The 144,179-nt window shown below is 40.6% G+C and overlaps 1 protein-coding gene across 12 annotated transcripts; it reads right to left on the reverse strand.

Moving 5' to 3' along the window:
• Window positions 1-8,435: 8,435 nt before the first annotated feature.
• Window positions 8,436-114,883, reverse strand: MBNL2 (muscleblind like splicing regulator 2). 12 transcript variants are annotated; one of them, XM_054654932.2, is made up of 10 exons: window positions 114,642-114,778; window positions 76,786-77,625; window positions 42,540-42,704; window positions 39,343-39,543; window positions 37,942-38,205; window positions 32,292-32,345; window positions 31,447-31,600; window positions 28,216-28,251; window positions 26,711-26,805; window positions 8,436-11,387 (listed from the first exon to the last, which is right to left on the reverse strand). In XM_054654932.2, the coding sequence occupies exons 2-10, from the start codon at window positions 76,957-76,959 to the stop codon at window positions 11,373-11,375; spliced, it is 1,158 nt and encodes a 385-aa protein (XP_054510907.1). In that variant the 5' UTR covers window positions 76,960-77,625; window positions 114,642-114,778; the 3' UTR covers window positions 8,436-11,372. The 12 variants fall into 12 exon arrangements, with proteins under 12 accessions (XP_054510907.1, XP_054510911.1, XP_054510909.1 ...); XM_054654936.2 differs by lacking the exon at window positions 32,292-32,345; XM_054654934.2 differs by lacking the exon at window positions 28,216-28,251.
• Window positions 114,884-144,179: the final 29,296 nt, after the last annotated feature.

The raw sequence follows: 144,179 nt of genomic DNA on the forward strand, positions 1-144,179 counted from the left end.
GTTTTGTTTAAAATTGTTTTCCTTTTCCCCTGAGATATAAAAGGCAGTGATTAAAAATGTTGGCATTTTTTGCCAATCCAAGCTTTATCCAGAGGAAAAATGCAGCAGTCTGGGAGGTGCCAGAGATGCTCCTGGCAGGAGTAGCAGAGCACAGTGCCATTCTTCCCTGCAGCAGGTTTGCTGCACTAGCAGGCATAGCTGCAGGCTGCTAGCATCATAAACCTCCAGCTATTTTCATTTCATCAAAACAAATGCAAAGTTTGCCTTTAAACAGATATAAAATGCTCTAAAAGAGTCTTGGGCTTTTTCTGACTTGGCAAAGACGCAGTGAGCCAAGCCCTGTGTCCTGTGCCCATAAAGGTGTGTGGAGACACCAGGAAAGGCTGAGGAGCAGTTGCTGGGAGGCTGGGTTGAGGCTGAGAGAAGAGCTGCATGTGAGCCTGTGTCACCAGCATTAAATTAATGGGATGGGGTCGAGGGCCTTAGGAGCATAAATCCAGCCAGGTCTCCCTTCTGAAGGAGAGGGAGCTTTGGCAGCCCCTTGGCTGCTGAGCAGGGACCATCAGTGGCCAAGGGATGCTCAAGGGCAGAAACAGGCAGGTGTGTTGCAGGCAGGCTTTGTCTCACCTCAGCTGCCTCTGAGATCTGTAGGTGCCCTGTGGAGCTAATCAGCCTCCCAAACCCCCAGGCTTCTTAATTTTACTGATTTAAAAATAGCCTCAGGCTCCCTAAGGGGCTGCAGCTGAGGAGACTCCCTTGTAACCCAGTTGGCTGAATGGGCCCTGTAAAACTCACCTGCTCCCTCAGGTCCTCCACAGGGATGTTTTTTCTAAGTGTGGTAGAAAAAGACATTTTTACATTTCTGTCTGTGCATGTGGTCCAATTCCTCCATGTTTTGACAGAAGGAAACATGGCACAAGGGGCTGGCTACAGGGGATGTCAGTGCTGGCCTACAGCAGAGGTTTGGCAGAAGAAATCCCAACAAGGAGAAGCCAACAGGACTTACTGTAGAGGCCACAGACTTTCCTTCTTCAATCTTACCAACTTCTCAGAGAGGTCCTACTACTTCTGATGCCATAGGTTAGGGGCCTTTGGGTTTTATTTATCTACAGTGGTACCATTTTTCATGTGCAGGAGCAGGATAGCTGGTGAGGCTGTTTGGATTCTGACACAGGATGTGTTGAAGGAATTAAGACACATTCCCCAGGCTGTGCCTCTGAATCCTCTCCTTTGGGCCTTTCCATTGCCTTCAGCTCTACCAGAAGGCTGTAGGATGGTCCTGTGGTAAATCTAGTAATCTGCTGGACAAAGCACCAGGCATCTGAGAAGACCTTCTGTGGCTTGTTGACAGCCAATCTTATTATCCCTGTAGTGATTGCTACAGAGAGACACCCATTTTGGGATCCCAAAAGAAAAATATTGTTTAAAAAGATGACATACTTCAATTTCTGTGAGACAGGGTACTTTTCACTGGTGAGCAGCTACCCACAGCTCCTGCAGAGCATGGGCAGTGTCCATAAATCCACACACTTGCTTCTCCTAACACCCTGCTCAAGTAACCCAGCCTGAGTCTATTCCTTTCAGCTGTGCATCCAGCTCCAGTAATTAGTGTTCAATCCCAGTGAAGCCCAACTGCTGCAGGTCTTGCTTCTGAGGGACCCCACCACAAACTCTGGATGTTTCAATTGGTATCAGCCCCTGTGAATGGGAGCTTCTGACACCATGATGCTGCAGCATGCATTTCTAGGTAAAACTCACCTTGGGAAATGTTTACATTGCTGAGCAAACTAAATCCAAGTTCTACAAATGCCACATCTTATCAGGGCCATTTTCTTTATTAGTTTTATTGCAAGTTGGCTTGAGTCTATTGACTCCTAGAGCATGAAGCCACATCCAGCTTAGTCTTAGAAGCTGAAAATTAAAGGAGATGCAGCTGTTTCTCTCTGGAGCATTCATGAGGTAATAAAAGTAACAATAAGGGGAAGGAAAATAGAGCTGTTTCATTGTGATATTTTTTAGAAAGTAAGGATTCCATTGAATATAAAATGGTCATTGATTTTAGGCACTTTGATGGACTAATGTTTGGTTTTAATAGAGTCATTTTCTGAGAAGTGCAGAAAAAGCTGTGTCAAGAGGGAACAACCCTCACTTTGTATAGAGGTGTTGCTGAGTAGAAGTGCTGAAGTCCTTTATTTAAATAGGAATAATTATATTGCACAGGAAACTTGGATTTGAAAGCAGTTCCTCTGATACATTCATCTTCAGGAGTAATTTTCTGCTGCATTCACCAAAGTCCAAAGGCTGATCTCATATCGCATTGGATCATCTGCATTTTGGCTAAAATTAAAACAAAGGGAGAGGAAACAAATAAGAAAGGATGTAAAACTCCCAAATGCCAGGTCTAAAAGGAAGTCCTTTTCATCAAGATGAAAGATGGAATGCCTTTTAGAGTGAACATCTGATGTAGATGGAGGTAAAAAGCAAATAAGAGAATCATTATGCTGCACTTGGTTTCCACTAACTGGCTTCTCACCATGTGATCTCCCCTCACTGCTTTGCACCTTCTGCTTTTCCTGGGGTTTCCATCATACCCAAGGAGCTCTCATCAAAACCTTTCCTGTGGACAGCATTCACTGGGAAAGACTGGAAGACTTCTCTGGCCAAAACAGGGAGTTGCTTCTGCTGCTGAGGTGGAGACTCGTTTGCAGTCAGCCTGCTTCATTTGTCTTCTTCCTGACCACAAAATGTTGGACAGAGCAGAGGAGACATTGCCTTCATGGAAGTCAGATCCTCTCTAGGAAGGCTTACACCACTTTACCTTCCTTGCAAAACAAATCTGTAATTAAATGATGCTTTAAATGCTCAGACTGTTGTGGTTTCCTTCTTTAGTTATGAAAATGAATTTCATTTGGTCGATTCCAAGGGACTTGACTCACAAAGGCTTCCATAACCTTGCAAGGAACTTTTCTGTATGGCCCTTAATTTGGATCCATGGATCTCCTAAGGAAGACCAGCAGAATCAGGTCGGTGAAGATAAAAGCCTCTGTACACGAATTAAGACAGATTGGCTAATGCTTCCCCTTAAGTAGCAAAAGGACATTTCCCCCTGAAGTTTCTCTAAACATTAAAGGATTCACATTAATGTCCATGTGTAGTGATAGGGAAAGGTGTTTGATTACTGTAGAACAGATCCTTAAATCATCTCCTCATCCTTCAGGCAGCGTGCTAATCTGTGGGGGCAAGATGAATCAGTTCCTTGTACCCATTGCAGTCCTGGAGTAGTGCAAGGACCACAGTGTGCTCCCCAGCCACATGGTGCTGTAAAAGCCCACATCATCTCTAGAGTCAAAGGAAGAAAAGGGGAACAAGATGGTTTGAAAAAACAACCAACCCTCAGGCAAAAATGAAGGCACGGAAGCCAGCAGGAGGCATGGGGTTCCCATGGTGCATATATGCTTAGAAGACAAGCTCGGGTGAAAGCCAGAGCAAGAAGGAGCTGCAGGCAGGATTGGGAATGCAGAGCACCCTGCTGTGGGCCCCAGCGTGATGGAGGAGGGGTCACACTAGGCACCTCTGTAGGCAGCAGGGCTGGGAAGTCTTCAGAAGAAGCAGTTCTGCCTACAAGTTCAATGTTGTTACCCTCTGGCAAAGCCTCAGTCAGTCTGCTTTTGCATGTACAAGAACCCTGGGTCTGAATGCAAAAGGCCTGCACTTAGTGTGGTAAAAGCATGTTTCTGTTCTACCTGCACACAGAAAATGATGCTCAGGAAGAAACTGCTGCCACTGTTCAGGCAATCCACACTCTGCTACATCTGGCAAATAGAGTGGCTGCAAGTAAGAAAGTGCTGAGCTGGCTGATAATTAGATTTAATTTGGTTTCATTTGCTTTTTAGGTTCTCTGTATAGAGTCATAGAATGGTTTGGGCTGGGAGGGATCTTTCAATGTAATCTTACCATGGGCAGCTTGTTATCAACTCAGCCAAGTTGCTCAGTGTCATCCAACCTGGCCTTGAATGTTTCCAGGGATAGGGCATCCACAACTTCTCTGGGCAACCTGTTTGAGTTTTTCATCACCCTCATTGTAAAAACCAGAATTCTGTCTTATATCTAATCTAAATCTACCCTCTTTTAGTTTAAAACCATTATCCCTTGTCCTATCACAACAGGCCCTACTAAAAAGTCTGTCCCCATCTTTCTTATGGGCCTCCCTTAGGTACTAGAAGGTGCTCTAAGGTCTCCCTGGAGCTTTCTCTTCTCCAATTAATCACCCCAACTCTTTCAGCCTACCTTCAGGAGAGGTGCCCCAGCCCTCTGATCATCTTTGTGACCCTTCCCTGGACTGACTCCAACAGGTCCACATCCTCCTTATGTTGGGCACCCCAGAGCAATCAATCTTACAAGTTGGTGAGAAAAACACCAAACAAAAGCTCCCATACATACCTGCAACTCCAGACAAAACTGGACTTGAAGAGGTGTAGCCTCTCCCATGATCTAATTAAAAGGAAATAAAATGAGAACTCCCTTGCCACAGCAGGAATTGCCAGCATGCTTCTACTCCTGCCCAGAAGCACTTACCATGAATTCTGAGATAACAGCAGAAGAATGGGCAGCACCATCAGCCCGGGGACTTCCTCCAGTGATTGCTCCTGCAAAGTTCACACTCGTTGAGGACTGCATTGATTTTCTATTAGAAGAGTTCAACCTCATTTATTTCCTTTGGAATGGGTATAAAGTAGCCACTTTTAAGGTTAATAGAAAAGGAAAACTTTCTATCCAATTCTGTAGTTAGAAAGTCCACTGAAATCTGCTTAAGGCTGACCACTTTTTTCCATGTGAGTTTTCTTTCACTTGTAGTTGCTTATGTAGCTTTTCTTTTGAGCCCATCTGGCTTGAGGAAGGACACAAAATGGGACTCTTGCCTTTCATAATCATTTATCTTAAACCTAGAAATGAATGTGTAGGCTTTACCAATGCCTGTCCAAGGACAGCTTGTTATCAGGACTTAGAGAAATTAAAGCAATATAACTAATAACTAATTTGGTTAGAGTAGGGTACAGTCATTTCACATGTTAAACAGAGCAATTTATTTGCATACAGGGACAGTCCATCCCATTCCAACGGCACTCAGCCTATGTTGTACTGATAACATCACACCTTCTTTGGCACAATAACTGAATAAAGTCCATGTGGAAGTTAAGTCTGAAGAAATCATATCATCCTTAAGGGTTACCGTATTTTGTCACGCCTCCCTACAACGTGGTAAGACATAAGACCTGCTTGAATTCCTGTTGTAAATTTTCAGGAGTTTCTCAAGAATTTTGTGAACTGCTCTAGCTTTACATCTGTGAGCGGAGGAACACGTTAGGTGACATGAAAAAAATTTCTAGGTACCATAGTAGGAGAGAAAAAGCTTAAATATGCATGCTGAACATCCTCCAAATACCTACAGAGAAGATCAGGATTTTAAACTATCAGACAGTTTCAGTCAATCTCATGATTTTGTGATTTCTTGTGCACGAAGGGTATTTTAAAAGCCATCAAAACCATTGTCCTTTGTGAAAACAGGCGGGATTCATTGACTAAAGTCATCTAAGGTGTTGTAGAGTATCTGAGACATCTGCATGGGGCTGGCAGACTTAACACACTCACCCAGACCTGTGCTCCTCCATAGCAGCAGCTTTAGGCCAAGTGGGTAGTCTGCAGTGTCCCATCTGAGACTCCACAGCTACAGACAGAAATCTGGATCTCACTCTAGCAGTTTTCCAAGTGTGAAAAACTTGCCTACTCGCAGTCCTGAGCTGTGCTGTGAGCTACCATCTTTAGCATCTCTGGATGTGCTCCGCTGGCATTCAGTGCAGTGGCTACAACCATAACCCAAGGAAGTAAAAGCACTTCCCCCTTCTAGCCCTGTGTGAAAAGGAGAGGCAGCCATGGCAAATGCAAACACAGCTCAGGTTTAGCACAGGCAGCACCTGCATGGCCATCCCTGGGGGCTGTTCCTACAAGGTGAACCTCACACCACTGTGGTCCCCCTCGCCACCTCCACATCCTGGCATCTCTTTGGTCTGGTAGCCCTCTGAGGAACCACACAGGCCACACCTTGACTCTTTTGTGACAATTAAGGCTAAGGAAGACAGTCACCAGAATTTGTTTTCCTTAAAAGTAGTATCCAAATCCAGTCCTTTGAAGATGAGAGGAGCAGGGCGTCTTTCATGTAGTGATTTTCCTAAATCATAAAGCCAAGTGTCTTCCTCACATTGCAAGAAGCCTTGATGGAAATAATGCAACTGCAACCCAGCATTGAGTAAGCACCTCACACCAATACCTTCCTTTCACATTTCTTAGTATTGCATTTTCCCCCCTGTTACAGCAGAAGGTATTTTCATGTAATTAAACATGTAATTTATTTTTGACAATTTCTATGGTTTTTATAATTACAGAATTAGAAGACTAACACTTTAGAATGCATTTCCATAATTTATCCATTCACAGATAATCAAACTATCTATTGCATACCTATTTATGCTCAAATACATTACATACCAGCAATAAAGCAACAGCTGAGGTGATTTTGCTCTCACAAACACCCACTCCAGCAATAAACATCATCTTGACCCATGTAAAAAAGCCCCCAGAACTGTCAATTATATGACATTAAAAAGGCAGGCTACAGGAAAAAAGGCTTGGCTAGAGAACTGATTGCAGGCATAAAGAGCACGGTATGCTCAGATGACCGTAGGATCAGATGCCAAGGAAGGTGTTCAGCAGTTCCAGGCGAGGTATTTCTTTTGGTCCCATGAATTCATGCAATAAATGTCAGTAGCAGGAGATTCAATGCCTGCACTGTTGAGCAGCCTTGCTCACCAGTCCTTTTATCTATTGTCACCCACAGTACAGAAATGTTGGGTTGTTCCTGAGCTCTCTTCTGGAGTGAAACGACTCTTTTGGAAAGAAAATCCAGTTACTGTTTTAGTAACTTGCTCAAGAGTCATTCCCAAAGAGCAGCATGAACAAGGTTCAACCAGTTTTGGCTTCCTTTGCTGGATACAAACATGCAAAACTATCCTAACAGTCTCTGATCCCTCAAATGTCACATTCCCTTTTGTTCCATGCTTTTAATTCCAGTGGATTGCGAGAACACCACAGTGCTCAGATTACTTCAGATTTTTGAACTGACAACCAAGCAAAACATAGAGAATAAGTCTTATGGCCATGGCTACCCCATGTAGGGCCAGGGGAGGTGCATGGCCAAGTGCAGGGGGGAAAACCAAAGGTTTCTAAAGGCTCTTCTCTAGAAGTAGCATGCTCCATTTTGGAAACTCTGATGTTATCTGAAGGGGGGCCACTCTGCACGTGGACACATACAGACATTGTGGGTTTGCTGTGGCCCCTGAAGGCTCACAGTATCCATGAGCACTTCTCCAATGCCAAGAAAGTGTCAAAGTTGACAAGAAACAAAGCAGCTTTTAGACAAGAAAAGTGACCCTTCTTGGCAGCTGACAACTGTCCAGGGTGGGGTTTAACATAATAAAGTGTCAACAGACAGGCTTCCCGCTCCTGAGTCATTAGGAGTTGAATTTTAATCATTTGCTGCTCCTGCTCTACAAAGCCCTTGCAGCTCTCTAATGCTCCAGTCCTTCCCTGTCCCTGCAAGTCATCCTATTTCTCCTCTCCATCCCACATACTCATTCTCAGCAGGCTTCTGGCTCAGTATGTCTGTGATACATCCGAATGGACTGGTTGACCTGATGGTTTTCCTCATCACTTGTGACTCTGGGCTCCTTTCAAACCAGCCCTGTGCTGATGAAACATAGACAACTTCATGAGACAAATTCTTCTTGATTCTGCAGGATTGTATTTCCTTTCTTTAAAAGCATTTAAAAAAATAAATCAGTGAAGGCAGTGTGAAGTAACCACAGAGCTGCCAGCCAGAGTGTTTAATTTAATCCCTCCTCTGTCACTAGTTTGCCATGCAATCCCTGCCCGTTGGCACACAACTCCTCTGTGATACTGCTCTCTCCAGAGGAACTAGCAGATAACAGGGATTATCTGTTGGTGTAACACTCTTCAAGATGTAGGAAAGAAAAGAAGATGCAAAGGATGTGCCACCAAAAATTCTCCACAATGGTCAGGCAATTGTGAGCCAAGCCCTGGGATAACCAGTGCCTGCCTGCACCCCGGCATGCACGGGTGGGTGGGAAGGGCTCAGGATGGCTGTTGGAGGCGTGTGGTGCAGGAGAAGGGCATGGGCTTCCTCACACAGCATCTGCATGTCCTGCACTTGGGGATTGCACTTATGGATTTGTTACCTGAACAAGCAATTAAGGAAAAAATCCAATTTAAAAAATACATACTTTTAAAGATTCCTATTTTTTGTTACCCCAGGCCCCTCTTCCCAGAGCGCGCCACAAGAAAGGATCGCCCCGACTCCGCTCTCATTTTAAAATGCTTCTTTTTATTTCAGTGGTTGTACATTGGGTGAATGAATTTAACGTCACAACAGAAATAGAATGGCTATTTAACAGACCACTAGTAATTATATATGCTGGAAAAGAGTGAATGGAGGGGTTTCTTTTAACTGTTACTGAAATATTCATTGTACGTGTCGTCAATTATGCTGGATGAGAGAGGCAAACAAAAAGGTATTTTGGTGAGGTGCTGTATCCTTTGAAGAAAATAAGCACTGAGACATCTCAAGTCACTTGAAACCATGTCCCAGCTACAGTATTTACTGTCTCCGTGTTGGCCCATCTCATGGTTCTTTTAGGGGGTTATATTTCTTGTTGTATTTTTTTAATTAAACAAAGCATTTAAAATTTAATCATTTTCATTAGACTTTTTTTTTAAAATATAAACAAAGTTTTGGCAAATAATATTTATACAGAAAAATAGTTTTAGATCTTCCCAAATTTTGAAATAGTCTATAAAATTACTTTATAAATAAATAAAATGCAGAATCTGTTGTACACGTATTTGCACATCTCTGTAATTGCCTCCTTACTGTTAGCATAGGTTTGTACTTGTACAGTTTTCAGGAATATTACAAAGTCATAAAGTCGGAAAGTGGATCTCTTATTAAAAATACATTTTCTCTTTTTGTCTGTCAGTTTATCTGGATGAAAGACCTGATGTATCTGAAGCTTCGTCATCCATGGGCAAAAAATAGTAATATTGGATTAATTGTAAAAAACATAGAATAACAGTAATTTTGAAACATAAAAAGTTCACACAAAATGATGTCTTGAAGAGTTATCTACATAAAATATTTAAACATGGATAATTTACCATTTAGTATTATACAATAAGCTACCCAAATGCCTAAATTAACTATTATAAAAAAATAAAAACAACTTTGACAGATATAGGCAAGTTGCAGTGTCAACTACCTAGTTATAATGACTGAGAAAGTCTACAAATATTAGTGTTTTAATAGTATATAATGGTGATACCTTAACTGCTAAATAACAAGTTAAGATACGTTATTTTTCCACAAATTAAACTAACGCAACGTTACAAGCACTATGTTAATTTTACAACCAAATTGTGATTATTTTTTTTTCTTTCGGATGATCAAATCTCCAGCTTTATATATAAATAGATAGTAATTAGACATCGGACAAACAAGATTTAGCCTGGAAAATAATTTCCTAGACAAATAATAATATGGTTAGTGCCTTCAGTCGTTCAGAACAGGCAGTGCTGCCAAGGTTTAAAATAGTTTACAATCAATCTGAAGAGGTTAAGTTAAAATACTGCAATCACTAGTAATGTCCACATAGAAAACTTATGCTGCAAACAATTATACATAATATCCACTTATAACAGCTGTCTTGCTTTTTTTAAACAATAATTTAAAAACTATGTCATTTATGTGATACATGTGCAACATATAAAATGTGAAATATGAAATATTTGGTACAATAGTGCTTGAAACAAATCTCAAATCAAACAAATGAAATTTTAATTATACATATATAATTACCTTGTAAATCAACAAAGTATTTAAAAAAGTAAACAACATTAAAATCTGCTTCATCCATATATATGTATGTATGTATATATAACATGTATATAATTGTATTAAAGATATCTTCATACTTTTGTGACATAAAATATGTTTTTAAAGGAAAACAATTAAAAGAACTATTTTTTCTCCACTCTAATCTGGTTACAATCTTATAATCCAATTTAAAAAATGCAAATACAGTAATTTAAACTGAATCTTATTCTACATTCTTAGTGTTGAGTTAATAGCCTAGATTAAAGTCACCTATGAAGTCTCAGTGACTCAACTGAATTTTAATTAAATTAGAGTATCATACAATCTCTTCATCTACAGCCTTTTTTTTTGCCTTTCCTTTTGTTAGTTTGGTCTTGGTTTTTTTTTTTTTTTTTTGTTTTGTTTGATTTTACACTTCTAGAAATTACTTCTTAACAGCTTGGATCTTTTTGGTAACCTGACTATGAGTTTCAAAGATTATTCACGTCTGATGAGATTTGACTGTTGGCATCAGGCTCACTTTCATCAAGTCTGATGTGACAAAATTTAGGCACTTCTGCAAAGTCTATTTTAAAAACATTATAAATATACTCGTAAAATAATATTTTCAAGACTTTGTTCTTTTGGGGATTGAAAGGGGTATGAAGTTCATACTGTGCAAAATTTTAAAAATTTTCTTCTGCTATTCTGCTATGATTCAAATGCAACTTCTCCATACAAGTCAAACACCAACCATGTGCATCTAAAGACTTTGTGCTTTACTTTGGACTTCTGGCTAAAAATATCAGATTGGCAGGATGATGTGCAGGACACCGGGCTGCGTTTCACCTCCCCTGTCTTGGAATCAACTCACCAAGGGAGCAAAACCAAGATATTTTTTAACTGAGAAGAAAACCCCGAATCATAGTTTGGGTGAAAATTAAACCTGCAACTGGGGAGAGTTTTTAGTGAATGCAATTCAATTATTGCTGAGCTCGAAAGATTCATAAATGTGGAATCTCACGAGACTAACTGATCTGGACCATTTTCGTTAGGTGTAGTTATGGAGAAACGACAATATTTGCAATAATTAAACTATGCTTAGAAAACCTTTAAAACTAAATGTTATCCTTTATGTCTTGAAACATCACAGCTGGTATCAGGTAGTTAACTATTTTAGGTTGGAGTATAGTAAGCATACCATATTTAATATTCATATATGACATAGCAGCACTAGCTTTTTTGAGTTTTTGATTTGTCCATAAGAACAAATTCTTGACTTAGCATGCAGTTTGTGGCAACTCTAGAGAGGAGGAGACGGGGTAGTATGTACAGTAGCCGTGCTTGGCCGTCCGCAGGGAGGCTTCGTGACACTCCGTCCCGCTCCTGCCGGCTATTTCAGGATTATCTGTGGAGAGAAAGGGAAAGCGTGATCGCGCTTTTAGGTGACGTGGGGACAGCAGTGCGCCCCCCGGCCTGCGCTGGCCTAACTGGGCTCAGGCACAGCTCACACAGGACAGTGTCCCTTGTGGGACAGTGCCCCGTGTGGGAAAACGTCCCCTGTGGGACAGCATCCCATGGGGGACAGTGCCCCGTGTGGGACAGTGCCCCGTGTGGGACAGTGCCCTGTGTGGGACAGTGTCCTGTGTGGGACAGTGTCTTGTGTGGGAAAATGTCCCCTGTGAGACAGCATCCCATGTGGGACAGTGCCCCGTGTGGGACAGTGCCTCGTGTGGGACAACGTCCCCTGTGGGACAGTGCCCAGTGTGGGACAGCGTCCTGTGTGGGAGAGTGCCTTGTGTGGGAAAATGTCCCCTGTGGGACAGTGCCCTGTGTGGGAAAACTTCCCCCTGGGACAGCGTCCTGCATGGGACAGCATCCCATGTCGGAAAATGTCCCCTGTGGGACAGCATCCTGTGTGGGACAATGTCCCCTGTGGGACAGCATCCCATGTGGGACAATGTCCCCCGTGGGACAGCATCCCATGTGGGAAAACATCCCCTGTGGGACAGCGTCCTGTGTCCTCAGGCTGCCTGGGAGGCGTTTGTGTCTCACACACCTGGTGTCTTCTCCTGCACATGTGTGAGAACACGCAGAGAGGGAAATTTATGTGTCAGAATACTGGAGGGCAGTGCTGAACCCAGGGCCTGGCTGTAGGTGGGTGTGTACCCTCAGCGCCCTGCCTATCAGAGGAGGTGGAAGCCCTGCACCTCCCGGAGGAGCTCAACGTGCATCTGTGCCTGGGGCGATTCTCAGCTCCACTGTGCTCCCAGAAAGTCAGGAATGACCAGGGGAAACAGTGGAGACAGGGCTCCTTGCCATAACAAGCAAAAAGATGTACTGGCCTGGGTGTTTTCACAAAGCAAAAGTGTCTTTTCATTACACTTCTAGCATTGCTAGCATGCTTATTCTCTAAAAAAATTAACTGCAGATCAGTGAACTTGAGAGGCTTTATCACGCTTCCTTATGGCAAGGATTCCAGGGGGAATACTATAGTGGTACCTCTGTGCATCTAACTAGTCACTAACCTTGCTGCTTTACCTTCATGGTGTCTCAAATGGAGGGTGAAACAACCATTTTACAGGTGTATTTTACTTGTGCTTCCAATATTGCAAAGGTTAAATGCACAGTGTGCTCAGCAACCAACTCCACCTGCTCACAGTATTGGAAAATGGTTCAGATTTCCATCACCTGCCTGAAATGGCTGTCAGTGAAAGTGATATCAAAAGGCAGAGGTGTGATATTTTATCACACCCTTGCTATCGTGTGCTCCAGACTTAGGCACAAGTCAAGGAATTAAGAGTGTATTGCCTGCTCTTCCTGCTTCATTTGGCACGTGGCATATTTTTAAGCTGTATCTGCAGGTGGTATGCAAGGTAGTCATGACAGCACTTGGACCTACTTGTGTATTATGACGCCAGACCACTGCTTAATGCAATATTTATATTAAAAGGGGGGGAAAATGTGTTTGGAAAGTAACTTAAGCAACATACTACCTCTGACATACACACCACCAAAAAGAAACACACTCGGCTCTGCGTGGCAGGCGCTGGTCCCAGTCCCCTGCCCAGCACCCCACTGCTCCTCATAGCTGCACTGCCTCTCTCCCTGTACACAAGCACCATCTCCCTGACCCTGATGACCTTGCCAGCAAGCCAAAAAGCCATCTTTGATTGCCATCAGCTCTGGAAATCTGGTGACACGTGAGGCCCCATTGTAATGACACTGTACAAACACCTGCTGCTCCAAAGGACTTAACATCTAAATACATCATGCACACAACAAGGACATATATTTTTAATGAACTTCCACCCATTGTGAGTTTGTTAGCTTATCACCTATCTTCTGTTTCCTTTTAAAATAACAAAGAAATACCTTTGCTCAAATAATAAAGCCCTGTCTGTGATAACCCTGGTCCAGCTCCAGCACAGTGATTTGACAATACATATAAAGAACACAGCCATGCTGAAAATAAGAAATTACCAAGATTTTCAGCACTAGTATTTTTAGCATGTTACAACCCAACATTAATGTAATTAATAAAGCAGCTTTAGCTACACTGGGTTTAGCCATAGTCACACAAGTGTATTTAAAGGATCCTGAAGTCTCACTTAATGGGACATAACCTGAAGCTTACGCAGTAAGTTTTTTACTCAATAAAAAAATCCCAGAATTTTAGACACTACAGCTGACTACATCATCTGCCAACTTTTGAGGGGATAAACTTGCATTTCCTATAGCTTTTTTTCCTCAAGTACAGGGAGACAGCTAACTGCTCCTAGTGCCAAGATTACTTTGGTCAAACAGTCCCACAAGACCAGTATTCACAGTTCCCCCAAAATGTGTGACAGAGAAGACAGAGGGCCTAATCTCAGGCTGTTTCTCAGGAAAATGGTAGGACTATTCCTGGAACTGTGATTAACCCAAGTGCCACTCATCCTGCTGTGGACCATCCAGGCAGGACAGAGAGGTCCTGGGCAATGTGAAAGAGCAGAGACCCCTTCTCTTCCCTGCCCTAGTGAGTGGCAAAGCCCAAGGTAAGGACTTCATTGCTGTGTCCCCATTCCTGCCTTTTCTCTCCTCCTGTCACAACTCAGGAAAACAGCGGAGACAATGTGAACACTTTCTTTTCTGTGCAAGCATGTCCTGTTTATGGGCTGCAGGTGCCAGAGGAGCAGCTGGAGCTCCCCCTGCCATGCCTTCCCTGCTGCCAGTGGCTGTGGAGCTGGCTTGCTCCCACCGCATCATCCTCGATGTGCCGCCCCTTGTACAAGGGCCGTAACTAGGGCATGTTGCACCCAGCTATTTCTAGTAGACGTAGGAGTCCTCCTAGGAAAAAACCCTCAAGTCTCTCCTTCAGAACAAGCTTCTCCAGTGCAGCATCACAGAACTGAGGAGCTACATTTCTTTTTTAACCTTAGCCACAAAGTGTAAAATGTCTCCCGTAGTCTTTAATTACATGTTCACACCCTATTTCTCAAAAGATATCACAACTCTGCCACAGCTACATACACAGGCATCAGCTTCTGCCACTGGTTTTTTTTTTCGCTGTGTCTGACAGAGAAACATGAAATGCTAAATTACTTTACATGGAAAACACACTGTAAACCTCTCCTGTTTAATCTACAAATGAAGTAATAATCTGTGATGGAAGGCAGAAGTTATCTAAGTCTGCTAATTGCTCCATCACTTACATGTTGAAAAAGGAGAAGCTGTACTGGAGAAGGAACATCCCTGCAAACACTTTCTACAGAGTCTGCACTCCCTTGTTACTTGTAAATAGGTCCAGCCACCTTCATGTTCACTACTCTTTGAAGACTTACATCTCAAATGCACATATATATGACTTGTCACATTTGCTCTGGTACAATTATAACATTGTACTTCACAGCAACGGGATGCAATGTCACTTTTACTATAGTATGTATAAGAAAAAACCCTGAAAAACAAGACTATACAAAGACAGGTCAAGCATGGGAAGGCATTTTCTCCTGCTCTGAATGGTTAAGAACGACAGGTGTGGATACAGACATGCCAGAAAACACATCTGCTGCTGCTGCAGTAAAAGATCTAATAAGAAGACTAATCCCAGCATAAGCAAAATGGCCTGGCACTTGAGAGTCTTGCAAAGTAGCTCACAGAAGATTTAATGACAGAAAAGGGCATTTTCTGGGTACCCTCTCCATCATCTTTTTTCTTGGCACATGTTTGAAGTGGCAGAAAGCTGTCTACCCTTTAGATTAAAATCATTCACACTGTGCCAATGACAGTTAACAGACCTCACTGAAACTAGTAACACGAGTGAAACTAAATTTCTGCAAACTACTTTCTAAACTCGCTACTCAAGATTTTCCAGCTCTTTAGAGGTGACATTTTCAGCTCCTAAATGTCAAGACTTTCTTTCCTACCAGAGCATGCCTCTTTTAGACCTTTACCTTCAGGACTTCTGAGTGATCATAGTGGTCATTAAGCCCCTTGTGCAACACATAACATGCCGAAATTCAGGGTTGCTCATAAGGGTGATACAGTTCTGCAGTGTCATCCAGGGGAATGACAACCAAAAGAGATATTACTGCCAATGGTATCAGCTTCTCACCAACTACCAGTGCAGATAAATCAATTTGGGAGTTCCTCAGACCCGGCAAAGGTGGCTGTGATCAGTCACTGTCTCAAGACTCAAAAAGTAATATTGAAAGTCTTTTTAAATTAAAGTAGAAATTCCATTTTTGTGAACTCTTTTCTGACACCCAGGTTACTGCTTTACTTGATACAGTTCATGGAATTGACCAAATTACAGAGAATCGTGACTAGGTTCTAGCAATTACGAGAACACTGTTTGGCTTGAGATTTTCTATTTTGAAGCTACAATTCACAAAGCTTCTTTATAGTCTCTGACTTAAATGCATTTTCCAGTTCCAGATTTATTATACAATGATGAATACAGAAAATTTACCATTCTGCATGAATTCAGTGTACATGAACTCTTGTTCAACTAAAGATCTGTCACAGTGGATCAGCTGGAAAACATGACTTTGCATCTACCACTGACATGTTTCTTTTTCAGAAGTTTTGAAATTATTACTCCAAAATATACTGTGCTTTATAAATCCTAATACATTTTAAGAAGATGTTAAAACTGTATTTGATCTTTACATTACAAAGCACTTACCCCTCCAAAAATTAACTCAGACATAGCAAAAATTCTGGTCTGCCCAGCCTTCCATTTTGAAAGCAATGTAGTAACAGGAGTTTCTTGTAAACAGGATTTATCTCAGAGCATTTCAGACATGAATGCCTCAGCCAGTCACCCATTTTACATCTTCCTAGGCTACCTCAGGCAACTTATTTTAGCATGAGACAGATTATCAACTCATTATGCTTTTTTGCCCTCCACCAAATGAAAGAGTCCGTGGTGAACAGTTTGCACCAAAGTATTTAACTTTTGAACACCTGGGTCAGGATAGATGAACCCTTCCACAGTGACATTTTCTGTTTGCATGTTTTTCACACAAGTAGCAGACTGGTCAGATATATCTGGGGTATACATTAAAAATGACAGATATTTTCAGACAGCCGGCTCATATCAGCCTGTCTCATAACTTCTCCCTCTTTCTAAAAATAAAAGTAACACCAAGTATTTCTTCCTTATGACAAGGAACCCAAGACTATTTATATTTCCCTATGCCTTTGGGAAATGCCTCCATGTCTTTATTTTTCATTTTCTGTTAGAATGTTCTCTTGTGGTATGTGTCTTGTTCCTTTTCTTCAAAATAAACAACTTTTCTTTTTTTCTTTTTTTTTTTTAATTAGTAGTGGAGAAAGATGAATAAATGTTCAGACACTTACCTAAAGTAATCCCTATTGTATCAGTTATGCCTGGTCTTATTTCATTGTTACATAGGCTTACAGATGGACTTTCCCTCCTCCTTTCCCCCACAAATTCTGCAGCAGCACCTCCATGGAGCACCATGCCAAACATTCTATTTGCCCACACCAGGGCTCCCACCAACACTGTCCCATGGGATAAGTTTTGTCCCTGCCTCAACCACTGACAGCTGAGCCAGCTCCAACTCTTGCTTGCATTAAATGCAGCCTGGACTTCTCCTTTGCTACTCTTTCTCCTCTGAAACCTTGTTCTCATTTCCAGCATATTATCATTTAATGGATATGCGCTTTGTTTTATTCACTAACCATGGTCCTCTCTTCAATCCAGGGCTAAAGGAGGATTTTCTCTTATTGCTTTTCCATTAATCCAGTTCAGCCCCAATATACTTGTCTACTTTGCTCATCAATAAGATGACCTCTGATTTGAACACAGCCAGTAAGATGTCTGGGCCACAGATGGCTGCCTGCCCATACAGGGTCTAATATGGGGACATCAGGTATTTCCTGAGGGCTGGAGGTCCTATTTCCTTGGCTTTCTCATAGCCCATTCCCTCACATGGTAATTCCGGTGCCCTGTGCCATCCTCTCCTCTCTTCCCTAAATTTGAGAGTGCCCAGTTTTGCCTGTCCCATATGTTGATGATATGCCTCTGGAAATGGCTGAGGGTCAGATGTCCATGCTGAAGTGGACACATCTGCTTGCACATTTTCATTCCATCAGGCACAAGCTGTTGGCCATTAGAGTGTCATAAAGCTGACAAAGATCTTGTCTGAATCCAGCTCTTCATGATGAGCTAAAAAAAAAGTTCAAGGCAATTATGGGATCCCAAAGGGTTCAAGGGCTCAGCATCACCATTTTTCTTATTTAATTGTCACAAGGTCCTGAGAGAAGAGACCAAAGCTACTTGTGCTGCTAACTCCTTAGCTTGCTTGTGAGCTTCAATAGGTGTTTACTCAAGTAATAATGTACAATATTTAAGTTCAACTTAATAAGTATTTACTCACTCTGGAGAAACAGAGGATTACTTGGTTTAGAAATGAAAGCAATCTGGCTTTATTTATTCTTCTTTAAAGTAATAAATAATGCAGTGCTAAAAATTGATCATAACATACGCTAATATATTCTACCAAAATCTATTTTTAACTCATTGCAGAGGCAGCAGACAGACTACATAGAAGTGAGAAAACCACTGCTGTAGTATTTTAGGAGCACCCATGCAGTGACTGTTTTGGATAGCCACTCAATTTTACCTCCCAGCAGGTCCAAGCTACTGCAATAATCTGTATTTTTCATTTCCTACTTTTAGGTAATTTTCCTCCTTTTCTTGAATTTAAACTACCAGAATAGGCTTGTCCAGAGAAACTGAGAGCACAAATGTGTGAAAGCCAAGCACAAGTTGTGCATCATCTGTGGAACTGCCCATATTTCTCTTGCAGGGGTGTTACTTCTCCACCCCAACATCCTCACTTAGCCTTTTTTTTAACAAAACCTGCTTTGCATTTTCCTTTTAGACACCAAGCATGCCCACATCATGCAACATGAGGCTGCCAATACACATACAAAATCCTTTTCAGGCAAAGGCACCAGTGCAAACAGAGCACAGCTGGCATGTCTGCAGTTATCACCACTCTGAAACCCCTCCTCTCCCAAAACCTGGCACTCCAGACTCCCTTCAGAGCAAGAGACAACATCCAGAACTAAACTTGAACACAGAAAAGGACCAAATTTATGTTCATCAAGGCTACTCATAAGACCTTGAGTCAGTTTTATAAAACCCATTATACTGATAACTTCTCTGAGGAAACCTTAACCTTCCTGACTTTTGACTACTTACCACTTCCTTAATTTTCTGCTTATCTGATTACTCTCACATAAACAGCTGTGCATACCAGTGTGTGCCATGGCAGGTAAGACTGCACCAAAAATGAAGTCAGGCAAGTTAGCAAATTTTTGCATCCAGCTGAAAGTCCCAACAGATAGACTCAACAAAACCAAATATACAGATGTTTCCAGTGTAGCCTCCTGCACACTCAAAGCCAAAGACTGGCATTTCTAGTAGGCAATAAATCATAACACCAAGATAAAAATATGATCTCTGCTTAATTCAAGGGAAAGTAATTGGAGCACCTAGAGATGTCCAGATGCAATTATTCTAAAGGACAGGATCCCAGACAAGTACATCTGGAGCTCCACACTGCTCTGTGTTGTTAAAATTTTATGATGGAAAAACCCAGACTCAGATGGAGCTGTGTGTATAAACCACGAAATAAACTCATTTTCCCCGAAATGCCTACAAAATTAGTGGACCTCAGAAATAATTTTCTCTGTTTAAATTATAAATACATGCCCCAAAAGACTTTTACTCCACTTGTCAAAGTATCAGTTGTTGAATAATTGAATGCAAGAACATAAAAAGAAATTATCATATCAAACATCAACATTTTTTCTTTAAATTTCTGTAACAGGGAAGGGAAATCTGTTTTGGTTTTTGTTATAGAAAAGAATGAAGCCTTTGCTTACTGCTGATATTGTGTGACACTGCCATCTAGCAGGACACCAGAGGAAGTCAGGTTTTGGTCCTATACAGGGGAGAGGGGTATGATGGGAGAATTTCTAAAAAAAGCCCAAAACAGAACAGAGATTTTTCCATTTCTTCCCCACTGGCTTCTTGTATATGAACATGCAATCTAAAGTTCCATATACAAGCCTGCTGGAACTTTTTATCATCTACAAAGAAACAACATGCTATGTTAAGAGGCCAAAAAAATTTATTAAAACAAAGACTCAGTAAAGTTTGCATGAAACTAAAATAGAGTTCCATTACATTTTCCAGGGTAATATTTTAGTTTTGCTTCTCTCGTGCCTTAGAAAATAGTTTTGCCACTTATTTTGTACCATCAGTTGTTTCAAGGCAGTTCAAAGGATGTTTTCTTGACACTGTTCAAGATTTGCTGTGGGCTTTAATATTGGAAACTCTCACTTCTTGAGTCTGTGAGACCCAGCTACTTACCTGTGTCAGACAAAATAACTTGAGTGAGATGAGGTTTGTGATTCTTGTGTGTCTAGCATGAAAGAAGCAGCAAGCAGTTTAAGTTTGCCCTTCCTACTGTGACAAATTATTGCTATTTAAATATCTTCTCTAGAGAAATGATTCAAGGGTCACTTAGGTTTGTTTTTCCAGCCTGGTGCAGGTGCAAAGCAAGATGGGCAGACATTAGGTGGGCTTGCTGGATGCCCAGCACTGTTCTCCTCTGAGCTGGCTCCCTGAAAGTATTCCCTCTGATAATGTCTGAGGGATGAAACCTGTTCCTCTGTCTCCTTTTCTGGACTTTTCCAAGTCAGATTCAAATCACTCTTTCTATTGTTGGAACGGAATTTTCTATAGGAGCATTTAACTTGGAACTTTATGGAACTTTTAGACCAAAACTTTCAGTCAGAAAAAAACCTAAAACAAAACTAAAACTATTTAGATACTCATTATTCCCAGAAGAAGTGCTTTCCTACCTGTTTCCTCATTCCCTCAGAAACTGCAACTAAAGGTTTTCTATGAATTTTGCATAGGCTCTTATTTGTAATGTACGTGTATGCTGGCACTAAGGATGTAAATAACATTTGTTTCCACTTCCCACCTTCTTTCTCAAAAGCTTGCTTTTAAGCAACAACAAAAACAGTCCATTTCCTACTATTTACCAGATTTTTCAATTCATTTTCTCAGCATATTGCTACTTTTCAGGTTTCCATGAGGAAGAAAGGGAACGTGAGACAGTAAAAGCCTTGTCAGCAGTGCTATGGGCAGCTCTCTGCCCTGCCAGACAGCCCCCTGAGTTACAGAGGAATGGAGAAGAAGCCCTGATGGGGGACATTGAGGAATATTTGCACAAGGGAGCAACTGGCATGTCTGCTTTGTGCAGAAGGGGAGATCACCTCGAGTCAGTGCCCCCTCAGACATTCTGGTCTGAGAAGAATCTGCCTCCCTTGGGAGTGCTGCTGCCTTTGCAGGCACCTTGGCAAGGAGAGGTGCTCTGTTGCTGCATATCCCAGCTCTGCTACCTCCTGACAAAGCCACCACACATGGTATCCCAAATCCCAAAAGCTTGGCATGTTTGCATTTTACACTATGTTAACTAGTTTTTGAATTCTGGGGCAAATATTTTAATTGTCCTTTTGTTTGCGACACTCAAAACATAACTATTTTTATTTTTGCTTCATTGTATTCTAACAGATTTTGACAGAACTGAAGGCTACTGAATGATTTCATAATTAATATCTGCATAATTGCCACCTAATTCAGTGCAAATGCTGATGCATAATTTAAAGCAGCTGTGCCAGATAATCACAAGCTTAGCATGAGACAGCCTGTTGATCTTTTATTTCTTTTTAGACACAGGCTCTAAGTATTTCATTTTTCTTTTGGATATGTTCTTTACTATTTCCTTCTTGATAAAAGGTCATATAACCAGTAGAATAATGTCACGAAGTAACATCTTTGAGCAGCACTCTCTATTATGCTATTTTTATACTATCAGTCTCTGCCCATTTTCATTGGTACAAAAAATAAAGCCATGAACTGTTCTGAACTGATGTGATGTGAGCAAGACTCACATTGCTTGGAATTTGGTATATGTCCTCTAAATTACCAGGAGCTATGGAAACACTCACTGAACCTGAGGACATAGATTAGGACACAGAAATGCTGGTGTCTTAACCCCCTGCCACACTCACTGAGGTGACACAACCCAGTCAGTAAGCCTACACAGCCTGGAGATCCCTTCATGTCCTCACCAGCTGCAGGCTTGGGCCATGTGCTCAGCAGGGGTTGATACCACTTGGGCTAAGGGCTAATGTCTGCTGCCTGTTATCCCACTGCCAGTTCAGAAGTAGGTGTGCACATTTGTCTGTAGGTCCTGTACTGCATCTGCCAAGCTTGTGAAAATGTCTTGGGTAACGCAGACTTCCAAGGTTATCTTGGGACAATCTCAAACATCACCAGACACATGTTTAGGCAACTGAACCAAGCCCTGTGAGACTTTTGAAGGACAAGCCAGGCTACTCTCCAGATTTCATCTGACTGGGTTGATAAACTTCACAGTCTACAATGGGTACTTAAACTTGTATCTTGCATGTAGACACCCATACTTAGACACCAACACTTAAGTGTCTTAAATTTTGGGCTGAGTTCTAACCTTCTAATCCTTGTAGGACTCACCAAGATATACATATATAAATGGAACAGTAGTGAGGCTTGCTTTCTCATTTAGAAATTTAAAGCCCTCGCAAGGAGGTGCTTGCCATTATTTAAAACTGAACTTCAGCCCCAAAAGTCAGAGTAAGATCTCTCTCAAATAATGTCAGGATAAACGATCCTCTGTTAAATTACCTTTGGTGTGAAGGGTGGAGGAAGTCACATTTTTCTGCATTTCCATTAACAGGAACATCCTCATCTCCAAACAGGCTCTATCTGATCTTTCTCCAAATTTCTAATCCTGTATTTTCTCATAAACAGCAAAACAAGAAGAGGAAAAAAAACCCTTCCAAAATAATTTTCCTTAGGATCTATGACTTATATCGTCCTGAAACTGCAGCACTGTACATCTTAGCCTAAAAAACCAGTCAGTAAATATTGCTCTTCCCCTCTACAACCCCCTGAAAGGAGGTGGTACCAAGGTGGGGATTGGTCTCTTCTCCCAGGTAACAAGGGATAGGATGAGAGAAAATTGCCTCAAGCTGTACCAGGGGAGGTTTAGATTGGATATTAGGCAACATTTCTTCATGGAAAGGGTTGTCAAGCACTGAAACCATGCCCAAAGCAGTCACCATCCCTGGAGGTATTTAAAAGAGGTTTTCTTGCTGCACTTAGGGGCATGGTTTAGTGGTGAACTTGGCGTTCCTGGGTTAACAGTTGGACTCAGTAATCTTAGAGGTTTCTTCCAACCTAAATGATTCTGTGAATCTACCTGTGAGTGAAGCTCAGCAGGTAACAGTTTCCTGGCTTGCTTGAGTATTGCTAGTGCACTAGCTGAAAGAGTAACAAAAGCTTTGTTAAAGATCTCTGAAGTACATATTCACACACAAAGACTGTATTAATATTTTAGGCAGGACGTCCTCCATACCTCTGTCCACATGCATGCACTAGAGGGAGCTAGGACCACATCCTCTGTATTCACATCCTAACACTGCTTCTCACCATCACTTCACACGGTTTCTAACTTTGCTCCAAGAAAATGCTGTCAGCATCCCCAAACAACTGAACTGAAAGTTCACCAAGCATCTGCTGCTGAAGTGGGGTTAAGCAGCTGAGGCTTCAAGCCCCATCCTAGCAGGAATGGCTGGAGCAATTGTGAAAAACAGAAGAAGGAAAAGGGGAAGGGCCTTTTACCTTTGACCAGTCATGCTCCTGGACCTTTCCAGCTACCTTTCACTGGAAAGCTGAAGTCTCCTCCCCTCCATTCCCTCTCACCACAGCCTGGCAGCTACAGTAAGGGGGGCATTTTGCTGCATCCTGATTACATTGCAATGCACCAAAGTAATTCTCTTCCCTTCTGTAGTACACTGCAAGAAAATTACTTTTTAAACCTAGCCTTTGTAAGTCAGAAAAAGTAAGGGATACCAAATTTTCCATATGTTCTTAACTGGTGTCACCCTGCACAGATGTACACAGTACATTCAGCCTTTAAGTCTACACAATCTTCTCATGTGCCTCAGGCCGTACATTGAACACACAATGCCCAGAGCTGCTGGCCAAGCATGACTGACAGTGTGTGCCAGTGCAGGTGTGTTTTGAGCTCTTACTGATGTTATTTTGTGAAAGAAAGGATATACAGAAGACATGGGACTTAGTGACTTTTTTTTTTCAAAATAGACACTGACAGCATGTACTAAATAATTTACTGGACCCAACAGAGTTATTATGTTTCATTAGCCATCAGCTGAGACTCCATAACTTTTGGGATGTTGACTTTTCACTTCCACTTGTGCTTCAAAGACACTGGGATCATCACACTCAATCCCAGGAAGATCTGCAATCTTTCCCCAGGTCAGAATACTAAACTAAATGATATTAAGATAAATTATTAAGGCCTGCTGAAACTTTCTTTTCATGCCCAGAATTGTGAGGAGAAGCTGTGGGAGCTGAAATGGGACAAGCTGAAGGCTGCAGGTTGTAAAAAAACCTATGGTAAAGACATTGGAAAGAGGAAACTGTACCTCACAGATATTAAAGCAGTGTAACACAGACCAGAAAAGGAAATTTTATCTGGTTGGGAACAAAAAAGTCCTTTTCTGAAATACTCAGGAGAGTTGAAACCCATACAAGAGGACACAAAGAATGCTATGACCATGAACAAAGTCATGCTAATTACCAAGTTAATAACCTGCTCCTGCTATGTTTCTTGGGCTAAAGAAATACTGAGAATTAGAGCCACAGAGTTACCGTGGGGCTTTCCGGGCATTATAGCTTTGTCTCCAACCTTAGGATGTTGTAAATAAGCAGAAAACTTGGAGTTTTGTCTCTTATAAAGGAGAATGAAATACTACCGCTTTCCCTACTTTGAAATACATGTTTTTTTTTTTAACAGGAGCTTTTAAAGACTTAAAATGACTAAAACAAAGACAGGAGAGAGAAAAAAGAAGACTGTGATGGCCATGCTACAGAAGCCAACAAGCTCCTGAGGTGGGACTCATCTCCTCCACATGCAGTGGTGCAGAGCTTTGGTAGCACACCTACATTAATTCTACAGGCAAGGGACAGAGGCAAGACCCTCCGGGGCAATTTTCCCAGTCCTAACAGAGACTTCCAGAAAAGCAGATGATCTAGATGCCAAACTTACAAATGGCTGAAGTTAAACAAGTGAAAACCTATCCTCCTGTTAAACCATCCATTAATTTCAGCATGGAATTGTATGTATACACACACACACATATATGCAACTAGATAAATACAGACACTTTCTACAATTCCTGTTAAATTTAAAATGTTATAATCCTCCAATGCAAACAAAATCTGCACTGGGAAAGAAGGGGCTCTGCCTGCCATCCTGATGGATGAGGAAGAGCATTAAGGCACACCTTTGTCTTCTCAGTGGCACTAGTTGCTTGCATGACAGTGTTCTCATTAACTTAAAAAACCCCACCTGCTTACTGGTCCTTTTGCAGGCACCCATGTATTTATTCTACCTTCAGCGCCAGTCAGCCCCTCTGGCACTCAGGAGTGCAGGTGGTGGAGCTGCCCCAGCTGCATTCCTGTGCTGGAGAGGGTCCCTGGCTCAACCTCTCCCCAAATCATCCCATTTTCTCATAGTCCCTTAGCATCTTCAAGTCCCTCTGTCACCACCTTGAGATCACAAAACTACACTGGATACCACCAAACAACTTTCTGCTGTAGACACTGTTCTGGGAAGGACTGTGTAATGCACCATATGCCTGCTGCACTTTCATCCTTAACCCCAGCATTTTTCACAAGCTAGCTCTCAGAAAAGTAAGCACAAAACAACAATCCTCTTTTGATGGAAATGCTAGAAGCAAAAACATCACAATGTTGGAAAACGAACCTTAAAAAAACCCAAAGAAAATGGACTGGTTTGTATTTCTTTAAGAAAGTAGGATGTATTTCAGAGGTAGTATATTTTTCCTAAATTATTAAAAATAAACTCTTGCAGCAAGTTCTATTTTTCCATGAGATACCTCAATAGTTTTGGGAATGCCAGTAAAAAAATAAACCTGTTAGTATATCATTATTAAGCAAAACATTTTCACATATTTCTTTGTAAGTTCTTGGCAAGTGGAGGGGAAGGAACCAACAGGACAGCATTTCTACTGGGTCTGCGACAGCTTGTCAGTCCGTCCAGGAGCAACACAAGGAAGGATGATGGGGACACAGCCCTTTGCTTTCTTCTGGTGAGCAAATCTGCTTGTTTGCTTTTCCATCTGACCTCTCAGAACCTGAGGGGAACACATCTCAGGTGGAAGTGCCTGAGCATGGTCCCAGAGCATGAGAAAAGCCAGAGTGACCCAACTGCTGTGCAAACTCCTCTCTTGGCACATCAGGGTGGGAACCACCCCAACAGAGGAGTCAAAGCTACACACCCAGGGCTGCAATAGATATATCTTCCCTGGGAGTTAGGTCCTACAGAAGGAGGGGAAACCCAGCCAAAATGAAAATTGCCATTAACGTAAACTGCAGAAGAAGAGGAGAAAATATCATCTTTCCTAGCCTACCTCAGACAATAATCCTTGGGGTTCTTTCTATCAACGTTCTTCCTTAGGGAAATATAATTCCCAGGTTAAAGAGACACTTTCAAATATAAAGCAGGCATAGTCATAAATATCTTCATGGCTGTTTTGATCACTAGTATTTACACAAAACATTCACATTTTTTTTCCAGCTGCCTCGTCCTGCTCATGATTTTTTGACAGCTTCCATGCTTACAAATTAGTCGCTTCCACACCTCATGGAGAAGGCTACATTAACACACCTGAATGTTTGAAACCTGTGACGATCCTCCTTCTGAACTTAGGAGTTAATAATAGACTTTTGTAAGTAGTCCAGTGCTACGGTGATTCTAACTCCAGCTGGGTTAATTACACAATAATTAGGTACAAACATCGCAACACAAAACACAGCTACATCATTATTTGCAACAAATGTTAACTCTAAATAAGTGCAACCTGTCCCACAAACACTTGCTATAAACGACTTAAAAATAAAAGTAAAATTTGATGGGGTAAACACAGAAATAAAAAAAAAAAATTCTCTGTGAGAATTTTTTTTGTTAAAAAAAATAAAATAAAAATCTCAGCACTCATTTAGAGTTCAGGATCTTGTGAAAGAAAGCTTTAAAAGGAGCAAACCTGATTTGCTGTGGCTGTTGCGGCGAAGGGAACACTTGTTGCAGGAGTTGTTGCTGCAGAGACAGTGGCGGCCGTAGCGTTGTGCATCATGGGTACTTTCAGGAGGGGAACCATGGAAGCAATGAACAGGAGGGTGCAGCATTATGGTAAGAGAAGTGGTATTTTTGGCATGGTGAATATCAAGAGCGGCAAGCCATCGTCATGGGTTAAACCGGCAGATGGCATGCAATCACAGTGCAAAGCGAGAAAGCGTGGCGGAGAAATAAAAAAAAGGGAAAATAGCTTATTACAAGTACAATTAAAGGAAGGTTGTCAACACAATCGGCGATTCCCAGAAAAAAAGAGTAAGGACCACTGAAAATGCAAGTGCTGTCTCTAAGAAGAAGATTACTTGTGCAAATGAGGCCTTTACCAAAATAGCCCATTACCTGTGGATTGTTACATGTGTAATTTGTTTTCCCCCAGTACAGCTATAACGCATTTCAAAATAAAATCCTACTAAAAAAACCCCAGTGGTTTATACTGGGAAGAAAACTGTTAAATGTTCACCCTAATTTTTAAACAGAATTAAAAATGAATTATTTTCATGTATCTTCATTTTGAAGTATGCTAGATACTCACTGTCTTTCTTTATAATCCAATTTATGCGTTTTTTCCTACTAGCACCGCATAACTGCTCGATTTTATCAGAGTTAAATTACCATCTGCTTGAGGCAAAAATCAGGAGAGGGATGATAATAATTATCCTGATATATATACTACTTTGTTTGATCTAAAAAAGCAAGATCAATTTTGTGAAAGACACTGCTTTTGCTCATTTTAAGAATGAATTTTAATCAGCATCTTCATAGGGGAATTATAATTTGATGTTTTAAAGGCTTGATATTTTAACTGTTTATGTGAGTGGGCCCAAAACCCAGAAATAAAATCACTGGATAGGACAACAGAAGAAAGATTACTTTTCTGTCTCAGAGGCTGTGGCATTTGACTTCCACTTTGCATGCCCAAAATATTAATTTCAGGTTGCAAATATATTTAAAGAAGGAGTGAGATTCAGATCACGAGTTTCAACAGAACCTCTGTGCATCAAAGTAGGCATTTCTGGGAAACGCTGATAAAACTTTCTAACACACAGCAAAGGAGAAATAGGCACACCACTATGAAACTTTAAAACACTGATGAAATTTGCTGGCTTTTTCCAGTATTTTATGATTTTATAGTACTAGACAATATAAAATATAAAGGGAAATAAAACTTTGAAAACTGAAAAGCAGACTGGAATTCATGGTATTATGCTTTTGCAGTGTAGTTGTTATAGCAGGTGATATCATGTCTAAACTGCAGCTTTCATCTACAAATCTAAACACTCTGCAAAGTCAACCAGAAGGTTAAGCAAACCTTTAATTCTAGTCAGTGGCTAAATCTTGCCTAGAATTTTTGAAACAAGTGAATATACATCATATACGGTATAAAAAAAGAGATCAATAAAGAAATTTGGAACCTACCAATACTGGTAGCGGGTGTCATGCACAAAACTGACCCTGCGTGTCATGCAATGATAGGTGAAAAAAGTGGATAAAGGGAAGAAACAGGTTAGCTGTTTAGAGTTAACATTCAAAGTGAGATTCAAGCATAACCACAGAGAAGTAAGTTAGTTAAATGAAACTGTAAGGTCATTCACAGTTTTGCTTAAACACAAAGAGGTGATTGTGTTCTTACTAAACTCCTGCATATACTGTGTGGGTTTTGGCAAGTTTCTGTACATATTCAAGATACTTCATAAACTTTTTTACTTATTGATGTTATCCTTTCACTTAGTGCTTTTGCACCAACAGGTTTTTGTTTATAAAAACATCTGTGGTTAAAGACCACAGTATTTGGGACTTTTAGAACTCATTGCATAATTCAGACAGCTCAATATTGTGCAATCAACATTCACCAATTTTTTGACATGTGGCAGGAAAAGAAAGTGGAATTAAGACAATATTCTACTGCAGGGGTTTTGCCAAATTTGTGTTTGATGTTAGCCTACCCATTCTTAACACAAAGAAAACAGCACTTTGATAAGTCCCAGGCTAAACACCTCAAAGCGTGGAACATTCCAGCAGAAGGCTCCCAGTGCACCTCAGAGATGCTGTGGGATGACTGCTCACTGCCATGCAGTTTACCTTTGGTGCCTAGTCCACCTTTAACCTTTCTGGAAAGGCCAAATGAAAGAAAGAGATCAGCCTGTTTCCAGCACAGTGCATACAGCAAGCTGGTGAAGGCAAGCAGGTAAGGAGACTAGTGTGAGGTAGTGCATATTTGACACAGAGTCAAATATGCTTCCTGTATTCCTGCTGAATTACTACTGCAGCCCCATATGGACTTGTGTGACTATGAATGACCTTACCCAAGAACAGTCCCCAGAGAATACACAAAGTTCCTCCTCTAGAGGCTATAGAAACACTAACAAACAGCAATGGGAAGAGAGAAAAGATCTGCTGTTTTTAAGGTCGTTCACTGAACAATAAGGAGAAGGTGACAAAGCAATCAAACTGATGTAAAACAAACAAAGTGCAGAACTTTAGAGGTAAGCCATGCTAAGTCAAGCCCCACACTTTTTATTAGGGGAGCCAGTGGTTAATAAAGCAGAGAAGTTATATAAAACAATTAAGTTTTATATATATTCCAGCAGCAAAACTTGTCTTAAAATTTAACACACACGCACACACACACAAGGAACACATTTGAAAATTATACCAGTTTAGAAAATATCACATAATCATTTAAAATCCAACAGATAATGTCATGCATTGCTCCTCAGACGTGGGTTGCATGACAGTCCTTACACCCACCAAATCCAACCTTCCCAGGAAATGTGGGAATATCAGATGTATCATCTTTAATGGAAAGCTCATGACACCCATTCTTGCAGAGGGTCTTCCCTTTCCTGAACTCCTCCCATACCCCACTCCTTTCTTTAATATCCTTCCTTGGAGCTGATGGTGTTTGAAAAGAGCAGGAGGGTCATCACTTTAAGAAAGGTTTTCTACTCTGGGGCTTGGGCTCCATCTGGTATTTTATACCTTTGTTTCTTCATTCTTTTCATGCACTTTGTTGAGACTTGACAACAACCTGGACCTTAAGGTTTGATTCCAAGATCTACCCTTCCTACTACCAGAAATTGGTCAGCTAAAACTAGAATTACAACAATTAGCTGGAAAGAGGGATGGACAATAAAAAAGTACAAAAAATGAGCTACTTAAGGAAGCATGAACATTCCAAAAGTCTGGAAAATATCCAAATGCTTTCTCACTGAAAAAGGTTTAAACTACTGTATTTTCCATAGTTAATTTGAAGTCCTTGTCAATTGCAAATAAGAGCAATAAGCCCTGAAGGGGAGTGCTTAGGTAGGAAAAATACCTATCATGCTACAAATTCTCATAGTTTCAATGTAAAATAAATTTGTGGACATTTCTTCAAGCACAGGGCAGTCTTCCATTCATGTCCAAATAGGCGGTCTCACCATTTATTTATTTTTTTTCAAACACTCCCATAAATGTCAGTGTGTTTTCTGCCACACATATTCTGGTGCACCAATGTGCTAAAAATAAGGCAATGCTTTTACTTACTATTACAAATACGGGGGCAGGCTCCAAGGTTGTTACTGAGGCCTTATAGAAAAATTCCATGAAGTCAAAGCCATCTGTGTTTGTTTTTTATCTTTAAAAACATATGGGAATGCTGATAGATTGGGAAATCATCATGTGTTGCCTTTCATTCCTTGTTTAACCGACATTATTTCTATAAACTAAAATAACATTGCTGAAACGTCAAGCACATTTGCAAACACGTAGTTTTAAACTATTCTGAAGTTCACACTCAAGAACACCCTGACACTAAACTATGTAATTTGTTAATTACGAATGAAATCACAGAATTCCTTCGGAGGGAAATTCTCCTTTGGAAGTTGGAGTGGGGGTGACTGACACAATTTAGAGGGTTGTGTTGTAACTGCTTACACGAGCACCCAGCACATCCCTTCTCTCGCCCTGCTACCAGACAGGATGCAGGTCCAGCCATCTCTGAACGCTCTGATTTTCACAGAGCTCTGAGCACTGAAATGTAAATTACATTCACTCATCTTCAGATCATCTCCATCAAGAATTATAACCCCAGCTATGAGCCACAAATGCTAGGAAAAGTTCTGGTGGTGCTCCAAAACCACGAAAATGCATCTGATGCCTGAAAACCCTTAAGTGCAGCTGTGGGGAGTGATGTTTTTTACCAGTGCTTCCACGCAGGTGTTGACTGGAAATTTATGGCTGGTGTTCCCCTTCTCAGGGTGCTCGTGTGGGGCTGGGGAAATCCCCACAGCTGCAAGACAGCAGCTGAGGGAGCAGAAGGATGCTGTGGCACCTCTGAAGCACGATGCTTTCCCCGGCATTTTTGTTAGTGGAAACAGATACGAGTCAAAATCCAGCCAATTTACAGTAGGCAAAAAGGGGCAAAGGCACACTCTGGAGAATGATGAACAAGGCTATGAACGAGCAAAAAAGCAGCTTAACGGCATGTTGAAATTTCTGCTTGAATTCTTGTCCTTTGCAAGAGGAATTAAAATAATGTGCAATCATCTGTGCAGGTTTCACCTCAAGTGGGGAAGGGAGCATGACAAAACCTTCTGTTAAGTGCAAGTGCCTGACACAGAGGCTACCTCAGGGACACTAAACGGGTTCAATGTGGATACAACATACCTGTCGGGATAAACGCTGCATGTTGCTGCAACTGAGCATTGGCAAGAGCCTGTTGATAGTGCAAGACACTGGGATTGAAAACGGCACTGGCACCATTGCTTTTTTCAAGTGCTTGTCTCTTTGGTAAAGGATGAAGAACACCAGGAGGAAAGGCCTGTAAATAAGAAAGTTAGTTAAAATGGCTCCATTTTTAAGACCTTGTCCGTAACATATACATAAATACAAAAACTTAGTAATTTTAAAAGCGGCTAAGGATGCCTCGCCATGCATATTAACTCAAAGCACAGCAATGTAAAATGAGTGAAATTTTGTTATTGGTAGCAAAAGCATGGTACTATTCACCTAGAACTGCAGCAGCACAACTACTGAAAAGAAACGTTTGCTTTAAAGCAACGAAAATGGCATTGCCTTTAAGTAGGTTTTCAAATATTACAGGGAGAAAAAACCACTTGTGTTTCATTGCCAAGTATTTTCTTTTATTTTTAAATTTAAATATAGTTTCCTATTATTATACAGATTAATGGATTACGTTATGCATTTTCAATTACAAAAGCAGTTTTATCTCAATTCGACTTTTCATGAGAGATTTAAAAAAGATGAAACTGTGTTAGGAACCAAACTAAATCGTCTGCGGTCTATTACGTATGAGAATGAGATGGATAAATAGAGCTTCCGGTAAATTAATGAGTATGTGAAATCATTTCCGGTTGATGTTTGAAAAGTAAAGCGATACAAATTTCATTAGTTGCTTCTCTGAAGGAAAAAAAAACCAAAAAAAATTATAATAAACCAAAATAAAATTAAAAAAAGCTACATGCAAAGCAAAAGGTGAAAGGTCAAAGTACCAGGTCTACAGTTGCTTCGAGAGGTCGCTTCATTGCTTTGGCAGTCGACTGAGTCTTTTAATAACAGGCAGCGAGCACATGATGGCAGTGGGCCAATGGGAGTCAAGCGAATTAACATACAGGTAAACAGCAAGCAGAGGTGCGTCATGGGAACGGCATTGCATTTGTGGATAGGTGAGAAGGAAAAAAATATTCTGAATGCAATATACAACATACAAAACACTAGGCATGCACAACAACAAAAATGTCTTCTAAAGAAATGAATATTACATTTTGAATTAGTACCGAAGCAAAAATGCATCTACTATACCTTAGTTAAAAGCATATAAGAGAGTAAAATATAGATGTTTGAAATTCAGGAAAGTTGAGTAAAACAGCAGCTTGCAGACACTATTAAGCATCATATAAACACTTCACAGAGATGCAGAAAGTTTTAAGGATACACCTATTGGAATTCCTGATAAGTCAGTTCGGTCACATTTTGAAGTGAGAAAATTGATTTTGGAGGTTACATTTTCAAACACAAAAAACTACTGAAAGTTGTAATGCATTACAAATGCTATTAATATCAGTGCTTACAAGGTGATTTTCTTTTAATTTAGAGAAGTGAATCATTCAATGGTCAAAATGAGAGAGGTTCTCATTCACCAATACAAAACACAGTACATAGGATGTCCAGTTACACTAACTTATCATTAATTCCTTTTCTTTCCTCCTACAGCTGGGTCATTTTTGTAGATTTTTTTAATCTTGTAACTTACCACATTACATTGAGAGGGAAAAAGGTCTTTCAGAATTGAAAACATACTTTCTAAATTTTGCTACAACCTTCAGTTACTAGCTTCAGAAGCAGGGAGTAAAATTGGGCTCCCAGTTCATATGCCAACATTAACATATGAGTTATGATACTAGTCCAGCATTATTAATTTTTCAAAAGAAAGTATTTAGGCATAATACATAGGCATATACATTTATGTATTCTTTCATAGTAAATTCAAAATTATGGCTGATATGACAGCATTCTGTAAAAAAATTCCTCATATAAAATATTACTTTCAAGTTTTATAGTGTAAATAATTCTTACAAACCTTTAGAAAGGAAAGAGAAATTTACTTAGAAATTGAAATTTTTACTTTTGTTTCTTAAGCACGGGCTGATATTTAGCTCTTTTTAGAATATGCAGATTATGTCTACCTTGAAATCAGTATGTGGAAATAGGGAACAAAAGCTGAGGTGGAGGAAGAGGGCAAGGCACAAAATGCCTGAGAACATCTTGTGGTCATAAGTTTATCAGGTGCCAACAGGGTATTCTGCAGAACAGTCCTCAAAATTTTACTTATTTCTTGTACTTGTCTCTGTAGCATGAGTCTTGTCAACACCCTCCTCATCTCTTCTTTAGCACTTTTCTGGATTACACATCTGATCTACAGGATCTGCTCATCTCTCTGGGCCCAAGACCCAGACACAACAAGAAACACCTAGTCTGAAGTGGGGATCAGCACAGACTTCTGTCTGAGCAGGACACTGAGCAGGTACCACTGCAGAGGACATCACTGCACTGCCTGGGGCACAGCCTCAGAGCTACTCTGCCTCCACCACAGAGGGAAATCCACACAGAGGTGACACAGTGCAACTGAATTCAGCACTATGCAATGATGAAGTGCACAAGTTCAAATCAACTTCACCAAGACTAAAGCGTTTCAGTTAATTACCTTTCTTATCCAAATACAGATCTTGTCTCATCTCACTTGTTAACTTATTATCTCTCTGTTTATTATTGCCTTTCTCCAATTTTTCTCCATGCTCTTCTTAACATCACCTCCCTACTTTGAAGCTTTCTTCTGGCTTTCCCCTCATATTCCCCAGCAAGTTCAGTCTTAGTCTTCCCAACCCAAAGGCTTGATCTGTTCTAAACATACTCATCAACCTTGCTTCCATGTAGTCTCCCATTCTTTTCCAGCTTTCAAACTGCTCATTTTGCTCTCCTACATTAATATTTTCTTTTATTTCATCCTGATAGTAACACCTCCTTTGCCTCCTTTTGTTCCATCAGATTATCTCCTTCTCAACATTTGATCTACATAACTAACAACCAACTAATCCATAGCTACAGGATAGAGAGGAAGAGGATACAAAAAGGAAATAAAGATAATATTAAAAATGATCAAACATCCAAGGCATAGTATTTGCCTGCCATACAGCACATTGGTATGCTATAATGTCTCCTGGAATACAAACAAGATCCACACAGCAGTGGCCTCCATGAATGTGCAAGGAGCTCCTGACTAAACTCAAATGAAAGAAGGAAAGCCCACAAGAGGTGGGAGCAGGGACAGATGCGTCAGGAGGAACAGGGACACAGCCTGAACATGCAGGGATATGTTAGGAAAGTCAAAGATCACCTGGAGTTGAATCTGGCAAGGGATGTGAAAGACAACCAGAAGGGTTTCTGAGCAACAAAAGGAAGACTAGAGAAAATGTGTTTCCACTGCTCAGTGGGGCAGGCAACCTGGTGACAGGACATGGAGAAGGCTGAGGTTCAGAAAATCCTTTCCATCTCAGTCTCTACTGGCATGACTGGCTTTCAGGCCAGTGGGAGACCAGTGGGAAAGTCTGAAGTGAAAAAGATTTCCCCTTGGGGGAGGATGATCAGGTTAGGGAACATTTAAACAAGCTGTATGTACACAGAGCCATAGGAACTAACAGAATGCACCCTGGGTGGTGGCCAATGTCACTGCAAGGTTACTCTTACTTATCTTTGAAAGGTCCCTGTGACTGAGGGAAATTCCCAAAGTCTGCAAGAAAGTAAATGACACTCCTATCTTCAAAAAGGGCAGGAAGGGAGGTCTGAGGACTAGCAGGTTGGCCAGCCTCACCTCAGTCCCTGGGAAAGCAATTGAGCAAATCCTCCTGAAAACCATCTGCAAACACATGAAAGCCAAGACAATGATGGGAAGTAGTCACCATAGATTTATGACAGGGAAATTGTGCTTAACCAGCCTGACATCCTTCTATGATAAGACTGGCAGGGGGGTGAAGAGAGAGCAAAGGATGTGGTTTCTCTTGATTTCAGAAAGGATTTCAACACCATTTCATCCTCATGGACAGATTTATTTATCATGGGCTAAACGGGAAAAAGGGAGGTGGACTGACAATTGTCTCACATGCCAGGCTCAAAGGGATATGACCAGCAACACAGAGCCCAGCTGGAGGCCAGTCACCAGTGGTGTGAAACTTGGAGGAGTGGTTGATACACAAGATAGACATGCTACTGCTCAGAAGGCCTAGGAAGTCTGGAGAAATGGGCACAGAGGAACTTCACAAAGTCCAACAAATATCAAGACCTGTACCTGGGGGGGAACATCACAAAGCACCAGCATATGCTGGGGGCCACAAAGGCTTGGCAGAAAAGACCCTCAAGATCCTGGTGGACACCAAGCCAGCAATGTGTCCTCAAAAGCAAAGGCAGCTAATGGAATACTGGGCTACATCAGGAAGAGTATCACCAACAGGTGGAGGGAGGTGATTCTTCCCCTCCACTAAGCCCTGGTGAGGCCACATATGGAGCCTTCTGTCCCTATCTGGGCACCCCAGTACAAGAAAGATACAGGTGTACTAGAAAACACTCCCATAAAGGACTTGAAAGATGATCAAGGGACTGGATACAGCCTACAGAAGATACAGGGGAATCTCATCAGCGTATACAAATACCTGATTCCAGGGTAAAGATGGAGCCAGTGGTGCCCGGGGACAGGAGAAGAGGCAATAGAAACAAATTTAAAGAAAAGAAATTCCATTTAAATGTAAGATTAAAAAAAAAAAAAGGCATTTCTTTTTACTGGAAGTATGGAACAGGCTTTCAAGTTACGGAGTTTCCATCCTTAGAGACATTAGTAAACCAAACAGGCACATCCTGGGCAATCTCCTCTAGCTCCTCTGCTTAAGCAGGGGAAACAGGCTAGAATATTTTGTACATATTTCTCTGCAAAATGTTACCCTGAATTACAGGTCCCTGTTGCCTTCTCCTGTGATATTAGACTGATAACATTTCAATTCTGTGTTTCCAAAGATGCTTCATCTTGCTTTGAGGCTAATGCAACTCTAATTAAGCCTTATTTAAAACCCCAGGATATATATCTGCAACCATTACCAAAGCGCAAAAAAAATTAATCCCCTCATCTCTCTCCTTTCTTATTTAGTATAGTGCCTAGAAATATTACATTCTCTAAATGAACAATAAATATTGCACAACAGAAGCTAATCAGAATAAAACCCCAATCTTCTCTGCTTTAATTTCCAGATGGTATTCAATTTCTGCAAGCACAGGAAACTTTAACTAAAAATCATCCAATTTGAAACACAGGCTGTGATGCTATTAGAGAAAGAATATTGAAACTTAAGAAATATTCTTCTGTATGATGGTTTGCTTTCTTGCATAACTTACCCTTTGTCCCTCAGAAAAGTCTGGTCTTTTCTAATTTGTTAAATACAATAGCTTGGGGTAGTTATGTACTGTACTGTATTGTGTTTCTTGTAGGCCTTTAGACCAGAGAATAACTGTATTGTCTATAACTATTGTATGCACTGCCCACAAGTCCACAAACCACATCTGCTTAATTATTCGTCCACTGCCAGCAATGAGGACAATGATTCTTTGATTTGCTGCCACAGTTTTGTCTCTCAAGTCAGATCCTGGATGTTCAATTTATTTAACTTTATCGATACCACTGCAAACTCATCAACTTTCCTGGTAGCAACTGTAAGAGGAATCCAATCCTGGTGAAGAGGTGGGCTGTCTTGTCTGAAGAGTTTTAAGTAAGAGGTTAAAATATCTGAAAATAAATCAGATTTATGATCACTCACTCTCTTTTCTTCTGACTGTAGCCACAATGTTTCTTTCCTAATGATTCCCATTACAGTTTACTACTTTAAAACCTCATGATTCAAGTAACTGGCCCATAATAGAAGGAGAGGCAAGAAGTCTCTAGGCATGAAATGTGTCTAACCAAAGTTCAAAAATACACAGGCAACACTTTTTAGTCATTGGGGATAGCTGTAGATCTACAGAGGGCAGTTCTTTCTCATCCTCAGGCAGGTACTAATGGTACATCAGATGAGTGTCCTGGCTTTTCTACATTGCCAGTACAGTGAGACCAAGGTGGCTGGCTCGTTTCTAAGGCAGACTGTGCTGATCTCAGTACAGGTTTCTGTTCTACTACTGATCTCTGAAGCAAACACTCTCTCTTTGCTTTTCTTCCAAATTTCCACATGTATATATCTGCCATCAAAGAGCTAAAACAGCATATGTGTCCCTGTTTTCCTGGGAACACTGAAGCTTATCAGTTTTGTTTCTGTTTGGAAATACGAGGGGCAAATTTACATATAATTAAGGCAGAGAACAGAAGTGGTATAGAGTGTCATTTGCTTCACTGTCTTGAATAGAAATACACATTAAAACAAGGGCATAAAGAAAAGAAAGTGCTTCCTCCCATCAAGCAATAGTAATAATTTTATAAATTCTTATCTTTCACCAAAAAAAAAAAATTAAAAAACAAAAGAGGCAAAAGAGAAAAGAAAGTATAAGCAAACAGCATTAAATTGAAGCAAAATAGGCATCAAAAAAAAGGCAGCCATACATGCCAGCACTTACCATCACAGTCGCAGCTGCCGCAGCTGCCTGGGCTGCCACTGCAGCCTGGTTGGCTTGGTGTTGCGCCGCTTTGATTTTGGCCTGCAAATGTGCAGGAGGGTGAAAATACTTGCATTTCTCCCTCATGCAACGACCTTTTATGTAATCCATACACACGGTTACGGTGTTGTCATTTGTGTCAATCATTGTGCTGTCTGCCGGATGCGCAAAGCGGCAATCAGTCTCTCCACGCGCACAGTTCCCCCGCTGGAACTCCCTGCACACCTACGCGCAAAACAACACACATTGCAGGGCACAGCTCGCTGCAGCCTGGAAGGGCAGGGAGGGTCCCACGCCCCCAAAAGACAGGCCTGCCCCCTTCCCCTGCTAGTTCAAGTTTTACAGCAACTTCAGTTTAATAAACCCTGCATCTTTTGGTGGGTGAGGGGAATGCACCTATTTTATCTTCATGTTGTTGGCTCCTTAGGTAGCTCTCTGGTACTGTGGTTAAATAACAGAAGCATTCCCAAATGCCTTTTATTTTTTCCTGTTTAAAAAGCAGCTGGGAAGGATACTTACATAACTGCTCCTGCAAAACTAGCTGGGAATCACAAAATATTTTGTCTCTTTCTGACTACACTTTGTATTCTTGCAGGTGGGCTGGTAGGGAAGGAGTTCCTCTTGCTGAAACCCAGGGAAAATACACATCAGATGCACTGCATTTTTTATGGAGTCTACAAACAAAACTGAGAGCCTACTTAAAAATAATTTTCAAAAATAGGCAGAATGAATACACTTATTTTCCTAAGAAGAAATGTGCTCAAGACACTGGTGCTTAGGCTTTTGGGAAAGGACATTCATTTCTGCAAGAGCCATTTGGCCTCCTTGTGTACTCGGATCACAGATTCCACTGAGTCCAGCCACGCAGTGATCCAGCAACTGCTGGGAGGCTCTGCACATAGCTGGGGGATTGTCCCTTCAGACTGCTGCAGGGTTGGTAATATTCCACATCCCCATTGGCAGCTCAGGGCTGAAGGGCTACACCATTCCCCTAATACCAATCCATAAAGCTATAAAATCACCTTATTATCAGTGCAGAAAAACCTAGACAATTATTACTGAAATAAAAAATGTGCTTGTTAGATATTTCATCAAGGGATGCCTTTACAGGCATGTATACATGAGGTTTTTGAGATGATGAACTTAAAAAAAATGAAAACTCATCTGTGTATTAAATATAAGCAAAAACAACCTTAAAAAAACAGTGTTTAATTACCACTGGCTGCAAGTGCAGAAATCCTGCCTGGTTACAAGTTTTTTATCTGTAGCTACTAAATTTAAGCTTCGCTTCTAAAACAACAGTCATACCCTCTAAGATCTCTCACACAACCTAACAGAGAATGTGTTTCTAGTCTACAGTACCTCCAGTTTATCAGTCCTGAGGAGTTTCTGGGTAGCAGTTGAACTGGGGACTGAAACCGGTGGACTTCCAGGAACAATGACAGGCGGCGTGGGTAGGATCTCAGTCGGGACTAAGCCAACTCCTGGTGTTACTGGCGTTAGGTAAGGAGCAAAGCTAATAGCCGTGTTCGTTCCTATTGTGGGACCCACCGGAAATGTGGGCTGAAAAAGGAAAACACACACCAAGGTGAAATAAAAACTCCTTAATCAATAGCTTACTAGTTGTTCTTTGCTTGCTGTTCTTTCTGGCACTGGTTCATTTTCTTGCTGAAAAAACTTCAAACAGCTGGCAAAATACACAGCATCCTCTCTTCTTTTAATCATGTAACATATTCCAGCAGTACATGAAGAACCACCTTTGTAACTCTATTATTGGAAAAGAGTCTGCAGATGCAAAGGAAGTCCTACATTGAACCTGAATCTGTGTGGAGGTCCAGCTTACATTGCAGGCTTATTTACGCACCTAAATGTAGAAATAACATAGACTTTATTGCTTTTTCTCAATACCTGTTTTCCTTGGAAAAACAGGCTGTTTTTCAAAGTATTCAGATTTCATAGCTGAAGCATTATTAACTATATTAAAGCCATATTTCTAATAAGAGTACATATAATGAGCTCTTTGGCATGTAACTTCCAGTATGTTTGCATACTGTATTTTGCCACCTCCTGCAATTATATGTTACTGTGTCTCATACACTGAAAAAACTCAACTTCACAAAATTTGTGTGCTCAGCTGTCACCACTGGCAAGCAGAATAAATATTATAATCTCAGCTGGACACAATATTTAGAAAGGGATTATTCAAGCTTATATTAGTTCATCAGATGAAAAACTTTGATTGGAGGGAATGATACGGGTCTAAAAATCTTGTTTTGTTTCTTCCTACAGTGAGTCAGTGAAGTCATGACCAGAAGAAAGGGCATTTGTGTGATGCTACAGCAGCCGTGATGAGGCAGAATAGTGGGTTTGTTAACACCAGCTCCACAGGGGGTGGAGGCAGGACATCACCATGGTCAGCTCATGCTCAGACCTGCAGAGTGCTTTAGTTCTGCAGAGCTGAGTACCCCAGAGAGTGAAGCTATAACTATAAATGAGGAAAAACTTTGTGCAAAAACAGGACACTGATCTCTGATCAGCTTTGTCAGAAATTAGGTTCCCAAATAAGCCAGCAGCTAGAAACACAACAGCACAACACTAAGACTTCAAAACACTTTAACAAAGGAGAAGTGTCTTTCTTGTTAAAGTGGCCTGCATGACATAAAGTATGTAGAAAATACGCAAGAGAAAACACAGCAGCTAGAAGGCAGTTGTTTTTCTTTTTTGTTTGTATTTCGTTTTCTTGGGATTTTTTTTTGTCTTTGGAACCAATTACTAAATTATAAATGGATGTGACTTAGCACCAATAAGATGCTCTGAGTATACAGATTAACCAGGATAAGCAACTATACAGAAATGGCATCTAACTGCCCTTAAGAGTTAAAAATGCTGTGTTCTAATAGTGATCAAATCTGCTTGATATCAAGCAACCCAGTTTATATGTCAAACATGAGCTAAATTCTGAAGAGCATAATATTGAATATTTATATGAAACAATGGTTTGACTATGTTGAAAACAATATGTGTTATGTGAAATACAAATAACAGCTTTGTGTCAGACATAATTTTATGAAAAAAATCCACTCATCAAATGACTTCTATGAAATTTTCTTTCACTTTTTATCCATTTGGTCAAGGCTGAGTCATCTTAGTCTGGCAATTTGTGTGAGACAGACCTGGCATTTTTATCACAGCAATCAGTACAGAAGGCATTATGTCAAAGAAATTGTAAAGTTCAAATGATGAAATGGATGAGAAGAAAAAAGTATAATTTTGCCACTTCAATTTTTCACATAATATTAAGTGGTGGAATCTATTACTTCAGCAAAACGTTTTCTGGTGAAAACTCAAGCAGTAAATCCCTAGGAAATATCAACTTACATTAGGAGGCCAACATCACCAGATACAATTTGATGAACATGTACCAGAAATTCAGGGAGTCCTGACACTCAATGCCCAATCCCACCTGACAGTGGATGTTCTGAGTATAAAAAGGCATTACTGAAAAAGGCATCTGGGGTGAGCTTCCTGTGACCAAATGCAGATGTCTTCTTCTGAGATACCTACACTTGACTTCTGTGGTAGCCCATGGAAAGACAAAAGCACTTTGAAAACTAAATCACCTAATCCAAATGCTGATGTCTGGAACAAGCCAAGCAAATAGTAATTAGGAGTGCCTATGTCTTTTGATAAACTATAAATGGACCTTGGAAACTCACTGCAGAAGTTGATGCCAACACTCCAGATGCCTCAAGTTAGAGAAAAAAAATCCCACTCTAGTGGGATGCCTTACACTAGGAATTTAGATTGAAAAAACATCATTAGCAGCCATGTGTGAAAAGTTTAATTCAGATTACTTGCCAAACCATGCTTTAGAAGTCTGCTACACTGAGAAGCCCAACTGCAAGGACTGCCCAGAGCAACTGATCACTTTAGTGCATATCTGAAGATGCTGGTCATGCATGCTAGACTCTAGTTCTATATCACCTTCTGGATATGAAGTGTCTCAGGCACCGTATGAATCACCTTGAGACAAAACACTGAGTTTGTGAAGTGCATGCACCACCAATTCTCTGTCTTATCCTCAGACACTTCAGACTTCAACAGAGTAAGAAAATGCTAATCGTTAACCTTTGTTCTTGGTATGGGATTAAATAATATTTAAAGCCATTCAGACCCATAGACTCCTGAAAAACTTTGTGTTCCTACTCAAATTACTTACTAGCAAATTATTGTTATTATACAAATTTTCACCTCCAGAAGAATTATAGGTAAAAATCTTGCAAAATCTTAAAAATTCATGACATGAAATGCATCAAGGGGGCAAAAAAAGAGGGAAAAATGCAAATTATTATGGCATTAAAGAAAAATAAATCAAGACTACAGCGACACTCCATTACATCTTGAAATGCAAATCTAAATGAGCATATCTCTAGCATCTTGACCATTCATTAAGTAAACAGACAGGGGCTATTTTTATTGATACTATTTAGAGAACTTTTGCAGGTCAACAGAGTCTTAAACTTTACTTACCATTAAGACCACCAGAGAAATATACTTACCACTGGCTGTAGTGGTGTCCCTGGAAACATGAACTGCATTTGCTGGGCGAGCATTGCTGCTGCAGTTTTTTGCTGGATTAAGTTGTTCCTGCCATTGATTTCCAGTTGAGTTTTTAAATGTGTTGGTGGATGAAGGTACTTGCAGTTCTCCCTTGTACAACGACCCTGGAAAAAGAAGTCACAGTAATCAGTCGGCTGCTTTTGATGATAGTTCAATGCCTTAGAGCAAAATATTACATCATAAACTAAGCAACAACTAATGAAACACAGGGTGTTTCCTGGGAAATATGTAGAGGGCTGAGAGGAGCTGATGGCCTTGAGCTCTGCCTCAGCCCACCACCTCTGATTGATCATTAAGGCTATTAGCCACGGAAAAACAAAAGAGAAAGGCTGTGAATCAGCATTTTTATTGTTAAGTACAGATCACTGCCATACAATTAATAATCTCAGAACTGTCCAGACTGCCTGAACTGCCTCTCATGACATCCTGGCTGAAGTATCTGGTGTTACTGTAACATAAAAGTTTTTTATTAAATGACATCACATGATGAATAACAAATTGAAACCTTCTTTAAGAGAAATGCAGCCATATTAAAAATAATTGTGTGATCATGGCAGGGAGGATCTAAAATTGCCACTCACTGCTTGTGTTCTCTCATACATTCACCCTTATTCCAGTTCACTGCCTTCCAGCCTCCTGTTTTTATTACATCAGCACAACTTCGAACTATTTCCATTCAAGTATAAAAGAAGTAAAGGTGGTACTTTTACAGCCTAAATTTAGAAGCAGTGCATGGTCCTAAATCTGAAGATACACAGCAAAAGGACAGCTCCAATCAACATGAAAGGAGGAGTTTTTAGACAGTTACAAGACAATAAGAGACTAAAAATACAGGTGGGCTGTCATTTAGAGGTGGCTTGGGTTAGAGGAGATGGATGTACAAGCTGACCCCAAACACAGCTAGAGCAGCGTAGGATGCACTGATATATTTTCCCCCAGAAAGGGAAATCGTAGGGTGCACCAGGAGGTTGTGCAGCTGCAGGGCAGGACCTGCTGAGATCAGAGGCTCCTTGATGACAGGGCTCACAAACAATCACAGAGTTTTAAGAGCTGTGACTAGAGGGCCTAAAGCATTAGTCAAAGCGCATTGGATACACTCAACCTGTATAAGTTGTTTCCAAATTGAGATGTTTTTAAGTGTTTTTTAAATTTCCCATTCACTGGTATTAGGGCTTTACTATTTGCAGACAAGCAGGAATATCCTTCTATAGTCAATAAAGCATCCAGATCCCTATGCAGGAATATCACACAGTACAGACATACAATGACTCTGTGTATGCACACAGACACACTGCTACAAAACTTTCAACATGCTTCAAATGTCCCAAAACCAGTGTTACTGTTATACTTTTGACTTAGACACCAAAAAAGAGTGGATTCTGCCCCTAATTTGCTACAAGGACGTCATAACTAACTGTTAAGGGGTGAGTTAAACATGGTCAGGAAGCTTCTCCTGTGTCAAGGCTGATGGGAATGCAAATAGCTATTTCCACACTATTAAACTATTGAGAACAGCCCTTTCCTGAACTGCCCCTGGCTGCTGCTGGGAGTATGCTAAATAGCAGAAGCCAGACAATACAAGAAAGCTAAAAATTTAAGAACAAGCAATGGCCTCAACACTCAGGAACAATAGTCTCAGTGCTGTTTCAACCTCCTAGTACAGTTGCAACCACTTTCAGGACATTAGGCCTTCCTTCTGTTGAGAGAATCACTAATGCTGCCTGATTTAATGAATTACACAAAAGGAACATTACTCTGTCAGCTGGCATGAGCAGAACCAGTAATAGCTGTGATTTGATGGACAAGAAAGAAAGCTGGCTCCTTCATTTGGGGGGAATGTGGCCTTTACCATCATAATGCTAAACTGGAGCAGATCCAGCACAGACAATGAGCATATGCTTTTTTATTGGCTGATGAGGCCAACTGATTTAGACATTTTTAACTGATATTTATTTTACCTTAGCCCATATTGTATATGAATGGCTCCTACAGCAAATCTAAAAATTAAAAAACCAAAATCATATCAAACTACTGAATCTGATGGAAATATCAACCTATGGAATGAAAACTTTTCCTTAAACAAGGACTAAGAGCAACTCTCATGCACAGTGGCTTCTGAAGTACCTTAAACCTGAAGAGTGCCTTCAGCCAGGCCTCCAGTCTTACCTCTGAAAGCACACATCTACTCTATACCATCACTTCAAGCTCTGCAAAGCAAGCCACAGTGCACAAAAGATTGGTTATTTCTGAAAACTTTCAAAATAATCCAACCATACAGAAATGTACTGTCCTCTCTGAAGTTATTCATGTCTGTGCATCGTTTACCAGTTCTTTGAGCTCCCGGTTAGCAATGAACGTATGTACTATAAAAGAGCTGTGTGGTCTCACCACGCTGCTATAGAAAGCCCTCTAAACAGATCAAGCCTTGTTGAAATTAAATGACCCAAAATAAACTGCAGTGGAATGAGCACTGAAAATAGTGAGTAAATTAATCCGCCCTCACTACCAAAATTAAATAAATTCTGAGACTGGCTTTTTTACTTTTTGAACCCTTAATGGTAGCAGGAAAACATCTAGAGGAATTTTTCATTCCTTTTTTCCCATATGCTCCATTTCCCAGCTACTAATCACTGCACAAACAAAAATTCAGACCTGTAGTATCATTTCAGTCAAATGAAATTATATTGACCCTGAAATTTTTTGTTTATTAAAAAGTCAAATACGAAGTCCACCTCACATGACAGCACATATCAACCAAAAACCAGAACAGACAACTGTATAAAACATGCAGGAGTATTCAATGTATTGGCTGGGTCACCACCAATGAGTCCACTTTGTAAAAAACTACTATGCTAGAAAGCCACATCATCACAAATGCAGAGCCAAAAAGAGGTACTTTAACTTTCAGGTGCATCAATATCAAGCTTCTGGAGCAAGGCTTTCTTCATCTTAAAACCACAACAGTTTAGGAGCTGTTCCACAGACATTCAGTCCCTCTGGCACAGGACGGCACAAACTCAGGCAGGGAAAAATAATTGGTTCTTACAACTTTTAACCTGTTCCCAGATATGAGTCAGAGTCCTGAAACCGAGGGCACGGACAGGTTGGTTTGAAACTGGGACACTAGAAACTCCTGTCACCCATGAAATGAAGGTTATCAACAAGCACATCATAAGTGGTTGTGCATTTCCCATGGGAGTTCATAAAAAAAAATCACTGTCAATGAGCTGTCTCCTTATCTACAATGGATAAGAACAATGAACAGACATCAGATTACATTCCCAGCAGTCTGTTACTCCCCTCATCCTGGAAGGATGGTACCTAACTGACTTTTATTTCTTTGCCTTTGTCCTCTACAGCTGTCCAGCCTACTGCCCAGCACCCCATTTCAGGCAGGTAATGGAAAGTTTTAACAGAAAAACTACTTTTCTACTGCTAATTATCTGGACTAGAACATGCTGTGGCTCGCGTCAGGCTGTCCCACAGGTTTCCTTCTAGTAAAGCAGTGAGAGAGGGAAAGGGTGCATCGAGGAGCTCATCGGGAACTCAAAGGACTTCAGTGCCCAACACCAGGGCAGAGCAAAAGAGGCTGCACTTTTACAGGGGCAATGGGCTGGGGAGCTGCTAGCTGATTGGCCTAATTTCATAAACTGATAAACATCCCTTAACAAGCCATGTCACACCATTGGCTTTTTGCTTTTTTTTTTAAATCAATAGATTTTCCCATTAAGAACAATAAGTAGTTTGTCTAAGATCAATGCCACAAGACAGCCCACAGACTAAAGTACATTAAAAAGCTAGATATGTGCTTAGAATTTTACATTTAAAATAAGCAAAATGAGGTGAATGTAGAAGTAACACCCCATAACTTTGCATGTTAACACTTGCAAAGGATCCACATAAGGATTCATTTCCTGTCTTTTAATATTTCATAAATTCACAACTTCTTTCAGTATTTTACTCTTGCTCTAATAGTAACAATAAGAATAATTAATTCAAGCTTGAGAATTGCTTATGTATAATAATGAGATAGCTTTTACTTGTTAAAATTATCTTTCATAAAAGTAAGATGTTTGAACAGAAAAAAAAAAGGCAAAACAATGTTTCTTCTATCTCTTAAGGCAAGAATCAACTAAAGCTTCCAGAATTATTTTGCTTAGGTATGGAATTTCGGGCAATTTATTTATGCTATTAGTGGGAGATAACAGAGCATGACTCCCCCTACTCACAGCACACTGTTAAAAAACAGGTCTCCCAATGAGAAGCTGAAAGTAGGAGGCCTGCTGCCTTGCAGGCATCTGTCTCTTGTTTCAAACCTCGCTCCCCAGCGTGCTTCCAGCTCTCCCTATTCAACTCTCTGTAAACTCCCAGCTTCCTACTGTACCCCACCTTCCTCCTTCCTTCTCTCCCTGAGCATCCTCTCACCTCCCCTAACTATAGCCCAGGAAACCACTGACAGGATAATTACAACAGGCTGGAGCCGTGCGTGTCCCGAGGAGCCGGCCAAGGCGCACACGCTGCCGGCAGACCGCGCTCGGGAGAGGCCTAGTGCCCGCTCCTGCCTTTCCTTCATTGGGTAAAACTTTGCATCTGCCTTCTACCCAGACACTGATTTTTGCATAACCAGTAGGAAGTTTGAGATATGTCTTTGAGATGTCTGCTTCTAGCAGCTTTGCTTGAAATTGGCTACATTGTTCAGAAGTTATTAGGGTGAGAGGATGACGCTGGCAAAAATATGGACGGTGCATTTATGCAAAACCTGTTTCCTTAAGAAAACAAGCTAAACCTAAAATGCAGATGAAATTGTATGAACTCTTAAGATTGAATTGCTGTCTAATGAGAAAAGAAGAAAAGTATATGACTTCCAAGACATAAATGGTTTTAGAAGGCATCTGAGCAACTCGTTCTACAGGGGAAAAGAAGATTTTCTGGTTTCCAGATAGACACTATGAGATCTAAACATTTGCTGGAGTTAGAAAAGACATACATAAATTTTTAAAAAGTAATAATCACCTAATGCCACAACTATTCCTCCCACTCAAAAAAAAAAAAAAATTTTGCAATTTTCTGCATGCCTTGCACATGCCTGTAAAGATCAGAACACATTTTAAAACAGTAATGCCTTTGCAGCTGTGGGCATGCTGCTTAGTTAAACATTGCCTACTGAAAGTATTACACACTGTCAAAGCCCCAGCAGAGTGGGAGCTAGCACAGGCCACTGTCCAGGGTGGTGGCAGCACATGGCAAGAATGGCCACAGAGACAGCAGTGTCAGCAGCTGGGGTGGTACCTAAGGCATAAACACTTCTTTGGAAGAGTTTCTGTCAACAGCAAAAACTGTTTTTTCTCCTTTGGGACTCCTCCTCAGCAGCCTCTCAGCAAATTCTGTTTGGGAACATGTGTGGCCTCACCCAATCAATTAAAAAATTTCAGTATTACATAAACCAGGAACTTTTCAATAGTGATAATCCTGTGCTCCCTGAGGCTAAAAATAGACTCAGTCAATAGGAGGGCAGGTATTTTGAGATACTTAAGCTTCTGCTCCTATACATAGACAGCCACACTAACTCTACCACACCAAAACTTACAGTTCAGAAGTTATTTTTCAAATGCAGAAATATCAAAAAGAAAACACTGTGTGTTCATACACAAATCCTTGTTCTACACAATTTGAATGCATGCATTTCCCTACATATTTCAGTACATGAGAGTTCAATCACCAACAGCACTTTCAACAGCCATCGAAAACCCTCAGACTCCAGTTTGGACTGAATTAAAAAGCATTTCCATCTAACATCACAATCCATGAATTCAATTTTCCTATGCAGGTCAATCTGCTTCCTAACTTCACTCAGGAAGTAAAAATCCAGACACCACAGCTCCATTAAAGTATTCCCTTTGCACTTGCTGTGAATATGCACCACCTCACACAATCTGCAGGACTACACATGCTCATAGAACGTATGCATATGTCCAAGGACTTAGGGGATTTAGTTAAGCCTTAAGAATGACTAGTCAGAGATTTAAAAAAATGTAATGTAGCATTTTATTTCTTCCTTAAGGCACACAAAAAAAATTCAATTTTTTTTCATTTTGCATAATTTCACATCTAGAGTACATTGCCTTGCAAACATGTATGCTTATGAAAACACTTTTTTTTTTAGCCTAAGCAGAATTTTACATAATTTCATAGAAATAAATGGAGATCAGAATAATATATCTTGAAAATGGGGCACACTTGAACTATTTGTGAAATTGAAAAATAATTCAAAAGGACCAAACTGTACTACTAATAGAAACACTAAGCTTTTGATGGTGAGTTCAAATACCTCAGACTTTACAGTTTGCCATACATCTTATAAACACAAAGACCTAAAGGAAAAAATGTATTTCAAAACAACACAAGCATCTCTTATATTACACTTGAAATGGTTCAGCTCTTGGATCTGTTTTCCTAGAAAAAAAAAAACTGGACAAAAGCTACCCACAAAAAGAACTTAAAACCAACTTTGAAACATTGCTGAGAACTTAGTTCTGTATTTATAAAGCCACCTTGCAAGTCCACCCACCAAAGTCAGTGAGTGTGCATACATATTTATACGCACCTACACACTTCCGTTTCAAGAAAAAGTAGAAGGCAAATTCACTTTCCTACTTTAAGGTAGAAAAGAAAGAAGGAAAAAAAATTCTCAGGTGACTTCAGTCTGATTCAGTTTCCAACTAGCTAAGAAAACCCATTAGCTACTCTTTTAATGGCTTCAATTTTTTGTAAGCTGGTAAAATAAAAATGATCATTTAATTCATAAAAGTAGAGAACAAGAACTGCCTGTAACTGACAGAAAAAATAGAAAAATATTGAACAAAAATGGAAGCCTTACAAAAAGATGGAATGTCTAAATGATGTAAGAGTCTTACCACTAAAGACTTAATAGGAGATATTTATTTAAATGGAAAAAGACAAAATGTTCTACTGAAGAGCACATTTGCAATGCACAAAGAGCTCTGAGTCTCTCAAGATGCTCTTTCAAACAAATGTTGAGCATAGCTATAGAGAATGGTTTAATAATTTCCCTTGCAATATCAAGGGAAGCGTACTCAATATTAAATTGCTCAGAAGACAAAGAAGTCAGGCAGATATAGCAGACTCAAAAAAAAAAAAACCCTTACAAAATTCTAAGTTGTTTGACAAACATCCTCAAGATTATTCTAACAAATAAGAAGAACACTCAGACAAAGAGACAACAGTTTAATATAAATTTATTTTATTTCTGTGTTTACTGCCTTGAAAATAATTTGAGAATAATAGGGCAATAGAGATTATTTCTTTCCAAATTATCTAGCTCTTTTTGTTTTTCTTTTTCCATTCCTCCCCCTTCACTGACACTCAAAATCAACCAGTAATTTTTATCTTAGCATTGTTTGGCTACCAGCATCTATCAGTAGTACATCACAAGCAACTGTGGACAATGGACAATCCTTGAAATAAATCTTCGCTCTAATTCACAGAGACAACTTCCAGGGAATGAGAGGCAGCAAAAACAGGTAGTATAAAGGAAAAACCCAACAGAATGAGCCTAAAGAAAGTGGAGGGAAGCATAACCTTATTTAGATAAAATTCCTCAGATGTCTGATTTCTATTACATGGGTGGCGAGAGTGTTAACATGGTGTGAAGCTGCCTTGTGCAGGTCTCCAACACAGCTCCCCTGTGGGAGGACTGGATGCAGCCTGCCACAGGACTCGAGATGGGTTTGAAAAGCAGAGCAGGGATTTAAGCCCTCCAACTCTGCCCAGCCAGAGAAGCCAACATATGCACTGATTCCTGCATTATAGAAAAAAAATGCATTATAGAAAAAAATGTCTAAAACCTTTATAGAGTCTCAGAATAGAGCATTACAAATAGTTTACTGATAGCTGGGCAGTTCTCACACATCTGCTCATCTCAAGGATTGAGTGTTTTTGTGGAAGACAGAGGAGAGATGTGTAAATTGCGGGCTGGACCACATAGTAAGTCAAAGTGACACAGAATTTTGCTGGTAAACAAAATACTACACCATTAAATTTAACTTGACTGAACAGTAAAAGAAGATAAGAGCTTGATAAGAGGCAATTTTTCTTCAAATTTTCTCCGTATCTCAAGAGCAGACAAAAGTAGCCATTTCAGAATTAATAACAGCAAAGAGAGGTACGTTGCTTGGCTGCAGGGCAGATGGCAAGAGAAAAAGTAACAGTGGTGTAGCAGAGCAGCAAAACACCGAACAAGAAGATGGGTATGGCACAGCACCACTTCCTGACATACCCCTTTCCCCACCTCCTCTCCAGTTCCCATAAAAACCTCAAGCAGACATGTGCTGACTTTAATGCAAGCTTGCTCATATGAACAGGACTAAGATTAAATTCCCTTGCTTTGGAAACACCACTTTGCAGTGATTAGGTAGGCAAGGGTAACTGCAGAACTGACAGTCAAGCCCTGAGACACCTTATTTCTCTCTCAGTGGCCTGTAAAGGAAAGGCACTGTGGGTCAGCACACAGACTTCTCCCTCCAATGTCCATAGCACATACCCTCCAGGTTAGAAAAGAAATAGTGAGTAATGGGGAGAGGTCTTTGCTGATGGGATAGGATAGGATGAACACCCCAACCAGGACCAGGCAATGGGCTGGTGTGCTGGCAATGGTTCCCTCAGCAACACACCAGGAATCTTAACACACCTCAGGAAAAGCCATAAAATCATTTATGTGGCATCAAGAATGAGCAGAAGATATGCCTTGGCATTGAGGAGCCTGGTTGACTGGATCAGAAAGAAAATAGGAGTAGAGTGCTAGGAAAGTGGTTACATTGGCTTCCTACAGCAATTCACCTGGCCAAGGGAGTCTTCAAAAAGGTGCTTCATTTTTGAGTTGCAGTGAATGAAATGTGACTTGGAAAAGGCCCATTATTTGGAATAGTGTCACCATATGGAAAAGGTCATCAGTATGATGTACCAAGTCCCCATACTAAGGGATCCACTGGATCCACTAAGGGCAGGACTTAACGAACACCAGGAGCAAGTGACTGCCTTGGACACCAGCATGCCACTGCCCCCAGCTCTCAAGCAGGATGCCCAGCAGCCCTGAACTGCAACCAGGTGACCTGGTATGTCATTGGCGAGCCCCTGCACGGCTCCTTGGGAATATGCTTTCACTCCAGCCAGGCCACCCTGCACTCCTCTATTTGCTGGGGCTCCCAGTCCAGCTGGGGCTTCCTGGGACTCTTCCCTGTTTCACAGTCAATCATTTTGTAAACAAATGGAAAAAGCAAGGGCCAAGTTAAATACACAGATGGCCAAGGACACCTTACATAACTGCAGAGGTGAAAAGTACAGAGTCTTGTCCCTCTGCAGAGGAGGAGTGTTTACCCACTCCCAGTGGCAGCGCTGGCACCGCAGCTGCGTTATTAATAAATCATCGGCCTTGCTCATAGGACCAGCCAGCGAGGTGGCTGACACCAGCTCTCAACTGACTGGAAAGTTCCTGTGAACAAACAAAAATTAAAGAAACAAACACCTAAGAATGAATATACATGCATTTTCAAGGAAGAATCACACATAAAATCTTCCTTCATTTGTATAACTGCTGAGAAGCAGCAAACAAATTATTGACATTAAAAGACACCATATCTATGTGGGGCTGCCTACAGAGAGAATCGAGTATACCTTGAAAAGCCAAGGGGAAATAGTGCACCTTTCCTCACCTTTTCTATACCCAGTTCATGATCCTCCTCTTCTAGGAATTAGTTTCTTAACATCAGTGAAACATTTCAGTTTCCGTCTTTTCTTACAGTCTGACATACCTTGAATTTCCCTCCTCAGGGAATGGGGAAAACAGCACTACTAGCAAGAGGGGCACTGAGACCCCTGCTCTGAAGCAGCAGGACATAAGAGTTAGCAGTGAGAAATACCCAGAGAATCAACAAACTAAATTAGCTTAAAAAAAAAAGGGGGGGGGGGGAGAGAGAACAATGGTAAAAGGTCCATAAACTCAAGCAAGAGGAAAGAATGAAGCCCTGGAATTCCAGTAAGCTAAACCTCCCCTCCACCCCCTTTTCTTTTTGCTGAAAGGCTATCTAGCCCCTTCCACCAGGTATTAGGAAGATTCCAGAAGATCTAGCAAAAATAGCAAGAAATATAATGCAGTTACATTTATCTGAAATGGTAGCTTATGGAATTAGGCAGCTAAATCGTGGTTATGAGAAAAGATAAGACACATTAGGATGTCTTATTACTTTCCCTGAATACTATATTCATTCCAGTACTAGAATATAGGCTTGTGGTCTTGAGAGTGCTTATACCTTCTCAATACTGTGTTGAAGGAGCAGATAATTATTCTCTTCCTTAAGACAGATTCAGCACTGACTAAATAAAATTCTAGGTTAATTTCAAATTAAAATAATGCCTCTAGGTTTTCCAATGCATATATCCATGACTTTGGGAGGAACACACACACTAAGCTCTCTAGCATTTATTATATAGCAATGACATTGGAATACCGTGATAATCTCCATGGTACCTGTCTTCATCAGTAAGAGCAGTGATACCAACCTCAAACACATAACTACCATTTACTATTTTGCACAGCCTTTTTCACCCAGCAAATAGGCAGTCAAATGGTATTTCTTTTAACCCTGACAGTCAGTGGTCAATACTCCAACACGTGTTTACTTACCTCCCGGCCTGAATGCAAGCTACTCACTCCCTTTTGGGCGTACGCATAGGGCTGGCTCTACAGGATCACATTAGCAATGGCTCCGTTAAAATTATTAATGGATTTCTCAGTCTTCTTGTGATACTAGACAGCATTACTCCCACTCTTTGCAGAATAAACTGAGACCAAATATGGTTAAAGAGTTGAGAAATGCCTGCAGTTTTTGGCTGCAGGTGTCTGTCCTCCTTTCACTTTGCTGTTGCATCCACGTGGCACATGCAAATGCCTCACTAGACACCTACTGCCCTTGGGATTTGGGAGTCCCCCCACCTCATGGCTAGCAGCTATGATGCCAGTTTCAGGGACCCACTCACTGGTTTCCAGAGGAAGAGGTAAACACCTGACCAAGAGCGCATCTCCTGCCAACTCTGCCACTGCCCACCTCTCTTGCTGTACCAGCACTGTTTGGGCAGAGACCTGACCCCTCCATTTGCCATCTCACACTGAGGCACAGGGAAATACAGGGCTGGAAGAGAGCATGCACTAATGTTGCCTGGACAGCACATCTCCCAACACATCTTCCTCAACTCTTGGCTCCTACCCAGTTCACCTGGCCAAACCCCACCTTGCCCCCCTCTCTCTCTCCATTTCCTCACCTTCAGCCTCTTCCCTGCTGCTGGCACCAGCACCTGACACCACATGGAGCTGTTTCATTGGTCTGAAAACAGCTGAGTGTATGTGGAACCTGCCTGTCTGCACACAGCCTCTGCTAGGTGTGCATGAATGGTGAGGTTTCACACTTACAATATGACCAAATTTGGGTGAAATTTCACAAAAATGGCAGAAGGCAAATTATTGATATCAGAGCAACAGCTGTGGTGCTGGATCTCAAGGTTCAGCTATAAACAATGAAAAATCAAGTTTATTATTGAGCCAGTTTAAAAAAAGTGGAAGGAAAACCAAGGTGTTTACATCTCAAAGATGTTTTTCAAAGATGGTTGAAGTGTTTCACCAAAACTTTAAATAAACACTCTGAGTCAGTAATTGAAATGTTTCAGCCCAGATAATTGCATTTTGAGAGACTTAGAAACCACAGAAAAGGAGGATATTATTTGGAAAGTGGTGGGGAAGATTAAATCCAGGTGATGATGATGGCACACTGTTTGTTGGTAATAAAACACTCATGTGTGCCTCATCAAATCATGCCTGACCAAAAGCTAATGATCACAGCAACCCCAAGCATTTATGGAGCAATGAAAGTATTTAAGCACAATGGCAGTAAGCAAAACATTCATGTTAAAAATGAAATCTGTTGGACCATTCATCCAGAAATACTTGAACACAAGCAGTTGTAATACGTTCAAAGCTGATGCACTCCACTGACAGAATAAAGAGCTACCAAACAGCATTTTGGAGAATGTAATGCTATAAGCACATTAACATAATTTCAAGGCAAACACTTTGTTCTACTTTAAATTCCATTGAAAGGAATCATGTACCAGTGTACCAAGACTTTCCAGTGTCACAGCAAAGTCACAATGATTTATACAGAAAGAAAAAGAATCATGACTTGAATTGACCCATTTGACTTGAACAAGGACTACTTTAATTTGATTTCTTCAGCATTTTGAAGATTATACCTTCCCACCTTTAACTCTTAGCAGGGAAAAGATGTTCATAAAGTATTAACAGGATCTCATAACATCTAGTATGACATGTGCAAACTCACTTGGCGAAAGGAACCACTTTTGTTTACTTGTTCTTCCTTTCTCCTAAAGTTTCTATGGGAGACAAGCAGGCTACGCTGCAACAGTGGCCAATTGACAACTTTCAGTGTTCTATCTCCTGGAAGCCTTCACAGGTTTGGCACCATGCTCCTCTGTTTCTCAGGAGAAACCCAGGGCCTGAAATACTGTTCTGCAAACAGGAACTGAAGTACAACATAATTTATGACTTTCCTTTGTGGGTAAAGTGTTTTCACTGCTCGCATCTTATCTGAGCAGGAGTCACAAGACAGAGATTCCCATCAAACCTCTTTTTGTCAAATGTTTCCTTTTGTTCGGGTGCTGGGAGGGAAGAGGCAGGATGCGGTCAGGAGCCAACAGCACAGCCAAGGCTTCCGTCACTGCTTTTTATGCCAAAGTGACAACAACCAAGTGAGAAGCTCTAAGTGAAGATTATACCACCCTCTCGCTCTCTGCTCTCAAGCAGGAACAGAGAGACCAGAAGTGCTGAGAACTTTCCTCTCTGGAGCAGGAAGGAAAAGACCACAACCACCAAGACCTCAAAACTGCACGCAGACTTTGAGAACATACTCGGCTCATCACCTGGCCTGGTAGTGTGGCTGAACCATTGCTCCCAGGAGACTCATTCATCACAGTTACTTTAGAGAATATTTAGAATAAATATTCTTTATAAATGTCACAAGGCTGAAGAATACATTAAACTAAAACTCTACAAACCAAAACAAAGTTTTATGGAAGAAAAAAATGTATAATGATCTTATGCTTTCCACAAGAGTGGCTCTTTCACAGCCAGAAACCCTTCAGTATTTGTTTCTATATTCTATTCATCTGATGTGCACATCATAAAGTGATTACAGTAATTGTGGCATGTCAGATTCAACCTAAGGGACATACAGGTTAGAATGTAGTATGGTTAGAAATGTTACTCATAATTGAAACCATCTTGATTCAGATTTTTCAAAAAGCCTTTGTAATTGCAGACAGTCTGGAAAAGAAGTATTTAAATGGCCAATTCAGTGGTTTTTTCCCATCCTGCTGCTTTTCAGCAAAGAAAAATTGTGATGGATGGGTACCATTCATCAGGAGAAATAGTCAAAATATGAGATCACTAACCAGCAACTAGACAGGGTTTAGTCAACTCCCTTGTTTAATCACTGGGGATTCAGTGTCTGGATGGAGGGCGGGTGGGAGGATTCTTCAATTTAATAGTAACATATTAAAAAAAATTTAAGACATTATAACCATTCAGACCAGGCTGTAGTAGCCTATTTCCAGCAGAGCAGAGAGAGGCACTCTCTCAATCAACAGTGACTGCATGAAAGTCGGCGTATGTAGCAATAAAAGCTATTTTGGCATGTTAGCAAGACAAAGTCTAGAGTTAGATCTTCTTTGTCAAGTGCAATCTAAAATCATGCCCAAAAGATACAGTTCCTGATACAAGCTATCATTTATCTCCCACCACTCATTCACAAAGCAGCTTATAAAACATTAATTTTCAGGCTATTAATCCTTACACTATACTACTTAGCAAATAAATAAAACAATAAAAGCTAAAGGAAGTTGTCAGATGTGTTTTTACATCTTCAGGCCAGTCTTGGGGGCACACAGGCTGCTCTGTAGGGTAAGAGGGCATCAAAAAACACAGTATGGGAACTCATTAGGGATCCTCTAGGTGACCTGTGAGACAGATGGAGCATCTTCCTATGAGGGCAAAGCTGTGACCCAGGGCACTGCTGTGATTGTGAGCACACAGGTAAAAGATGGAGGAGTTTGGGAGGACTGCACTCATTTCCCTTCATTGGCAGGCAAGCCAAATGTTACAGAATCCGTGGATGATATATATATATAGGCAGACCAATCACATACAAACAGCTTTATAAGGAGTACCTCTACTTCTCTAAAAATAGGGCTTCTGACACAGAGATTGCTTTGGAAATGAGTTAAACATGAAGGCACCCCAAGCACGTAATTATTAGCTTCACAATTATAGAGTTTCCTTTGGTTTTAGATTTTTAGATACCTTTAAAGCAGACTGATTACAAGTATCTTGCCTTCCTACAAGACATATTGTGGAATACAGTAAATAATCTCAGTCTTCCTTGACAACTTCACAACAAAGGAATAAACTGCCAATGGGGGAAAAATATTTTAATTAATTTAAAATCAACACTAAGATTACAGAAGTGCTGTCAACACTTTTTTAAGGAAATTGTCTCCTTCAGTACTTATCAAGAGGATTTTAATTTATTTTACTTTACCATCCCACACTGAAAACCCAGTGTTTCGTCAGTGAGTATGTATCTGAATTCTTCCCACCAGTGGTAGTTTCAGTCTTAAAGTTTTACTGAATAGAAAATACCAAATCAGCTTTAAAAGTCAGCTGTGCTTTAAGAAGAAACATAGTGAATTTTAAAGGTGTGAGGGCCTCATAGGAGGTTCATCATATCTACAGCCACCCACCATACTGTAGACCATGTCGTATTTGTTTTCCCATGCTATAATCCTGAGAACAATGAAAGAGACAGTAAAGAATGGAGATGCATGCCTGAAGGACTCCCTTGGCTGGCTATATTAATAAATGAAGTGTTCAGTTTTAACTAGTTGAAGAACATTTGATTAGCATATCATAGAAACCAAAGAAAAGGTAAGAGCTATGAAAAACCTTTTCAAACATCAAACAGAAATAAAACAAGCTTATAAATAGAGTTGCCTGCAAGCAAACAATTTCTGGAATGTACTGGGGGAAGCAAGGGAGAATCCCACAACAAAGGAGATTGTAAAAGCCAACCCAGTTTAACAAGTGGAATTACCAGTTTGGAGACTGCAGTGAAACAATGCAAAAACACCAGTGAGTCTGATACAAAGAACTTTTCTCAGCATTTAATAAAAAAACACCAACATAAAGGCCAATTGCTAGGCAATTAAACATGGCTCTTTGGAAATGCAAAGCCTTACACAGACTTGGTTAACTACTCATGGAGTACTAGAATTAATGAGGAACTGCAGTTCTCCTGGCATAAAGCTGAACAATTTCAGACACATCTGATCACAGTTGGAAAATGTTAAGCTACTTGAGTACCAGACAACAATTTATATATAATCAAACAGCTGTCTGCCAATTTATCATCTACTTCTTGCAGACACAAGAGATGATAACCTGGTAAGATCTCGAAACCACGATTCCAATACTTTAAATCTACCTTTTATGTGTGTTGGTAAAAACAAAGCCACCCATACACACTAGACCCTAGATGATGATGCATTTTTCAGATCTCTGACTGCAGCTAAGAGGATGATGACAACCCGGCTATGATGGAAACGTGATGCTTGCCACTGCTCTCCAACACCCTTAAAACCCCCACAAACCCCATAAGGCTGTAGAAGAGTACAGGTAATTGAGATTTGCCAGTCTGGAAGCGAGAGACTCATTTTACAACATTTCTCCCTGCCCATGCATGGCCCAAGCAGGCACCGTGGCTCATGGATCCAAGCAGCAAGCTGGTGAAGTCCCTCAGCTGTTCAACACCACACAACTACTCAACGTCCCAGCTCCCGCTGCCTCTTCCCACAAGACAGCAGGATTATCCAGGATGGCTCTGAGTAGCTGCACTGAGAGGTGTGGGATTGCTGGTGCTGGCTACAAACCAATGCCCATCTCTGAGGAACCAGCAGAAAAGCCAGCAACCCAACCCAACCCAACCCAACCCAATCCAATCCCCCTTACCTTAGCACTGGCAGTTCCCACAAAACATGAGGTGAGCCAGCCTGGACTTGTGTGTTCAAATAATTAGCGACATAAGCACCTATTTAATGGTGCTTATTTAATGGACTTCAGATAAACATCGTCTTACATTCAGAAAGGTAATTTATATACAAAACAAACTGCATCCAGTCTTGTCTTTTGATCATGTTCATTAACAGATCAGGGACTAACACTGATATCCCTACATCTCTTTTGCTGCCATATAATTAGGAAAAAAATAAATTCCTAATCCAGAAGTTTAATTTTTTTCTTTGTTTAAACCCAAAATAAAAAGACATGTAGGTGTTCCTTAAAATAAAAGTGCTTCAAGGACAGTGGAGTCAGATAAAAATATATTGCCTGTTGGCTACTGCACCATCACCAGAGAAGTGAAAATTGCTATTCCAAGTACTACAGCCAGGAAGTATTTAGGACAGCTATTCAGCCAACTTTAACTAACTCCTGAGCAACAAGTCAAGAAAGCCCAGTATCTGTAAATGCTCTGACAACTTAAAACATAAAGAAAGGGTGAAGGTTTGCAAAGTTTCTAGCTCCTTTTAAAAATATAAAAAAGAACATAAAGGTAGAAGGTGAATGCATCATGCAATAAAACTTCAGTTAAGTAAAAATCACTAACCTTCTTGAAAATAATTAAATCAGATGAAGATGTACTTCATTACAAAATCCCTTAATGATGATAAAATGGGTAAAAGTACAGTGAAAGTAAAGTAGAAGTCTTACTTTGGTGTCTAAACGTAGAAATGGTTGAAAAGTCTGGGAACACAAATCCTAATCTTAATAAAACTTTCGTATTTACATATAGCCAAATAAGCAAGTAAAATTAATGCCCAGGAATACTTTCAGATTTGTCTCTCAAGCTCTCATTGTACAACCATTTTCCTTAGTCCAGTGCCATTAACAACAGCCACATGTGGGTTCACTGCATCATACCACAAATGCACTGATGAGTTCAGTGGTACATAAATTTGGAATAGCAAAAAAATTAATATCATAAGGCAATTGAGTTCACATTTCGGTCTGTTTCTTAAAAAAACCCAACCAAAAAACAACAACATAACCACTAACTTCTTATTATATTGAAGTATCAAAATTAATGTTAAAACAGAAGTTTCAAAAAGAATAATGAAAGGTTCTAGCTGTGAAAGGGCCTTTATAGTTTTGCTAAGCTGACTATTTAATAAAATATTTACCACCGACAATTTTGATATGGTATTAGGGAATTTGAACACGTCCTCTCACCCAGTTTTCTCCTATTCCCCTTGCTGAGCAGTGGCAACAACAGCTACCAAGACTGAGGCAGATTTTGTTCCCCTCTGTCACCCTGTATTTTCCTCAGGAGTGCAGACTGGGGTAGCTGCCCTCTTTCTGTGCTGTTGCAGATTTTTTGTGAGTCACTCACTTTGTTACAACACATACATGCTCATTGCCTCTGCACTCCACAGAAGGTAACAATTAGGAACACTTCTGTAATTACTTAGATGAGCTGTTGTACACCTCTGAATTTGTCTTCATACTCTCGAGAGCAAACCGCAGACTCTGCTTCTCAAGAGCCACTGCAGCTGCATACAAGTAAATAAATAGAAATCTTTTTTTTTTTGACAAATGCTTCAGCGTTTAAGAAAATAAAACAGCTGTACTGTGTTAGACCAAGGTCCATCAAACCCAGTATCCTGTTTCCAAAAGCAGTCAGCAGCTGATGCCTAGGGAGTAGTATAAGAACAATGAAACTATTTCATGATATATATTGAAAATATTTTTCACATATTCTTGATGGAAAACAGAGATGGAATTTTGACAGAAGAGGGGAAAAAAGCAAAAGAAAACAAGGAGTCCAACACACACACCCTTTGCAAAAGCATGAAACATTCCTTTCAAAATAAAAAGAGAACTGAGAGGAAGATAAATCTTACAGATTTCCTTCTTTTTTCTTTTTGTTTTTTAAAGAAGCCCTCAGGAGCAAGAAAAAACCAGCAACTTACTTGCTATTCAAAAAAACCAGTATAAGTACATACTGATGCACATCACTGGCCAGCTAATTTTGAAGAACCCTTGACTATCAGTGTCAATGTTTTTTCTCTTGTGAAAGGGTCCTCATAGAAACCTACTGGTAGGGATTCACATCATGAAATCCCAGACGAGAACTCCCAAACAATTAAAATTAATGGATTTATAAATACAGCTTCAAAAAGTATATACCCCAGTCAGAGGGAAAGTCTGCTCCACTTAATTCCCTGGGTCAGACAAGAACCATTGAGGCACTAAACTGAAAATAGGCAAACCAGGCTGCACTTAAAAAAGTACACAAAGTGTGGGGACAGTGAAGTGCCCCATGAAATCAACTGGAGGTTTACAGTTGGCTTAGTTGAATACGGGATCAGTTGCAGAAGTCATCCATGGGGACACAGGCTGGAGGGGCTATGAAATCAGAGATGCAGACACCAACTACTTTGATTACACTGTCAAGCTTCATATCTCCAGGACACCAGATCCATGTTTTTTAGATCTGTGTTTTTCAGAAGCTCCAACTAAGCTAATGAAATGTGGTGATGACTCCTGCTTATTTGGGAATGGGAAGACAGAAGCATCAGGGTATGACAGAAGATGATGAACTTGAAATTCAGAGAGCAAGAATCAGCATGAAAGAAGAGAGCATTTCTAGGATGTGAAATGAGCCCCACCCATAAGCGCAGACACAGACTGGAAGGTGTGCAGCTATAACGTGGAGAGGGAGCTGGCCATGGCAGAAGGAACATCATGGATGCTTTGATCAGCTGCTGCCTGACGGTGGAGACACAGGTGTGACACACCATGGAAAAGGCAATCACAGCCCCAGGGATGTATCAAAAGATGACTGCTGGGGAAGGGCAGCAAGGCTTCTTCCTGTCCTGTGGCAACTCTACTCGCAGCACCACACATGGCTCTGGTCACCAATGTCCAAATCAGCTGGGTTAGACCTGAAGCAGGCATGGGTGAGGGCTGCCAAGGTGACTCGGGGAAAGGAAAGCCTGTCTTACAAACAGGCTCTGTACAGAAACAGTGTGTGGAGCGGTTTTTTGACTGAGTTAAACACAGGCTGAGGAGAGGCATGCACTAAACATTTCATCTGTGTATCTGTATGTATGTATGTGAGCCATGCATTCATGGACTCCTAGGTGCATAATAACTTGTGTCAGAGACGCAGCTTTTTCTGGATATTTTAAAATACTCTCATTTTTTTAACAAGTGAGTACTGACAGGCACGCTCTCTGTTTCCAAGATGATCTATAAATATTACCCAAAGAAAGACATGTAAATACAAAAGTTAGTCTGTTTTTTCCCCAGCTATGTTAGCATGTCTAATAGAAAGGTTTGATTCTCCTTACTAACCTTGAACAGCTTAGTAATTTTTCCTACTTCTGAAAGAAAAAGAGAGAGTAAGCAAAAAAAAACCCAAACCAAATCCCCCCAGTTGCATCCTTTTCACAAAGGGGAAAACAAAGGGGCAGAGTTGTTAAACAATTTGCTTCAAATAACAAAGAACATAATGTCAAAAACCATCACTTAAAATAACATCTTTCAATACCCAAGGTTATCTATGACGCAAGTGCTTATTATGACTTGTAGACTGAAGACTGACTATTTCAGCTCAAAACAGGCAGATTCAGGTGTTTTGCAAGAGAGGTGTGTTGAAATATAAGATGGATATCTTCTCATTTACTACTCATAAATTTTAAGATTAATATGAGAGAAAGCCAGTCATTGCCAATTATAACTAAGATTTACAAATACTGTAAATGTTACACAGATTTTCAAGAGGTTTGCGCTGCATCATCAGACAAATGGAGCCTTAAACGGAGAACAGGAAAAAGTATCACCTTTAGGAAATTGTAATTACATCAAATTGAAGCACATCCTCTCCACATTCTTTGGGGAAGGGAAAGCATGCTAAAGTTGCTGTATTTATACTGATAAATTATGGTTATCTATTTAAACTAGGTTTTTAATTAGACACAGTGTGCACATAAGAAATGCAAAATTAAAAAAAAATCAAACTAAATTTTAATAATGATCCTGCAGATACCATATCAGAAAGTTTCAGCCTTCCGTTCGGATCACTTGAGGGCTTTTTTTTCATTTTCTTTGTCTATAGTTCTAAAGTAATTTTTTTCCATATGATAATGCTGCTCTCCAAGCCAGTCTGAACAAAACAGCCAAACCTGAGAACATGCAGTACCATCTAAACATCCTCATAACAACGCCAGTATTCCCATGTTCTCTGTACCTGCTGGGTTTTTTATCATGCAGGAAACAATGAGTTTAGAGAGAAGGTTGCCTTGTGTCACACGCAACTGCAGCACATCTGTCTGCAGCTCTCCCCTTTCTCTGGGCCTGCAGAATTCTGTGAAATTTCACTGAAAAACCAACACAGTTTCCCAGACTGTGCTGTCCTCTCTGTGGCCTTCTGCTGATATGCAGAGAGATCCAGAGCACCAGAGTCTACTGCTAGGCCCTGCTACCTCACAAGTGTCAATATCTCTTCCTTTGGACTGCTCTAACCACATCTCATTTCAAGCCATAAATCTGCTTGAGATCCCAAGGATGCTGGAAACAACAGAACCTGTTAGGTATAAGCAGTTAATTAATGTCTGTTGAACTGAACCAAAAATCAATTTGCTACCATTTCTTTATGGCTTCTAAAGACGCTACACATTTATTAACTTATTGCACTACTTTTTCATTTGATATTTCCACATCTGTATTAATAAGTTGATCCACTAAATAGAATTTGGCCACGTATACAGATATATTATGAATTAATTAACCTTCAGTTGCTACTTAATTAGCCAGTGATAACATTTCTCATTTCACATTAAAAACTTGCTGGCTACTTTCACACCCCTGATTCTCACATGCATTGCTGAGATGCACAGCTGCTTTATAGCAAATCAAAGCACACCAAGATACAGCTGACACAAATCACAGTGGATCTTTTTGCAACATTCAGGACTGAAAGGCAAATAACTAATTAGAAAGAACAGCCTTATTTAATTACCTAATAATAAACTCCCTTGCTCGTTAAACACATTACATATATCGTAACAGCTGGCATACTGAAGTATCTGATAAGAGAAAACCTGCTTATAGTACTGCTGGTAGTTTAGGGAAAGCTGGATAAATGGGATTTTTAATAGTAGTACTCATTTAAAACACGGTCTACAGGTCCAACAGTAGAGGACTTAAACTATACTGCAACAATACCAAGGCTGAGTGAAGAAAGTAAGAGTAACCATCTCTTACACCAGCCCTGAGTGATGCAGAAGACCAGCTTACTCCTGCAGGATCCAGGAACAACCCTGGAGGGCTGCTGCCCCAAAACCAAAATGAGGCGCTATGAGCTTAGGCCAAAACAGCATATGGTTCTTACATAAAACACAGTCACCTTTTATTTCCAGGACAGTATTCCTTTTTTTTCCTTCAAGTGTCTGTCTCAAGAAAAAATGCCTCCAGAAACTTAGCAGCAGGGATGGTACCTGCAAACCTCCTCCTTCCAGATGAGCACTCCCCACAGACTCCAGAGTGTTACATCTTCTCTGGCTCTCTCTTACTGCCTGCAGAATTTCTGTGGTGCTGTCTATACAACAGCCAGTGCCAGTGAGGGGTGTCACCTTCCCCACCTATCATCCAGGAGCCTTTCACTGCCTTGCACACCTACAAGACCTAAATCTGCATTCCTAGTGGAAATTTCCTCTCCCTGAAGAAAAAGAAGTCATGGTAAGAATATCAACGACTCGGTAAGATAAATTTGCTATTTGAAAAGACTGAATATGGAAAATATCATGAAAACTAGGCTCAAGAAGCAAGCAGAGGCTAAAGGTAAGGGGGAATGGCTGTGGGCAGTCCTTTGCCAAATGTCTGCCCAACACCATTACTATCATTAAATGGGTTGTGCTGCAAACATCTGCTTGAATGAGAGCAGGGCTTTATAGGTTTGATTGCAGATTCCAAACCCCAGTTTCTTTGTGGTTAACTGAGTTTCAAGGATTTCCCCTTGTCTGCGTGCTCTAAGAACCCCTTCCAAGTGAGAGGGCTTATGGGTCTCTCCCTTTTTCCACTCTAGTATTAGGCTAGGTGTTTTTTAAAAACTTGTAGGAACCTTACTATCGTTGAGACTATGATTTCTGTCAAATTTGACTGAAACTGGCCAGTGGGTTTACAAGTTAGCAGGGGAGGAGGGAAAGAGAAGCAGACTGACTCTGTAAGCCTCATTTCCTCAAGAATCCAGGCTAAAAACAATTATAGCCAGAAGGTTCAATTAAAGAAGGAGACTCATAGACATTTGCTGCACTTCAAACACAAACTGGTTCATGCATACTAATCAGTTAACACAGCTCTCACTGAAGGAACGAGAGTTTTGAAGCAAATTAATATTTATGTTGATTTAAAGCAAGAACTGTGGCAGGCTGGAATTTCAATAGCATCAACATGTTCAGCATGAAGCACACAATCACCCTCATATTCCTTCATACTAACACTAATTTACTCACATGATAAGATGCTCACAGTATCTCCACTGCAATATCCACATACCTGCAACTCTGCACATGCAAATCCCATGCCTGCATTTCTAGTGATGCTGACACATATGGTATGACCAGTGCTTTGAAGCACAATGTGAGGCCAAATGCATGCAGGGAATAGCCTGCATTTTCATGACATCCATTATTATCCACTAGTTTAGGAAAATTACCATTTAGATACTGTTGGAAAAGGAAATATTCTCTCTTTTGTATCTGAAATCAACAAACTACATGCATATTTGATTGCACTTCACAGATATTCATATGTTCACATCTGCAAATGAAGTAAGGGAGAATTATACTTCAGAGGAACAAAATTCCTCATTGTAAATTTCATGTTTTTTCAAATGCATGTTCTGGTTAATTTCTAGCTTTAAAATCTTCATAAAGCAGTAGTAATGGTTGGTATTTAATTTAAATTTGCAAAAGGTTGTCCATCTTTCTATTTTTAACAGGCTGAGTTCACTGCCATAACATTCCTAGAGAGGTTTTCTTTTTCATAGATTTACCTTTCTCATAGGTAGCAAAAATGAGCCCAGTTACATGGGTCACAACCATTTCAAACCAATGAATTTACATTAGCTGTTCATGTTACAAAGGGTGAATTCTAAATTACTCATTAGTTCATCCCCTTCCTGGACTCCACAAGGGCATTCTTCTGCTACAGAAGACAGGTTTTTCTGAGTCTGGCCTATATCCCAGCTTTTTTCTTAGCCAGGTCATCACTATGGCAAATGCACTGTCCACCCTTTTACCCAAAGCAGTTCGCACCAGAGTTTCCAGTTAGTAAAAGAGCTAACACTGCCTCTTAAGAAGGGCTTCACTCTGTCACCACAGAGAAGTCAGCAGGACCACTTGGAGCACCCTGGGATATCCTGGAATGTTGCATGGTGCCAACAAAGGTGAGACACTTCTCTGACAAACAACTGAAAAGCCATCAAGAGTATCCAGTGCTTCTCAAATAGAATCAGATGCCTCTGACTGGACAGCTCAATTGAGTCCAAAGACTCACATCCTATCCCCAGCAAATAAATATATATAAATTTTAAAGTGATGGCCTAATCTAGCAAATGATCCTTGAAATAACCCTCAAACAATCATGATACATCTCCTGATCTTCACATGTTATATCTAGCTTAAAAAGCTGCTTTTGTGGTGCATTTTACCCAGCTGGGGCTGAAGGTTAGGGGCGTGTTTGATAACAGCCAGTGGGGCTTGGTTCAATGTCTGACATGCTGAATTTTATTTTTTTGGCTCACTGTGAACCAACAGAGAAGGTCCCAGCAGCTCAGCTGGGCAGCTCTTATGGCCACAGTGTATCTGTACAGGTGCCACCAGCCTACACTGGGTAAGCTCCTCTCCTGACAACATCTAAGATGGCAAACAAACCCATTCAGTCAGAGGCACAGCTGCACAGTAGAATGTTCAGGGCCCAAACTGAATTTCAAACTAGAGTAAATAAACTGGGTTTTCACCAAGTTTAAAAGTTGCTTGGCCTACTGGACATGCAGGTGAGGTGGCAGCAGCACACCTGGTGGGCTGCTAGCTTGCAGCTGCCATGACACTGCACACTGCAGATCTCCTCTCACTCAAGCCAAGAAGTCCTGCGAGGAAGCAAGGGCTGAGAACTTGTCACATCTCAAGAGAAAGGGGAGATCTACAGTGCAGTGACTGCACCAGGTCACCTGTCAGTCAGGAGCATGGCACCAGTGCTGGGCTGTGGAAGCAGGACACCTCCCTGGGGCCCCTGAGCCACCAAGTACACACCAGGGTTTGCACCACAGCTGCTACAGCCCTCATGTGCTTTTCATATGCAGTATTCCACTGATTCTCCACTTCTTTGTCTTTACTGCTTGATGATTTGATCTTTCCAATCATTAGGGCCTTCTGACTCTTGAAGCACTGCTCACATTCCCCTGTAAAACAATTCATTAACAAAGCAGAGGAGAAGACAGTTTATTTTCACCATTATTAATTTCTTCTTTATTGTGGTCAAGACCTTGCAGGAATCTAATAGTGGGTGGCACACCATGCCCACAGCCACAAGACAAACATCAAGGTCACAGAAAAAGGGATACTTCTAATTGTCTTTTGCATTTCAGTTGTGGGACTTATACCTCACAAGGGGCTTTCAGTGATGTTCCAAAATCTCTAAAACCACCAGAGTTTTCCTTTTATTGCAATAGGTTTCCAATGAAGTTAATCTCCTGTAAAAAAGGTGCCAGTCCTCATATGAGGAGGTAAGTTGGGAGAGGGCACAGTTGTCAAACAGTCTTGCAAATAAACTCCCCAATTCCTCTTGTATTGATTTTTTAGATTTTAAATATCTTTTAAATGCTGGGGATGAAATGGACCAATAGGAATACAAGTCTTGTTTCTGCTAGGCTTTTCCATCAGACAAGCACAACCTTGTCCTTTGTATTTTATGATGCAGTCGAAGTATAACAGCTTGGGAAGAACAGCTGATGCCTGAGCTGAGTGAAAGCTACGTACACAAGGCCAAGGAGAATAAAAAAAAAAGCACCTGGAATGAAAGAGGAACCACCTGCCAGAAAAATGAAGGAGTAGGTGGGGAGACCTGGAGAGAGCAAGCCTGTGGGAACAGTGAGTGACCTGAGTTAATAGGGAGCGTGGGGGAGGAGTGGGCAGTGAGCAATTGCTCTTGTGTTCAAAATCCTAGTGATGGGATGAGTCAGAGACTCTGATTGAATTTTGCCTTCACTACACCCACAAACTGGTTATTATAAGGCTTAGGGGAGCATGGATCTGTGCAGCAACAAAATCTACAGAGTGAATTGATGGGTATATGAAACACCCTGGAGTGCCTGAAAATCTGAAGAACATCTGGCAAACACCATGCCCTTTCATCCAAGGTTTCCTGTGGCCATAACTAATCTGCCTTGCTGCTCTTCTTCGCCTAATAAGATTTAGACTGATAACCGAGTGGCAGCTGCATCTGATGTGAAGGGGTATGGCACAGCACCTGGAAATGTTCTTTGCAAGTCTATTCTGGAAGAAGGAAGCTTCAAAAGTTAACTCAACCCAGCAAGACTGCTGCCCAGGAACTACTACATACTCCTTTGGTCCTTCAGGATAACACACTTCAGTGAACAAGAGGACAGATTTGTACTACCTCCCTCAGTGACTGTTCTTTAACTGCTTTTGCTTTCAACCATTTCTGCTTCTTGTGCTCATCCTCATCCCCAGTGCAGGTCCTGCTCAGCTAGCTCTAACACACTGAAACCAGCAGTGGAAACAGCACTGGTAACACTCCCTAGTTCACATCTGGAAACTGCACTGGTAACACCCCCGTGCCTCTCATCAGGTGGCCCTAACAGGCCAGAGGACGATGACAGGCTGTTGTGACACATCTGCTGGTGACAAGTGCCGGCTCTGACCACAGAGAGGCTTTGCTGCTGAACCACACCACTGGGAAGCCACTTTGCCTGTGACTTCAGAGGGAAGGAGGGCCTGGGAAACTCAGTATCCAACTGCATTCTCCTTTGAAAATGGAACTTAAGTTACAACAAGGTGTGCAGTTTTCCAATCTGGCAGCTCAGGTGGTGACAGGTGATAGCAGTGACAGCCAGGATGGCTTCATGTTCTTGGTGCGGCTGCTGAGAAAGACAAAAGAGGAAACAAAACAGGGCCTTGAAGGAGACACAGCTTTTGTAGCAGGCTCTGTAATGAACTTCAACTGTTTCAACTTCTCTGCTCTTCACAGCCTCGGTCTGAACCTGCTGCCCATGCCTCTGCCTTAAGACTTGCTCCTCTGAGCTGCCTTGATGGCTAGTGGCCCTCTGCCACAGAGGCCAGCCCTTGGCTTAGCTCTAGCAGCTCACCAGGGCTCCTGCAGGTTAAGCACCACAGGTGGTTGGGATGAGCTGTGCCTCCAGACTGTCTTCTGAGATAAATCAAAAATGTTCCTCTCAGCAGAGAGACAAACCCTAGCAAAGAACATGGTGCCCTCTGCAGTGATCAACAGCCTTTTAAAAAAAATAAGATTAAAAAAAATTAAAAAGCTAAACACCATGTAATACAACGGCTAAAGGCTTATTGCAGTTTCTCTCTTTACCAATTTAAGTCAAGCTCATGAATTTTTAAGTATGTCAGCCCAGCAGTTCAGCTACTTGGTTTTTAATTTTACCTTCCTTTTAACCCTTCAAAGCCAGAAGAGCTGGCATGGAGACAGCTGCATGAATAGATATGAGGGAGACAAACAGGAAAAAGGAAGTATTAAAGGAACTTGTGCCTGCTGAGGACTACAGGGGAACATAGAGAGTTTTTATCAGAAAACAAACAAGAACAGGTTATTAAACAAACAAGGAATACTAAGAGTCCCTAAGCTCAGAGATAAAGGAGAGGTCTTCAAAAAAAGCTTATCCATTTTTAAACCCCTTTTATCTCAATTTATGCAAGATGGTGCTGCCCAAATGTGTAGTTTCAACTTATATTTAACGTAGTTTTTCCCTTTCCTTTGGATCAACTCCAGTTGCATGGCTGCATGACCACCTGAACAGAGATAAAAATGGGGAGCTAGCTATGATAGGCCTGGATGTAACCACCTCTTTTTAGCAGCTGCTCACAGTTGGATTGGGTATAAGATGAAATACAGTCTCAGGAAATAGAATGGCATAATTCCATGCAGCACTTTATTCTGAGTGCAAAAATTGCCATAGCCTGAAAAAGCAGGGCCTTTGGGAATGATACCTGTCCTGAGAACAGCATTTTCACAAAGCAGATTTAAAACCTTCTCTCATAAGGCTTCCTTTGAAGTCACCAGGGAGAAACATGCCCCTTCAAGAGTGAAGTCAGCGGGAAAAAACCCACCCAGTTTCACCCTTAGGACAATTTAGAGGAGAATCTCTTCTGTTTTGCAGTACAAGAACTGGGGGTATCCATGGGATGGGGAGGTTTGAAAAGAACAACAGAAGTTAAGTTTCCATGCTGTATGTAATGAAGTTGTGGAGGAGGTTGCTGTGCATGCTGAATGTGAGCATGTCTAAAGAGCAGGACAAATCCAGTGGAAAGATGGTGACTGAGAACTATTGGGTACAAGTGTACCATGTCTGGCTCTCAATGCCCCTGGGAATCACATCCCTAGGAGCCAGCAGAGCACTCCAGGAAGCCACTGCATGTTTACACACCACATCCAAGACACCCACTACTGGGTCATGGGGCTAAATGGGGCTTTGGTTGGCCCGAGGGTGGCCATTGATATTCTGATACTCTGAGGGAGCCCACAGGGTTAATTCAGTCACAGTTAATTCCACAGAGTTAATAGTTTTCTAAAACTGGCCTTGATTGGCACTTTCTCTTCAAACCCACACTTTGCAGTAACTCAGACACATGAAAGCTTCTGCCAGGTAGTGTTCTCAGACTACCTAGAGATTATTGGACATTTCACAAGAAAAAAGCAGAGGTGGCTGAAAAAGTAAGCTGTTCTGCAGGAAGAATGAGACCTGGATTCTGTATCCTCCATCTGAAAAGTTACACCCTGCAAGTTCCACATCCCCAGAGCCCACAACTACTGAAAAGGGCAGCCTATTCCCTAACATCCTGCTGAAACTGGGTCACTGTGAAGCAAAGCAGGCAGAATTCATGGGCCCAGGAGGTATAAGCCACTCTGTTGCCCAAGAGAAATTACTTTGCCCATTTCAGTCATTTTTTCCCACCAGCTGTGGGCACAGTCCTTGAACTCACCTTGTCTTTGAACTCTGTCACACCACATAACCAAATGATGGACAAAAATTCAGCCAGCTAGGACACTATAAACACTCATTTTAAATGCTTTCTAGTATAGACAAAACTAGCTAATCCCCTTTCCATGCTCATCCACAGTCTGTTCAGAATGTTTCACCTGCCAAGTGTGAGCAGGTACCACTTATTTCAAATTGTGAAATGATCCTGAGTCCCTGACATTTGTAAAACATTCAGAGACCCACAAAAGAATTACAGGAAGACAAATGACTACCTACTGCCTCCCAACTCTGAGCTCATTCTCGTACAAACAGATTGCTCACTTTACAAAGCCTTTTACCCCCCTTTTTCTGAATAAAGCTGAGGCCATCTTAAAAAGATTATTTTCAGTTCCAAATCTTTCAACATAGTGGATGTTCCTAAAATTTCTATTTTTTTTCCCAGCAACCTTTTAGTTTGGTAAGCAAGTCTATGCACAGCTTTCAGTTACTTTTTATTCTGTGGTGCCAAATGAGACCAGATAGACATATTCTTAAAAGGCTTTCATGAAAATGCAGATGACCAGTTCACAACAGTCTGCTAGCTCAATACGTAGAAGAGTTTGAAGGGTTTAGGCACTAATGAAAAACCTAAAAAGTTATCAGGAGCTCCTAAAGAAGCTTTTGCTTCCTTGTTACCACCATAAAACTTGCAACAACAGTATCTTCAAGATACCATCTCTGTTACCTGCATTAACTTAGACAACATATCCTTCTAGTAGCTGACCTGCAGAAAGGGTATAAATCTGAGTCAAGAAATGACACCAGGACTGAAAATTCAGACTTGCCTGCAAATGTAAGAGTTAACTCTAAGCAAAACACATGATTGTATTTTCTTATCTGTCAAACTTTCCCCTTTTCCCCCTCCAAAATATCACCATTCATTTTAATGTGGTTTTTCAAAAAATATTCCAATTCAAATACAGCAAAGTGTTGCATGTTCTTGTCCTCACACGTTATATTACACATTACATTATATATTAGTATTCCTTTGAAAGGATTTTGTTCTTTACTACTACCAGGACAAGAAAGCCTTGAAAACAGATTTGCTTATAGTGTCCAACTTGGAGGGATCTAAATGTGATATATTAAATGTTACACATGCACATTATTCAATTTTAAATTAAGCTACTTCAACCCAGGGAGAAGTACAAAATCATAAATGAAGCAGTTTCTGAAATTCAAACTTTTGTGTTAGACAGGTCACTTCACTTCACAGCCGCTTCCAAAGGCATCCAAAGGGGAGCCTGTAAGGGCTCCAAAAAGGTTTCAGGATGGTTATGGCAGCAGACAAGGCTCTGGCAGTGCCTCCTCAGCCCCTTTATCCTCCCACCCACCATCAGGGCTCAGGGCCCTGCCAGGAAAGGTCCCCTTCATTCACCTCAAGCACAGTGACCCGGATTAGCCCAGAGACACTTTCATCCTCACATTAAGCTCACCAAGGTCACTTGCCCATAAGTTTTGGGTGTGTTTGTTTGGTGACCCAGTCATGAGGGGCCTCTCCTGGCTGGAGCCTCTCTGCTGACGGCAACGTTGTGGCCACCTACTGGGCACACATCTGTCCAACTGCTACATCCACCATCCACCACTCAGGCATGATCCACCTGCATTCCCTTAAAAACCCACAGATGCCCTGTTCAGAACAGAGCAGACTCTGTCCTTCACCAAAGAGGGAGAAACAAATGCTGAGCTGCCTCTCAGAAGCCCATAGAGCAGAAGCTGGCTTGAAACCAGCAGGTTTCCGGCCTGAATCTGACCCAGGCTCATTAGTCTTTAGCTATTTCTGTCTAGCCTGGAGCATCTCACAGATGAAGGATATTCAGAGCCCAGACAGTCTTCCACAGCGAGCATTTTGGCTCCTCAAAGCTGTAATCAGTCCAACGGGTTGCTGTCGCAACTTTTGCTGCGTTTAAAGTCAAGTATTGCAAGGATAGGTATTGGGAGCCAAAAATGCCTTCTCAGTTAAAAAAGTAAACAAGGTCCATTAAATTTTGTTGACCTTTTACTTGGTACCACTGGAACTACAAAGATACTTCTTTAATACAGGAAAATTTGGATTATGGTGCAATTATGTTACTCCAGAAGGGCAGCCTAAGGCCACAGCACTGTCACTGGCAGAAGGGATCCAGTGCTCTGCTGGTGCCACATAGCCCTTTTCTCTTCTGCAGCAACTACAGCAACAACTTCTGTTTCCAACCTGGTACGCTGCACAATCACAAAGAGAGAAGTGGGAGCACAAAGGAGGGCATGGTAGGGCTTAGAGGCAAGTGTCCCTGGCTGGGATTACATCCTTTGGTCCCAAAAGCAGCTTTTGCTAGCTGAGAAAAATCCTAAAACTATGGAAAAGTCTATGTCAAGGTGCTTCTGTTCCCACAGTCACAGGATAGTTGAAGTTGAAGAGGTCCTCTGGATGTCACCTGGTCTAATCCCCTGCTCAAGCAGGGTCACCTGGAGACAACTGCCCAAGGACTGTATCTTAGACAGTTTTTGAGGATCTTCAAGGATGGAGACTCCACAACCTCTCTGGACAACCTGTGCCAGTGCTTACAGTGAAAAAGTGCTCCCTGATGTTCAGAGGCAGCTCTTGTGTTTCAGGTTGTGCCTGCTGCCTCCAGCCCTGTCACTGGGCATCCCTGAGCAGAGCCTGGCTCTGTCCTCTTTGCACCCTCCCTGCAGGTATTTATACACACTGATGGGATCCTCCTGAGCCTTCTCCAGGCTGAACAGTGCCAGCTCTCTGAGACTTTCCTTATGAGAGGGATGCTTCAGTCTCTTCATCATCTTTGTGACCTTCCACTGGACTCTCTCCTGCAGCTTCCTACTGGTGCTCTGGTAGTCTGATCCAGCTGGCAGACACTGATAGCATGCTCCCTTGTCTGCCCTGGAAATCTGGTGAGAAGATGGCATGCAGGGGAGCATATCTCCCTATCCAGAACAGGGACTCTTTTGATCAATCAGTGTGTAAAGGAAAGTCTGTCTCAGAGTCCTGTATCTTGTTTGACTGACTTCTAAGGGAGCAGCTGTAACTACCAGGCACTACCTAAATGTAACCAAGCACAGACTAAAAAAAAAATAAAATTGTCTTTTCTGGCTAGAAAGAAGTTTATCCAGAGACTCAGCATAATTTATTTTTACAGCAGGTATACCAAACCAAGACAGTTAAAAGGCTAAGTCTCCAGAGCTCTAGATGCTATGTAAATAAATGCTAAATAATTGCCTGCATTTAAACTGTGGTTCAATGTTCAGCAAGGAAAATAGCTCTTGTTTTTCTTAAATTAAATTCTGATTTTATCTAGACTATTTTGCTTGTTCAATTACATGAAAAGTCATCCCGCTTGTTAAGTGCCAAAGCCTCATCCTGAAACTGTATGATTAACACCAGTTCTTCCAAAAGCTACATACCAAATAGGTTTTTGTGACTAACTTAAAGTCCCTCAGCTGGCAATATAAGCAAGCTGACCTAAGCAGGCACACACATTCTTGCTGTGGAAATGTCAATTTACAGGCACTCTTCTGAATAACTGAGATTATGACTGTGAGGACACCAGGCAGCACAGCCCAGAGCCCTGCACCCACAGTGGTCCCAAATAGTTTCCTGTGCACAGCAGGATCAGGTAACACTTGGGAATGCACAATTCCAACTCGTGCTCAGAGCCAAGGAGCTGCAGTTGAAGGCACTGTCATCCCCCTATTGGATTTCCCTCAACCTGTAGCAGAGTTGGTGGCAAGAAACCTGTGCCTCCTCCACCTCTGTTGCTTCAGGCCAAAATCTGAATTCTTGCTATAATCCCATCTTTCCCAGCAATTTAACCCATTAGACTCAACTAGAAGATGCAAGATGGAAGGCACAGGTGCATGCTCTCTTCTGCATGAGAGAGGGTGATGATGGGCAGTGGGACAGAGCAGCACCACTTCAGCCACCAGAGCTGGGCTGAAGTGGGCTGGCCCTTCAGGATAGATGTCCTCCCACACTAGGTGAAAACACGGCTCCTTGCTTTAACTACATTTTTTACAGGGTTTTGGATTTCTCTCCACTGAGCAATGATGCTGGTTGTCAGTAAATTATCCACTGTGATCCCTCAGGATTTCTCTTCATGGTATTATTAGCTTAGTCTGTGACTCCAGTTTTTATTTGCAGACAATAACCATCCCTGAACAAAAATCTCCAGCTTGAGTAGCTGGCAACTCCACTGTGAGGCATCAAGGACAGGTGCATCACTGCTTTGGCCAGGATGATGCAGCAGCAGCACCTCCTTCACTGCAGAGCCACTGTCCTGCCAGCCCAGGGGTGACCGAGTCCTGCTGCTTATCTCCAGCCTCCCAGCCACAGATCTGAGAATTTACAGCACATAAAAATAGTACATAAAACCCCCTTCCACTGACCTGCTTAGTTTTTGTAAAATCAGAGTATTGCCCACTTGCTGCAGACACTAGTCTGCTTGTTTAAAAACAAAAATCCCACTGGCAGACAACCAACATACAAGAACATCTACAAAGAAGCTGTTACAGTTTATCGTGCAGTAATCCATGGATTAAGGTCATTAATAGCCCTCTATGACATACTGCCATGACTCCAAAGGTGCTCTTCTGCCTTACAGGACAGATATACAGAACATAACCCCCTCATAAATATCTCCCCTGAGATACTGTCTTCTAAATCTTCAAAAGAAAAGAAAAAATGAGAAAAACCAGAAGGCAGATGCCTAACACAATATTTTGCATTGCATTAAAAAAAAAAGTTATAATGGAAATAAACCACCCTGAGTTTTCTTATCTTTCAGACTGATGTTTTCACAGTAAAAGAGTTGTTGGTAACTGAAATTTTGATCCTCAGAGCTAAAAGAGCGAGCCAAGACATTCTCCCATGCCCAGAAGATAAAGTCATAAGTAAAACTTTCAAACTAAAATTTGAAATTCTCAATTCTACCCTTTAATTATTTATATGAAATAAGCTTTCTCCTTCTGTTGACATGAGAACACAAATATATCATCATGGAAAACACTGCATACTCCTCAAATCCCAAGGGATCAATCTTTTATGCAGTACATGAACTGTTTTCACAGAACTTTTAAAAACAGTTTTCTAAAGCATGCCTGATGTCATTAGGAAGTCCAAAGAAGCTGATACCCTAACAATATGATTGCTAAATACCCTCCAAAGAAGAAAATCCCTTTGCTCCTCCTAAACTTAAGCTCATATCTGCACTATCCATACATGTAATTACCAATGATATTAATTTACCTGAGTCCCCAATACCAAGAGTAAATAACCCTTGTGTCAAATCTGAACTAATGGATAGACTTTTCTCACTTATGTTGATCTAAATGAAAAAATCTGCACTCTTTCCCTATGATTTGTTTCTTTAGGACTCTGGGAATGGCATAGTATTGTGCCACTGTGTATTTTCATTTACCAGGAAACAGTTATAATTAATAAAATGTACTCAGGAGAATACAATTGTCCTACCAGCTGCAACCAATTCTGTATCCCACAGTCACATGCAATTTTTGTAAACAACATAGTGACATTTGAAAAAGAAAAACCTTAGAAAGAAATTTTAAAAGCTTCAGTAAACAAACATTATGATAAACAACATTTGTTTCAATATACATCTCACCAGGAACGAATCACTCATCATTTCCTATTTTACTTTCACTACGATATAGTAGCATTTTCACTATACATGCAGTTTCTTTTTCTTACCTTTAAGGAATCAAAGCAGGCAATAACTCTTCCATTTTCAACCTGGCAACTTTTAGGGGGGTGTGCAAATTTGCATTCTTCATCAGAGCGTGAACAAGTTCCCCTCTGAAACTGCCTGCACACTTCTAATGTCAGCCATTTTGTGTCTCTTACGGGAGCAACATTCAAAGCCATGATGAGAAGCTGATTTTGAACTTGTAAGTTGCTGTCAGGTGAATTATGCTGAAGAAATTTCCAAAACTAATGACAAAGGAAAGGGGGGGAGGGGGGGGAAGGAAGTCAGAAAAAAAAAAAACTTCAATTCTAATGAAAAATAAAGTTAAAAAAACCAAGCAGTGGGGGACGATTAACAACGTCCAATGCACACAAAGCAGAACAAGCAGAGAAAGTTTATCAGCACGCAGTCACTCATCAATCATTAAGTCCCGCTCGTAGACTTTTGGCTGGGAAAACACATGCTCAGTCGCATTTCTGTCTGTAAAACACGTGGGTTTGTTGATTGTAATCACGGATGCACTGGTTTAAAGCCAAGGTCCATCAATGCAATGGCACTCCTTGATAGAATAGCAGTCCTCTGATGGTTGCTTGCTGGTATTGATTACATGAGAGAAGCAATGCGGTCATTTGTTCATGTCCCAGGAATAATAATAATAATAATAATCCTTTTTCTGCTTTCAGTTTCCCATCAACTAATTGGCAAATGGAGACAGCTGAGGTATCTTCTGCCAGGTGTAAGGTGAAGGCAATGTCTGGCTGGCAAAGACGGGATTTTGAGAACACAGGCGTAGCAGTCCTCGCTCGTAAAAGTGACTTGGCAAAGGCACTTTTTAAGTCACTGACCTGACAAAACAAATACAGCTTCAGTTCACGTGCAACTCATTCAAATCAACATTATGAAACCTACAGTCTCTTTTTATCAGATATTATAAACATACAGCCAAAGTTCACTCTTAAAAAAAAAAAAAAAAACTACCCTCCTTTGTGAAGTTACACGTGATAGGGGAATAACCAGTTGAAACACGTACTGCAGTAATATTCCAGGCAGCAATCCAAAAGTTGGGAATGATTTAAATAGATGAATGTGGCAGACACAATAATTAGGCACACTAGTTGTGAAACAATTCAATCAAATGTGCTTAGTCTCCAAAACTGTATACAAGAACCCTTTTCCATTAATTTATCACTCGGCCCTTTAGACTGTGTTACTACATTCTAAATTGTTACTCATTACTTGCTCTTCCTTAGAAACCAGGATGGTAGTACTCTGCTCAGATTTTTTTCATCTCCGTCTATTTTTTAACAAAAAAAGAAACCAAAAAATGTAATTCCAAAATTATAGGAAATAGAACCCCTCCAGATGCAGACAATATAGTTAGTCTTCCCATTAACCCACACGCTGTTCCATAAGGGCTTCATGAAAGGGCTTAACCACCAAGTCACCGTGCTCCAATGAGTCCTTTCTATTATGAAGCAGTCTTTATCTAAATATTCTTTTGGTTTAATTAGCCTTTGTGTACCTCTGCAAATACATCCTTCAGCATCAAAACATCAGATTCCAATATGGCACTTAAACTGTTTGGGCACTATAAAATACCTAGGATATTTTACAGAAAAACAGATTTGAAAATCAAAGGGTTAGATATTACAAAAATATTTAATCACTAACTATATTTTATATACAGACAATGAAATCATGCATATGATGTTTCCTTCTACTTAGCTTCAAAGGAACAGAACTTTTACTTTTCAAATACCAGCCAGAAACAGTTGATGGATTATTTTTGTATATGAAAAAAGAAAAGGGGAAAGACTGGAATAAGTGAGATTTTAAAATACGTCAGTAAAAATACTTCTAAAATCACTGTCAGCTTTTCCATGTCAGAACAACTACCATTCTGTGCTTCCATTCACTGGCCTTAACTGAAGTCAGTATTGTTTGTTAAGGAAGAATTACTCACACCCAGTTTCAGGATCAGATCCCAGTTCTGACTTCTAGGTCTTCACATCAAAAGGCTTTTCTACTACTTAGTAATGCTACCAAAAGGGGTTTTACTATGTGACCAGTACTTCCACCAAAAGTTCCTACTGCTAGCATGAATAAAGGAAACGCAATGCTAATTGCTGAAAATTCAGTTTCAAGTCCAAAGTGCAATAAGATGGGTCTGGATGACACTTAGCTTTACTTGGTCATGAAGAACAAGGTGCAAGAGAATCAGTACTTTTTGAAATAATTATATGCCATTATAGTACAGCACATAAATTACAAACTCCTCAAATTAAATATTCCATCAATGTTGTCTGACAGCATCAATGAAGAATGAGATTAAGCTAAAAGCATACAAAGAGGTGAGAAAATACTCATAACTGATGAAAGGGAAAGAGAGGAGGAAATACAAGAAGAGCCTCTCCACAAGGGCTTGTTGAGCTGATAGCTTGTTGGGCTGATGATTTAGCTGGCTAAATGTAAAAGAGGAAATACTCTCCCTAGAGCCACACATTCCAATTCAGAAATGTCAGTAACGGTTTTCAGTAATAGATGTAGGAGACAGACGGAAATTTTGGGAAAAGGGTAAATGTTATACTGCACACTGCTGAAAGTCACAAGTAGTAATACTCTGCAGGGCTGCACACCATAAAATTGACAAAGTTGTTTCTCAAGTAGTAGGTGTTAAGACTGAAAAAAACCAGACACAGCACGTGGCAGCAAAGCAAACAGCACACAGTATAGAAATGGCAGTAACCATGGTTTTTAAAAAAGAAGTGCACAGCAGAATCACATACAAGATTTGTGAGACTACAGCAAGAATTCACACCAAAAAGCATTTGGGGGTGCAGGGTAGAAGAGTGAAACACAGTATCATCCTATTTCTTACCCTCATGCTACATGAAGATTTTCTAAAGAAAGGGAAGCACGAAAAGTTTGTCTCTAAAATCCATGTCTTGTCCAACATAACAACCCCATGTGATTTCTCAAGAGTCATCAAGTGCCTCAGAAGTTCCTACTGGTAAAAACTCAGGAGACAGAACTGAGTCCTGTCTCCTTTCTGAAGGAGGCCATGCCTTCAGCAGGAGGCAAGTTCAAACATGGTGAAGACAGAACAATTTGGAGTGCTTCATCCCTACCACTTACATGACCTATGCGTTCACAATCACGTGCTAGGCAGCTGTCATACCTCCTCTGCCCATCACCTGCACCAGGAGGATGAAGGAAGAGATGCCACCTTGAAAACCTGAACATGAGGGACACAAAACAAGGAGGAGGGAGAGAAAAGACAAAGCAGAGAGTAAAATTATTCTTCTTGGAGAAGTCAAGAAAAGTAGAATTCAACATATGAGGAAAGTGCTCAAGGGAAGGAAAAAAATGGGAGAGGAAGGTAGGAAAAGGAAATGGCTGGTTATGAAACTGAAAAGAAGGGAGAGACTTCATAGCAAATGGAAGAAAGATGGAGAAAGGCTGTGAACATTGGAAGAGAGAGGGCCAAGAGGAAATTTTAGAAGGAAAGCAGAAGAGGCTGTGGTTACAGGGAAAAAACTCCAGCAGTTTGAGTAAACAGGGAAGTAAATAAGGGAAATGAATGGAGTTTATATAAGAAAATATAACAACAATAATCCTCAATAAAATGCCTGCAAGGTCACACACCATTATTAACATCATGGTTAACCCAGACCTTGCGTATTGCAAAACCCATCCATCTGGAGAAAACCAGTAGGTTTTGCAAATGCAAACTCTGCTCCTCTTCCCACTATTTCTAATTGTGTCCCAACACATCAGCTGAAGTTAGCTGTCCTGACAAAACCAATGGTACCTCACTGGCATAAAACCCTCAGCACGAAGTGTCCCTTATCCTGGCAGAAGATTTTGTTTGCCTTATGGTTTTGTTTAGTTGTTTTGTTGTTATTACCATTAATGATCCCAACTCAAGACAACACCCACCACTGTAGCTAAACAAGCTATCAAAACTTACAAACAAACAACTGAGCTGCAAAATATTCTTACTGAAGATGAAAGAAGTACTCAACATAAGAACAAATTATTTTTGTCTTTTTACAACTATTATTGTTTATTTTCAGTCTCTCACACAGTTGAATCGATGGAATTGATCAAGAATTCACACTTACAAATGCAGCTTTTTGCAGGTTAAGTGAAATGAAATTCATGGACATGTATTTGTAAAAGTTATTTAGCTTTGGATCCCTTTTAGGATAAGCAGCACTTCCCTTTCACAGAAAGCTAGCAAGGCATAGGACTAGAAGGCCTTTGTCATGGTTAAGAAAAAAAAAATCCTTTTAATTAGTAAACAAGACAAAGCACACAGACATTAGAAGCCCAGAGAAAAAGTTCTCAGAGAAATACAGGGCAGCCTCATCTTTGGGAATTGCAAGTGAATACAAAGCCCTGCCCTATTATGAACCAGCTGGATTTTTCAGCTGGAAAATAGGAGCTCTTACTATCTACAAAATATGAGTTGCTTTGGTACAGTAGTTTTACTTATCAGCCAGATTATGTGGCAATGGATCATGCAGTATCTGTCTGATGGTGAAACTGAGACTTCCTGGACATGATATACTCATGGCTTCAGTAGGTAACGTAGTAATGAGCAGCCCCATCTTCAAAAGTCATCTCTGCAGGTGATGACATCCAGTAAAGGAGCACAGTCTTCTACATGGTCTCACCACAGATATCTAGAGGAACCACTAAGTCCACCCAGAAGGTGTTAAAACAGTTTTACACTTTTTGAGGTTTAAACACTCTGTATTATTCATCACATCAAAATCTTCAGTAAGAGATGTCAACACTGGGGCTCAATTTGTTGCTCCTACTGTCAAAATTTATCAACATGATCCATATATTTCTTCTATAAATATAGCAGAAACGTAAGAATTAAAAAGTTAGAAAACCCTCAGTTGTACTTAAAGGGGACTGTGCAGTTTGAAGTATATAAGCTCTTCTTTCCCAGACAGAAGAGATGTACTAAATATACTTAGCCAAGTACAAGTTTGATAATTTGTATTATTATTATACAAGTTTGATAATTTGTAAACAATGCTCTGTTTTGAAGACAAAGACCCAAAAAAACCAAAACGAAAACACTCCTCAAACCCCAGAGACTCACTAAGCTGTGAAAGCAAGGTGAGCCTTCTCTAGGTCACTAGCAGGGAGGAACATGTTGACTTACAGACTGCTGCCGAAATTCAGTTAAACACATGACCTCAGGTGGGAAAAAACTCACCTTCAGGACCTATCTACAGCCACCACAAATGACCTGCTGGATACTGCCATGCCAACACAATGTACTGAAAACTCAGTTTTCAAACCCAGCATACTTATACTGCCACTCTTCAGGGACAAACTGTTTTCTCATCCAAATGTGAGCTCTTTTTCAGGAAAACCAAGGTCAACTCTCTAACCCCAGGGAAACAATTTTAAGCCCTTGGCCCAAAACAGGTTGCTTCTACAACTTTTATCCATTTACACATAAACAAAATCTCATGTTGCTTTCTCACAGAAAATCATGGTTATAGTCTTAAATTCCAGAAACTTTTTAACAAAGAAAAACCTGCAGGAGACACCAGGCACAAAGCATTTAATGTCAAAATTTTAAGGTCTGGCTGGAAGCTGGAAGAAAAAGAAAAACAGTCTCTACCCTTAGACAGGGTTAACCATAAGCATCACTAATTTCACATCCCACAGCACAAGTTCATGAACCAGCAGTGTCTTGACCACACACTACTTTAACTCAGATTCTCATGATGTTCCTTTTTGTTCAGGAAATAAACTGATCTGTAAGAAAAAAATAGTTTAGCGATTTCTTTCAACCTGGACTCACTAGTTTTGAATCAATGATTTCACCTGGGTCAGATGATGTGGAACAAAACACAACCATCTCCAGATGCCTCAGGACATCCGAAAACACAGATTAACCAATGTGCCCCACTACACAGATGCATCCTCAGACTACTGACAAGAATTGTGTTCCTTCAAAAAGCTGCTGCTTCTTCAGCAGTTGACCTATTTGCAAAGGAAACTCAAATCTCACTAAGTCATACCTCTTGTTTGCAGCTGCATAGAGGACTCCACTTTCAAATCCTTCAGGACACAGACGTATGTTTAGAAGACACCGGCAAGTGCTTTAGTCCAAAAGACAGTGGAACTTCGCTTCCATTTTTCAACTAAACCTCATATACGCTCTTCAATGTCCTTTTCCCCCCATTGTTTATGCTTTAAATAGCATTCAAAGCCTCCAAACAGAAGATAAGCTGCCCACTAAAGGACAGCCACAACTCCACAAGCTCACTCCACTGTTGCTTTAAATGCCAGCTACTTGCCATTTCCTTGACTCCCCTGTGAAGTTCTCTCTTGAGCTCCCCCAAACTCCCTGCTGAGGAAAGCAAGACTGCAGCTTAATCCCAGGCTGGATCCATTCTGATCTGCCTCATCAGGTGCAGAGTAGCACAGCAGCACAATGCCCCCTGCCTCGCACGTGCCAACTCAACAGAGACATGGCCACCGCGTCCATCACGTCCCACTCCAAGGGAGCAGGGAGCAGAGCAGGCAGCACAGGGCACCCCACCTGCAGCAGGTCTGGCTCCTCTTTGCAAGCACCTTTAGCTGCAGTGCTGTATCCCACAGGATATCCTCCCTGTCCCTGGAAAGCAAGGCTGGCTCTCAGGCACCACACGCTAATTTAAGCCTATTCCCCACTAGTCAATACAAACAGGATCCTATATCAAAATATGCCAACATGAATTAAATAAAAAATGAAGTGATTTTACAGGCAAATAATGTGGCAGTCAGCATGCTTGTTAATCACATTTCAATAAACTACATCTTAAAGAAAGAACATGCAAGAGATTCTCCCATGGTGGACAGGCTTTTCTCAACCCATCAGCTTTCCAAACTAGGGAAACAGGACCAGAAGAGATGCATCAGTACAGAGGTATAATTCATCAATGAGTACTATGCCAGCTTTGTGTTCTTCTCTTTAAACCAGTGTCTAATATTCATATTTTTATATGTACCCTTTTACTAGGTATCTAAAAAAGACTAAACAATGCACAGTAGAGTTTAGTAGTGTCTGCAGAGTTATGTAAAAAGACAGCATTAAAACCAGAACCAAGCTTTTCGCTCTCCTCTGAACTGTTGTGGAGTCAAAAAAATAATAATCCCTAAATTCAAGAAACAAGAGAAAATAGGACAGGTTTCCACAAAACATCATCCACTCTTTGATGGCAAACATGAATGGGAAATCTTTCTGTCACCATAACATTTTTAAGAAGAGCCATTCAACTACAGGAGAGCATGTATAAATTCTTCTATAAATTTCAAACAAAACTTGCAAACATTTCTTTAATCACTTTCAAGCGTTTTTTTCCACTTTAAGATGTTAAGCAGCTCCCGTGTCACACTGAGGAAACCAGTATTTCTCAAATGAGGAAGAAGCCAGAACTGCCATATCAGGGAAGCAGCCCACTTGTTTGATCAGGTGGCTGGTAGCCAAAAATACTAAAATTCTAATCCTGGGTCTTGTATTAATTCAACATGAAGCAGCTCAAGTCAGAAGTGCCAGGACTTACAAAAAAGACATTATTTACTTTATTTGCTTGACTTGGAGATCAACTATTGCAACATGTCTTTGCCTGTTATACAACCAGCAATGAACACTTGTGAACTGTAATTCAGATGAACACTTTACACAGCGTAGAGACAATCCTAACTATTTTAGTTAAGCTGACTGAAGTTCAGGCCAGGGACAGACTAGAAAACCAGTCTGCTTTATTTAAACTGAGCATGACCTTCAATTCAGTTTTGCTAAATGAGCCATATTTTCCTTGTCACAATCACTAATGTGCCAGGTTCAGGCTTTTTAGTATGTCCCTCACTATTTACAGCATGGCAATGAGCTTCTTGTTAAAACCTGCCGCTTCCCTTTGAAGCTGGCTTTACAATATAATAACACTAATGTCCTTTGTCCCTGGGGAAGTAGGTGAGGAGGAAGGTGTACCACTGACTGTGAAACAACCCACACAGCCTGGGACCTTTTCAGCAACCCACTGTACTACTTTGCTAATGGACCGTGAAATATTTCTGCTGAACTTTAGGTCAGTGGATGACTACAGACCACAAGAGTATTTTCAAAAACCAAACTGCTTCGAAGTCATGCTGGAAAAACTAATGCTTGTTATACTTCAGTTAAAATGCAATTGCAGAAAAGAGTTTTCTTCTTCTAGCAAACTACTTTTGTTTTTATTCTACTCCTCCTCTCTTGGCTTGGACCTTCTCACAGTTTTTAACTTAAACACTTTCTAAGTCCAAATTAACCTGATTTTTCCTCTATGTGCATCAATTTCATACACAAAATTCTGTTCCCACCTTGACAAAAGGGCAAAAGCAATTTCTGTTTCTGTGCCTCAGCAAGCAGAGTTAATCAGCCCCGGCAGCAATGACGTTACCACTTGGCCTCTTGTGGACACAAATGTTTTGCTTTTGGCAGAGTGAAACATGTAATAGCTATTAATCAAACCCAATTCCCCAGGAAAGGGTACCCCAGTGCATTAGGAGCTTCCACTCACCCAGCTGCAGACATGCATTGTATTTATATTTTTTTAGGACTGTAAAATATTTATAGAAAAGTGTGCTTATGTACTGTGAAATTTTTACAGACTGGCATGGAGGGAACGTGTGATCAAATGACTGTTCTCACCTGCCAAAGGACCGATAACATGCTGTTACACAGGAGCACAGTCTAAAAGAGCTCAGGCTGTTGTAAATTTTCTATTTTCTCTAGTCCAGTTTTGCTCTAATTCAAGAAGGCAGAACTCTTGCTGAGGTATTTATGTGACAAACAGCACCCCTTTGCATTGAAAGACAAGGAGAAATCTGAATAAACCAAGGACTGTATGTAAATTAATGACATGTTGAATTCACAAGCTGCACCTGTTTTAAGATGGCCAACAGCATTATTAATAATATATTATTATTATTATTATTATATATATTATTATACTCCACAAATTACCCAGCTCTGGGAAGTTGCATGGCACATCCAAACCAAGCTTCTAAGGTGAGGGCAGCAAGAACACTACCTAATGCTATTAACTCCAACTGCCTCTTAAGTGCTTAACCCATCCTGCTGAACAGATTTCCTACACTATATTCAAGCAGCATCACCATTCTGAGATAAAATACCTGCATTCCTGTGCCATTTCCTCCACCTTTTACCCGAGTACAGAATAATAATACACAAAAGGATGACCCTAGCAGATGAGCCAAAGAGTCCATCTTGCCCAAAATGCAGCCTGCGACTATGACTTATACTAGATGTCCTCAGAAGAGTGCAGAACCAGGACAGGCAGGGTGTGATAATTTCCATGAATTTTCTCCCAACAACCTGTAACTGATGTCTTTGTATTTAATAGGTTTCACTGAATTTTACTTCCACGGATTTCCTCAATCCCTTTTACAAATGCTGCTGTCAGAAATGTCCTTTATAATGTGCATGAAAAGCAGGATACCAAGAAGCAGCCTGACTGCTCTCACAATTGTTGACAAAAGCACAGACTCTCAGGGGAGGAGCACGGATATGAAAGGAAACACTTCAGGACTTTGGAGATTCACAAAAATGTGAAAACCACATTTGGAGCTGGAGAGTAAGATGACTGATTACAAAAGACTTCAAGAGAATCTGCGTTGTTTCACCCGTACTCCTGAATGTGTTAAACTAAAAGCTCCAGGAGAAGTGGAGCTTGGAGAAAAAGACTTAAAACCTACCACAAGAGAAAGAAACACCAAGACCCCTTCCTCCACACCCCAAGCTGCATCACCTAGGAACACTCCCAGAAGCAGGGATCTCTTTCAGCAACCCAATTGAGAAGGAATAAAAACTGAGAGCCTGTCTAAAGGAGCCTAGGCAAGGCACTCTTGCATTCTACCAGACCCAAAGCATTTCACAAGCATCTCAAACATATTTTGGAAGAACAAACTTATCACAATGGCAAAGTGCTTCTGGCAGGGAAAAGAAAAACCTCAGTATCTTTAGTACTCAGAGGGTTGCCAAGCAAGCCTTCACCAGAGTCCATTTTATCACAAGGATTCAATTCCCCTTTTGCTCCATTAGTAGCGTGCACATAATACACAACACCAGTTTTATTTACTTCCAAAACTAAAGAAATCCTCATGAAGCAGAACATATTCAAGTGCTTTACTGCTTAAATATCTCACAGGACATACTGCAAAACCTGATTAGGTGCCTATGTCAGAATACTTCATATCTTACAGTAGTTAAAGATGGAACAGCAACCTAGCCTTAAAGTCACCTATAGAATAGTAGATAGTTAAATCAATAATCTTCAAAGATGATTTTTTAAAAAATATTTTTAAACAGTGTTTTTATACTAACGTTCAGACAGCAGCTGAAATCTCCCATTAAAAGCCATTTTTTCAAAGACCTTTCCCAGTTAAGAAAAAAACAGAAATGGGGGGTTTAGCGTGGCCTTGAAGAAAAAAAGTTAGTATTTAACAGGTTGGTCTCTATTGGTCTCTTCTGAAGGTAGATTGCCTTTTTGTGTTGTAAACAGAGATGGCTTCCTGCCTGATTATCTTTGGTCCTCCAAGGTGAATAAAGAAAATATTTAATCATGTTCCATGTGAAGATGACAGTAAGAAACTTCATTTTCAAAATTCATGCATTTGTCCACAAGAAAAAACAAAAACCCCTAAACAAAACCAACACATAAAACTTCAAAGGCTACCTGTGTTGTATTTGATAATACATAATTCTGCTAAATTCTGCAAGCTCTTTATTTCTGGAATAAAATAAATTTGCATTTAGTAAACCAGTATTCAGCTGTCAAATAGCTATGACAAGTTTAGAAAGAGAATGCTTTTCCCCTAAAACTGTTCTTGCAACTAGTGGCAGAAAAGAAGAGACGAGCTTTTCTCATATGACTTGCAACTTCTGGTGAATGTCTGTTTTCCTGGAAGTCTTGAATACTTCTATTTAGTCCTGAGGCAAATAATGGAGTTACAACTGGAAGGAGTGCACAGTAACCATCTGCAGACATTGCCTACCAAGTAAACATTTTTTTTCCCCTGAGCTCCAGGATGACGAATTTTGGGGTTGGTGTGCAGTACAGCCACTGACCTTCCTTTTTGCTTGAGCACCAATTAAGAAGCACTGACCCAATGAAAATGGGTCACATTGATCTGTTGTTTTGATTTGTGTAACATGTCTCCCTCAGTCCAAAAAGCTCACCACCCGTTGCCACTTGAAGAAAGTTACTTTTCAACTCAGTTTCATTTTAGAGAGTAACTTCTTTTCTTTTTTTTTTAATTTACAACTAACAGGAGATAAAGTATTTAAACACTGAAAGGCTAAACAGAAATCAACTCAGAAAGTTTATTGGCCTCCAGTAAGGACATTGGATAGTTCATACTCATTTTTCTACCATGTATATCGTCAATTTGTTTGTAACAGTAAGAGGAGATAAACTACATTCAGGTTTATGTCAGGAAAAAGAATCACAAACCACAACAAAACTCCAGCCAGCATCTTTCAAAAGCAACTTCAATATATAGAGTCTTGGTTTTAATTTCTCTTAGCTTAAAAGCTGAAAAGGGAATGGATTTAGGCAGCCATACAGGTTAGGCAGTGTTAGCCTATGTCTCAGAGCCAGGCATGTCCCCACTTTAAATCAAAAAATTTTCTCAATATTCAAATTATAGCTTCTATTTTAACTCAGCTATTTACTGTGAAAAGAGCAGTAGGAAAAAAAAAACATTGAAAAATCAAGTGCTTTCATGCTTTGACACAATGAATTGCAATGTTTTGCAGTGAAAACTGAACACATTTCCTATAAATGGTTTGACAGAGCCCTCTTCCAGACCTTTTTCTAATATCTCTGTTTACTGGTAACTGCACAGATTTCTCTGTCCTGCTGGCAATGGCAGAACAGGTAAGCACAGCCTGGCATTTTTGAAAGACAGTGTCAAAATTTCTATGTTACAAAGTGAATAAATAGCAAAAAAGAAAAAACAAATTTGATTTGGTCAAATAAATAACATCATCAACAGCACTCAGGGATTAAAAAAAACATATAAACATAAGAAGTGGACTGTTTCTGTTATGCTTACACACATTTCTATTCCAGAAACAAGTTTTCAAAAATTACTTAAATGTGTTTTGAATGTGCCTCATTTTAGTGCAATATTTGCTTAGCTTGTAAATAAGAGAATTTACAACTTCTAGCCGTCAGCCTGTACATGCTCTGATCCCAGAGACCTGGTAAAAATTTCTTCCATTTCATACAGCATTTCCAGGATAAAACAGGTGAGACATAAAATCAAACCAGACCAGAAAAAAAAACCCAAACCAAAAAAAAAAAAAAAAAAAAAAAAAAAAAAAAAAAAAAAAAGGGAAAAAAAAAACAACCAAAAAAAAAAAACCAAAAACCAACCTCACACTTGGTCAGAGTTATATGCCCTCTAATAATGCTCTACAACTTGAAGGGATGCAAAGTTTACACTATCAATATTTGGCTTTCACAGAGATAAACACTTTATAACAATGCATAGGTTCTAGAAATCCTGAAAAACTACTTGAATGGCTTTTCTCCACATTTATCCTTCTGCCCATGACCTGAAAGAACAGAAACCATGGTACCACTTTATAGCAACTGAATAGGACTATCCACTATAAAAAAAAAACAAAAACAAAAAAACCCACCTAAAAATACAAAACATTCCAACAAAAAAAAACCAACCAAACAAAACCCCCAAAAAATCCAAAAGCAAAAAAATATACAAACAAAAAGCCTCCACAAAAAAAAACCAAACCAAAACCAAAAAGAAACAACAAGCCAAACCAAATGCCCTCCCAAATCCACCAGCCCCTGCCAAAAAAACCACCAAAAAACCCCCAATCCCCCAAAAAATTATACTCTAAAAAGACAGAAAAGAGAGGGACAACAAAGATGCAGAGGTATTCTAGCTCTATGCTTTCTTACAACAAAAGTTCACTCAATTTACATATTGGGGGAGTGGTCAATTTAATTGCTATGATTCTGTAAAATTGAATGAAAATCCACAATTTAATGTCCTATATTTTTTCACCTCATGAACAAAATACATCAGGAAAGCAATTAAAGAATAATCCTGCATGATGTACCCTAAATTTCCACATGAACAAAGTACATCAGGAAAACAATTAAAGAATAATCCTGCATCATGTACCCTAAATTTCCTAAGTGCAAAACTGAGTCAAAATAGCCACACAAATTAAAAAAAAAAAAATTGAAAGCAGAAGAGTAGAAACCTGTCCACAAATTTTAATGTCCTGTTTCAAGAAAATCATTTTTACCTTGCAGTGAAGCACTTCAAAGATTATAATCATCACATATACTTTTCCCCTAAGTGAAAAGTATGCTGATGTTTTGCTGATTGGAGACCCAGATGGGATAGATACAGGTGGTTATCCTCATCAAAGCAGAATATTACTACTAAGTCTGTTTTAATTCCTATTACAAGAATCTTCAAGTTTAAGAAGAGAAGCCACTGCAGCACAGCTATCTCTCGCCCATTTCACTGGAAATCTGAAAACATCAAGTGCATTTCATACAACCTTATCACCTACAAGTATGTTTACAAGCAACTGCCAGTTTTCATTAAGAAGTACAATTCTGACAATGGTAAGGAAGAGCTAGGAAATACAAATCCTAAAAGCTCAAAATTAAGCAAAATTAAAGCAAACTAATCATCTCATCTTTGTAACCTGATGATTTTTGTGGAACCCAGATATCGTCATGACTTAGGCCTTGTGGATGTTAAAGAAATTTAATTTAAAAGAGCAGCAAAAAGTGCTAAGCATTGCAGATAGTATGAAGACTAAAGACAGTGCAGAAGTTCACAACAAACTCCCAAGATGAAATATCATGTTTTACTTCTAATAATATACTGTAATTTTCATAATTAGGTTTGCCAAGAGAGTTTCCTTCTCTGCATTGCAACAACAGCCATAACCAATAAGACAGTTTGCAGTTAGCATAAAATTTTTGCGAAGTCATACCTGAAGCCAACTGTGAGGAGTTAGAAAAGGATCTCATGATAATGAGCTTGCTAGGTGATAAAATGACATCAGTTTTAACATAAAGATAGGCACAATAATGCAGATGAGGGGAGAAAAAGACAATTAATGAATAGCAAACACACAACACTAGGTTCCAACAAGACACTGCTACAGAGGAACGATCATGTGGACATTAGAGGCAATTCGGTGAAGACTTCTACAAAATATTCAGCAGCTGATGGAGTATAAAACAAGCAGAACATTTGGCACTATCAAAGGGAAACAAAAAGGAATTACACTAGTGTGTATAGTCATGGAGCATGTAACTCTGGAGTGATAAAAGAGTGAGAGAACAGTAACAGCACCATCAGCACTGCAGAAAGGCTTACATGTACAAAGAGGCAGCAGTGAGGTTTTTGACAACAGAAAGAATATGAAATTCATACAGGCTGATGATGAGGATCACCAGATCCTGACTAGGAGGCAGGGAGTGTTCAGTCATTTACCAGTGGGGAAGCCACAGAAAAGACAGCTGTTTTTGTACACAGCAAACAGCACAAGGGTGAAGTTAAATGGCAGACGATGTGTTGAAAGTCAAAAATACCAACAAGTTAAAAAATAACTTTTTAATTAAAAATCAGATTATTTAAATAGTCATCAGAATCAACAATGGCTACTATGTTTGAGAAGGAAAGCCCCCCTCAAAAAGCCTCTCACCCCTGGCAGCTCAAGCCACATGCCAGTCAAGGCACTGCCATCTTCTGCCTTCCTCATTTTTGGAAGGCAGCTCCTTAGAGGCAGCCTAGCTCTGCAACCAAGACTGGCTACAAATCCATAGGAACACACTGATCCTCAAGCCCCAACGCAAGAAACTCAACATTTTAATCTCCTATTTCAAACAAATGTATTTCAGAGATGACAGACTCATCCCACCTAGCTTTGAGCATTTAAATGAGTCATTGGTGACCAAAAAGCACCATCTCCTTCACCCTCCTTGTGCCAAAGGGGAGACAAGCACCTGGGCCCACCATGAAGCCACCAACCTAACTGGACAGACAAATGCCCACAAGGACCAGCAGATGGATTGTGGCACTGGCTCTGCACTCCAGAGGAAAGATTTAGCAACTTGAGACAGCAAACAAACCCAAGCACAAACATGTTTGCTCTCAGGCCTTACTCTCTCACCTCTCAGTTGTGCCCTCCTCCTCAAGAAAGGGCTGGGACAGAACCAGAGTGAAAAGCCAGAGAGATGAGAGGGACTGCATCCCTCCTGTCCTACAGAAGTGTCCAACCAGTTTTAGCTCCATAGATGAGGTCCAGGATACAGATTCAGTTGCAGGTATCACTCTCCAGCTCCTCCCACTGAGAGGGATGTTGTGGCTTCTTACCATTTAGGACCTTTTACACCAAGGATTAAGCTGAAGGCTTGTTCCCCACTGGCGTTTCCACTTCAAAGAGCTGCTACTGTGGATACTAAAGCCTTTGAAAGTGGCCTCACTGCACAGTCCTGAGCATTAAATGAGGTCTTTAAAAAAAGGAGGGGGGGAAAAGTGGAAAGTGCACTGGCTTTATAAACACATCAGTAGGGCTACTTTCAAAGCCTTTCATGCCATCTACAATGTGACAGAGAAAATCTCGGAGTTTTAGCCACCACCCCAACTTCCTTAAAATTATGGCAATAAAATGATCCATCCCCAGAGTGTTTCCCAGCATTAGCAGCAGGGAACTAAAATACACAAGGGAATTGTAAAAAAAAAAAAACAAAAAACCCACACACAAAGCAGAAAAAGTTTTTAAAGACAAGCGCTAGACTCCAGGACAGCGGCGCGCCGTGCTGCCAGAGCATGTTCAGCATGCCAATAAGGACTGCAGCACTGCAATCCCCAGCACCAGCAGCCCACGCACCGGCGGCCTCCTCTGCACAAGCCTGATGCCAGCTGCAGGAGGTGCCCCAGGCAACAGCACTTTTTGGCTACGGGGTGAGGAGATGAAGGTGAGAAAGCTGGCATTGGTCTCCTCACAGCCACAGGTGAACACAGCCATCACAGAAATCCCACACCTGTTATCACAGGCTTTTAAGTAAATAAGAGTGAGGCAGTGCTGAAGTCCTGAATCATTAACTGGGTGTGGAGGTATTCTCCTGCCGGCAGTGAGCCTGCCTGTCCTGCCAGGGGCACAGCCAGAGGGGTCTGCTGACAAACTAAGGCAGCTCTAGGCTTGAAATATGCATACAGCTGCTGATAACAGCACTGCAGATAGTGAAAAGTGGAAGGAAATACCTGAAAAATATTTAAATGAACTAAAATAGGGCTTTGCCAGTCCTACGAGGCAGCCACTTTACCCACCAGACATTAGCAGGAGTGTCCCGCAGAGAGCTGCCAAAGGAGACTGTGAAGGCACAAAGCTGACATGCTGAAACACAGCATTGAAACATCATCCTTCTGAACAACAGGAAAAAATGGAAAACTTGTCACTTGGAAATTGTAGGTTAGTTTTAGACTAAGTTCAAAACACTGCCTATGACACCTGTAAAGTACATAAATCATGAGAGATTCAGAAAACTAGGGGCTGGGGGACTGTGCCATTTAACATACCTGAAGTATATATATCAGAGCAGTAGGGGAAAAAACAACAACATAAAATTGCTCAGAAACTCAAGTTTTAAAGTATTCAGTCTGGATAGGAATGAACACTAGAGGGTTAAAACCCCAAAAATGTATTTCCTAGGCCTCTTAAAAGTGATCATACACAAAAAAAACATACTGAAAAGCTGCCTTCAGAATTGCCACAAAAAAAAGAAAAAAGGCATTTCTAACCAAAACTTAGCTTTCTCCTTCCATAGAACTACCACAGGTAAAACTTCCTGCATTTTTCTTTACTTGTACTCTCTAATTCTGCCTGCTGTCACAGGTGCTGTATTCCCTGCAGAAGAGAAGATTTTACAGCTCATGAACCTCCAGACTGACCTTGTCTCTATTTATGAGATCAGCAATGTATGATACCCGGATCTTCCCAAAATGCCTCCCAAAATGTTTATCATCCACTCAGAAACTGATGAAAAAAATCATTAATCTAAAATAGAAAAAATTAATAGACTCTGATATGAACCATCTGTTCCTATTTCTTGATCCACTTCTTTATGCAATAACTGTATCACTTAATCCCTCCCACTGTCTTTATTAGCTATTGTTTTTGTATAACAAAAATCACAAAGATGAAAAATTATTTTTTATGAGTGTGTGTATATTATGTACGTGTGTAAGTATTCGTGGACATATATCTAGGTATGAAAAAGAAGGGAGAAAAGAAAAGGAAAAACAAAAGGAAGAAAAAGAAAATAAATAATAAAAAGAGCATGAACCTCTGTGTTTATCAATTTGTTTACAGCTGAGCTCTTCTAGCTGGCAAAGTTTCAGGCATCACAAGCCCACCAGGTCTTTTGCCAGACTTATGACTCCAGAAATCCTACAAGTCTTCTGCAGCAGCAGCAAACTGGCAATTCTCAACAGCTTTAGTAATCATCAGTAGCACAAAGAGTCCCCTACATAATTAGTATTTCTTTGTGTTAGTTATAAGGATTGTGCATATAATCCCCTGTTAGGTATGCTCTTCAATCTTCAGAGCCCCAGACTTTTCCTTTTTTAGCAGGACTGAAATAGGGAACGAAGAACTTGACGTTGCCAGCATTATCAGAGAGAGAGCTCGGTGTTTTAACGGCCCGGTTACAAAGGAATAATAAAAAATTGTGGCGATTAAGAAGTTAGCAGATTCCAGAAAGGGCATAACTTCTTTCTCCTCATGCACTCTCAACTCCAAATAGAGCCAAAAAAGTTTGCTTTTAAAAGAAGACTTTTTAAAAAGAAGACTCTATATATCAATAACCAACAACTGTCGCTGCATTTGCCAATAATGTATAAGGAGATTAGTTTAATTAGTCAAACAGTTAATACTGCTATTATTTGAACTAGTTTTCAGCACTGACACTCTCTTGAAATGAGTTTTATTTTCCTCAGGCTATAATTTCAGCCTGTTTACAGACCAGTTACATAGCACTGGTGCACATTAGTTAACCATAATACATTGTATAAAACACATCAAATTAGCTTCACAATCACAGGTTTTAAAAAGAAAATACACACTAACAAATTTTTTTAAAAGTGATTTAGCTATCTTTTGCTCCAATTTTGCAACAGCCATATTCATAAAAAAGGAGAAAAAATAATTTGACTTTAAAAAAAGTGTTTCTTCCCTGGAAGAGAAAAAACAATCCTCAAAGTCAGAAATTTCTAGCACAGTATCACTAATAGCTATCACGTGGAATTTAAATATTAGCAATGTGTTAAAACTGTTTGCAAAATGATTTATTTCAATTAAACACTTTATTTCTCATCTCTCAGTATTATAAAAATGGAATATTTTACTGAGCTTTTACAAGTAAACACAGTACAGATAATTTCTGACACATTTCTGAGCAACAGAGAAGATAATTCATTCACAGCTGAAGTGATACCTGAGTGCCGGAAATCCCACGCAACATTAAGAGCCATTTTTCTTGCTCAGAAAAAAAAATTAAAAATGGTAGCACATAATTATCTCACATTTCTGTAAAACGTACATTCACACACTAAGAAGTTGATTTGCCTTTATAATCGCTCTATTGTCAAGCACTATACTTCAGGACCTCTAGCTCATTAGAAAATTCTATCTTAGGAAAATAGAGTCATTCTAAACAAAGTAATTATTCCTTGAAAACAGACAGACTGCACATTGGAAGGTTACCACACTAATAGCTCTGATGAAATACACAGAGCAATTAAGTAGAAAAGATATTACTAAATTAAATAGACACCAGAATCTGGTCTGAAATACTTTTAATACCAAATAAATGTAAACACAGAATATTTACTACCACCTCTACTCTGTAAGCTGAAGGTTCATTTACCTAATCATATAAAGTAGTAGTACATATATGCACCTTTACCAGGAAATAATTTTTATAAATCCTTTTGTCATTTGAATGTCTGTCAGTAGTTTGATACAGACTACTTGACTAAGTGATGAATGCAAATTTTCATTCTGGTAGTCAGCCATAACAAGACAACTCCAGATATTGTGATTTACAAGGTACAGAAACCAGACACTGAAATTTTCTGAAAGAGATTGTCTCAAAACAGGAAACTGAAAAGTTTTCTCAGAGAGCTCTGCATGAAAACAGTTTTCTTTGCAATAACTAAATATTTGTCTCATATTTTACTGAGAAATTTCTTGAAAAATATTATTTTACTTGCTTCTAATTATCAGTCTTTGCCTTGCATGCTTAACACAATCTGCACACAAGCAACACATTTAACTCTCAATCAATAGTTATAGAGAGTTAAACATATATATCCATACCCTATGGATTTGTAATAATAATGCTCTACATCCTGACATTTGTTAGCAGATCTTGAAATTCTCAAAAGACACAAGGTTGTTTTGACTTAGAAGACTGTAGCCTTCAAAAATAACTGGTTCATGAACTGAGTATGTGTCAACAACCCAGCCACAGGTCTCCAGCAAGTACTTGGCCGGGGAGCAGGGAAGTCGTATCAACCTTCCCTGAGCAGAGTCAGCTGTGAGGAGTTGGGAGGTGATATCAGGAGTTCTGAGTGCATGTCCTGTACTTCTCCTTGAAGAATGGGAGGGGCAATGGACAGTGGTTCTATGGACAGTTGGGCTAGAAGGGCCTACTTGCCACAATACTGTTAAAACTTATGTAACTCATTCCTAGGATAAAGGAAATCTTTAAACTTTCCCCCCAAAATTACGTCACCGAAAGTTTTTTTTAGGCAGCAAAAGGTTCTTCTACCTGCTTTCTCTTTAAGAAATTGATCTTTAGTCTTCCTGAGTACATATACTTATTTTTTCTATTGACATCTTAGCTGAATACAAGTACACAATGTACATGGCCATTACAAAATAATTAAGAATACAACATTTTCTTGTCTCACCAACGGGTAATCTTAGTGGGAAAAAAAATTAAAACCCAACTATAATATGTACAGTACATATAAATGATGCTGCTATAACACAACTGAAGTCAGCATGTTAATTTGGGTCACTAACTGGGTGACATCCTGAAAAGGTACTGAGTACCATCAATGCATATGGCAGTGTGAGAAAGTTGAAAAGGCTTCAGCATATAACAGGATGAGGAAATGTTCTCAGACCCCTCCTGCAACATGATGGTAAAGTTTGCCTTCTATCTAAAAAATAATAGTAACAACTGAAAACTTCTCTATTCTTCCAGAATTTTACAGACTTCTGCTCTCTCTAGAGCATTTAACATAAATCTTCTCCATTCCTTACTGAGGCTCCTCCTCTGGAAGAAAGTTGATGTGCCTTAGCACAGTGAAATCATTGCTCTAAAAGCCAGCCCGCTCATTAAATTATTCTGCTAGCTGTGTGTTCTCTCATTAAAAATGTATAAAGATCAGATAATTGCAGCACATATTATTAACCTTGTTTTCCTTGTTTTCATGTACAGGTTCTGTTTTGCTGCCTAGACAAAGATCTGGAAAGGGCAGTTTTCTACAATAAACTACAGTAAGCTGAACTACGTTATGAAAAATTCCCCCGGCTTTCATTGAAGAGCACAAGGAATCACAGCACAGTGAAAAAAACCCTATAGTTTTATAACAGGGTAAAATACTGTAATCTTGTTGTATACTCCTACAAATCTAAACCAGGCAGTCTTGGCTTCAGTTAAAGCTTCCGATAGGGAATTATTTAGATCAGCCGGTCTAATTCACCTAAATCTTCAAACATAGCTGCTATAAACTTCACAGATTTCCAGGTTGACTCTTTCTCCTTCTTAAATCTAGGCTGCACTTCCAGACAACAACCCAGCTAAAAATCCAATTAGGGTAGCAGCACTTCTGAAACACACTGACCTATTTCTTTTTTTACTTGTTTTAATATGCATATACTCATGTTCTATTTCTGAAGAGAGCTATTTACACTGGAAATTAATACCCTTTGAAAACAAGTTACCATAAAATCCACCTATTTCACCCAAACAGAATCCATTCACAGGAGACACAGTGTTTCCCTGACTGCCCTAAGCAACACATACAGTATATGCAGTATACTGCAGCAAACTCTTGAAACATTGGATAAAAGACAACGATCCTCCTACCTTGTTTAGCCCTGTCTATTCGACACATTCCCAACGTGAACAGGAACATCTGATACAAACAAACAGCCACATCTTCCCCATCGCATCATGGTAACTAATTCTCGCACAAAACGATGAGCAGCCTGTAATGTTTTGGGTTTTTTTCTCAGAAAGCCTTGTGACTTATCGGGGGATTTTTCCTCAGATGATGAAGCAGACACAGCCTAAACTCTGTTGCTGAAAGACTGCAGCCCTTCCTTCTCACAGAGCCCTCCCAGCATATGGCAGCCAATCACACCCAGCTTCGTCAGCCCTACTGCTCTTAAACTGATCCTAACGGGATGATTGACACAGCAACACAGCACTTCTAATGTGTAAAAACAATGCATCCATACCAATGAACCAGGAATTTCCCTCGCACAGGGAAGGAGTTTTACTGGTGAGGCAAAGCGATAGCTCTGTGAAATAACATACACAGCAAAAGCAAAAACAACTCCCTTTCCCTCCACTGCAACAGCAGCTTCAGCATTTCTTGCACAAGGATTTTCAAAGCTTTTGCTAATCGTAAACGCGTGCACAAACAACGTTTCTGAAACTGCAAAACTGCAGTGGTGCTGTCTTGTTTGCAAAGGTGAGACATGCACCATAATAAATCAAACCATCTGTCTTTTTATTTTAACATGCAGCCAAAACACGCTCCGATTGAGGCAGTAATATTCTCGTTTTAATACTGCATAATCTGTGTCTGCATTTAACAGCAATACAACCATAACGTCTTTTCGATTATTTCAGACCGGTTGTTAGGGACTGCAGGTATGCTTCTCAATGAAAACACAATCTATATGATGGTGTTTTAATTCATATCCATGGCAGGCAAATCCCATCAGCAGCATCTAAACTGAAGTCCATGCAATTAGCTTGCAACTGATGTTCATTTGTGTCAAGGTTCTGGCATAAGGACTACGATACCAGTTGCCATTTTCAAGTCAAGCTGTGGGCAGCTCGACGTGCTTGGTACACAAGGTCTGCTGTCAACCAGTTTTCCTATAAATTTTTCTAAAGTTTTAAAACATGAGAACAGAGCAGCCAAGGATTATTAAACAAGAGTTGCAATTAAGAAAAATACAAAAAGGAGCTTAAGCTGAAAGTCAGTTTTTATCCAAAAAGGGATAAAGATTGCAGGGCAACAGTACTTTAGGCAGCAGTTTAGGCAATTCAAGACATTACACAAAAAAATGTGTAAAATGTGTTTAAAATGCCACTAAAAGTTTAGAAATATGAATAGACAAGAGGAAAACAAAGCTCTCATTCACTGGCAGCTCCGTCCCAAGGCCCCATTGTTTCCTGTGGACTATTTTGCATATTATAAACACAGCTTCCCAAAAATCCATTATTCCTCTATCCAGCAAGCAGCAACTCTCCTTTGGGTTCCACCATCTCCCACACAATTTGTGAAAACCCTCCCCTTCCAGGCATGGCTGAAACGTGTTCCTGCCAAGAAGGTTCCTGCCAGCCAGCCCTTACTTTCTGTTCAATCACCCTCTCCATTCCTCTCTATTCTGCCCTATATTAAAAAAACCCAAAACAATCCTCCTGAAAAAAAAAAAAAATAGTTGATTTTGGTGGGTTTGAGAGACCCTGGGGACAAGGATAGTAACTCCACCCATTATTAAGATGGCTTGGTGCATCTCATCAGGATTTTCCACATTCTTTTGACTCTGCCAAACTTGAGCTGCCCTTGTTAAAAATTTTCCATGCTGGACATCTGCTGCAGGATTTATTGACTTTTCTGCCAAAACACAGTTTGCCTATTTCTGAGATAACCTAGACAAAAACATGTTGCTCTGCCATCCCTATAACTCACTGGGGAACTCTGGCTCCTCTGCCGATGTTGGAGCAGCCTTGAAATTTGGCAAAGTGCTTTTTTGATGTTGCTTTTCGGGGTGTTTTTTTTTTTTTATATGGAGGGGTTTTTATATGTTTTGCTATGCATATGAAAATATTTTCCTATTTGACAAAGCTTTAAAACCTGCTAATATTCAGCTGACTCACAGCATCTTTTTAATTTTTGTTTCTGATCCCTACAGTGCAAATCTCGGAAAGTGTTCTGCAGCGAGCGTCTGATTCCTTCCTTCAGCCATCCGTCCATATGTGGCTGGAAAGGCACCAGCCCCACAGTGCGACTGAGCATGTAATGGGCTCAAGTTACAGGAGATTAGCAGGATTTCCCCTGTAACTGCTGCTCCCATCTGCCAGAGACCAGACATTGGAGCTGACAGCAGGAAGACAACCTCGCCTGTTGCTCTCATGACCCTGCGGCTGGTGCCCCACGGACGTGCGTGAGATGAGCCCTTCTGAGCACACTGCAGAGGGGACCGTCAGAAAGGGCAGGTGGGCCAAAACATACCACGAGGCTAGGCAGAAGAGGGAGAGAGTGATGAGAGGGAAAGGGAGGAATAGATGCAGGAGCCAGAATCTGGCTGGTCTAGTCGAGCAGGTTACAGCAGAGAGGAGGATGGTGCCCCTGCCAGACGAGGCAGAGTAAGCAGCACAAGCAGCACCAGTCAGCAGGGGCTGGCTGCCCTCTCCACAGAGCCAGGCACATCCATACCACAGCCCCCACCGACAGCTTCTGTGGCCCATTAGTTCACTCCAACTTGCAAGCTCCCTCAACCCTTCCCTGCCACAAACCCAAGGCAAGTCACTGCTGACACAACCTTTGAAAAGGCACGGGCTCAGCACTGCCTGCACAACCTGATTTCTTGTGCCACTGCTTCACAGTGCACACACTGTCTTCAGCCACTGCAGAGCTCTAACTGCACTCAAACGGGGCTGGGGTGCTTCCAGACAGCATTCCCAGGACTCCTGAATCACAAACGCAAAGCCAGCAGCCACACACCCACCCAGATCCTCATGTGGGTTATTATGTTATAGATTCTCGCATGACACAGGATCAGAAGGCCCTCAACCCAATGGGGCATGCTGAAAATATATCACATCCCATTTGTGAACCCTTTAGTTAAGACCCATCAAAAAGCTCAAGAGAAAATTTCTGCTCTTAGAACTGGCACTTGAGTAGTACCAGAGTAAGGCATGACTTCATTCATGCAAAAAAAAATATAAATTAAAAATAATTGCTCTGTACGTTGAGGAGTGAGTAGTTCTCAAATGGAGATGTGCCCATGTATCCATTCATTTTTCACATCAGTTACAAAGAAAAAGACCAGAAATTAAATTTTCAGTCCGATTTATACAACCATATTATGTATTTAATTGCAAAACAATATCATCTTAGAGAAGCTGAGAAATTCACATGTCAAACTCAACAAAGAATAACAAAGGTAAATTCCCAACTCAAAAAATGCCATCTGCTCTGCCTGATATGCTCCTGTAATTAATGAATCAAGGGAAAAATGCTTCTATCAGTGACTATTACACACAATTTTCTGAATGGTCTTGATACAACTTTTGAAGAAAAGTTTGGAAGTAATAAAGAGGAGGAGAACTGAAAAATGCAGAACCCACACAGTTATTTTTCCTTCCTTACTCTTGAATCACAGCAATTAGGTCTAATTCCAGAAGCAACAAAACTTGTCAATTTAAAGGGAGTTTTGCAAGAAGGGTGGAACATATGTAACACTAGCACCGAAGTCACCAAGCAATTTATGTGATATTCAGTTGCAGCAGATTGATGATTTTGAGCTGTGCCTAGATGACCTATGGCAACAGTGACGTTTTGGTAAGTTTGGCAATGACAAAAAGAACTGTAAAGCCATTTCCTGTGTCAGTAATAGACTCTTCCCTTAGTAACTTCCCACAACTGTTACTACAAGCAAAATTCAGCTTTGGTAGCTATGGTCTGAATGACAGCATAAAGAAAAGTCAAAGCAGCTGCCAAGATTTTAAAACTAGGCACTCATGCATAATACCACTGTTGCCAGCTTTTGCAAAATACCTCAATATCTATATTGGGGCTGAAAGGATGGTGGAAATCATTATTAAATTAAAAATTTAGAGAGTAATATCAAAATTCCACGTTACTAACTGGGAACAGGTTCTGAAAGAATGGGTCTAATTTTTGTTTTAAAAATAGGCTTAATCACAAGAACTTTAAGTCTGGCTTTTCAACTGTTTTAATTTCCTACCTCCCAGACATCCCAACATCTCCCTAACCTAGGAAAACTGGAGATTGTGCACAGAAAGGAAAACTATTTTCATCATATATATGCTGAGAGAAATATAAAATGGAAACACTCCACAGAAGCAAGCACATATTCAAGTTACATGTTAGGAATCAATCTTACCAAAATTAAGGTGGCTCCTGGAGGCTTTCCAAATGCTCCCTCTCCTTCCGCTGCTTGCACAAGGAGTTTAAGCCATGTCTAAATTGTGAGATCCAAACACATGGGTTCAGGCACACATCCAGTCTGCATCCTGACTTTATTTTAGGATGACACCAATTCCCCATCAGGATGAAAACTAAGTACATGTGCACAATTCCTTTAGAGGGTGGTTCCAGCTGGGAAGGGTGATGAAGGCATCAGCCAGAGAAGAACTGCAGTTCACTCCAACCAGGCTTTTGTAGCTGAGGGTTTGAGGCACATACACCAGGTGCCATGGAGAGCTGAGCTGCCTCAGGATTGTAGCCTTATGCACTTAGCTCAAAATACATTTGACCAAATATAAACAACCACATTTCACTGAGTCACTCTACTCCCCCTCTCTCTTTATAGTCACTGAAGAGAAATAGGCATTTGTGGGCTGTGATTCATCCTATCCCAAAGTAGCTATTCTAAGAGATTCCATCATATCCTAAAAGCATCTGTGTTTCTGTATTGGTTACCTGAGATGGTCACCCTTAGGCTTCTTCTATCATGTCCTTCATTAAACATGTAGGAGATGAAATCTTACTACAGAAGAAGCCTTATTAGGAACATAAATATTTAGATATTTCTGTTACATACATGGGACAGCACTTGAGATTTTCAGAATCAGTTCAAATAACTAAAGACATTAGCATAGGGCTAAAGGACACCTGTATTTTGACAATGTACAGTCACAGCTTTGGTGTAAATCCTCAGCTTGCCATAAGCATGTTCCAGCTATGTTGCTATATAAGCTACATAAGCTTGTTCTCTAAGCTATGCTGAACATGTTCCAGGTTTTTTTTTTTTCCCCTGACTGAACAGCAATCTTTGCACTTGCTCACGCTTTCCTCCATTGAACAACTGATGGACACCAAATTAACCTAAGAAGAGTTGAACTGGGATTCTCCTCTTGATTTTCTTTTTTGTTTTGGAGGGGACATTTTTGGGGAGAGGGAAGGTTGGTAAAATAACCATTATCTTGCTGACTCTATAAGGCAGATACTATAAACTGGCAAAATAATAAGCTCAGAAAAATAAATTGGCAAACCACCTACACTGCCTTACTCTTAGAACACTGACTTATGCAAAAGTTTTTTTCAGGAAAGTGATTCTGTTTTTCTTCATGACAGCTGAATAAAAAGCAGTTTTCAGTTTGCTCATCTGAAACACCAAATCATGGAAGTATTAAAACTGAAATTTTAATAATCCAAACCCAGATATCTAGTTTCTTCTAGACGGCCTAGGGAATTTCTGTTGGCCTTCAGTGGCCATCACTGGAAGGACTGGGTTACTGGTATGTCTTATATCTGCCATACCCACACAGATGTCCCAGATATAAAATTGTCTAGTGCCATTTTAGATGCCATATATTGAGATACCTGTACCCATCCAAAAATGGAACCATTTCCTCAGAAATATTCCTATCAGAACAGATCTTCCCAAAACTTCCAGCAGAATGTAAAAAGGTTATATACAAAACAGAAACCCTTTATCATCAGCTGCTGAACCCTGTCCAGAATATGTTTTATGAATCACAAGGAATCACAGTGTAAAAGTACAAGCACTATTTAAGCCAGAAACATGTATCATAAATTCAAGATAAATCTCTCTCTGCTAACTGACTTCATGTCCCCCCTAATTTGTACAATACATGCCACAGCCAGGGACTTACCTGATGGAAGCCTCCTGAGTCTTTGACTTCAGCTGATATAAACACTAAATGCTTAAGCCTTCATAAAAATGTATTGCAAATCCATGTGGTTAGAAAGAATACTTCCCAAATGTATCAAATTAAGAAGAAAGTGAGCATTGTACCTTTAGGTTTTTAATACTCAGCTGGAAACAATGCAAAGGTGTAATCCAGCCCCACCCACTGATGCATAAATCATCTTTAGCAAGACTCCCATGTACTGGGAAGTTCTTCCATCACTGATAAAAACATGCTCCTTCCTCCTCAGACCCCTCCATGACTAATTTCCTCCATACCCATTGTTCTGGCCTCAGATTTGGAGTAGTTCCTATTCAAAGCCACAACAGGAGGAAACCATTTGATAAATCACCTTTTCATAAAACCTACTAACCTCAGCCACAAAGTCACATGGGCACAGGAAAACCCTCTTGTGTTTCAAGGAATGTAGTGGAGGATGCATATACTAAACTTCTGCTCCTTATCTTGGGGATTTCCAACATATTGGGAAGACACAGGAGCAAGAGTTTTCCTCCAAGAAGCTCGTAAATTACTAAAATTAGTACTTCATGTAACTATATGAGGGATATAGTCCAAGTAAGTTTTCTACATGTAAACCCAGTAGTTTTAAATCTATGAAGATTCAGCCATCAGCCTCAAATATATTTGCATATAATTCAAGCAATGGCCCCAAATAATACATCTTTAAATGAGTGATGTAATGAGAACTCTCTAATTATCCTTTAAATCAAAAGCTCTATTTTATTAATCCTTTATGAACTCAAAGGGAAAAAATGCTACTGAAACTAAGCTACCTTTTGAATTTTCCCATCTTCAATTAGCATAAAAATAATTCAACTTGCTCTAATTCATTAAAATTATGCTATTGTTTTTGCACACTCCTGCAATACAGGTGTAAAACAACCTAATTTAGGAGGTGATGCTGCCTCCCATTTCTCTACAAGCTGCCTCTTAACAGCCTGAGTCTGTAGGGTAGATGCTCAGGGGCATGCAGCAAAATCAGCAAGCAATCTCCACTGTAAGCAGAGAAAATAGGCTCCAGGAAACTTCACAGAAAATGAAAGCCAATTGGATAATTTTTGTTTTTTAAAATCAGTAAGAGCAGCTTTCAATCCCTCACCCCTTTACAGCAATTAATAACCCACACATGTAAGAGCAGAGGACTCTATATAATTAAAAAAGCATTACTTTGGCAAGAAGAGAGGGCCTGGAATATATAAGTGCAGGGTTTTATTTCTTTCTGTGAAGTATGGATGACAGGTAGGAGAAAGCTAAGCCAAGTGAACTGTTGGCAAGCAACTAGTCTTTTGGTTAACAGGCAGCTCTGTTTTGTGAAGTCTATGAGTTTGTGCTCACTTAGGCAAGCTTTTCTTTAAACATTAGACTTAGATGCATTCAGTCATGAGTTTTGCACCAAATTTCCATATGCACCTCAAAAGAGGTTGCTTTTTTTCAGCTTGTTTTCTGATTACTGTGAAGTGTCAGGAACACTTTGTTGTATGATGCTTTTAAACATTACATGTGGATCTTTGCCTAATTACTCTGCCACAAAATACTATATACATGAACATGAACCTTCAGGTTTCCCAAATGTCATGTAACAGAAACCAAGAAATAAGTAACTGTAAACACAAAGAGAAACAAGAATTGTTTTCACATAGAGGAAAAAAAAAAAAAAGCAAACAAGTATGAGTAATGCAGGGCAAGAAACAAGGTCCTCTAGCAGAAGTACTGTGTGGGATAAAATGGCATCCAACAGCATGACCTCTGAAAACAGCATGTTTCAAGTAGCACGTGTCAATATTTAATCCCACCACCAGAAAAATGAAGCAAATTACATAAAAAAATGTTTTAAAAATCAAAATGCATACAGGACTTCATTCACCAGAGAGCCAAAGATGGAATGGAGAGTTTATTTGTAGTGAAATGTCTACAAAGGGATAGCATCCAGCTTTCTAATACAGCTACTTCCCCCATTCTGTATTTTTCTCCAACTCTCCTCTTCCTCTCTCTCTTTCAAAAGAAAGTACTATAAATTGACAAAACCATTCATTTGGCTGTTCCCCCTCATATCAGCTCTAATAAGGATAAATAAAACCACTAACACATATTAGTAGAGCCACAATACAATTAGAACATATCCTGTCCACTACCTTTGGCTTACCTAAAGGTAGTACTACTAAGGAAAGGGGAATGCAGGGAAAAAGTACAAGATTAAGACTGCACAGGTGTCTTGCTGTGGGGTGTATAGACTTATAAACTTAAGATTTGAAACTAAATTTCACTGCCCTTTTGGCAACTGTAATGTCACCTCATCCCCCAAAGCTATCTTCAGCAGACCCACAAGGAGAGGTTTGCCTGTTAAGACAGGATTGCATTAACCATCAAAGAGTTCTGTCCCTTCCTTCAGGGACAGGTAAGAACAAAAGAAACCTGTTGGCAAAAATATTCTGCTGATCCTCAGGTCATAAATGCTTAGATGAACAATACTAATCTAAGTATAGTACACTGAAACATTACTATTTGAACATCATGAAAGTAAGTTTACCACCAAGCATCCCACAGTAGCTGGTCAGCTCAGTCCAAAGTTGTCTAAAAAATTCTTCATTTGAGAAGGAAGGTGTGCAGGGAATTCTCCTAGAAATTTGGATTGTAAGAAACCTAAGGGGATTTCTTACCTAGTCCAGCTTCTGCCTCAAAAGAAAACTATCATCAAGAGCAGACTGGGTCAGCATGCCCTTGCCTTGATGAGTCCTGAGAAGCAAGCTCAGAGGGCAGAAACTTGCTCCTCTGGACACCCTGCTGGTGTGCTGCACTGCTGTACTAGTAACAAGATTTTTCCAACATCCAACCTGAATCTCCAAAGAAACAATTGGTTGTCACTTTCCCTTGGTGTCACCGGGGACTAATAAGTAAAGTTTGGTCCTACTATTTTCATAATCCAATAGCTGTAATAGCTACTAGACTGTCCTTTTTCATCCAAGCAAATAAGCCCAGCTCCCTCAACCTAGACCCCTACTCATAAAAGTAACTTTTATGAGCAATGGAACTTCATCTGAGCTAGAAGTACTGCCTCGACAAAAGCTGTGACCATGTGCTCAATTAACACTGGAAGAACTAGAAAGACTTCTGCTTTCCCCTTTACTACTGGCTGCATATACAAGGAACTACTATTCAGATGTTTTGCATTTGCTTCTTTTGATTCCTCTTTGTACTGCTGACAGAAGGGCTATGTTAAAAGCCTTGCATCCTGTACAGAAATGTCCACAAAATTTCAGACTTTCAGACCTTTCTATTTCAGTACTCTCAGATATTCTGCATATTGAATGCACTTTTATTTTACAAAGGTATCTAAAATCAAGACACCTAACAATAAAAAATGAAGTTACCAGTGCTTATTTTATATTCTTTATTTATATTTATTTATATTCTTATATATTCTTATTTATATTTATTTATATACTTTATTTTATATTCTTTATGGGTCCTTTAAAAACTCCCAAATTTTATCCAGCTGTTTCCAATTATGGCCATCTCTAAAGATTTGTTTTTGAGACAATGTAATTTCAAGAGTACTGGCAGCTAAAAAAGAAAAAAAGGGGGGAAAAAGGCAAATCAAAAAATCTGACCTCTATGGATATCCATTCATTCTGCTCCTTTTTTCAGTCTATTATGCAGAAATTAACAAATAACTAAGAACTCGCTGACAAAATCTTGCTGGAGTAAGCAAAGTGGAACTACAGCAGTTTCAATTATTCTTCCTGTTTAGAAAATACATTATCTCAATCCTAAAAGCCTTCTGCACAGTTCTGCACTAATGACATTTTCCCCCACCCCAGTATGTTTCCAGCAGCAGACTCCACAAGGGACTCAGCAGCAGTGGGGACCAGCTCTAGCAGATTAGGCACTGCTCGTACCACGTAAGGAAAAACACTTCAGTCATTTTTGAAATTTGTAAAGAAGTATGGTGTAAGCTTTCCAGAAAGCAAGTACAGTGCTGTCGTAATCCTCCTGTCAGCCCCAGGGCCATCACCACAATTCAGATGACCAAACTCTTCTGCTGCTTTGTGAGGGAGGAGTATTGAGATCCACCCAGCTCTGGCCTCCAGTTATTGCCACACCATTAGTCAAGTGGCCTCTTTACAGCTCAGGAAGCAGACAGATTTTTCTTCTCCTTTCCTCTAACTCACAACAGCAAGGACAGGTTATTGTAAAATAAAAAATGACTGCCTGAAACCACCAACACCATCTTCTGATGGAATGTGCCTTAATCTTAACATTACCCTGCCCTCATCCTTCCTGTCCACACTCACAACTCCCATAGGAGACATATCCAGGTCTAACCATTCCTAGGATTCAACAGCTTGTGTCTCCAAGACAAATCACATGCCTCTCTTGTGGGACCCAGCAATCCAAATGACATGGCACACTTCATCTGCCATGGTATAAACTGGATTGGGTTTTCCAAGGAATTAGAGGGAAAGAACCAGAGAAATCAGATACTTTCTGGTAGCTGCAAGTAGCAGAAGAAATACACTCCACTACGAACAGGAAGCAAAGAGCACAAAGCATTATGAAATTAAGTGAATGAATTGAGTAATGTAAGACCTACCTCTAACTGCCAACAGGCAACACACAATCCTGAGAGTGAAATACATGATATACATTGCATCACCCAAAGCTCTCTCTAGATGAGATATAAATCCCATGTCTTTTTTCCCTGCTCCTCACAATACAGCGTCCAAGACAAGCAGACATGAAGATGCACTTTGTTCACCTGTTCTGCAAATGTGAAATCTAAGGTGCTTATATTAAAGCATCTTTATTAGATTTCATTAACCTGAAAAGCCAAAGCTAAAATTTATTCACTCAAAGATTACAATAAAGAAACAGCTTTAGGAAGGCTAGCATTATTATCTTGCAATGGAAGGTAGCAGAATGTCCCAGAATTATGAAGCTTGAGAATTTCAGCAGATACTTTGACACAAGGTCAAACATGATGAAATCCCCAAACCTTATCACCTGGTGTTTTTTAAGAAAAGCCAATTCCTCATAGTCCTCTTGGCACCTTCACAGATCACACCTGGAACAACCTGCAAAGCTGATCATATTGTTGACACTTGACAGAGAAGTTGAACATTATGGATATCACAACACTGCAGTTATGCAAAGAGCATAGCCTCATTCAGGGAAGTGAAAGCATGGCCAGCTTCCCAGGGACCAGAGAAAGCCTAAGCAGAGTAAGGACTGAGAAACTCCAAAATCTTGCAGATCTCATCAACAGCAGCAGGGCAAGAGCCTGAGGGCTCAGAGACCCACACATCAGCAATGATCAAAACCACAGTCAACTCCTGACAAACACTGCTCCAGTGACATACCCAGCAATCACCTTGGTGTTATCTATCAGTATCTCACAATAGGCATAGGACAGAAACTCTCAAATGAAGAAATGGCCAATAAATGCTGAATAATCAAAGCCTATGCTAAGGCTTTCCAGGCTCAAAGCTTGTGACATCCATACAGTCATACTGCACAGTAAGGAAATACTCCCCTTTGTGAAAGTCTTGTGCACACTTGGAAAGCCCTCTCAGGAAACAAAACTGTGCCTCGCCCATATCCACCAACAGCCAGCTTACACAGCTCAAGCCAACCACATTTAGACATCACCTACTCTTAAAACAGGGTGTCTTTTTTTCCTCTGAGACCTGAGAATTCAACCATTCTCCTTCCAGTCTGAAATCATTAACAAAATACTTGGAAGTCTTCTTCCTCCTTGAAAACGTAACAGTCCTACCACTGCTGAGGAAACTCATAGTGGATATACTATCTTGAGCAACCACTGGTTAGTGCCAAATCTCCCATTCCTGAAAAAGATAAGCAACAAAACCAACTATTGACTCACTTCAGTAAGCCCAATGGAACAGACCAGGGACATCAAACTAGAGAAAGGACATGGATCTTCCCATACTTAAAATTATCTCTTTTCAGAGGAGGTATGGGACGATATAAACTCAGCCTCACAGACCTCCTTTTTGATACCATCAGGCACGAAATATTTGTCTCTCACCAGGGGGGATACCTCAAAAGGGCCCACAAAAATATAGTTTAGGTCCTTCCTAGATAAACTAGGGGCAATGGAGAAAAGGCAGCAGTAGAAAGGTGCTTCCACATCACCTCTTCCTTCCCCTGTAGAGACCAACTAAGCTCAATTCCCTATACACTAGTTTTTAACATCAGTGTCAAACCACCAGGTGAATTAGCCAGCAACAGTCTCAAATTCTGCCAGTGTGAAAACACAACAGACCTATTTAACATTCAGCACAAACAACTGCAGCACCATCCAAGCAAGGAGGAATAGCTGAAGTTAAACCTAAATCTGGAATTCAGTGGAGAACAGAGGAAAGCCCTGTCAAGAGTTTGCAGCCACAGACAGACCCTAGGTTTGTTGCTTTAAGATACATGATCCCAGCTGGTCATAGGTCAGAAGTATTTCTGGACTTTACACTGACATTATACTTTCACACTGAAACACTACTCAATAACAGCATTGCTGTCTCAGCTCTATCTAGGCAAAGAGTCATCTGTGTCCCCATGGGCAGCCCATGAAGCCTTCCAATCTAGGAAATCCGATTATTCCAGAGTGTGTTGTGTCCTGTTGCTCCCTAGGAACACAGCGTGATACCATCATCCTCCCATGTTCCAGGCTGCATCCTCACAGAGCTCAAACATCTCCCCAGTATCCTACAGCTCCCTGAGGCCCCAGCCCTGGGCAGCAGCAGGGCTGCCTTGGGCTCTGCAGAGGAACAGCCCCTGACAGTCACCCAACGCGAGCTCAACGTGGCGCCATGCAGCTGCAAGGCAAGATAAACTGTGGAGTTCTTCAGCACTTCAAGATTTTTGAGGAGATCTACTCTTTCCTCATACCTGTGGTTGATTGAGCCATATATTTTTATTCCAAAGCCAGCTGAGTGTTTTGATACTGTGTTTCTCTAAAGCCCTAAACCAATCGATTGTGTCAAATGCAGTTACCACAAATAATCCAACCACAATGATCAAGACAGCAAAATGCACAGGGAAAGAAAGTATCAGCTGTATGAAAAAAAAGAGATTGTTTTTGTTTTTGAAGGTTTATTCACGAGAAATGAGTGACTTGAAACTGAAAAGCATTTTTGATTAACACTCTGCCTTGACTTTCATTTCAATGACATTTTAATGAACACTTTCTAAGTAGCTCTACTTGCAAATGAACGTGGGAGAATATTGAAGAAAGGTAATGGGAGGGGAAAAGAATAATCCATCAGTCATTTTATTTCTTAGGTGCCTCTGAGAAAATAAATAAAATTCATCAGGGGAAAAGTGATCCAGCAAAGATTCGACTGTTAAAAGACATCTGGAAAGGAATAATAAGTAGAATGGAAGAGTCTGAATTATGATAGAGGGCTATGAAGAAAGATACAGTGTGATCTGGAAGCCAATTAGGTGACTTTATAATTCTTCAAAGATGAAGGCAGTGTGTTCACATCTGTCCTGAGTACTTCAGCCACAGAGAGCTAACAATAAACTGTCAGAAAAAAATTTATAGAAGAGCAGTAAATATGATTGTAGGACTGGCTGGAGCCATGAGGAGTGAGATTTCTACCCTGGTAACTGACAGCATGAAAATATCTTCTTTGATAACAAGTTTAATGTGATTCATAGTTCTTTATTTCTATTTTAAACACCAGATTCAACAAAATTCAGAAATGCTCAAGTAGAGCTATAGTAAGACCTGTGAGGGCCTATTAAAAGGGGAGTGGGGAGTGAAGGCAATATAAACAAGAAAACCGTTCATTCACCTAGCATGGAATGACTTTCAGTGAGAACATGCCAAATCTAAATAAATTAGGCTATATAATTCTACTTGGCAGCATAAGGAGTAAAATAATCATGTAGTGTTGCTGAGATTCCAAGAGCTACTCAGAGGATGCAAAAAATCTAACACCATCAGGCAGCAATGGGAATACCAATTTAATACATTTTTTCTTTCTTCCTGCCATAAATCAGGACAAAAAGTTAACAGAACTTTTCCCAGTGCCTTGTAGCTAAGCTTATAACCCAAGGAAAAGCAAGACTAAGAAGGTTCCCCAAACAGCAGTCACATGCCATTGGTGGCAGCATTCATGTACTACTTTTCTATGGTAGGCATTACCACAGTTTAAGAACCCCTAGGTTAGGAGAAAAAGCATTTAGTACTGCACAGTACAATTCTAGAGACTGCAACCAGCAGAGAAACTGCAGAGCATCTGGAGTATAAGAGATGAAAATTTCACCCACCAAGTGTTAGCAGCAAGTAGACTTTATTTTTAATCTTCTTATGACAACTGTTATTCTATAAAAGCCAAATTTAAGAAAATGATGCTCAGATGAAGATTTCAGCATCACAATCCCAAACATACCAATTCCAAAGATTAGAGATCTTGGCAGAGTTGCTGTTGACTAAACCCAGGCCATTTCTTCAGAGAGGGGGCCATAAATAATAGAGGAGATAAGTTTCAGAGGAGAAGGTATGTTGAAGTGACCCGTGTTATATCATCCACCCACTTATGTGTACAATGCAGACAGGTACCACTCCTGTGGTGACAGCAGGGATTCCACAACAGAACAGCCCCTCTCTTCAGCTGTAGGAAAACAGGCACTGTCCCACAGGTTACTTTGCACGGACAGACAGACAGACCCCTACACTGTACAAATCACCAGGGTGGCCCACTGCTATTCCAAATTTCACTGCCGTGCAGATAAGCCATAGCATATGCCTGCAACTATGCAAGTGCCGAAGACTGGCGTGCCCTGACTGGGAGCTCCAGCCTGTGGCAGAAGTTCTGTTGCTATGATCTCCAACGAGCCCCACTGGAGCTGGCACCCCACCACCACCTTACCACTGGAGAGAGAACCACAGGGCTGGCTCTACCCAGGGGTTCATGCATCCTCTAAAAGCATGAGGTTTACACTGCACAAAAGGGCCTTGTCCACAGTGGGAAAAACTACATCCCTTCCAGAAGCAGTATCAACTGTACTCACAAATGCAAATAGTATCCGTGCCAAATACAAGCTACAAATTGACATAATTGATGCTGGAGCAACTATTTTTTTAACTTTAAATATACTCAGAAACTGTATGAAAGATGTTTTCCACTAGTCCTTGAGAGTAACTTTAGAGCATTTCCCAGAAGAGATGAAATATGCATTTGGCCCTAAAGCTTACCGCAGGTACCTTTTTCATTTGTGCAGTGTGGTACGTGCACACACGAAGAGAAAATAGAGGACAGATGGCTAAATCTATGCATATTTACCAAGGTACGAATACCACGTTAAAATCATAAGCACTAGGCCAAGTCACATGTTTAAAATTAATTACACTTCCGCTACTACCTACAAGTCCACACTGCTTTAAAAATCTACAAGTCTGAACAAGATACGTCAGTGTGACACGATCACTTAAGTATATTAATCCCACATGGATATCCTCTGCAGCTGAATTAAAGGCACACAAGTTATTCCCTGCTACTGCTCAAATACATATTCAGCCACATTACTGTTGTCTGTTTCCCTCCCAGCAGAAATGTAAATATGCCCAAAAGAAACAGAAAACAAAACATCTGGAAACAGAAGCCTATAGGCAATGTTCTCACAGTTCAAAAACTACACGTGCATTTTCTGTGCCTATGCAGACAAATACATATGTGCGTACAAGGAATAAATATATAGGGTATCCACACAAAACCAGGAGTAAGAAAAACATTTAATTTCTGAGTTTTTTCCTCCTCTGTCACATGCACCTTCACGGGTGGCAGTCCCGTGTCGTGTCCCCCCCACGAACCTGCCCAGCGCTATTCCCCGCTGCCTGCAGCGAGCCCCCGCCGCAGGGATGAAGCAGGCGGGCATGGAGCGGGGAGGGGGGATTTGGAGGAAGCCGCTGGGGCGGCGACGGCCCCACGGGGCCCTTTCCCTTTCCCTTCCAGAAGTAACACAAAGTTATGACTCCCGCTCGCCGCTCTCCCCGCTCGCACGCCGTGCCAAATGCTGAGTTAACAAAACCATAAATCACTGCTGAACCAGACGCGACGGCCCGGCAGCAGCGCCCGCCGCCTCTCGCCCCGTCCCACGCCGCGGCGGCTTCCCCAGGGAAGCGAAGGGGAGGCGAGCGGCGGGGGCAGCGGGCACCCGAACGGGCGCGGGGCTCGGGGCGCCTTCCCGCGCCCTTGGCGGCGGCGGCAGCGGGGGAACCGCGGGTCCAGGTGCGGCGGGACGGGCAGCGGCGGCAGCTCCCCGCGCAAGGAGGCGCCGCGGGCCGCCGCGGCCGCCAGGCTCCCCCGGGGCCGGCGGCACCGCTGCCACGACTCCTGCCCGGGGCGCGGGCAAGCCGAAGTCCCGCCGCCGCCGCGCACCCGCCGCGTCCCCGCGCGGCCCGGCCCCGCGGCGAGAGGACACGGGCTGTCCCAGAGCCGTGGCCCCGCAGCCGCCCCGGAGCGGGGGTGGGCTGGCGGCGGCGCGGGGAGGACTGGCGGCGGCGCGGGCGGCTGCCTTACCTCGGAGCGGAGCGCGGAGCGCGGGTACACCCGCTTCTCCCAGCCGGGCGGAGGTGGCTCCGCGCAGCAGCGGCTTGTCACCTCTCCCGCCGCGACCGCGACGGCGGCGGCTCCTCGCGTAGGGGCGGTCCGGCCCCTCCCTGCCGGGGCCGAGCGCCGCTCGCACCGCCCCGGGGCCGGGCCCGCCCGCCGCAGCCCGCGCCGTCCGGCCGCTGCCGGGGCCGGGGAAGGGGCAGCGGCGGCGCGGGGCCCGGGGCTCCGGCGGGGGTGCTGCGGGGCTGTGCCTGGAGCCTGGCCCGCCTCCGGGACCGGCCCGAGCGTTTCCTCCGCAAAACAACGGGGGCAGCGGCGGGCGGGCGGTGCTGCAGAGCGGCCAAAATCCTGGGTTTGCGTCGTGTTCTTCGGCTTCCTTTTGACTGCTGGAGCTATGGCGTGTCACCGGTTACCGTGGACGATTTTCTGGAGGAAACAAACGCGTGGCTTGGCTGTCTGGGCTTATTCTTCCCGCATTTTGACCCGAATTCGTGAGCAGTTCCTGTTCCCGTGAAGTGTCGTTCACAGGCAAAATGGGCTCTCTTCCCCTCGCCCGCAGCAGCCGGCGCAGGCCCCCGGTACCCCTCTGCCCCCGTTCTCCCACTGGCCGCTGTCCCTAGAACAAGGGTTGGCACCTTTCCCTAAAAAACATGGAATATTCCCCATGCAGAAAAAGGGGCAGCTGCAGTGATTCCCGGTCTGCCTCCAGCCCATCAAACTGTGCTTGTGCTCGTGTGCCGGGTGAAGCTGGAGGTGCGGTGGTTCAGGGGAGCGCTGCCCGCTCCGGCCCAGCCACCCCTGGCCCCACGGTCCCAGCGAGCCCCTGCTCTGCGTGCGGCAGGGCTGAAGCCTCTTGTGACAAACCCCACAATTCATTTCCAGGCAGCTCCGGTCCCTGAACAGGGTCTCCAGAAAGCCAGGCAACATCCAGGGGTGAGGCCGCAGCTGCCCCATCCTCGATGGATCTCAGCCGCTGCAGCATCCCAATGTAAGGGTGGTGGAGCAGGAAATAAATCATAAAACAACTGCAGTTCAATTTCAGGTAAATTCCTTTAGACTGTCTCTGAGGTCTTTCACAAGGATCAGTAACCGAACTGCTACTGAAAAATGTGTTACATTTTGAGAAGAAAAGTGACCCTTTCAACTCGGACACATCCTTTTGGTGTTAGGACGCTGAAAAAAAGCAAAAAGAAAAACCTGGGGTTTTAAATTTTTTTCTGTTTAAGAAATGAGCAGAGTGACAAATTATTATTTTAAGGCTAATTGGAAACCTGTTTTAACCAGTCTGTTCAAGGCAACCCCATGGTTAAATATGTTTGAATATACCCAATGAAAAAAATTATGGTAATATTGTTCTACTTTGAAAGGGAAATAGAATAAATGGAGTAAACACAAAGCCAAGCTAGAGCCTAGCTTTGTGTTTACTCCAGGCACCAGGTACAGTAAGCACCCTCCCCCAGTTTGTAGGAGGAGACAATGGCTTTGAAAAGGGTGGAAAATAAAATTTAAAACTCTGCTGCTGCTCCAGCATAACCCAGTGCTGATCATGGTAGCCCCTAGGTGACCAGAAGCAGCAACAGCAACATCTCTATTTCTTCCCTCCTTTTGTATGATTTTGATCTTGGTGAATGGCAATTTTGTGAAAGAAAATAAATGAGATTGTAGCATTTTTTTCCCTGGCACATTGTTTTTAATCTTCATTAAATGAGAGAAAGCAGAACTAAACAAGTTGTTATATATGCAAAAAGCCTCAACAGGAAGTTCCATCACTGAGAGTTTAGTGCACAGCTGATACCAGAAAAAGCAGGCTCTCCTGAGGCCTTCTATTAAGCATCTATGCCCTGAAGCAGAATTTCAGGCCAAATCCAACACAGGTTTTTACCCTGCTTTTAAAAACCACCCATGAGGTGCCTATTCTCTTCGGGCAACTTGATGTGCCCATCAACTGGCTTTGAGCAAGCCCCTCTTTCTGCAAATTAACCTGATTAAATTCTGTCTTCCTCTCTTGGCTGTGGAGGATGACTGATGTTAGCCTATTTCTGACAGTCTTTTACATATACTTCTAAAGCTATAATGAGTTATATTTCCCCTTCAGATTTTACATTTTGATTCAAATTGCCACATTTTCTCAAACTTGTATCATTCTTTTGCTCTCCTCCAGTCATTTGAATGAAACATCCACAATAGGACACTGTAAACCAACCAAGTCTCAGAAGTAATGAAGAAAGTAGAATAATTAATGGTGACTTACAAATAGAGTTTTTGCCAATAAATCCCTCAATGTGATTTGTTTTTGTTGCAATGGCAATTTCATGCTGACTCATTGAGTAGTGGATCAGTGCCAAGGGCACCCTTTCTTCACCAGCTCTTCCCTGTATGAATTTCATGCCTTCCTAAGTGCCTAGCCAGCACTTGGCCCCATCTTGTTCATTTTGCATACCAAATTGAGAGTATTTTTTAGTAGTAATAGTTTATCAATGTACGTTCTGAAGTGGCTTATTGATCTTGCAGTATGGATCATTAATTTTGCATTTTTCTTTAAAAGATTATTTCTCAATCAGCTTAATGAGGCTTAGTCAATATTATCCTACTTGGAAAGGTGCAGCCTAGAAAACTGATGAGAAGACAAGACAAAGTTAAATACCATTAACTCTTTAATATTTGCAGGGATTTTTTTTGTCTTATTTGTATTATTAATTTTTACTACAAATGTACCACAAGGACTAAAGGGGTTTAACTGTTTAAACAAGATGTTTGAATAGAACTATTCATATTTTATAAAATCATAAAATGACATTCAGAAATTATGCTGCATTTTGCTAAAACTTGCCAGCTTATCTGTCGAATCTGTGAACAGAACATAAGATCCGTGTTTCTAGGCTCCATCCTCGCCTTCCCTGCTGCACCAGGGGCTTGCCCTGAAGCTGCCCACTAGCCATGGAATCCAGGAGAGTCCTAGGAGCCAGCCCACAGAAGGGGCCAGCACACGTCCATTTTCCACCAGCAGCCATCCCCCGCCCAGTGGTGCCCTCATGTGTCTCCACACGTGAATTTCAAACCCTGGGATTCCAGGAATTCGTTCGACTTATGTGTCACTAGAAACCCGGCATATGCATTCTCTGTGCCGTGCAGCGCCTTTCTCTCTACCCCAAAATCGTTTTGGGAATTTCCTACATGGGAAGGATGTATGGAGTGAAATCACTTGAGTCCATACCGACATAATCTGGGTTTTAATTTGCTTTTATATAAAAATGGCTACCAAGAAAATCCAATCCAGTCAGTTTCAGACCATGGCAAACTTCTAAATTCAGATATGAATTCTCCTGTCCCTTTTATTTTCAAGGCTACCAGTAAAAAGAAACTTTACAAATTACCCTTTTGTTCTATCTATATATTCATGTACTGCGGGAAGGGAAAGTTGGCATGGTTTCACTGACATTATGCCTGTCTCCACAAGTTAAGATTAATTTGCTGTTTCAAAGGCCATCAAGCCAGTTCAAGCCTATGTCATTTTTTTGAAGCACAGGAAAATTCAGCTGAGTATCAAGTTTTCCTGTGTGTGGGCACCAATATATGTACATACAGAGGCCATTAGAATTCATAGCTAGAGCCATACCTCATTATTTTCCCTATTTTTTTTAATAGTTAGGAGAAAATATGAACTCATGCAAGTTAATTGTACAAATATTTTATTATTAAATGTTGGAGCAAAAAATTATCATAAACAATTCACCCAAAATTTGTGCAATGCCATCATCCAAGGAAACAAAGTCTGCAAGCTGCTGCCTCTGCACAAGTTTTGCAATGTCTTTTTTTCATGTATGCAACATTAAATTTGTTCCTGCGACAATTGCAGCATCTGCCCCATCTGTTCAGGATGCTCTTGGGAAATAACACTTCAAATACATTCACGATACATTTATTAGGAAGTTTTGCAGTCTTTCATTATTTCAGGACTCAAGGCCATATTGAATCAATAGATTACAGATATACCATGTGCCATGTGCTATTAAATTTTCTCAAGGCACAGCCACAGAGAGCCAGCCCAATGACATTGTTCTCGACTTCAGTAATCACAGCAGAAGCTGTCTTACCCCACAGCAGACTGAGCTTTGCATGCTATGCTCAAAGAAATGGAGAAGCTGAAGTTGACCAAAGGCCTGGTAGGGGCTGGATTCTTCTTTAATCTGTAGTGATGCCATATTGGCAGATGATCCTAAGAGAAAACCACTGCCCTGTTCTTCAAAGGAAGACAGAATACCCCTGACTTGGAAGCAAATTATTTCCCATTTATAGATTAATTGAATTCTTTGCAACTTTATTCACTGTGTGAAAAAGCTGTAGAAGACAAGTATGTGAGAAGAAAGATTCTCCATATAATTGCAGAAAATGAGTCCTTCCTACCAATATTCCAGCTCATTTCTAGTGTGTCAGAGTAACCCTCTACCCACAAAGTACAATTGGGCTGTTGTGCAGCAGAAAGAACTCTTTCCATACTGTGACAGCCAACCAGCTGAAGCCCAGACATACAAGATTTTAATACATTCATTGTGTTAATGAAGAGCTGTAAATGAAATTAACATGCTCAGGGCAATACAGTGCTCATGTCCTCCAGGAGGACTGTAGAGGGACATCTCCATACTACCTACACATGACTCTTCTCTGACCCTGACTCTTCTTGAGTCTGTGATCAAGTCACACTTTGTGTTGCATGCACATGGCTAAACTTTCTTCTAGTTTACTTCCTTTCTTAAAGCTGGCCACATTTGTTCTGCTTGGTGTGCACAGTTATTCCCTGCTCTTAGAACATGGTGGTGGTGTGAGTTTGCATGCTCAGTATTGTCAGAAGGTGAGTCATGCAACCATACCATGTGGTAGGTAGTCATTAAACAGTGCAGACAAAAGCTGACTGCCAGTGCTGAGCCTGTACTCTTGCCCTGTGCAGTTTACTTCTGTATATGTAACATTGCAGAGTTTTCTGATCCTGAGTTTCCTACTCTATACATACAGCTAATGCTGCCAGATCCCATGTGTAATTCATTCTATTTGGCCTTTTTAATTTGACTTTTTTTGTTGGATTGTGGCTCTCAATGAGATGATTCAGACTCACTGACAAAAGCAGTACGTGCTCTGCAGTATTTACTACCATCTGCAAACTTTGCCATAATATTTTATCTTGTCTAGATCATTGATAAAAGTATTAAGCATAAAAATAAGTTTCTGAGGGAAAAAATCATTACAATAGCTTCTTTTGTTTATGTCTTTTCATTAACAATAACATGCGGAGATCAAACAGCGAGTCAGTTTTTAATCCATGTAATGTTAATTTCGTATAATGGATCTTCTTTTAAATCAAAGTGTTATTGCTGTATTGACTGGGAAGCTTTGAAGGGATCAATGGCTGTCATGTGAACACAGTTGTCTGTAGCACTTGGAATCACACAGTTTTCAAAACAAAGGAGGAAACACAAACTCCCCAGCAGAAGAACTATAGTAACTACTTTCTTGGGCGCTGTGTTGACAGATCTTAATGGTATTTTGACCTCTAATTTTTGCTAATACGATCCAAAATTAGCAATCTCTTTGCTGTGGTTATGAATGACACTGTTAGTTATTCAACAAGTCCTTTCAAACTTTTCAAAAGTGATGCAACTTTGACAATATTCTTCTGGAATCACCCACGACTTAGGAAAATGCCTTATTAGCAGCTGAAGACAGGTTCTTGAAGCGTGATTTCAGCAGAACTTGGCCTGCTAGCTTTCTTGCAGGTGATTTTTTTCTCCCTCTCTCTCACAGGATACATAATCCCTTTGTTACAAATGCCAGAAATCTGTTGTGCTGTTTACCTATCGTATTTCATGTGTACTTCTGGTAAGATCCTTCCTTGCTTTTCCTCCTAATATTTATGTAAAGTGCCCTTTTACTGCATTTAATCCCGTGTCCTGCTACTTCTCCAGCAAGTAACTTTTAATTTTCTTGCTACTTTTAATCCCTGTCATTAATTACTTTGTTTCCCCACCTGAGTCTTTACAAATTGATTTTCTATTTTCTCATTTCCTCATTTAATTTTTTAACCAGGGTGGCTTTCTGCCCAGTAAAAGCTTTACATGCTAATGAAATCTTGTCGATCTACATATCCAAGTGGCTATCTTTGAACGACTGGCAGTTTTTCTTAAAGCTTTCTACTTCAAAGCCCTGTTCTCTGTCCTTTATGCTGACAATTAGTCTAAGCTTTGGATAATTAGCTCTTTTAGAGTTTCACAGATGAATATTGGTTGCTACCATTGCCTGTTTAGGCAAATGGAGTGTAATCAGATTCTAATGAGGAATACATAAACAACAGGGTAATTTTTAGAGTGACAATTAACTATACTTTGTCAAGAGAAGGTCTTATAATGACTCATTCCCTTTGGGAGGAAGGATACCGCATTAAGAAGATTTAAAAAGAAAATAATCCTTCTCCTTGAATGTCATCACTTCTGGGTTTTTTTTTTCTTTTTTCTTTTTGTTGTTGTTTTGTTTTGTATTGTATTTTTTCATTTTTCCCATGCAAACTATCCAGCAAACATTCCCTGGTTACAAGTAACCAATTATATTTATTTTCCATCAAGATGCTTTATATGTAGATCATAAGCTTTAGCATAAAACATATTGTCATTTGCTAAGATCCAAATGTTTTGACAACTCATACATAGGAGAACATATTTCAGGTGTTCTTTACCCTATAGCTTTTTAAGGCCAGTAGAGACAACAGCAATAATCCAACCAGGTGTGCATTAAAATAGGACTTACACCCAGGCCACATACACCTAAATTCAGGGCATCAAGAAATCAGACATAGTCCTGTGGTCATGACATTCTATAAAAACAGCAGAAGTTAGTGCTGCAAGTTCTCTGCTGAAGAAGTTGTATTTTTAAAATAATATTCTTTTATTTTTATACAACACTTCATTGTGTACCTCTTTCACCACATGCCTTTTTAAAATACCATTTTTGTACCTAAATGTAACCAAACCATTTAACTCTTTAAAATGACAGCTCACGTATTTTTAAATATTGTTAGCCCTTGCCAGAGCAGTTTTCTTAGACCCATTAGAAAGGTTGCTAAAGTTCATACTGTACAGTTGCACCTACATCTATTTAATAATTTACAGGCTGGGAATTGCAACACTGAATTCTGTTTCAACAAAGCACTTAACTTTAAGGATTTGTTTAAGTTTATCACTATTTCTCAGACCACTTAAGTATGTCTTAAAGTTCCAGTGGAGCCTTGGTATGTTTAAATGGTTTGCTGAATAGAGATGAATTTAAGAACATACATTTGTTTTATGGTTTTTTTTTTTTGTAGGTTTGGGGTTTTTTTCTGGAATAGAGATTTATTCTTCAATTTAGTTTACATTTTTCAGCATTTCTCCTATTAAATGTCTAAGAATGATAGCTGTTTAAGAACTTTGGTTTTAAAATTATCCAGGAAAAATAGGCAAATATTTTTTTAGTTTATCATTTGAACTAGAGAATGAATCCAGACATCCAGTGCCTTATAAACTATAGCAATTTTTTAAAATTTGCAAATGACTCTTATAGGGATATGCTCAATGAATACATAACAGATCCCTAGAGCTCTATGTCAGAATTTTTTACCTATACAGTACTTGTGCAAATGAATAAAGTTTAAATAATTAATTTCCTTCTACATGCAATGCATCGACAAGCATAGGTACCCTCCTATCTACCTGAGCCTCAGTTATGGTGTGGAAAAACAGGTGAGAGTTTCTGGAAGCAAGAAGGTACAAAACCAACATAATCATAGAATCATTTAGGTTTCAAAGAGATCTTTAAGATCCTTAAGTCCACCTGTCAACCCAACACTTCCAAGTCCACCAATAAACCATGTACTTAAGTGTCATATCTACAGTCTTTTAAATACCAGCAGGGAAGGTGACACAACCATTCCCATGGGCAGCCTGTTCCAATGCTTAACCCTTTCCATGAAGAGATTTTTAATATGCAATCTAAACCTCCCCTGGCACACTTTGAGGCCACACATTACCTCTTGTCCTGGTGCTGATTTCCTGGGAGAGGGATCCCGACCTGGCTACGCCCTCCTTTCAGGTGGTTGCGGAGTGTGATAAGGTCTCCCCTGAACCTCTTTTTTCCCAGCTAAAGAACCCCAGCACCCTGAGCTGCTCCTCACAGGACTTGTGCTCCAGACCCTTCACCAGCTTCATTGCCCTTCTCTGGACACGCTGCAGCTCCCCAGTGTCTGTTTGTAGTGAGGGGCCCAGAACTGAACTCAGAATTGGAGGTGTGGCCTCACCAGGGGTGCATACAGAGAGATTATCACTGCACCTGTCCAAGCCATGAGCAGCAGGCTTTTTCCAGGAGAATGCTGTGGGAAGCAGTGTCAAAGACTTTTCTAAAGTACAGGCAAACAACATCCACAGCCTTTCTCTTATCCACCAGACGGATCACCTTGTCATAGCATGAGATCAGGCTGGTCAAGGATGATCTACCCTTCATGAACCAATGCTGGCTGGGCCTCATCCCTTGGCTGCCCCACATGTGCTCCATGCAGTCCACGGTACTCAGGATGGTCTGCTCCATGACCTTGCCCAATATCCAGGTCATGCTGACAGGTCTGTAGTTCCCTGTCTCCTCCTTCCAGCCTTTCTTACAGCTGGGTGTCACACTGTGTAGCCTGCAGTCCGCTGGAACCTCTCCAGTTAGCCAGGACTGATGATACAGGATGGGAAGTGGTTCAGTGAACACTTCTGCCAGTTCCCTCAGTAGCCTGGGATGCATACCACTGTGGCCATATAGACTTGTGTGCCTCTAAGTGGTATAGCATGGCACTGACTATTTTCCCTTGGCTTATGGGGGCTTCATTCTGCTTCTCGTCTTCCAGCTCAGAGGGCTGGGGGGTGCCCAGAGAACAACTGGTCTTACTACTAAAGACTGAGGCAAAAAAAGCATTACAAACTTTTCCTCATCATTAGTCACTATGTGTCCCTTCACATCCAATAAAGAATGGAGATTCTCCTTAGCCCTCCTTTTGTTGCTAATGCATTTATAGAAACATTTTTTATTATCTTTTGTGGCAGTAACCAGATTAAGTTCTAGTTGGGCTCTAGGTCTTCTAATTTTCTGCCCTGCATAACCTCATGACCTGCCTTAATGAAGTAAGTAATGTAAATTCTGACATGAAAAATGACTGTTAAAAACAAGAGGCAGCTAACCCATTTAAATGTCTTAATCCATTAAAATAAAATAAAATAAAGCAAAAGTTTCCCAACTGCAATGAAGCAGACTCACAGCCAGGTGATTCTGAGTGCCCCAGTTCCAATTACCATCTGAATTGGGTATTAAAAATCTATCTGCAATCAGAGAGAAAAGGGTTGTTGCAACCAGTTAGGAGCTGCAGATGAGACAATCACATTGGGTGACCCTGGCAGAACATGGAACTGGAACTAAGCAACTATTTGAGCAGCACCAGAAGAGTTTTTATTTCCAAATCAATAGAGCAATACAAAGCGAAGCAGCAGATGGGAAAGTGATACATGCTTTCACATCCACATAATTCACCACTAAAGTACAATTCGTATAAATGCTTCCATGTGGATGAATTCAACACTGCACTGTGAAGAAGCAGCGCATCATGGGTTAACTTATAGAGTATCTGTCAGTAAACAGGGAAATCTTGTACTTGATTTCACATCTTGTACAGATGCTACATATGGAATAAAAATCTGATTTGACAGCATCCTATTCTTATTGCGATCTGGCTAGTCTGGACCAAATTTACAGCATGTAGGGTACAAACAGGGCTTTAAGTATGTTGAATGTTGGCCATGACACTTAATTGTCCTTCTCTACTTTGTTTTACAAATCTGAAAAACATTTTATCTTTGACTCTTCTCTCATACGTTTTGTTGTGTCCTTTTTTTTTTTTAACCAACATAATGCAAAGGAACTTAGCAGTGGAAGTCCTCTACTTACCTACGTTATAATCCTACCTATGTTATAAACCAAAGAAAAGAAAAAAACGACCCCCCCCCCAACAAAAATCAAAAAAATGCAGCTGTGAAACTTGTTTCTCCTGGAAGCATTATGGAAACATGGAACTTCACCATGGCAAGTTCAGTTGTGGTTTGTGACACTAGGCTATATTGTCTTAGATACTATAAAAATATACAATATAAATTCATTTGACTTAGTCTTATGGATAAATCATCCATCTTTAAAGGAATGTTTATTTTATAGAGCAACATATCTTAAGGGAGCTAGGTAGGGTTGAAATTATATAAGAATATTTCTGTAAGTTCTCACTGGATTTACAACTGGATTGCAAATCCAGCTGTAGCTAAAAATTGCAAACCTGTGAATTCTGAGGTAAAAACAAAGGCCATCAGAATTTAGCCCTTCTTATTGTGTTGTTTTACCTACCATTAGAAAATGTCCCATTGCTGTGGCACTTGAGATCTCTGCAAAGCAAATTCAATCCACTGGAATGATAATACAAAGTAAGAATGGCATCACAGGAAAAATGAGTCAGGCAAAATGGATATGAAATCACTGGATAATAAAAGAAAGCACTGTGTATAAATTGAGGGGGTTGTCACAGAACTATTCCTGTTACTGATCTTTCTAATAAATTTGGAAAACTGAGGGTTTTGTGGAATGACTAACTTGGGGGAAATCTGAGTTTTGGGCTTAATTTTGTCATTACCAAAAGAAATGCTGATAATTTTTTACTACCAAGGAAAACTATCACTGTCTTTTTAAATACTCAATGCCATCTTTTTGCTGCATGATCAATACTTCACAGCACTTTGCCTCCTCAAAGTGCAAAGCAAGTGCTATGAATTAAATATAATGTTAGAGTAAAGTTTAGCAGGCTAAGGATTATATTCATTTAAGACAATGCTATCAAGTCAGAAATTAAAGTGAATCCTCTTGTTTGTGTTATTGATTAGAACTATGTGTGTTCTCTTCTAAGGCTTCTATGCCCACCTACATGGGTCTTGTCTGTTTTAATAGGGACTAACACCAATCCTATACCATCTGATTTCTTCTACACTTTCCCTGCCTGAACCATCATAGAGTTTGTACTCACTTCCTACCCATACTGCAATACAAACAAAGATTTGTGCCTTAATAATCTGCACATAAGTTTCTTCTTTGTGTTGAATTTATATGAAAAGAATGTCTGTCACACCATCCTTTTTCTTCCCTGTCTTTTGATATGGATGCATATGTCTATACTAAAGGATTTTCCTACTTGGTCCCATTGAGCCTGCAATAAATAAAGCAAATACTAGTGGTAAATATTACTGGCTTTCTATCTTAGGTATAGGTTTCCTGAGATGATGCCTCACATGTCAGGAAGAAAAGGCAGCAGTGGCACATTTACCCTGAGGACAAGACATAGAAGCTGTCTGGATCATGTCCAAACAGCCTTGGCACACACACCACAGGTATATATATTCTTGGTGCATCAGGCTGCCTGGGCTCAAGAGAGGTCTAAGCAAAAGGAAGACTTTATTTCTAGGCCTGCAAAGAAGCTAACAAGCAATATACTAAGCCAGAGCCAGAAAGCACAGATACAATGAAGGATTTGAGAAAACATGTATTCTCCAGGGGAAAGATGAATGTGAGTGACAGAGGCTCTGGAAAGAAACCAGTTTTGTCCAGATCATACATGCTGGGCTGTCTTAAGGATAAATACTGGTTTTGTCCCTTTCCTGTATCTGAAGAGGGTCACCCTGTAGTTAGATGAGACAAAAATTGTGTATAGGTTGTTTGCTAAAAAAAAATAATTTCTAAGCATCATTTTACTCAATTTGCTAATAATTTTCAGCTTGCTTTCAGAGGGAATTTTTCTCATTCCTATCATGATTGCCATGACAATGAGAAGTTGACCCAGGAGATACAGAACCATCTGATCGCGGTCAAAGGGAGTCAAAAGTACCTACTTTCTGCATCACACAAAAGGTTATCTTTGTGGTTCTTCAGGAATTTCTTGGCCTGCTATATTTTTCATTCCAGCACTCAAGATCAGAATTTTATATTCCTTTTTTCCCATAGGAGTCTGTACAAGATCATCAGTGCTGTTTTGTCCGTGTATTTAAATCTCCACCTAAAATATGTATTCTGGTAATATTTTTAATAGTATTGAAAGCAGAACTCATTTAGTTGTGCATTCCTACTCTTGCAGATAATGCAGAAGACCTTTACACACAGTTTGCAGCTGTGTACTAGCACTGTAATGCTTCCAGAAGATCCTTCAACATTCGGTACATACACACGTAGAGAGAGAGCCTGATTCATATTCTCAGTCCTTTAGGATGATGGATTTTGGACAGAGAAGTGGATATTTACAATCATTTCAGGTTCCCAAAGAGACATGTAAATGAGGCCTGTTGTACAAGTTCTCATTTCTCATCAGATAGATCCAGAAAAAAAGCAACAGAGAAAGGGAGAGATCTGGACACAACATTTTATTATGCTGGAATTCCTTACAAGAGGAAGGGTGATACCACAATCTTCTTCAAATTGTCTTCTGAAGCATGTGAAATGGCAATGAGCAGAGACTGATATTACACTTGCATTATTTACAACCCTTTAAAAGGCAGATTTAAATTATTCTTTTAGTTACTATGGTAATCTAGGAGACCTTTGCAGCCTCCAGCTTTCTGAGTAAGGAATGAACTGTTGCTTCAGAACACTTTCAATATTGCTACAGAAGATTATTTATGGTGCTTTTTTTTTTTTAATCTTTCCCTTTTATATTTGTTTGGTAGGTAACACATTAGATTTCTGTCATCTGGAGGGGTGACTTTAACATAATAATTCTGCCACCAGACCTGTAGACAATATGGGTTAAAGGCTTTTATCTTCTTGTACTAGGATGTAAACCTAGAATTGCCTCATGTCAGATCATAAAAGTACTCCTGATTTATAAAATATGAGGCAAAAATTTGGAATTTATTGTACTGTGATGTTACATAGACTTTCTCCTCCCCCTTTTCCTATTTTTTTAAAGTCTTCATTGCAGGATTTGCATGGAAGATAAGATCTAAGTTACTCTTACAGATATGCTTTCTGTGTTGGAACTTATGAAAAATACAGCTACTACCCTTGACCTTCACTGGAGAGTACTAAAAATTGGTAAACTGCTTTAAAATATTACTCTATTTTTCAAATTTCATGCAACCTGTGTGCAAATAAATAATTTATTTGTTTTAAGAAAGGAATGGCATAGCTGTGAAAGGTGAGATACTGGGAGAGCTGTGACACCTTGACTCAGAGAGAAGGTGCAATGCCGAGTATTTGGGTACTGCAGGTTTGTGTGTGTCTTCACCATTCTGCCCACACCTCAAATGAAAGCATTAGCAGGACAAGAAGGCATTTCCTGTCTCTATGCTTCTCTACTTGCTTACTGTCCAGATACCTGAGTTCCTTGTTAGGTGTGGTGGAAGTGGGTTGGAGTTTTGTGATACATGCATCAGTCTTCAGGAAATCAGCCTGCCATCACCTGTATCAGGGAATGGTCATCCCAGTGATAACAGCTTTCAGACATTACTGGCTTGGATTGATTTTAATCACAGATAAAAGGATTAGCTTGAAACTTGTTTTCTAGTTTATTCTTTCTTGTTTTAGTGTCAGTAGATATAATTTGAATTCCTTTCATACTAGGCATAACTCTCAGTGTTGATTAGAAATTGTGGTTTTAATTAAAACATATATTTTTAAATCTTCTGCTGTTGCATTTTCCCAAGTTTGTAAAGGTAGAGGCTGCTAAGCATTCAAGAAGCTTGAGCAGGATTTGCATTCAAATAACTTGCTTTGTCCAAACTCCTCTATACATCACTTGGAAAAATTCACAGAAATATAACATAACTTTCAAGTTTGTGTGAACAATCATGTTGCAGTGGTAGCCACAATTTCAGGACTTCTGATAGCCTGAGTTGCTTCCCTGGAATTTAAATAATTTCTTATGCAGCATCACAATGTAAGTAAAATTCATATTGACGCAACTCACGTTACTTCCCAGAGAAAGGCATTTAAATAAAAATTTGGAGTTTTCCACCTCATTATGGCCCATTCCTCAATTTCAAACTGCTCTAACGTGCTCTTTCAAGAGAAAGCATTCCCTTCATATGGAACGACACCGGATTTTGAGTTGGACATAAATTGTACACATCGTGTTGATCTGAAGGAAATGTTGAACAAGTGAGCAAATATAATTAGAAAATTAATTAGGCTGTGTCTATGCTGAGATTTTGGCTTGAACCCTTAAAGCAGTTTTGAATCAAATTCCCTAGTCGGTCACACTTGCTGCACATTGTTGCATAACAGGAATGGGGCTTGTATATACAAAGTGTATTTCCTTCAGAGGAGCTAAATCTCAAGCCCCACACCAGGTGCTCCCCAAATGTGCTCCATCCCCACAGGGGGGGCCAAACCACAGAGCCCAAACCTAACATCAGACAGTTTCTAACCACGTGCGTGCCAGAGACTTCTGGTCCAGAGCACCCCATTAGACCTACTCAGAGTCAAAGCCTCGGACCAGGTTTATTGAAGATGTAGGAGGCTCAGCAGCTACAGCAGGCCCATTGATCTGCTCCTAATGCATCGTGGTGCTGGTTGACATGCACATGGTCTCCGTTCTCTCTGCATGTGCGGGCCTGCTGCAGCTGGAGGAGGGGGTGTCTCTGCGTGCCTTTGCAGAGCATTGTGCAAGCCCTGTGCTGGGACTGTTGCTGTGGTTGACTGAACCACAGCTATTAAACCTTGCCCTGGGACGTGCTGCTCATTGCTCTAGCTCTGCTACAGGGCTGCTCTGTGCTCAGCCTGCAGGCCAGCTCATGCCTGCCCACCCATGCCTGCGTGCCCATCCTCAGGGCACTGTTCCACACGTGCTGGATGTGGTTCTGCACGGAGCTTCCTTAAGAGCAGGAAGATCACCCAAGGATGCCGCTCCCAGGCTCGGGGCCTGTTCCTTTTCCCCTCGGAGGAATGTTCTAATGATGGCATGTGAAATTATACAACGCTATCAGATTTCAGCCAAATCAGACCATAGGTCACGTACAACACAGAGATGTCTGGAAAACAGATGCTCCTCGTAGCTTTGGTTATCTAAATGTGTGTGGTTGATTGCTTTTTTTCATGTTAATGAATAGAAATCATGGGAAACCTTCACATATGAGGTCAAAATAGAGGTCCAAAGATGTTTTGCAAACACACTTTAAAATGCAACAGCTCTGAAACTACAGTGAATACTTGACACAAAGATTTGTCTCCGTCAATATGCATAATGTTCTCCTTATTGTTGTTGATGAGATATTCAGAATAAAATTTTGAGGCTTATTTTTAAGCCTATTTGTGGATTACTTCCAGCAAGACGGTTTTACAAAACAATCCTAACAAGAAGCACACGGTGTAGCTCTTTATAGCAGTATATTTCCTATTCCTCCTTTTTTATAGCTACTTTATAGTCCGCCCATCTTATCACATAAAAGGAAAAACACTTTCATTACTGAGAACTGACTTTCATATGAAATAGCATAACTCAATATTTTTCTGCTAGGTAGAAAAATTAATCCTCTCTTATTAAAAAGAAAAACTGTTTTCATTTTACTCTTTTCTCTTTATCAGCCAAAGAAAAGATGAACAGAATTCAAGCATATGTTCAGTATTTAAGCTAAAAATCTACAAGTGTATTTGAAAAAAATCAATCTTCAAACAGGCCAGAAGATAGTTTCTTTCTTGTGACACAAGTTTGAAGGACACTTGCCCAACACTTACACACCCACTTCCTCAGCCAGAGAATCTTTTAGTAGCTAGAGATTACAGTTCAAGCATACATTTAAGTCCTAAGTACTAATGCCCAACATCAAATGCTCAGCCATCTCTACAGCCACAATGCAAAAGAGCTTTGCTTTCTCTTTTTCTGTCTTGCAGTTACTTCAGCTGCTTGCCTGCACTCATCTTTTCCTTTCTTATCAGACATAGAGACATTGTAAGACTAATATCTATAACAGCTTGTTCAAAAAATAGCTTTTTTCCTGCAGGGTACAGAGGACTGGATGGCCAAGCAGTAAAATTTGCTACTGTGAGATCTATTCCTACAAACTAAATGAGGGAGAAGGGAAGAAATTATTAATCTTCTTTAAAAAGATAAATTCTGAACAAAACCTTGAAATACTTCCTAGCATTTCACAGAGTTCCATTTTCATAAAATTGATCTTACTGCTTAAAACTTCAAGAAAATAAAAGGAAAAAAATCTTAAATTAGTAACTCCTGACTTTCCCAGCTCAAGACAAGTAATCTTCAGTGTGCTAGAGATCTTGCTGGTTTTCAAAGTCACTTAAATCAGCCAAAATAGTCCCATTGGAGTCAAGAAAAAATTAACACCACCTAGTCCTAATGTGACCTCAACTGGAGTCCAGTGGGCAGCTCTGCCCATCCATGCTTAAGAGAGAAGGGCTGAAATTCCAGCAGTTGCAAATGATATTCAGATAATCCAAGGAAAGGGGAGCTTGTTTTACAAGAGTAAACTAAAAGGCCTTGGATTGCTTAGTCTAGCAAAAGGGTGACTGTCGGGGAATGTGATTCATATCATGTGCTTGGACTTGCTCCAAGCTGTGAGGATTCTGAGCAGCAGGCCAGAACACACGTGCTCCTTGGTTAACGGGAAGGCTGAACAGATCAAAGTCATGTTGGACTCTCTCCAACAGTGGCCTGCTGATGTGCTTGCCTACCTAGCAAAGCTTTTAGTTCCTTAAAACTCACAAAAACATCACCTTTCAAACCCTTTGACAAATTCAGCTGAACTGGAGCCATGGCTTCAAAAGGTACTGAGTTTAGAGAGGACTGAAACAGACCGACTGACACAGACAGAATCAATAGTTTCTTAGGAAAGCGGCTATGGACACCTCATTAAAAATGTATAGTGACAGTAAACATATCTAAAACAAGGAAACAATGGAGAGACAGAGAGGTGAGGGAAAACAAGAGATATTTGCATACATTGAATAAGCCAGGCGAGAAAACAGCTCATTTATGTCTTTGATCAGCAGGAACAGTGTGTTACCTTTTGAGCTTCTCCATTAAACAGATGTAGACTGCAAGTAGGAACCTCTACATAAAGGATACAATAAACAGCATACTGCATTATTATTTCAGATTACAGCAATCACAGTTTAAGGAACTGCACTGCTGGAAAAAAATCAGCAGTGTGGTTAGTGAATCTGCAGCATAGTTTGCCTACAATAATAATGCTACATTTTAGCATTTAAACACTTATTTTATGAAGGTTGGTTCACCAAGGTACCCAAAAAGCGAAAGAGATGGGTGTCTCTGAAGACCTCTACCCCTTAACTTCTTAAAGGACCTTATTTTGGGAATGGTTATTCAACAGGCATCCAAAATTGAGCTACAAGTCAGTTTTCCAAGATACATGAATTGAACAGGATACTTACAGTGAAGTATCTTCTAAAGCCCTCTATTTTTTTTTTAATCAATACCTTATGAGCTGTAAGAAAGCTCATTTAGTAAGAAACTGTAAAAGTAAGCACTGTAAGAAAGCGCTTCCTTATTTTTTACGTATTTTACAATATCCTGGTCCCTAGCATTGTGAAGTGTAGATCCCTCCCACATACATTCAACATTTTAACATCCCACTGAAACTTTTATATCTAGTTAAGGAGATGACTTGAAAGGCTGAATGATCAAATAGATTTAAATAGCTGCTGTCATTCATGAGTTTACATAAGACAATGTTGAGGTTTTCTCCTTTACATGTCATGAGGGAATTAAACTATTTGTGCAGTCAGATTTATTTACAGGCAGCAAGAAAAGAGTTTAACACTCTGCAGAGTTACAGACTCGAAGGACTTGTAGTCAAGAATTAAAATATATTTGAAATACTGAAACATTATTGTATTGTGCTTATGGATTTTAATCAGCAAGAGGCATTGGTGACACTTTGTGTGAGTGTCCAACTTTTACTTTGCACTAGGTATTGATTGCAACAGATGTCAGTATCATACAGGAAGATTTTCTCAGAGGGATGAAGGCAATGAGAAACAGTAAAAGAAAACTTAGTGGGAGATGGAGGGTGTCCTGTACCACCTGCAGGAGGAGCATTGCCAGGCGGCTTTTGCATAATTTCTGTGGAGCCTGGCTTTTGAGACATACACACAGCAGAGAACTGGAAAAAAGAAAAGAGTGCAGGGAATCCCATGTCACTCATGGTCAAGTACAAGGAGGATTGTTTAGTCACATCACTCAGCAGGGTGATGTATGCAGCACCCCAGGTGGCTCAGAGAACCTTCCTCCAAACTGCTGAAGATGGCAGCTTCTCTGCCTTCCTACTGCCAAAGGCAGTGCATGCCAAACAAATTGAAATCCAGAGGCTGGAACTCTCTATGGTCCTTGTCTTCTGGATTTCTACCAGTGAACACAAGCATAATGGTGAACATACCATGATCCTCTGAAAAACACGTCCCTGTGAAGAAACCATGTGGAGATGCAGAATTGCAGTTTGACAGTCTTTACAAAGGTGGGGACTTCTTTTCAACAAAAGCGTAACTCCTTAACAAGAAACAAAACAAAACAAAAAAGTAAAGAAAAAATTAAAAAATGAAGACCCCCAACAGTATATTCTAGGCTGTTTTGCAGTCTAGTTCTCCACAGAAAGCCTGTCTAATCTAGCAATTTCCTCACAGTGACTCCAGGTCAGTAACTGAAAATTATCAGAAGACCAGCACACTGCCATAAAGCCCAACTGAACTGGACCACTGCTCAAGATCAGGTCTATCTAGCATAATTAAAGTTTTTTGGGTGAACACAATGTATTTCAAAGAGAATGATCTATTTAATACTTACAGTATTCTAGCACTTATGTAAGACATTAGAGACTGCACAGCTAAGCACAGTCTGGGCAGATGGACTGAATGATTCAATATAATGAAATCCTTTCATTTCCAACATCTGTAACAATGTCTCCATTTGGCATTTGTGACAATGATCTTTGCTTGCTGTATTTTGGATTAGTTCTCCAGCTGATATCCTTTCCAAGTATTAGCAGACAGAATAATAATAGCTCATCCTTGTAGACAGCAGCAGGCGTAAACAGTGGGAGATACTAATTATCACCTCTTTGGTTTGCAGCAGCAGAGACCACCATTAAAAGAAAAAATCCCAAGTAAAGGATAACCCTTCGCTATCAAAGCTTCTTTTCCTACCGAAAGGTGACTTAAAAAAAAAAAAGAAAAAACTTGAGATTATGCCAAATTTGGTTTATTTTTGTTTATTTTTAGTGCAGTATAGAGGAAGTCTGGAAAAACATTTTTGATCCTCCAATTAGAAGATTACATTTGAAATTATGATTTGTTGTGTGTGGAGAACAAAAGGAATGTGAGATGTGTGAGTCTGAGATGTGTCAGTAGAAAGCAGGCACGAAGAAGCGAGGGACTTAGATGAAGTGTCTGCCTATATGTTGGTAGTGACAAGACAAGAGTAAACTAAGACAAAAGGACAGATGTCACAAAACCTAAAATTCTCCTTACACCTCTGTCAATACCTAATTTTTTGATGTAGCCATATTATCTTTTGCTTGGTGTGACAGTAGACTTTGTTGCCTCAATTGCAGTTTCTTCTTTTCATTATTACATTAATAAATCTGTATTTTATGCTATAAGTATTTGGGGCATTATTGCAGGGAAGACTTTCAAAAGTGTAGTAATTTGTGGTATCAAACCAATTCATAGCAATTGAAGAAGTGCAACATTCATCATAAGCATAAGGTTCTCTATCTGTGTCGTGCCTCCCAACCTTATTACACTTAGACAATTTTTGTCAAGGTTTTAGAAAAGGTAATAAAAAAATCATGTTAGCCCTGAAGTCCCCCTTAGAAAGACATGGATTAGGGAATCTTCTCTCAAAAGGAGATTTGATTTAAGCTGAGGCTATAAGAATATACTAGAAACATTTTTAAATGGTTAGGATAGAATTGAACTTAAATCATGTAATGCTGCTTTACTCTGGAGATCTTTGAGTGCCAAATCTGCATCTTGAGGTAATCCAGCAATAATTCTGTTTTATCAGTTTCATCTATTTAGATTTTCTATATGTAATCCTGAAATTGACCAGAGGTGTTGGATATAAAGGCTGCATAGCAGCTATTTGGGAAACAGTATGCATTAAAACCAAAATCTTTTATCGCAAAGAAGATTTGACACTGATCCAACTGACCTATCACAGCATAAACACATTGCTGCTATACCACATCAGCTTCTGCAAAACTGACCTGTGTGATTTATTGGCTTGTGTGTTTGTAATCTCATCCTCTGGGTTTTCAAGGCTAATGATTCTTCATCTGCCTCTTGTTGGAAGTTCCTAATAACCTCGGCTATGAATCTGATGTTTGATATATACCGAACCAATCCAATTCGATTTTTAATGAAGCACCCCAGCTCTGCTTTTCAACAGTATCTCATACCAAAAATTGGATGAAAGCTCTTGAAGTCTCCCTTCTGATGAGATTCCAGGAAGGAGAATTCTGGGACACAGGGAGGCACACACACAGCAAAGCCACCTGTGGCAGGTGAGGTGTTCAGCCTGGGTATCCTCAGGCTGTTTGCTGATTACAGATACTTCTGCATAAAGCTTGTTCTAGCACAATTTGCCATTCTTGAAGAAGGCTGTAAGTCACAGATTGCTTGGTTGGCAGTTTAAGGAAGCACTGCCACTGAAAGAAGGGGTCCCCCATCTCCTGCACTCTCTGTGGCTCATTCCCATTGTGGACACAGCTGCTTCCAGGGCTCCATGCTCGGTGGATAGGATATGGGGATGGGACATGGGGAGGGGACACGGGGACAGGACATGGGCTCTGTCCCCGTGCCAGCCCTCAGCCAGCCCTGTGACCCAGCCTGGCTCATGGCGTAACCGCGCAAACACGCACGGCTCCATAAAGGAGCCAGCGAGCAGCTGGGGACCAGTGAAAGCTTATTTGGGCTTAAAGAGTTCCTCAAATTACAGACCTGGCCATAAGCCACACTCTGTGATGGCTATAAAGGCTGGACAAATCCTGAAAAGACCCCCAGGAACATCAGAGGGACTTAGCCTAGTGAGGCAAACAAATAAAATAATGTCAGATTAAGCTCAATGTCACTGGATAGCACACGTGTGAAGGGAAACTTGGAGTTATTTGGAATCCTTATTCAGGAATGACACCTGTTTACCACTAGGGACAGCTCAAGTGAAAGCCTTTCTTCAGTATGCAACTATATTCAGAATCAAAACCTGTCCTTATATTGCCTGTGCATTGAGAAAAAACACATACAAAAAAAATACTATGTACCCATTATATTAAAAGAAAACAGGTTGCAGCAGTACTTTCACCATCTGCCAACAGAACGCAGTACAAAACAGAGGTTGTGGGTATTGAGAGGAAGGCAACAGAACTGATTAAGAGTGCAGAAAACCCCGTACATGGATAGATTGAAATGATTGGGAGAGTTGGTTTCACAATGCAGACATTGAAAAGAGAACATGATAATAGTAGTTAAAGTAAGGAATGATACAGGCAAGATAGATAAAAACCTTTGTTGAGACAGCTCTGTTCCCTGGCTCCACACAAGACTGTGGAGACATTCAGTGAAATTGTAAGGTAGCAAATTAAAAGCTGATAAAAAACTAACACCTTTTAGCACAATATGTAATCAGAAGATGTGGTACTGATGCAGGCTGTGGGGTGCATGAGGTAATTTGAGTTTTCTTACCCTTCAATGAAAGAATAAGCTACTTAGGGTGCAGAGAAAGGTAAAAACCCATGAAATTACACAGTTACTACAGAGTATGAGGTAATTTGAGGGTTCTTACCCTTCGGTGAAAGAATAAGCTACTTAGGGTGCAGAGTAAGGTAAAAAGCCATGAAGTTACACAGTCACTACAGAGCAATGACTGCCACCAGCTACCATCAGACAGGAGTTTGCTGTCTGTCCCAACTTGTAACCTCTTGTCTACTTGAGGGGCTTGCATCTTGACAAAGAACAAGGTTTGCATCTTCTGAATTCTGAGAGATGTCTACTCCCAGTCAAGTACACTCACGTTATGGGATTCAATGCATGCAGGCTTGAATCACGTAGAAGGGGATTTCCTAAGTTGTCTACAAAGGGACTTTTGCTGCCCACAGAGGAGATGCATCATCACAGAATGTGTCTGCTCTGCTTCAGGACACATGAAGTGTTATGTCTAAAGATTTAGGCCAAGTTAATGTACCCAGCTCTGGGTATGGAGCTGAAGTGACAGCTCCCATTTTCCCACTGCTGGGCAAGCAGTGAAGACCAATGCATGAAGTCATCAAAACAAATCACCTTGGAAAACAAGATCTAAGTTTGTATTTGTCACAACTAAATTTGAAAAATCAGTGCATAAAACACTTTGTGGCATGGACACACACACACACACATTTCAGAGCAGACTGCTGACAAGTGACATTATCCTGCAGACAAATGACTCACCACTCACAGCAATGCTGGATGCAGCTGCACTTCACCCATGGATTTGGGATAGAGACTCACAGATTCATCACACTGTGTGTCCATCCATGAGCTGGACTTTTCAAATCTCATAGGACAGTCCCCTGGGGATGGTGAGTGGGATGGCAGGACAGGGTGGTTTGTGCACTGCTTGTCCACCACTCCTGCCCTGTGGCACCTTTCCTCTTTGAGGGAAAGGAAAACAGCAATCTCTATAATTTTAGTTGTGAATCTACTCTACTGTTTTGGAGGGTGGAAGTGAGACCCAGAGAAGCAGCAGAGGAGCAGTAAATCTGTATTGGTTTCTCCCACTTTACAATTCTGTCCCATCAGCATGGGCCACTTGTTCTCTAAAACCCTTTTCCTCTTTGATGAGCTGGCTCTAACAGGCCAGACACTCTGCTCCCCCTCAGTCCCCTCCAGTCATATGTCCTGCAGCCACAGAGGTTACTCTTCCCCCTGCCTCATACAAAAATGAATGATCACGGAAGTAATTAGGCTGGAAAAGGTCTCTGAGACCTTATCAAGTCCAACCTATGACTCGAGTTCTCTATTTGTCATGTGTCAGGGACACAGGAGGAGGGAAATAGTGCTGTGGTTTTATCAAATGGCTGCAACTGGGGGTAAAAACCCAAACCCACTAACCAAAACAAACTAACTTGCCAATCAGACCATGACACTGAGTGCCATGTCCAGTCTTTCCTTAAATACCTCTGGGGACAGTGACTCTACAACATCCACAGGCAGCCCATTCCAATGTCTAATCACCCGTTCTATGAAGAAATTACTCTTAATGTCCAACAGGAACCTTGCCTGGCACAGCTTGAGGACATTTCCTCTTGTCCTGTCACTAATTGTCTGGGACAAGAGACCAACCCCTACCTGGCTACCCCTCCCTTCAGACAGTAGTAGGGATCACCCTTGATCCTCCTCTTCTGCAGGCTAAACAACCCCAGCTGCCACAGCTACTCCTCATAAGATTTGTGCAACCTGACTTATGACAGCAGCTTCATTGCTTCATTTTGGAATGACCTGCTGCTGTGTCTTTACACAGCATAGCCTTTCATACATGGCAATCTCCTCTCTTCTTTAGACCAGTTTTTAATTCTAAAATAACGTTTGGGGTTTTTTTCTGTTACATTTCTCTGATGATTTGGCTTAGGAAGGCATAGAGCTTACTCAGTCTAGTTATGGTCAAATTTTTGCCTTCCTGTGATATAATTTTGAGTACATATTTTCTGACTTCTACCTTCCATCCTCCATGTTTGTGAGGAACAGAGCAGCCCTGTGGTAATTTTTATAGATAAGACTTGCAAGGTGGACACATGCTCTTGTAAGTACATAAGCATTTTTAACAGGGCTTCAGTAGGGTTGAAAACACTTGAGGATCAGGACTTAGCTATTAGCACAGTCTCAGCCAGATCATGTTACTTTAATTTGTATCAGTTTGTTGACATTCTGTGAGAGCAGAAGACAGACAATCATCTTTAACAAAGTCCTTGCAATTTGATACAGAGCACTGCAGCTGTCCATAGAAGGTTAGGACCTACTTGTTGGAGAGCTCACCAAATAATTTTTTACTATCAGGGTAAGAAATTGTATTAAATGAACCAGAAAACAATCTAGATTGATGAAGATCATCAATTTTTCTACGGAGATCTGTGGAGCTGTTTGCACAGACCAGGCACCTGCCTGAAAGTCTGCAGATGACTGTAGAAGAGTACATTCTTGGGATTTTATGATGACAAAGCTTTGCCAAGATAGGTACTGATATTGTCATTATAGCATTTGGTGAATGGCAAATCCGTCTAAATTATCTTCTCTCTTGAGTGTTGAAACTTAATCTCAGGACGATGTTTTGATAAAACAATCTTGTGTTCACAGACTAGTAAGGGGAAGAGTTACACCCAGACTGGCAGTATTTGGTACACAAGTTGATAGGAGAACTGTAGAATTGGCACCCAGAAGCTGTCAGACCTCACACTTGTGAGAGAAGATACAGCTTGCTTGGTACTAATGGTGTCTGTGCCAAGGACTGTTAAAGTGTCTTGAGTTCGTGGAAATGTTGGCAGTAGCACTGAACAGGATCTTTATATTTACAGCAGTACTAAATCCAAATGACCTATTCAGAAATGTAGAGGTCATCACATTCATTTTGTAACAGCTTTTGTTAAGTGATATTAGCTACAAAAAAGCGCTCAAAATTGATGTTATTTTAGGCGTGTTTCTCTCTGAGGAAAGATGAAGACCATTTTGGCTCCTAATCTCAATGTATGTCCTGTCATTTTTTTGAAGGAGAGCTACAATAAGCCAGTGAAGTCAAGCAGAAAATACTGGACATAAGTGAGAAAGATAAAAAGAAATCCACTATTTCTCCACATGTCTCAAATAAACTGAAACTGTTAGGCAGTTGGAAAAAAAAGCTGTGTGTTCTGTCAGCAGAAGCACAAGGTTCAGGGTTTACCAAGAGAACCAAAGCAGAGACAAACTGCCTAACTTTGCAATGTCAACACAAGTTGCATTCAATAATTAAGTGTGAGACTGCCCTAATGAGACAGGCAATAACCATATTTCAGGTTCAGTGGTTCTCAATAACCACACTGGAAGAATACAGCCGAGACTGGAGACAAGAAGGATATTTTTAGAAGCACTAATACTAGTGCAGTGATTAGAAATAAGATCCTTTTCTCAGGTAGGAAGCATTTTAACCAAGAAGTGCAATTCCCAATGTTTTGAGTCATGACTGTGTAACACAAGTCAGGACCAAAATCTTATATCGGGACATATCTCTGTTAAGCAAAAAGCAGAGATTAACTTCTTTCCTGCTTGAAGGAAGAGAAAAAGGATATTTACTATGAGGCTGCCCATATTTTCTACAGTATAATTAAGAACCCTCTGTCTGCTCCTTTGGACAGGGAAAAAGGAAAAAAAAGAGAAAGAGGTTTTGGTCTCACTGAAGACTTGGTAAAAAAAAAGCCAATAGCATGATCAATATTTTTTATGAGATATTAAAACTGTCTAGTTATGTCTGTATCCTTGGTTTATTGGATTTAAGATGAAGTTCAAACTAATCCATTGAAGTTTTGTGAACTGCTGTTTATATGCATTCATCGGTAGAAATATTTATGGCAACTAGAACAGCTAAAAATTGGGTATTGCAACGGCAATACATGTAAGAAATAAATTCTGTTGACCCCAATGGATGTAAAATATCTCTGGGTTTTTAGTAGTGCACAGTGGGATACAAAAAAGCATTCCTGCTGGTATGCTAAACTGTTCTGTGATCAATAAAACTGTATGAGAACATGAGACTAGATAAATAAAACTGTCCCTATAATTAATGTATTCTTTTCTCCCGGAGTATTGCACTGCTCTTCTCTACCTCTGGACTTCTGTGCTCCCTCTGCACCACTATCTCACATTTTTATCATCTGTGGCTATCTCACATTTTTATCATCTGCTATTTTGTTCTGCCTTCTCCCTTGTCGTTGTTTTGTAGTGTGTCAGGGACACAGGAGGAGGGAAATAATGCTGTGGTTTTATCAAATGGCTACAACTGGGGGTAAAAACCCAAATCCACTAACCAAAACAAACATCTCAGCTCTTATTGGTGAGCCATCGTGAGAGCAATAGAGGGGAAGGAGACCTTGAGCTATTAGCAATGTGGTAATTCTGTACATCTACTTGTTCCATCTGTGCAGCTCATCAAGATCCAAAGCACTTTTGATACAAAATCCTAAGTCTGGCAAGAACTCATACTGGGCAAAATGACATTTGCCAACCAAAATATTCACGTCTTTCCTTCCCTCTTGCTGTTTGACTGTCACTCCTTTGCCAGTCATGTTTTCTCACCTGTGGGCGGGTGAGTGGGTTCACAAGTGTGCCCCAATATTTGGCGCATCCACCCCTGATAGCAATGCCCTTTCATGACATTTTACTTTTGGGCTTTTGAACAACAGAATCCATTGAAAATTCACAGACTATCAGAGCACTGTCATCTTCAAGACAGCTGACTTCCTGTGCCCATTTAACCATGTGAAATGGCCATACTTTAACAGAGATTGTTGGTAGTCATGGATGGAATAGCCCTGCTCAGCAGTAATCTCAACATTTCTAGTAAACTTTACTGCACATAAATTACTCTAATTCTCAGTGCAAGTTGTACTGTGATACTGATTTTCATTGTTTTGACGTGTTGTGGAACAATGATAGCTGATGACTGGTTATAGCATGCAGTAGCCTTGCAGAAATGAATATGTGGAGGGAAATCCTCAGATGTCCTTACCAATAAAAGTTTGTTTTGGCTTTATGTTCTCAAGAAAGCCAGGGTTTATTTTCAGCCCCTTCCATGCAGAGATAATGCCTCTCTCAGAAAGGAAAGACTGGCTGCTCCCTGGGGCTGGCATGGTGGGGCAGAGGTGGCTCCCTGAGCTGGGGGGGTGGCAGGGCAGGGCCTTGTCAGCCAGGACTGTCCCAAAACCCCAGCCAGGAGCAAGGACACCAGGAGCAGCCCCTGAGCATCTGACACCTTCCTGGGGATGGGTTGAGGATGGGATGGGGCTTCAGCCCTGGCTCGGTGTGCCCCAGGCAGCATCTGGCAGGGTGGAAATCTTACCAGCAGGATATTGAACCAAACCTAAAGTACAGCAGCACCAGGCTTTCCAAACTTCACAACTGTGAATTCTTTTGATTTCAAAAATATCCTATTATAAATACATTTAACTCTATTCAATGCAGTTACTTTGAAAAGTGTCTTACATATATCTGAATGAGTGATCCTGCACATGACACAAAAGTGTTTACTAACCTCTGCACCAAAAGCCAGAGCTACAAGCACAGTTAATTTGCTACTGAAAGTAGTTGGTCAATTGCTAGGAAGAGGTCTTCAAAGGTTAAAGAGATATATTTAAAGGAATTTAAACAGATTCACGATTGCTGGGACTGTTCTGGAAGTCCTGGACATGGCAAAAACTAACATGTTGCCTATTTAGTTTTACAGAGTGAAAGACACCTGAGGTCAGTTCTTCCTTTTCTATGCATTAATTTTTGTAATTATGGTATCACAGAAAGAGATTTCATGGGGAGTGGAGGTGGAGAGAGATGCTATTTTGAAAAGATTTGTATCTGGCCAACTGGGAGTAAGGGTAGGGGAACAGGGAAGTTTCTGCAGAGAGATTTCAGACAGTTAGGACTCCCTGAATGGATGACAAAAAATGTAACTTTACAAGATAGAAAATATCAAAATATTGTACGTTAGACAGTATATTACGTAGTTCCTTTAGCCAATGGAATGAAAAAAAAGCAAATAAAAATTTTCGTGTTTTTTTTCTGAACCACAGTGTTGCTGAGCACAAATGGTGATTCACTATTCCTACAGGAGTGACAGTCAGTGGTGATGTATGTAATTGTGCATACAGTGTACTCAAGTGCATAAACAATCCCTGTCTGCTCTCCACAGGCACATTCTCTCCATGTTTTTCTATTCTGCTGAGTGTACAGCCTGGCAGTTGTTGCACAAGCTCTAAAGAGAAAAATATTTGAAGTAAACCATGCCAGACCAGATATTGATTTGCTTCAGTGTGAGCAAAAATATGTTTCTTCATCACTTACTATAGGGAATGGGTGAAGGAAGCCTCATTCTTCCCTCTGTTTGAAGATGCACCTTGGTTTGATGAAAGAGAGTGGAAGTTTGTCCTAGATCTCCTGCAAATTATAAAGTTCAGCACCTAAGTCATTTCCTCCATGTAGCAAACTCAAAGCAGTTTAGTGTCTGGTTGAAGGCATCTAAATGAAGCACCTCCACTGAAAGCTTAGTTCCCCATGGTCTCTGTAGGGAAAGTGGAGGGAGACAGCCCTCTAGAGGTGTCTGTTTTGCCCTATTGAGATAATAATTACTTTCTGGAAATACCATTATGGAAAACAACAACAATCAACATTGTCATTAAAGTATTTCAGTAAAGTAGCTAAAATGAGATGGCATGAACTTTTCCCAAATAGAAATTCCCTTCCTGAGATTCCTGTTATCCAAGACTTTGAACTATTGTTCCCAGATGTCTTCAGTCACTGCCCAGCATCCTTTTAGAACTTAGTGCAGGTGGAGGATGTACACACACCTTCCCTAACATCCCATTGTCACCTGCACCTCAAGGACTCCTGGAGTGAGCACAACGAAGAAGCTTTCATGCCCAGGTCAGGGTGATGTGTGAACAAAGCAACCAAAGCTCTTTGCAAGGTTTTACAGGACAAGGGGAGGGGAAGAGTGATATTAAAAGGTATGTTGTTCTGGAATGCTTTTGTGTATCCCATACTCTCTGTGAGCAGATCCTCAAAGGCTCCCAGGTGATGCTGAAGTACCTGAACTTCTACCAAAACCTAACTTAGAGTTAGAAGCTTGATTGCCTCTGTGCGTCATGCCTAATGACACTATGTTCAGGGACATGAAAAGCTTATTATCTATTTATGGAAGGCCATGTTTACAGGCTTGTAAATAATGCAGATAAATTTTATTTAATAGCAACAATAAATTTTAGTTCTGCTTCCTGTATTAACAGTAAGTGGCTGATGTTTGGTATTGCTGGTGCAAATGGTGGTTCCCACAGAACAAGATAGATCCTAAAAGGCCAAATTAATTTCAGGTTCATCTTGCCCTAAGGGAGTTGTAAAAGATGGCTATACTGTGACTTAGAACTGCAGAGAGACTGAAAAGGAAGAGAAATAATGCTGCTTGTAAATCATACCTCAGAACTGTGTAAGCTGTCCCCTTCTGTATCAACGTGACTGGAAAGTACAAATGATTTTTACTGAGAGTTATGTTGCATGGTGCATATGGCGTCCTGAAAAATATTACCTGTAGTCTTAAAGCTTTGGCTTTAGCTTTGATAAAGTAATAAAAGCCCTGAAGAATCATATGAGCACAAAACATTGCCACAGAGCTGCTTGGTCTGGGAAGGAAACAGT

Source organism: Agelaius phoeniceus, chromosome 2 (genome assembly GCF_051311805.1).
Source record: "Agelaius phoeniceus isolate bAgePho1 chromosome 2, bAgePho1.hap1, whole genome shotgun sequence".
In the NCBI taxonomy this organism is placed as follows: domain Eukaryota; kingdom Metazoa; phylum Chordata; class Aves; order Passeriformes; family Icteridae; genus Agelaius; species Agelaius phoeniceus.

Excerpts from the sequence above, each read along its gene's own strand:
- MBNL2 (XM_054654931.2), bottom strand. The coding sequence starts at position 76,959 with ATGGCTTTGAATGTTGCTCCCGTAAGAGACACAAAATGGCTGACATTA. Across the intron at positions 42,705-76,785 it reads CCTGCTTTGATTCCTTAAAG|GGTCGTTGTACAAGGGAGAA; the intron begins GTAAGAAAAAGA and ends TTCTTTTTCCAG. Across the intron at positions 31,601-32,291 it reads TCGAAGCAACTGTAGACCTG|GCCTTTCCTCCTGGTGTTCT; the intron begins GTACTTTGACCT and ends TCTTATTTACAG.